At 41.6% G+C, this 121,896-nt stretch overlaps 2 protein-coding genes across 2 annotated transcripts; one reads left to right on the plus strand and one right to left on the minus strand.

Annotated features, from left to right (window-relative positions):
- Positions 1-12,682: 12,682 nt before the first annotated feature.
- TAS2R38 (taste 2 receptor member 38) lies at positions 12,683-13,719 on the minus strand. The gene has a single exon (XM_043585864.1). It carries the CDS (start codon positions 13,682-13,684, stop codon positions 12,683-12,685), a length of 1,002 nt encoding a protein of 333 aa, XP_043441799.1. The 5' UTR covers positions 13,685-13,719.
- Positions 13,720-41,904: 28,185 nt separating this feature from the next.
- On the plus strand, positions 41,905-117,809 carry MGAM (maltase-glucoamylase). The gene is made up of 47 exons (XM_043589750.1): positions 41,905-42,031; positions 43,614-43,708; positions 51,127-51,247; positions 52,484-52,593; positions 53,147-53,298; positions 53,893-54,064; positions 56,267-56,366; positions 58,751-58,863; positions 59,393-59,518; positions 60,816-60,947; positions 61,104-61,220; positions 62,913-63,026; positions 64,119-64,203; positions 65,924-66,041; positions 67,163-67,334; positions 68,632-68,748; positions 69,301-69,455; positions 70,781-70,865; positions 71,607-71,663; positions 72,167-72,291; positions 75,272-75,360; positions 76,026-76,075; positions 77,314-77,481; positions 80,444-80,596; positions 80,935-81,135; positions 83,120-83,274; positions 84,252-84,420; positions 84,676-84,772; positions 86,372-86,484; positions 87,406-87,531; positions 88,473-88,601; positions 88,861-88,971; positions 89,286-89,348; positions 94,794-94,928; positions 95,356-95,443; positions 96,509-96,647; positions 97,487-97,620; positions 97,753-97,787; positions 97,882-97,998; positions 101,544-101,692; positions 102,305-102,389; positions 103,019-103,075; positions 111,105-111,229; positions 112,579-112,667; positions 114,156-114,205; positions 114,989-115,159; positions 116,896-117,809. Exons 1-47 carry the CDS (start codon positions 41,905-41,907, stop codon positions 116,977-116,979), a joined length of 5,475 nt encoding a protein of 1,824 aa, XP_043445685.1. The 3' UTR covers positions 116,980-117,809.
- Positions 117,810-121,896: the final 4,087 nt, after the last annotated feature.

Genomic DNA, 121,896 nt, shown 5'->3' on the forward strand with positions numbered 1-121,896 from the left:
TAATTTTATAGTGTTTTTGATTCGGAACTTGAGGCCTAATACTTTTTCTTCTACAGATTACAATTTCAGTTTAGTCTTGTGCATTGAGATTTTAACCAGACGCAATATTGAATTGGATTCTGCTTCATAATGGAAAATAGTTGTTTTCAAGTAGATTTTTAAAGATATGAATAGAATGATAGCTGAACAATTTTGAAATCAGAGAACATATGTTGAAATTAATCTTTTATTTTGTAACTTCAGAAATTTATTCCATGTCATCTGTTTCATTTCTGAAAATTATTGGCATAGCAATAGGCTAGATTATTTAGTGTTAAAAAAATTTTTTTTAGGCTAGATTATTTAGTGTTAAAAAATTTTTTTCCAAAATCAGACTTTTTGTAGAAAGAGTGAAGCTAATTTATACACTTGTGTATCTATACATGAATGTTCCGGCAAAGAAGTGTCCAAGATGTTTGAATAGCTTGTAATGCCAACAAAAACAAAGCTGAGTCTTTGGTGCAATCTTTTAAAAAAAAATGTATCTTGTTACGTTTCGTGTGCACAAAGAAGAATAAGGAAGAATATAATGAATGCCCATCTCCTAACCCCAGAAATGAAACATCAGAACATTAAATGAAAGTCTTTTTTGTACATTCACCAAGAAAGAGCATTCTGTTTCACTTCTGCCACCAGAAACCACTCTCCTGAATTTGATGTTTGTGATTCTTGTGTATTTTTTCATACTTTATTATGCACTTATTTAACTCTATATAATATGTGGTGGTGTTTTAAAGGTATTTAAGACCTACGTAAATAGTATCATAATGTACCAATTCTCCTAAAACATGCTTTTTACGTTTGACAGTATGTTTGTGAAGTGATCCGTGTCCAATTTCGTATACAATTGCATACATATATCACAACTTATTCATCCGTGCGTCTATTAAGAGACATTTTAGCGTTTCAAATTTAGTCAGCTGTTGTAGCTGAGATTTGAAACTGTCAGGCATTGTGACTCTGGAATATTCCCTAACTGCACTACAAATTGTAACTCTCTATGAGTTTGTATCCTCGAAGCAAAGAGTGGCTAGAGAAAGCATCCGTACCTGATATTTCTTCAAAGTCATTGCTCAAAGATCCAAATAGAAAATGAAAGAAAAAAGATGGTGCAGTAGAAAATCCCAGGTTCATTATGCCAAACTAAATTCTGTGTATAAACAATTGCTCAGTTCCATCTAGTGTTTAGATAAGTCTCAGAGGCCCTCAAATGTCACCTCCCCCAGGGAGCCTGCTAATCATTCCAAGGCTGGAACATTTGAGATGAATGCTGGAAATCCTTAGTTCGTAGATGGGTGGTTAGGTTTCTTACGTTTCCTGCGTGTATGTGTGCTTTCACTTATGAAGATTTCCACTGCCTTGCTGGCCAAACTGGAAGGTGCCAGGAGACCTTAATTTTGTTTGTACTTGGCAGATGCTAATCTTCAGCAAAACAGGGAAGTGCACACACTGTCCCAGCTCTTTTTCCGTTGCCCCTACCTCCGCTTTTGGCGTGAATACCCCTCAGCTATATAAAGAAAAACTGCTGAATAATTAGGAGGAGAAATTATCTAGGGTGAGAGATTTGGGGGCGTTTCCACCAAGTACTTACAAAAGGAGTTGTGCATATTTAGGGCCTCCTTTGTATAGAGAGCTTAGGGTGGACTCCTATACCAACATCTCCTTCTCGCCCCAATACCTTTTGAAAGCGTGATAGCTTCTCAGGCAATACTTCAGTGAGTGGCACCATTAAATAAATAAATAAAGTTTATTTAAGCTCAGTCATAAACATGTTAAATTACGCATTGTGAACAAAATAGACAAAATAGAATAAAATGTATTATGAAAGAGGCCCGTGACTATTTATTTTTTTTTCTTTCGATTACTGAAGTTAATCCTCTGTTATTTAAATTTCCCACTGAGTCTGAGCCGGGACATTCTAAGAATAATGCTTTTTTCTTCCTGGTCCACAGCTAACTGAAATGTTATACCTTCTTTCTGTGTCTGTTCATGGACTTACTGGTTCCATTTATAGATTGTGCATCACACATCGTATCATAGATCTTTGGGTTGCAAGTGTAAGAACTTCAATCCGAACACATTTAGACAAAAGTAGTATGTATTTGTTTTTTTTTTTTTTACATTGATTTATTTTTGAGAAACAGAGTGAGACAAAGCGTGAGTGGGGGAGGGGAAGAGAGAGAAGGAGACACAGAATCTGAAGCAAGCTCCAGGCTCTGAGCAAGCGGTCAGCACAGAGCCTGATGCGGAGCTCGAACCCACGAACTGTGAGATCATGACCTGAGCCGAAGTCGGATGCTCAACCGACTGAGCCACCCAGGCACCCAGAAAAGTAGTATGTATTTGGCTCATAGACTATGATAAAGGATTTCAAAGTTAAACCTAACCAGGGCAAGGATGTAGTTGGACTTTGGAAACATCAAGAGTCAAATAAAACCAGGTTTTGCCATTACCCACCTCTTGTTTGTGCTCATTTCTGATTGGAATGGAATATGGCAGGAAACTAGCCATGAGAAGTTGCTGGATTTCATGTCTCACAAAATTTTCTTGGATCAGGTTTAAAAGGTCCAACAGGTAGACCGTGATGGGCTTGGGTTCTTCAAAATGCACTCTTCAAATATGGTCAGGAGCAAGGATCCTGGTGCACATCATAGTTGTAGCATAAGGAGCAGGTGGTAGAGGCAAAGAAAGTGCCAGGAAGGCAATGAACAAAAATCTAGTCCATTCCAAGTATCCTCACTATGTCTTATCCACTTGCTCCTCCCATAAATTTACGGCCTCCAACCTTGACAGTATGTTTTTTTCTCTACCTTTATAACCCAATTCAAGATTTACAGTTTTCAGAATAGCTTCCCTTTTGATGATGACAAGTCTATTGGTTCTGTCTTCTGATCTGAATTTCAGTTCATTTCCAAAACTAAGCTGGTGTTTTCCAATTAAATAACATGATACCAACCCAGTTGCAGTAAGTTCCACACCACATATACCATTTTCCTCAAATTCAACCCCACTTACTTTCTCAACTTCTTTATTTTTGTTAGTTATATCCTATTACAACACACTCACACACTGAAAACCTTGATTCTTCCTTGTCTATCAACCACCATATCAAGGTGCTAGTTGATGATGTTTTTCAAAAGTTCTCTCATATTTATTCTGTATTCTCCATTTGTACTACCACATCCTAGTCCAAATCTCTCATTGCAGTTGAAGTTCAAATGGTTTAAACCCTTTGCCTGCAACTCTTTGAATCAATATTAGACAAATCTTTATAAAATTGCTGCTGTGATCACATCACTTCCCTATTTAAGGTTTTTTCATAACCAGTCACATGAACAGCCTCAACTTTTGAGTCTTGGAGAATTTATTTGTACACTACACATGTGTTAAGGGATCAACATGCAAAATGTAAAAAAGGATCTCGTACAACTCAATAGCAAAAGAATAAACAGCCTGATTAAAACAATGGGCAGAGGTTCTCAACATCACTAATTATCAGAAATGCAAATCAAAACCACAATGAAATGCTATGTCACACCTGTTAGAATAGCTACTATTAAAAAGACAAGGGGCACCTGAGTACTTTGGTTGATTATCTGACTTCGGCTCAGGTCATGATCTCACAGTTCGTGAGTTAGAGCCCTGCGTTGGGCTGTGTGCTGACAGCTCTGAGCCTGGAGCCTGCTTTGGAATCTGTGTCTCCTCCTCCTCTCTCTCTGCCCCTCCTTGCTTGTGCTCTCTCTCTCTCTCTCAAAAGTAAATAAAGAAACTTAAAAAAAAAGAGCTGGGGTGCCCAGGTGGCTCAGTAGCTTAAGTGTCTGACTCTTGATTTCTGCTCAGGTTATGATCTCCCAGTTCATGAGTTGGAGCTCCTCATTGGGCTCTATGCTAACAGTACTGAGCCTGCTTGAGATTCTCTCTCTCTCTCTCTCTCGCTCTCTGCCCCTCCCCCACTAGTTCTGTCTCTATCTCAAAATAAATAAATAAAATAGAAAAAAAAGACAAGAGCTGACAAATGCTGGTGAAGAGGTGGAACATTGCACTGTTGGTGGCAACATGAATTGGTACAGCCACTGTGGAAAACAGTGTGGGGGATCCTCAAAATGTTAAAAGCACAACTACCGTATGATCCAGCAGTCCCACTTTTCAGTATGCATCTAAAAGAAATGAAAATAGGATATTGAAGAGATACCTACACTTCCATGTTTATGGTAGCATTATTCACAATGGCCAAGATATGGAAATTACCTAAGTATCTATTGGTGGATGAATGGACAAAGAAAATGTAATATGTATTACTCAGCCATAAAAAAAAAGAAGGAAGCCTTGTGATTTGTGACAATATGGATGGATCTTGAGGGTATTATACTAAGTGAAATAAGTCAAAGACAAATACTGTATGATCTCACTTACTTTTAAGATCTAAAATCATTGGACTTATAGAAACAGAGAAGAATGGTGGTTGCCAGGGCTTGGGGGTAGGGGAAGTAGGGAAGGTGTTGGTCAAAGGCTACAGACTCTCAATTATAAGATGAATAGGTTCTGGTATCTAACATGAAACATGGTGACTAGAGTTAACAATATTGTGTTCTGTACTTGAAAGTTTCTATGAGAGTAAAGATTTAATACTTGTACCATGACCAGAGAAAACAACAAAATGGTAATTATGTGAGACAAAGGAGGTGTTAACAAATTTTATTGCGGTAGATATTTTGCAATATATATGTGTATCAAATCATTACATTGTACACCTTAATATTATAAATGTTATAGGTCAATTATATCAATAAACATAGGAGAGAATACAATATATTGAAATTTGTGAGATATGGCAAAACATATTTAGCAGAAAACTTAAAGCCTTAAATGTTTATGTTAGAGCAGAAAAAAAAAGATTTAAAATCAGTAATATAATTCTCTGCCTTAAGAAGCTAAATCAGGCAGAGAAATTGAACCTACAAAAGTAGGAGGAAGAAAATAGTAAATAATAGGAAATAATGAGTAGAAGAAAATAAAAGTAGAGGTAATAAAATGAAACAAGAAGTTTATTCTTGGAAATATTATCAATAAATTGATAAATCCCTAACTAAAATGATGAATTCAAAAGTGAACAAAAGTTACCAAAATTGAGAATGAAAGAGAGGATCTCAAAACAAATGCTACAGACATTAAAATGATAATAAAGGGCTATTAATCACATTTATGGCAATAAATTTAAAAACTTATAAATAGACAAATTATTTGAAAAATATAACTTAAAATAGACACAGTAAGAAATAAAAAATCTTGGTAATACTATGTAAATTAAGTAAATTATAATTATAATAATTTGGAAAACCTCCCTGAATAGAAAATTTCAATCCCATATGATTTCTCTGATTAATGCTACCAAATATTTAGGGAAAGAATAATACCAATTTTACACAAAGTCTTCAATAAAATTAAGATGGAGGAAACATTTCCCCACTTGTGTTATGAGGTCAGAATAACCCCAATACCAACCTTGAAAAAGGTATTAAGAATATATAGAAAGGTTAGTATTCTTCACGAACATAGATGCAAAAATTCTTAACAATATATTAGAAAGTCAAATAGAACAACACATAAAATAATAATACATATAATACGTTATGACTAAGTGAAGGCTTATCCCAGGAATATAAGATTGATTTAACATTTAAAAATTATTCAGTGTAAATCTTTAACAAAGTAGAGGAGAGAAATTATACAATCATCTCAATAAATATAGAAAAAACTTTTGATAAATTCAGTCCTCATTAATAATAAAAACTCTTAACACACTAGGAATAAAAATGGTCTTTCTTAATCTGATAAATGAGAATTGTAAGAGATCTATAGCTAACATTGTACTTAATGACAAAAATACTGATGTTTCCCCCTTAAGATCAGTCATGAGGCAAGGATATATACTCATGTTACTACTAATCAATATTGTACTAAAGATCTCAGCCAGTGGAATAAGGTAATAAATGAAGGACATAAAGATTGGGAAGGAAGAAGTAAAACTGTCTCTATTTGCTAATGACATGATTATTTAAATATAAAATTTGAAAGAATCTACAACTACTCGAACTATAAATTAATTAAGGAAAGTCTCAAGATACATGTTTAGTATACAAGAATCAATTATATTTTATATACTAGCAGCAAATAATTGAAAAAGGAAACTTTAAAAATTCCATACATGATAAGATTATAAAATATTAAGTACTTAGGGATAATTTTATCAACAGATATGTAAGACCTCTATACTAAAACCTATAAAATATTTCTGAGAGAAATTAAAGACTTAACTAAATGAAGAGATATATCATATTCATAGATTATCAGACAGTATTTTTAAGAAGTCACTCTCCCCAGATTGATATCTAGATTTAACACAATTACAATTCTAACAGGCTTTTTTTTTTCATTTTTACAAATAAATTAATAGTGAAAGTTAGACCTCCTCCTGACTGATTTGGATGCCTTTTATTTCTTTGTGTTGTCTGATTGCAGAGGCTAAGACTTCCCATACTATGTTGAATAACAGTGGTGAGAGTGGACATCCCTGTCTTGTTCCTGACCTTAGGGGGAAAGCTCTCAGTTTTTCCCCATTGAGGATGATATTAGTGTTGGGTCGTTTATATATGGCTTTTATGATCTCGAGATATGCTCATTCAATCCCTACTTTCTTGAGGGTTTTTATCAAGAAAGGATGCTGTATTTTGTCAAATGCTTTCTCTGCATCTACTGAGAGGATCATATGGTTCTTGTCCTTTCTTTTATTGATGTGATGAATCACGTTAATTGTTTTGCAGATATTGAACCAGCCCTGCATCCCAGGTATAAATCCCGCTTGGTCACGGTGGATAATTTTTTTAATGTATTGTTGGATCCAGTTGGGTAATATCTTGTTGAGGAGTTTTGCATCCATGTTCATCAGGGAAATTGGTCTATATTTCTCCTTTTTAGTGGGGTGTCTGTCTGGTATTGGAATCAAGGTAATGCTGGCTTCATGGAAAGAGTTTGGAAGTTTTCCTTCCATTTCTACTTTTTGGAACAGTTTCAAGAGAATAGGTGTTAACTCTTCCTTAAATGTTTGGTAGAATTCCCCTGGAAAGCCATCGGGCCCTGGACTCTTGTTTTTTGGCAAATTTTTGATTACTAATTTGGAGGTCAAACTTTCACTCTTCGCAGATGACATGATACTCTATGGAAAACCTAAAATATTCCACCAAAAAACTGGTAGAATTGATTCATGAATTCAGCAAAGTTGCAGGATATAAAGTCAATGCACAGAAATCGGTTGCATTCCTATACACCAACAATGAAGCAACAGAAAGAGAAATCAAGGAATTGATCCCATTTACAGTTGCATAAAAAACCATAAAATACCTAGGAATAAATCTAACCAAAGAGGTGAAAAATCTATGCACTGAAGACTATAGGAAGCTTATGAAAGAAATTGAAGAAGACACAAAAAAATGAAAAAAGATTCCATGCTCCTGGATAGGAAGAACAAATATTGTTAAAATGTCGATACTACCCAAAGCAATCTACATATTCAATGCAATCTCTATCAAAGTAACACCAGCATTCTTCACAGAGCTAGAACAAATAATCCTAAAATTTGTATGGAACCAGAAAAGTCCCCGAATAGCCAAAGCAATCTTGAAAAAGAAAACCAAAGCAGGAGGCATCACAATCCCAGACTTCAAGCTATACTACAAGACAGTATGGTACTGGCACAACAACAGACAGATCAATGGAACAGAATAGAGAACCCAGAAATGGACCCACAAACGTATGGCCAACTAATCTTTGACAAAGCAGGAAAGAATATCCAATGGAATAAAGACAGTCTCTTCAGCAAGTGGTGCTGGGAAAACTGGACAGCGACATGCAGAAGAATGAACCTGGACCACTTTCTTATACCATACACAAAAATAAACTCAAAATGGATGAAAGACCTAAATGTAAGACAGGAAGCCATCAAAATCCTCGAGGAGAAAGCAGGCAAAAGTCTCTTTGATTTTGCCTGCAGCAGCTTCTTACTCGACACGTCTCCGGAGGCAAGGGAAACAAAAGCAAAAATGAACTACTGGGACCTCATCAAAATAAAAAGCTTCTGCACAGCGAAGAAAACAATCAGCAAAACTAAAAGCAACTGACAGAATGGGAGAAGATATTTGCAAATGACATATCAGATAAAGGGTTAGTATCCAAAATCTGTAAAGAACTTGTCAAACTCAACACCCAAAAAACAAATAATCCAGTGAAGAAATGGGCAAAGACATGAATAGACACTTCTCTAAAGAAGACATCCAGATGGCCAACCAACACATGAAAAAATGTTCAACATCACTCATCATCAGGGAAATACAAATCAAAACCACAATGCGATACCACCTTACACCTGTCATAATGGCTAACATTAACAACTCAGGCAACAACAGATGTTGGTGAGGATGCGTAGAAAGAGGATCTCTTTTGCACTGCTGGTGGGAATGCAAGCTGGTGCAGCCACTCTGGAAAACAGTATGGAGGTTCCTCAAAAAACTAAAAATAGAACTACCCTACAACCCAGCAATTGCACCACTAGGCATTTATCCACGGGATACAGGTGTGCTGTTTTGAAGGAACACATGCACCCCCATGTTTATAGCAGCACTATCAACAATAGCCAAAGTATGGAAAGAGCCCAAATGTTCATTGATGGATGAATGGATAAAGATGTCGTGTGTGTGTGTGTACACACACACACACACACACACACACACACACACACAATGGAGTCTTACTCAGCAATCAAAAAGAATGAAATCTTGCCAGTTGCAACTCCATGGATGGAACTGGAGGGTATTATGCTAAGTGAAATTAATCAGTCAGAGAAAGACAAAAATCATATGACTTCACTCATATGAGGACTTTAAGGGACAAAATAGATGAACATAAGGGAAGGGAAACAAAAATAATATAAAAACAGGGAGGGGGAGAAAACAGAAGACTCATAAATATGGATAACAAACAGGGTTATGGGAGGGGTTGTGGAGGGGGCATGGGCTAAATGGGTAAGAGGCTTTAAGGAATCTACTCCTGAAATCATTGTTGCACTATATGCTAACTAATTTGGATGTAAATTGTAAAAAATAAAAAAATAAAATAAAAAAAAGAAAAGAAAATTTGGAAAAATCACCATATCTTGTTTTAAATTTTACTATTGATCTACAGTAATCAAGAAAGGTGAATGGAACATAATATAGAAACCAGAAAATCAGAAAGAGATCCGTGAATACACAATCATATGTTTTTCAAAATAGGCAGTAATTCAATGAAGAGAGGGAAGTCCTCAACAAATGGTACTGGAATACCTGAATACACTTATGGAAAAAATAAAAAGTTCAACCCTGCTTAACATTAGATACAAAAATTAATTCAAGATGAATTATAGTTGTAAATAGAAAAATGAAAACTATTAAAATTCTAGAGGAAATCATAGTTGACTATTTTTGCACATTAGAGGCAGGCATATATTTCTTATAGAGGACATAGAAAGCACTAAGTATGGAAGGAAAAATATGATAAATTGGATTTTTTTTAATTCAAAATTTCTGCTCATCAAAAGACACCATTAAGAAAATGAAAAGGCAAACCATAGTCTGGGTTACAAGTGTCACAATACATGTATCAGACAAAGGGCTTTTATCCAGAAAAACAACAACAAAAACTATACATGTTACACACACACACACACACACACACACATGCTACCAAACTCCCACCAATTAATAAAAAATAATATAAAAAAGTCATCAACTATACTTAATGCATTTTATAAAAGATCAAACAAATCAAAATTACTTTATAATGGAAGATATACAAATGGCCCAGAAACATGAAAAAAGTGCTCCATATCATTAATTATCAGAGAAATGCAAATTAAAATCACAATGAGACATTCACTAGATTGGCCAGTTCATCCCACTAGAATGGCCAAAATTTCCAAAGACTGACTATACCAAATGCCTGTAAAAATATGGAACAACTAGGGGCGCCTGGGTGGCGCAGTCGGTTAAGCGTCCGACTTCAGCCAGGTCACGATCTCGCGGTCCGTGAGTTCGAGCCCCGCGTCGGGCTCTGGGCTGATGGCTCAGAGCCTGGAGCCTGTTTCCGATTCTGTGTCTCCCTCTCTCTCTGCCCCTCCCCGTTCATGCTCTGTCTCTCTCTGTCCCCCCCAAAAAAAAAAAAAGTTGAAAAAAAAATATGGAACAACTCTCTTACATTGTTGATGGGAGCACAAAAAGCTAGAGTCACTCTGGAAAACCCCTTTGCAATTTCTTATAAAGTCAAATGTACACCGACTTAATGACAAAGTAATTCTGCTCCTAGGTGTTTAAGAGAAATGAAAAGATGGATTCAAGAAAATTAAGAAAAAAACCCAACTTTATTCATAATAGCCCCAAACTGTGACCAAGACAAATGTTCATCAGTAGTGATAGATAAACAAGCTGTAACTCATGCACTATTCAGGATGAATCTCAAAAACATTATGTGGAGCAAAAGTAGCAGAAATAAAGGAATATCTTTAGGATTGATACAAGAACAGGCAAAATAATCTATGTGAAGAAATTAGTATAGTAGTTGCCCATAGTGGATGGGGATTGACTGGAAGAGAACACTAGAACTTTCTGTTCTGATTAAATATTGATTATCTTATTTGGAGTGTTGGTTACATGTGTGTATATGTTTATCAAACTTCACATCATATTCTGTTGCACATTTAGCATCTGTGCATTTTGCTGTATGTAAATTTTACCTAAAAATGAAAAAATACCATAAACAAATAATTGAATTCTAGTTATTCATTTTGCTTTTTGGAGTCCTATAAGGATAGCAATTCCAAAACCATTTTTCTCTGTCTTCTAGGCATAACTGAATGAGAAAATATATCGAGCAAAAATGGAATATATTTCTCATGGTTAGAGAAGGGAGTTACAAGTATGTAAAACGGAAAACCAAAGTAGACTGTGTATTACTGGATTGGAACTGGAGGTATCTGTATGGGGGAGTGGAGGGAGAGAGAAATGGGGTGAAATATAAATAATGAGTGAATGTGGGCAACTTACAACTTTTCCATGAATTTGAAATTTTATCAAAATATGATGTTAAAAATAAAGCCAGGGAGAGGAGTAAAATGTAATGGAGACCGGTATAAATTCTCCAGAGAGAATTTATACTCGAAGAAGGAAAGCAAAGTAAGAAGGGATGTCCTCTACTATTGTATGATTATACTTCTTCAAGTATGGAAAATGGAATGAAAAGGCCCACAATGTAGGTCCACAAGAGGGTCTGACATCATCCAGCTCAAGAAAAAGGGCGTCGAGAACAGTGGTTCTCAACATTGGCTGCACCCTGGAATCATGTGGGGAGCTTTAAAGTGATCCCTGGGTTCTACCTCTCGAGATCTGATTGAATTGGCCTGGTATGGGGCCTGAATGCTGAGATTTTAAAAAGCTACTCAGGCAATTTTAATGTGCAGCCAAGAGTGGGACCCCTGCTTTTGAGGGAAACCAAAGAAAAGAGACCAGATGAAGTTATCAACCGTTTAGCCCAGTGGAGGTGACAAAAGGTTAGTCAGTTTGGGAGAGTAAGTAGGGGGAGGAATTAGGTGCCAGAGAGGAGGAAGCAGTTCCTCGGGGGTACCCACAGCCAGTAGAGCTACAAGCCTCTGTGGGTGACCTACCATGCCTTCGAAGCCTGTCAAGGTTTATCTGTCTTGTTTATCTTTTTCTCTCCTGAGTCTTGTAGGATCTGATTTGAGGAGCTTTCCTGGCTAGGTTCCCATGCAGGCAGAGAACTCTGAATGTCCACAAACATGGCTTTTTTAGGCAGGCTGTTTTGGCAGGTTCTCATGCTTGGTGCCAGGCAAAGCATTATGTTCAAGGGCAAATAGAGAAGAGCCAGAAGGCATACACCAGGGCTGGTGTCCAGGGCACCCACCAAGCAAATATCTACCTCTCTTCCCCTCCCCACCCTCACTATAAAGCAGGTTGAGTGTGCATTTCTGCAGCAGTGTATTTTTAGAAAAAGACCCCTGTTCTCTGATTCATGTAGGAGTTTTGCGTAGTACCTCTTGAAGCTGAAGCAATGACAATTGATCTTCCACGTCTGTCTTTTCGTATCTTCTGTTTCCAAACTCCCGAACTTGTGGAGTTTCAAGAGGGTTATGTAATTGCCACGGTAGTGAATATTTTCCAATATTAAGTGAGCACCTGCTTTAAGAAATAGGTTTATCAGTCATGTCAAAAGCCAGCCATGCTATCTTGGGGTTTAGATATTATTTGGGAAGAGGTGATTTCTCATAGTTTGGTTCATACCAAACACTAATGAACTATAGTGTACAAAGCATTTACACTGAGTACCTCACCTCTCAATTTCACTCATTTTATCAAAACAAACTTGGGGAACTTGTGCCATTCTTGACTAGGCCATGGTTAGAGCTTTGATTCTTTTATTCCACTCTGGGTGAGTTCACTGATGTAAAGTTATGTTTACAGAAGAAACTGGAATAGCTTTCTGAAGGCTTTCTGAACAATCAGAGGCATATTTACGAAGAGCTCGTTTTGTCTCGTGTCTGCTTTCAACATAGGTGTGGAGTCCTGGCGTCTGCCTTGTGGTCTGCCCCTATCTTTAGGCTGTTCTGAACCCAGAGTAGAATGGTCTCCACAGCTCTCCTCAGCTTGGCATTGCCTGAGATCAGGATTGCTGCATGTATCGAGGGACAAGCTGCTAGGATCCCCACACAGATCATTACCCCGATCTTGTGCCACAGCATCAGTAAAGGCACTGAAACAAGGGCAGCACAGAATGACACCACATAGAGGCAGAGAAAGGAGACAAGAGATCTGAGGGCTTTGATATGGGCTTCCAGGCTGGGGTCGCGGGAGTCTTTGGTTTTGGCCCTCATTGTCCTCATGTGCCTCCCCAGGGAGACAATCAGCACCCCAGAAGAAACCAGAAAAAATAGCAACGACAGGATGGACACCAGTGTGCAGAAGATGAAGGAGTGATAGAAACTGAGTTTTGCAATTTGCAAATTGAATTCTGTATTATTCACGAATAGCATAGTTGTGAATGTGAAGCCAGATCTACTAAAAAAGTCCCCCAAACAGATGGCGGTGCAGATACAAGAGAAAAGCGTTGCACCCAGGAGCATCTGGGGGACCTTCCGGGAGACCCAGCTTGCCACACAGTGCAGGAGGGTGTGAGAGAAACGGGCAATCTTGGAGCAGTAGAGAAGACTGAGGCAGGTGGTGAGCCAGAGCCCAACTTGGTTTGTGATCATCCAGAGCATGATGATGGTCTGGTAGCTGAGGCTCAGCGGATCTTTCATCCTCTGGAAGTATGTAAGCTGGATGGCATCCAGAAACAGCAGCCCGTGCAGGAAAGGCCGGGTGAGGCTGAGACTCAGAAGAATAAGATCACAGTTGCTCAGTGGCTGCTTCCTCACCACATCACAAAAATTCACCAGGAAAATGAAGGCATTGGCCAGGACCCCCACTGTAAATTCCAGGATTGAAAGGAATAGAAATGCACTCTTGACTTCATAGGACACAGTTATGACAGGAGTCAGAGCCAACATAATGTCTCTTCTTACTTGGTTAATCTAAGTTTCACATACCCCCTAGCAGAGAAGGGTCGGTGTACATTACAAGCCAGGACTTCTCCTTCACAAAGCATCAGGCTTTTGGCCTAGATCGATGCCCAAGAGAGTGCACAAAAAATTCGGACAGCAAACTTAGAGGGATATTGTTGCTTTAGAATATCTCTTGGATACACACAAGAGCTCATTGTAAGAGTAGAAGGAGGATGGTTCTTTCTCTTGGGTGATGCAGAAGCTTTTAATAAACCTAGGTGTGTCTGTACAGCAGCCCTCCCAGAGGGCCCTAGCATAGCATCAGGGATGCAAACAAGACAGGGTCTCGGTTTCCCAAGTCCAGTTTTGCATGCCCATCTGGACCTGCATGGTAGGAGAAGGGAGTGGGATTTGCTTATGGGTTTGAAGGGGACTGGCAGCAGGCAAATCGTATCTTCTTGATGAACTAAGGTTTGAAACGGTGCCTCTTTCCATTTGCATGCCTTCTTCTATCATCTCGGAGGAAGGGCTCTTACCATAGACTCTGTTTTTAATGTGGACGAATGCACGGTTCCTCCCCAGGCATCCGCACAGGAGTTGTGGCTATCAATGCCAAAGATTTCGTTCAAGCATCATCCTCATTCTAAACCCTGGGCTGGCAACAGCACCATTTCCATGAACAAGGCCAGCAGCTGCCATGAAGGGAGAGGGTCGGGGGTGATCTGGCCTGGATTATTGCAGAAGCCTTTTAACAGCTTGCACTGTCTTTGTCCCCACTCCTTTACCCCGTTTTCCACAAAGCAACGATAGTGATCCTGTTATAAATATAAGATCATGTCATTGCTCTGTCCAGGCCTTTCGGGATCTCTGATATCCCTCACCATAAAAGCAAAGTCCTTACAGTGTCCCGTGGGTCCTGCTGTATACCTGTATACCCCTGATATCTAATCAGGGCCTCTGTCCCTTCTTGGATGTTATTTGGGGGTACTTGCTTCCCCTTTTGCTCCACTCCAGCCATGTGGGCCTCTTTCATGGTCTGTGAACTCACCATGCATGCTCCCACTCACCATGCACGCTGCACACTTGAACTTTCCATTGCCTGAATTGGTTTTCCTCTACTTACTCAGGTGTCTCAGTTTCTTCTCAGAAGTCACCTCATCAGAGGGGCTTCCTTGATCATCTTAGAAGTGGCATTACTTAGCCACATCTTGAATGCTTGTTATCATCGTTACTCTATTCTATATTCCTGCATATACTCAGTTATTTATTGCCCTCTAAAACTACAAGCTTCACGAAGACACGTAGCAAGGACCCAGTACATATTTTTTGAATGAATGAAGTGTCCACAAATTAAGCATTTATTAGTCTTTAACATCCCTGTGGATTGTTAATCTAGTTTTAACATTCCCAGGCATTATATTCTAACATATACCTAACATAGTTGGCTGTAATTTCTGACGTTGTAGCTTTCTCCCCTTTAAAAATTTTTTTAATGTTTATTTATTTTGGGGAGACATGGAGACAGAGTGCAAGCAGGGGAGGGGCAGAGAGAGAGGGAGACACAGAATCCGAAGCAGGCTCCAGGCTCCGAGCTGTCAGCACAGAGCCTGACGCGGGGCTTGAACCCACAAAGCGCAGGATCATGACCTGGGCTGAAGTCAGATGCTTAACCAACCGACTGAGCCACCCAGGTGCCCCAATCCCCTTTTAAACATTTCCACATATTTGGTGTGCTTGGGCCTTCTGGCATTGCTAATTGTCCTTGATCTCTAAAGGAATATGAACTGATTTTATGATTGCTTCTGCAAGCTCTGTAAAAGTTCAGGCTAGTTACTCAATGAAGATTTGGAGAACTGATCACTTAGAGACTGGATGTTGTTTTATAACACTTCTGCCTGATCTGGTGCTTCTTCTTCACTCTTACAAATATAACTTTTCCAGTTCTTTTATTATTGTCCTTCTTGCCTCATCCAGTCACTCCCCCATGTTGTGGAGTGGGTGATGGGGAAAGGAAAGGAGAAGTTGAATGGTTGGTTTGCAACCTGTCATATTGTAACATTTCCTCTAAGAGGTGGACCCTTTCCACTTCTGCTCTACTGTGTGCTCCGAGCCTTGTGCCTCATTGTCCCTTTTTGCTAACTTTTCACAGCCTCACTCTGGGAAGACTGCTCCTGTGAGTGGGCTCACAGTTGCATAAAGCACCCTTGAGGAGGGGTGCTCTGTGCTGAAACTGTGGAACCAGGCGCCTGTGGAACCAGCCTCCCTAAGGTTGAGGACTGGCTCTGCCATTTACCCTCTGTGTGACCTTGGCAAGTGATGGAATCTTCTGTGTTTATCTCATATGAAACGGAGATGACAATCAAAATAACACCTGCCTCAGAGGGTTGAGAGGATTGCCTGAAGTGACACATACATCATGCTTGGCATAGGATGTTTGATCAGTAAATGTTAGTTATAGGACCACTATACTGCCTAGCAATCACTCTTCTGAATACATCACCGAGGAAATGAAGTCGGTACCTTGAAGAGGTATCTGTGCTGCCATGTCCATTGCATCATTGTTTCCAATAGCTGAGAAATGGAAACAACCTAAGTGTCCGTCAGTGGACGGATGGATAAGGAAATTGTGGCATATGCATATTATGGAGTATTATCCGCCTTAAAAATGGGGATCCTACCATTTGCAACAACATGGATGAAACTGGAGAAAATTATGTTGAGTGAAAGCAAGAAAAACACTGCGTGATCTCACTTATATACCTCACTCTTATAAAAAGCGTTGAATTTATAGAAGCAGAGAGTAGATTGGTGGTTGCCAGGGGTGGAGGATGATGGGGAGATGTTGGTCAAATGATAACCTACTTTCAGGAAGTATGGAGGCTGAGGACGAGTCTCCATGTCTCCAATGTCTCCAGATAATTGGACAAAGAAATGGGTGCCAACAAACCAGAAGAGTCCTCCAATCACTGCCATTTTCCCAGAAGTTCAAATCAGCTTGAGATCCAGAATCCTTCTTGAGATCCAGAATCCAAAAGCAAGGAATATATATTATTCATGATTTAACAGCTCCCACCACGAGGGGGTGACAGACCACTGTGAGGCCTGGGAGTCCTGGCTTGCTTACTGTGCCAGCTCAGCCCAGGCATTTCATATTGCAAAAACGTGGTCCCATATTTTACAGAATTGAAATGGTCGACTCTACTCACTATTTTATAGCAGGATGAGTATAAGCTCACAGTTACCCTGTGAAGACCATAATGCCACTTCCATTCTATTCTATTCTATTCTATTCTATTCTATTCTATTCTATTCTATTTTTGAGGGAGAGAGAGTGCAAGTGGGGAGAGGGGCAGAGAGAGAGGGAGAGAGAATCTTAAGCAGGCTTCACACCCAGTGTGGAGCCCGACATGGGGGTTGATCTCACAATCCTGAGATCATGACCTGAGCTGAAATCAAGAATTGGACGCTTAACTGACTGAGCCACCCAGGCACCCCACTACCTCCATTTTATTGACAAACCAAGTGGAGTTTCAGGAAGGTTAAATTCACTATATCTGCCAGGATAACTAAAGTGCTAAGTGAGGAGCTGGGTCTCCAAGTCTAGATATTCTGACTTCATGTTTGGTGTTCTTTCCACTAAGTCCAGCTACCAATCTGTAGAGCAGGGAGCAATGGCTATCCTTATTTGAGTAAAGTGCCTCGTAACATTCTTTCCAACCTGAGCCCTATTTGAATGGGTTTATTTTGGGGGATGGCTGCTGAACCCTTGTGAAGTGCCTTGTGAAGGGTAGAGGGAAAGGAAGAGGGAGGGATGAACTATCATCTCATTCTAAAGAAAGATAGGACAGTTGAGCCTGGTGGGTTCATATCTCAGGAAACCACTATTCTGGGAGGGAAGGGGGTGGGGGAAATCTCTATAGGCTCAGTTAAGATCACTGAAAGAAAATGTCCTTCTGCCCAGGAGGTTAACAGTGCTATTAGCAACGTATAAGCATAAATGAAATTCCTCAGAATTTCGAGTAGAGCTGGGCTGAGGCTGTCCTTGATTCCCTCCTATTGACTTCCTATATCGTCTTTGCTTCCATACCACCACTCTGTCCACAGCATTATTATATCACTTACCATATTTATTAAACTATGTGTTGGTTTACAAGTGTGTGTCCCCAATTACACGGAGTTATTCAAAAGCAGGGATTATATATTGTTCATTCTTTGCTCCTCATGGTACATGACACATGATTTTTGCTCATTTATTTGGCCATTCGCTTTAAGCCCAGGGCAGTGATGTGATCAGTTGTGCTTTCTTATGAATATAGTATGTAGGCCTTACTTGAATGTAGATGAATTCACTGAAGGAATTCAAACATGTTTCCTGCACTGAAGATTAAAGGCTGAAAGTCTCTCACAATCTGGTGTGGAGCCATTCAGGAGAGCACTCATCCTAAGGGAAGAAAAAATCAGGTGGTGGAACTTGACCCGGTGACAACTGGAGCCACCAGAGTGCAGGCAGGGTTCTGAGCGACATGGTGTTTGTCATTAGACCTTGTTCCCCATCTGGTCTTATGCACTTCTGTCTATCCAAAGGGTGTATCAAGCAGTTTCTTTTAGCCGCAAGAAGTCAAGATTCATTCCGGTGATCTCCAGTGATGTGAGTGTCCTATGAGTTATACCAGGCCAGGGAGATCGGCATCAGCAGAGAACTTGTTGGGAATGCAAATCTTTGGGCCTTACTTAGAACCACTGAACCCAAATCTCGAAGGTAGAACCCAGAAATCTGTGATTTAACTAGATGCTCACCTGATCCTGATGCACACTCACATTTGAGAACCCCTGGGATAAAAGGGCAGAAGGGATTTCCTAGAACACCAGCAGTCGCCACACCTCAGAGTCTGGAACATGGCTCAGGCACTGGAACTCTATTCAGAACCCAGGTTGTCTTAGCACCAAGAATTGCCACTATCTTGACTGCTCCACCATAGATGAGATTCAGACTGTTGTTAGAAATTGAAGACAGGTGCTGATGCTTGTAGATGGCACATAGCTAAGAAAGAACCCCAGGAATTCCCAAACCCAGCTCTGCCAGTCACTCCTATTCCATGAGAACAGCAGTGAAATGGGATGGAGGGTGTGTATTATCTTATTAAAAGCTAGACCAGCACCCGAAGGCTCCCAAGGCAGAGCTGTGTGGTGCAGATTGGACTGGAGCACAGAGTTGACTTAGGCAGGGTCCACATACTCAATTTGCCACCGTGTTCATGGTAGATATTGCTGATTACCTACGCTTTTCATTACCAGCAGGGCCCCTGTGTTACGGGGTATGTCAATATTCCTAACTAAAAGTAAATGACACTTCCCCCCTTTCTTGTAGATAGGAGTGGCATTTGGGACTCATGAAGAAGTGATTGGGTGGGATATTTTAGAAAACTTCTGTTGCCTTTTCTTCTTTCTGTGCCAGCATTTGAATGTTATGGTCAGTGTTCCAACAATGAGGGAAAAGCCAAGAGAATCGCAAAGCTGTCACCCTGAATTTTTTGAGTACTTGGAACCACACCAGCAACTACTCTGCTCCAGGCTTCTCATTCTGTGAGAAAGGTAGTCTCTTTATGGTTTTAAGTCATAGTGGTTGAGACAACTTTCCTGGAAGATGAGTGCCACGATTAGCCAATAAGCTGCCTGCAGGAAGGGCCCTGGGAATCTCTTTGCCCATCTAGGCACGGAAGGGAGGGAAGGTCACCCTGCCTCTGTCTGGGTGCCCTAGTCATGAAGAGGCAGAAAACAGGAAGTTCAAGAGAGGAAGCAAAAGGAAGGATGTCTCTACTTCCTGCATTTTAAAACCTACTTTGTCTGCTCATAGTTGTCAAGAGGATGTGGGCAGAGTGGCACTGGTATGGGGAGAGAAGGTTCAAGATGGTCTCACTATAGCTCTTATTTCTGAATCTCTGTCTTTACATTTTGCTCCTACTACTAATTGATTCTGCTGCAAATCCTCTCTCTGCCTCATACTCAAGAAAGGGAATCTAAGTTGTCTTGTGATCACAAAGCAAGCCACTTCACAAGAGGCCGGTTGAAATAAGGATTAGCTGTCTTTGGGTTATGTGCTCATGCTCGGAAGCTGGTACCACCATGGGATCTGGTGATTCAGGACATATATAAGATGACTTTCGTCAGCAGGGACCTGGGGAAGGCACTCCTTTAGAGGGGTCTCTGGGCCCATCTTCAACTTCACTTTTGCATACTAAAATGAATTAAGGAAGAGGGGGTTTTAAGTAAAAGCTGATAGAGCTGTAGGGCATTAAATGAGAATGAGCCCAGTTCTGTTGCTCTGTAACACAACAAAGTAGGAGAATATTGTTCGGCACTGGCACCTAGCAGAGATGGGGGACGTTGTGGGCATGTTGCTTCCCGGAGAGCAGAACAGAGAGGGAAGCATGTGGAGATAGAGGCTGAGCCAGAGAGAGGGCAGCAGTGACAGAGAGAGCCTGTGCACAGCTCTAAGACATTGTCAGTGCCTTTAAGACATTTCCCGTGGCTTTCTTTTCACCCGTTTTCCCTTGGGGCGAGGGCCAAGGGGGAGGCATACTTACTAGGATCTCATCACAGGGGGACATTTCTGTAGACCTGAGTATTTTGTGTCAAAAAATATCATGCAAATTTGCATGCTATTACTTTATCCTGTCACTTTTTTCATAATTCAAAATACTGATCCAAATTATTTACTCTTCTCCAGTGCTCCTGTACTAAAATGGAATGTCCGAGAAAAGCATGTTATGTACCTCTCAGCACATCACCACATCAGCCTAGGTTGCATGTGTCCTGATCTAAAAATACCCCTCTATGGGGATGCCAAACAATTCAGAGACTTTGTGGAGATTTCAAGGTGATTATTACAAGTGGTTGTAAAAGCCAGAACCACACGGATAGTAGCAGGGTATGTTTTGACTGGAGTGGGTCGGGATTTTTGGTGCAGATATTTACACGGAACAAAGGGAGAAAGTAAGAGCCTGTCACAGCAGGCCCAACGCAGGCTGTGTGGTTGCCAGGCAAGGAAACGCCCAGAAACCTTTTGGAAGAAAGGACGACGACGACGGTGGTGGTGGTGGTGGTTGGTAGTAGAAGAGGTGATGGTGGTAAGAGCCGAGCTGACATTTTGGCGAAGAAGCGGGAGCATCAGGTGAGATTCAGTTGTACCTTGGCTTTCACAGAAATAGGAAAAATTGCGGCACCGAGTCTCTGCCGTTCCTTCTTTGGATTTGAGTGGTCTCTTATTTCTGCCACTTTCTTCATGTTATTCCATCCCCTTCTGGGTAAACAAGTGTTTTCAGTGAAGCTTTCATTTCTCTCTTGATAACATGACACGGCCCCACCGACTTAGCGCCCAGTGCAACATGATTCAGACTCTGTGTCTAAAACCCTAATTTCGGAGAGAGGGACTCCACTGGACCAGGTTGGGTCAGCTGTCCAGTGCTGTGACCGGGGGGTCGGGGTGATGCTTGGGCTCCCTTGCCGGTGTGGGCAGGTGTTCTCTGGGCCTGGGGCAGGGGGGCCGTGGTGGAGACCATGGGAATCTCTAGTACAGTATTTGGGCTTAAGGAGAAGTGGCCATCTGTAAGGTATGGATGGTAGAATTTGATAACTGATAGGATCCGAGATGTTCCCCTTTGGGAGATGTGGTTGAGAATAAACTTGGAATGGGTTGAATGAACGAATATATATTTAGTCTGAAAAAGAAATTTCGGTATTTGCTGAAGTATTTACCGACTTCAGAGCCTGTGAACGTCAGACTCCTGTATTGTTTATTTATTATTTTATTTATTTTATTTTATATTATTTTTGAGAGAGAAAGAGATAGATGGGAGGGGCAGAGACAGAGGGAGACACAGAATCCGAAGCAGGCTCCAGGCTGTGAGCTGCCAGCACAGAGCCCGATACGGGGCTCGAACTCACGAACTGTGAGATCATGACCTGAGCCGAAGTCAGACACTTAACCGACTGAGCCACCCAGGTGCCCCTGGACTCCTGTATTGAAATGAAATTACTGCAAGTTTGACTGTGCCATTCTTTGAGTGACCTTTACCGAGTCATTTTTCTTCGTGTCTGTTTCCTCATTTTTTCCATGGGGATTAAAATACCTGCCCTATCACATGGGCTTGTTGTGATGAAAGAAATAATGCAGTTTAAAGTGCCCTGAGAACTACTCGACGTGATGTAAATCGACGCTTTACGACTCACACGTGAATAATAGGTCACGTATTATTCCTAACAACGCCCTCCTTGGACCCACACCTGCGTGCACACGTGTGTCAAACTGCTGACTAATAGGTATTTCCCAAGGGAAGGAAATGCTGTAATGCTCAGCACTGGTCACTTGTACCTCCCCCACCTTTCCTCTGAACACTTCTGAGCAGAGAAATCACTCCTACTCCAACCAGGAGTTTTCCCACCCCCCGGGTAGCCTCTGCTGTGAAGAGCTTATACTTGGAACAAAAGAAGGAAGACCAAGGACAATACAACAAAAGAGGTACAACTTAAAGCTTGTGGGCTGTAGTGACCATGAGAGACGACTTGTGACAGGAAGGGTGTGGATGGCATGTGCTTGTGAGTGTGAGTGCCCTAGTGTGTGCGTGTGTGTGCGTGTGTGTGCAGGGGGGGCAGTGGTCCTGTAGAACAAAGTTCTGGGCTAGGCCTGGCTTTCCTCCACCCTCCTGGGCCCTGGGAATGTGTGGGAGCCAGTGGTCCATGGAGGGAAGAGCCCACCTCTTCCAGCCCAACCCTCCCGTGGGGTTCTTCCTGGTGGCTGGTGGACTGGAGGAAGAGGATTTTGTTTCTTGTTTTTTTAAGGGGGGGAGGGGCACAGAGAGAGGGCGGGGAGTGTGTGTGTGTGTGTGTGTGTGTGTGTGTGAGAGAGAGAGAGAGAGAGAGAGAGAGAGAGAGCGAGAGAGAGAGACAGGGAGAGAGAGAATCCTAAGCAGGTTCCACGCTCAGCCAGGAGCCCAATGCAGGGGATCCCACGACCCCGGGATCATGACCTGAGCCGAAATCAAGAGTCCAAAGCTCAACTGACAGGCCACCCAGGTGCCCTGAGGAGGAAGAATTCTAAACAGAATTGAAGCTAATGCCACTGCATGTTGGATTTTCTTTGACTTTATTTTCAGAAAAGATCAGTTAGGGAGAGACTGGAAAACTGACACTGAATGTCAGGTGCTGACTATCTCAGCTTAGGCTCAAAATAATACCATGTGATGCATATTGTCCCCTCTAATTTACAGAGAATTAGGTAACTAGGCTTCAGAGGACTTAAATGAGTATAGCAAGTAAGTAGAGACTCTGATAGCCAAGCCCAGGCTAGTTTGATTCCAAACACTATGCTCTTTCCAGGACGCCAGATGGGGGGAACCACTAAACCACCATCTGAAGATTTCACATGGAAACACTCCCCAAGAGATGACTTATCTCTAGTCAAACACTGCATGCAACTGTTTCAGATTAACGAGCTATCAGGGATATCTTACCCACCCAGTTTATTGCTGGCAAACTACAAGCAGATGCATATCTTGTTTTCTATGGGATTTTCTTCCAGGAAGGGAGAATCTGATAACAAGTTCAGTGCTAGGAAGGTGGAGACACACACTACCGGTGCTCAGCTGTCTCTTCTTAGCTCCATCCCTACCAGGGGCTGGCTCTGATGGAGCCTTTGAGGGAACTCAGCCAGTAGGGGCTTGATGAGCGGCTAGCACTCTTCAGAGCTCTTAGGGGTATGCACGTCTATAAAATAGATCCATATACTTTTTTTTTAAAGGAGGCATTTTCTTTAATTTTTTAATGTTTACGTATTTTTGAGAGATTGAGAGAGACAGAGCATGAGCATCAGAGGGGCAGAGAGAGAAGGAGACACAGAATGCGAAGCAGGCTCCAGGCTCTGAGCTGTCAGTACAAAGCCCGATGCAGGCTCGAACTCACAAACCACGAGGTCATGACCTGAGCCGAAGTGGGATGCTTAACCGACTGAGCCACCCAGGCGCCCCATGGAGCCATATACTCTTGAACGTACTGTTACTTGAGTAGTTCAGAAAAGGGGAAACATACATCAACATGCATTGAGTGTTTAGAGAAATTTTGTGGGAAGTGAGTTTAAACTTGGCTTTGCAATAAGAGCAGAGTTTACAGGAAAGAGCAGGAAAACAGGGGACAAGGATATTTCAGGTTGTACCACATATGCAGAAAGAGCCGTGAGCCAGGCTGATTGGTGAATGCTGAAAAAAATATCGGAATGGTAGAATCGAGAATGAACAAGTGACCTTAAGGAGAAAGAGGCGTTTGCAATCTATCCTGGGGAACAGATTCCGACTATTTTAGGGTTTAGGAGAGAAGCCAGAAGCAAGTGTCGTTTCAGGAAGGTCAGCACAGGGAGAGACAGGTGTTCTCATCAGTACTGGCCAGGTGGTTGACGGCTCTCCTGATCTTTAGATCTCTGGGCGGTAGAGTTGCCCATTTCTGTGTCACGCCAATGGACAGGCAGCTTGTGCAGCTTCCAGAGTTCACTGCTGATGCAAACTTGTCTGTTTGGAGGTGTGGGGGGACTAAATATTCTGACCAAAGATTTAAAGGGACAGATACTTCAGCATTTTGAGGCCTGGGCAGAGAGCTCAGAAATCTATTTCATGCTCTGACCGCTCTGGGCAGTTTCCTATCTGTGATGGTTCCCTGTGGCTCAAGGCTAGAATCTCCACAGTGCAACTCCAATGTGTTTTGCCATTAGTGTCCCTGACTCTCCCGCAACCGTCTTTGCTGGCCGTATCTTTTTGCTGCGGTTTCTAAAACAAGTCCTGTTCCTCCTAACCTCTGAGCCTCGCGTATGCCAATCCCTCGGCTCAAAATGTCTTTCCTTCTTCCCTGTGCGCTCCCATCTGTCCATGCCTCTGCTTTCTTTCTCGTCTCTCCCAATGGTGTACTTAGTCAGTGCTGTCTTGTCTTTTGTACAGTAGCCACTTGACTTCTTACATTCTCCTGGCCATGAGGTTACGGGAACACCGCTCACATTCACGTGCTAGTGCTGGTTGGAGCGGACCGCCTGGGTTTGCATTGCGGATTCACCTCTTGCTGGTTACATAAGTTAGGGCAAGTTGCTCTCTGTGTGTCTCAGGTTTCTGGTCTGTGAAACTGGGATGACGGTTGCTCCTTCAGAGGGTAGTGAAGAGGAGGAAATAAAAACCATGCATGTGAACCCTTTAACATAATGCGTAGGATCCAGGAAGCACGCGTGTTGCTGCTATTCTGATAGTGTCTTGTTTATAGCACACATACACCTATCTGTCGAATTGACCTGTGTTTTGGAAGTGGTCGGTGTTGTGTTTTCAGGGGTGGAAGCAAGGACAGGAGGTGATGAAAGTCTAAATAAGGGTTCTGTCTAGGGAATGGGGGGGGGGAGGAGGTTTTGGCATCACGTTATGGTCCCTGTATCTGCACGTCCTCCATGGCTCCTGAATAGATGTGTTTTCCTGACATCCTCAGGCCAGGTAAGGCTGTGTCGCTAGGGCAGCAAACGCCTCTATGCACCATGGTCCTCGTACCTCAGCCTGGCCTGAATCATCTCTTTTGTTCTCATCCAGGGGCTAAACTTTTATTTTTGATTTTTTATAGTTTATTTATTTTGAGGGAGAGAGAGAGTGTGCACACACACATGCACATGAGTGGGGGAGGGACAGAGAGAGGGAGACAGAGAATCCCAGGGGGGCTCTGCACTGTCAGCGCAGAGCCCGATGTGGGGCTCACGCTCATGGCCTATGAGGTCAAGACCTGAGCTGAAGTCGGACACTTAACCCGTTGAGCCACCCAGGTGCCCCGGGGCTAAACTTTTAAACTGTTGCAGTCAGGCAACGACATAGATGTCAGTATGTAGTACAGGGCCTTGTGCCAAGTAGGTGCTTGATGAGTTTTCTTTTTTAAACATCAGTGAGTACCTACGGCATTCAGAAACCTGATTTGGGAGCAAAGGAGGTATTGGCATAGTTGAAGGTTGCCTTGGGTTGGGAGTGCAGGGTCTGGGCTCCAGTCATGGCTGTGAAGATGCAAAATAATCTTAATAAATGTGACTGGCTTAGTGAGTAGCTATTAGGTAACACCGAGTCTTCTACTTGTATTACAGCATTTGTCTCTCTATCTCCTTCTAATGTGACTGAATAGGACCGTTTCCGGCTTCCTGTAGGTTGAGGACATTGAGGCCTGTGCGGCTGTGCGTCCTCAGCCAGTAAGCAGACCTGGGCTTGGAATTCAGGTTTGCCTGATGTCGTATCTGGACCTTCTGTCACTATGCTTATGCAAACCTCACAAAGTTCCTGGGCCCCAGGTTCTTCATCTGTATAATGCGGGGACGGTAGCTGGTGTTCCTTAGACATAACACCAGATGCCCCAACCCACCTGGTCCCTAACGCTGAGCAGACAAGCATTCAGATGGCACTTCAGGCCCTTGCTGCTGCAGGGCCGTTGTGAATCTCGGCCACATAATGTAGACAGAAGGCCTTGGTGCCCCGCAGGCCTCCTTGCTCCTTAGTTTCCCTTCCCTTCCTCTTTTAGCTCTAAATTCTCTGACTCGGTGATGCCAAAGGAATATGGTAGGTGTGTGTTTCCCAAAATCTGGTCTTCAGGCTTCGTTGGCTTCTGACATTTCACTGGTGGTCAGTGATGAAAAAAATAAGGACAAGTAAGTAAACTGTTCAAAAAGATAAATTGATTCCATTTTAGTAGTCTATGTCCCCTATAAAATGGCAATGATAATAAATCATGACTTTAGCTTTTCCAGGTGATAGGCACAATTTGTAGATTTAGGTCTAATGGCCCAAATTTTTCTGAATTTTCACTGGTCCATGAAAGCAATTAATTGTCTAGGAATCTAGGAATAACAGTTGGGTGGGGTTTTTTACACTCTCTATGCTTAAAAGAATTTTTTTTTTATTTCCACCATGTCACAGACTGAGATTTTTGTAAACTTAAGATACAAATGACTTACAAGAGAAAGGAAATGAAAAACAAGGCATACACAAACACCCACTCCATTTTTTAATTATTAGGGTCAAAGAACATAAAATTATTCTGTCATATTGCAGCAAAGCCTTCTAATTTTAGTACTTATTTCCTCGGGGACTGGCAAAAACAGGCTTATGGGTCACACTTGGAGGGGCACATTTGAGGGGGGATCTGCCAGGAAATTTTAGAGCAGCGCTCTAAAATCCTGGGATTCATGGATATAATTCAGATATAATTCATGGATGTAATTCAGAAAGCAAGTGAACTTAGAAGGGGCAATATTTATGTATTTTTTTCTTTGCTAAAATCCAGCTAAAATTTGTCTTTTAAGTATAAAGTGAGGTCACAAACATGAGTAGTGTTAGAGGTACCTAAGAATTTGGTTCCAAGAGAAGCTGTAGTTACTTTTGTATCATATTTTGAAGATAATCTCAAGATACTACTTATACTTATCACTGTTAGTCCTCTTACTAGATTTGTTAGCTAATATATCATTAAAGAAACACATGCATTGTTATATTGCAATTAAAAAAAATCCTCGGGGTGTCTGGGTGGCTCAGTCTGTTGAGTGTCTGACTTCGTCTCAGGTCATGATCTCATGGTTTGTGAGTTTGAGCCCCGCATCGGGCTCTGTGCTGACAGCCTGGAGCCTGCTTCAGATTCTGTGTCTCCCTCTCTCTCTCTGCCCTTCCCCTGCTCTTTCTCTCTCTCTCTCTCTGTGTCTCTCAAAAATAAACATTAAAAATTAAAAAAAAAATTTTAGTAACTAATTCAATCAAATCTGTTTTCTTTGTATCCTCATGTATTTTGTCTCATGCTTTTGAAAATATAATTTTAGGGACGCCTGAGTGCCTTAATTGGTTAAGCATCCAACTTGATTTCAGCTAAAGTCACAATCCCGGGGTCGTGGGATCGAGCCTCGAGTCAGGCTCTGCACTGACAGCGTGGAGCCTGCTTGGGATCCTCTCTCTCCCTCTCTCTCTTCCCCTCCCCCCTTCAAAATACATAAATAAACATTTTTAAAAAATAAAAAAATAAGAATGTAATTTTAAGAGAGGTTCCCGGAGGCACCAGACTGTCAAAGGATCTCCATAGCATAAAAATGCTTGCGGACAACTCTTCTGGAGACCAGAGAAGACCATTCTAAAAACATTTTCAAAATTATTTCCTTCAAATCACAGATCAGAAGGTTGTGTTAGTAAATGTCAATGGGACACTGAGATGGTTTCTGTTTTGCTTTTTATCATCTACTGGTTGTGTCGGTCTGTGTTCCCTCGCGAGGCGCCTGAACGTGCTCACCTCTGAATGTACATTCGGCACCTGGAGGGGTCAGAGAGGGTCAGGGCGGTCACGTCTTCCTTCAGGTTCTTAGGGATGTTCTCGGAGGAAGACCATGATTACTAATTAACTAGCAAGTCTGATCTTGAGAATGAAAGCTGGGCAGTCATCTGCATTTGAAACCCATTGGCGTGGACACGGTAACCGCTCAGCAGGGCTGTGACTGCACTCTGTGGACTGTGCTCCCTGTTTCTCTTACTAGGCCGTCCTTCGGGGGAGTGGCGACAGTGGTAGGAAGTGATGAGGTATGTTTGTGAATGGTGTGTTTATTTATGGCTCTAGATGTGTGTGTGCAAGTGTGTGTGGACTGGTGCTGATCTCCTTTAGTCAGACCGTCCTTGCCACTGATGAAACACAGAACTACACAGCAAACATAATTACACAAACACACACTGAAAACAAGGTTCAACTCATTTAATTTTTTTTCTTGCTGTGTGTGTGTGTGTGTGTGTGTGTGTGCTTGCGTGCATGTGTGTGCCTTCTTCTGGACCAAGGCTGGGTCTACAAGCCCTACTGTAGCTAAGCCTTTGTGCACGTGTGTGTTGTGTGTGTGCATTTAGGGGAGGGTGATGAAAGAACAAATACTCGAGGTAGCAGTTCTTCCTGATTCAGGAGGTGAGGTGCGGGAAGGGAGGCAGAGGGGTTAGAATAGAATCCGTCAGGACATTCCTTCTGGAAGGATGCTGAGTTGTGGTTGAGCGGTGGTAATTGGAGAGTCCATTGTGGTCAGGAAATTGAGAAATCTATTGCTACCTCCATGAGTTGGGTGCCTCAGTGATGGAATAAAGAATTATTCTAGGGAAGAGTCCAGGTAGTATGTGAATTACAGGGGCGTGGGCAGGCGTTGGCGTGCGAGGGGCTGTGGGGAGTGTGAGAGACTTCCTGTGGAGTCAGAGAGGAGGGCACGGAGGGGAAGACACAGGGCCTGCACTGGCAGCCTTGTGTGAAACAGAACGAAGTGCTGAGGGAAGGGGAAGGCAGCAACTTGTTGCTGATGGTCTCTCTCTGGTAAAGCCTGAAGAAAGCTGGGTCCTCACTGGTGCTAGACCCATGTGGGCATTTCCTGGTTACTGAGGTGGGAAGGAAGAGTTTCTGTTGGGGAAAGAGAAGGAGGCCAAGATCAGTCGCATGGGCTCACTAGAAAAGGCTACCAGTGGTCCCTGATATGGGGTCCGGACCGTGGCCTTCATGTGCCAAAGGGACCTCCCGCTGTCCACACTGGCTATTGCTCTGATGTCATGTTGCAGAACAGTGAGTGCACGTGTGCTGGGCCGGGTGGGAGTGAAAGGGGAGGGGTCTGTGGTTTGTTGTGCTGGGCAGGGCCAACGTGTATCAGTGACCACATGATGCGCAAGGACATTCTGTCCTTTACCCCACTTTTAAGACAGCTCATCACTATTTCACTCATGCTTAGACACGCGATGTCAGTGATGTTTTTATTGTCAACCATTCCCTTGTAAAATGAGCTTTGATGAGCTGATAAAGTTACTTTACAAACTGCTCCATAAGCGTGGAATACCCGTGAGCTGGTGGACTTGGAAGAAGACAGTTTCCATTTAAAGTGGGTTCAGGAGTTAGCTGCAGAAGGTGACGAGGCAGAAAAGCCTTTGCCCACCCTGGTGCTGGGGTCATGGTAGGCCATACCTGTCTTCTAGAGATGATCCCTTTGTGGTTCAGACGGGGAAACTGAGGCCCGGGGGGGTTAGACAGTAGCTGGGAGACAATGAACCAACCCAGTAAGTTTTGCCCAGAAATTTTGAGGAATAGCCATGACTGGCTGGGCTCCTCTTTGAAAATTCTCAGTCTCTATAAAACTAACCCTCTCTTTTCCACTCAATCTCTTGCCTTGTGTTATCAAAGGATTTTTAAAAGAAAGGCTTAGATCATCATATGCAAATACAGACACTGTATTTAGAAAATATGACAATAGATTATCCAGTTTTCTGGAATTACTTTTGATAGCTATTTCAATAGTTCAGGCTCCTACCTGGTTTAATCTACCTGCTTTGCCTAAATAGTTATAACAGTACCAGGAAAATGACCTTTGGCAATTATTCATATAACCAGTTTATTTTATTTTATTTTTGAAATGTTTATTTATTTTTGAGAAAGAGAGAGAGAGCAGAGGAGGGACAGAGAGAGAGAGAGAGAGAGAGAGAGAGAGAGAGAGAGAGAGACAGTGGATCTGAAACAGGCACTTTGCTAAGAGCAGAGAGCCAGGTGCGGGGCTCAAACTCATGAGCCATAATATCATGACCTGAGCCGAAGTCAGATGCTTAACTGACTAAGCCACCCAGGCACCTAATATAGCCATTTTAATTCAAGAGGAAAAAATGACTGTTGGAGTCTGCACAGTTTACGTACAGTAATCGTTTGGTCTTTGCAAGTGAGCTCCTCCATGAGCAGTCTAATTGAAAGTGCAACCCTCACCCCCACCTTCCTTATCTTCCCCCTTCTCCATTGCACTTACCACAGCCTGACCTAGATGACAGGTGCACTTGTTTTGTTTATTGCATCTTTTTCTAACCACAAGAGCATAAGTCCCATGAGGACAAGAAACTTTATCTGTTGTGTTTGTTGTTGTAGAACCAGCTCCTGGAAGAATGCTTGGCACATTGTGGGAGCTTAATAAATAATTGAGGAGTGAATAAATACACCGCAATCAGATCTAGCCTTCCCCCAAAGACATAGCATTGATAACTCAATGATGAATAATTATGGAAAGTGTGCATCAGCCGCTTGTTCTTAGTCTCATGGAGAACTCAACAGAGTGCTGTGGGCCACACCCTTAAAGTGAATTGACTTCTATGGATGCTTACAAAAGCACTTTTGAATCCCCCAGGTGCTGTGGGGACTGAAATGTTGCAGAATTTTTGTTTCCTTTTCTCTCCATAAAGCTTCCAACCCCATGATTATCTCGGGAAGGACACAGCTATCTCTCATGTACCTCCTCTTAATTTAGCAGCCTTAATTATTCAGAAATACAGAAGTTTCCTGCATTGCATGACATTTGGATTCAGACTCCCTGGTTTGAAGCTGAGCTCTGAGTGCTGGACCTTGGGCACCATAACTTCTATCAAGCTCAGTTAACTATTGGTAACCTGGAGATAATTACAGTCCCTCCTCGTAAAGTGGTTGTGAGGACTGATGGAAATAATGCATGGAAGTATTTAGCCTTGTACCGTGCACATCCTGAGTACTTAGTTAATGACCCAGATACTGTCTGATAAAACTGCAATCTCACAAAAAGCCTGAGCTGGTGTACAACATGGGGCATTATAACTTAGACTACAGAGTAATGGTTGAAAATTCTGGCTGTGGAGTCCAAAGGCCAGTGTTGAAATTGAGGCTTTGCTTGTTATCAGCTGTGTGACATCAGGCAAATTATTCGACCTTGCTGAAATTTTAATTTCCTCATCTGAAAGTGGGGCTGTCACAATAATTAACTTGGAGTTGTCGTGAGGATTTCATGCAAAAAATTATGTAACCTTTTAGCACATTCACTCAATCATCATTAGTTATTTTTATCGTTATCAAATTGCACAATTTTTGTTATGTGGAATAAAATATTTAAAGATTGATGACAGACTGCCAAATAACAGTTTTTTTTTAACATTTTTCTTTTAAAAGCAATTAAAAGCAATTTAAATTACTCTCTTACTGTATTTGCCTTTTGCCATTTGTCTCGGTTTTGTTTTCCTAAGTTGCATTCCTAAATTCGATTGTAGATTTCACCATCAAGATCCCTGTGATTCAGAAAGTAATGTCAGCTAGAAGATGCTGAAGGTTTTTTTTTCAATAAGGTTTAAGGAAATGTTTCTCTTCTACAGGGAGAAAATAATTATTGTTGTTCTAGGGGTGCCTGGGTGGCTCAGTTGCTTAAGTATCCGACCGTTGATTTCACCTAAGTTCATGATCTCATGACTCATGGAATGGAGACCTGCTTCAGGCTTTACACTGACAGAGTGGAGCCTGCTTGGGATTCTCTCTCTCTCTCTCTCTCTCTCTCTCTCTCTCTGTCCCTCCCCTCCTCTCTCTCTCTCTCAAAATAAACAAATATTAAAAAAATTATTATCATTGTTCCATAGAACAGGTAACCATATTTAAATATATGACACAAAAAGACTTTTGATAAGAGGCAGAAAGATTTTTTAAATGCAAATGATACATTATTCAAGAAGTCTTATTATCCATGCCTATTAATTATCTATTGCTGCATAGTAAATTACTCCCAAATTTCACAGCTCAAAACAAGAATTATTTTTTTATTTCACAGTTTCTATGGGTTAGAAATGCAGGAGCAGCTTAGCTAGGTGGTTCTGGGTCAAGATGTCTCATGAAATTGTGGCCAAGATGTTGCCAGGGGCTGTAGTCATTTGAAGGCTTGACTCGGCCTGGAGAACCCACTTCTGAGATGACGCCCTCCCTTGGCTATTGGCTAATGGCCTCAGTTTCTCGCTGGTTGTTTGACCTTCTCATAGGCCTCCTTGAGTGTCACTATGATGTGGAAGCTGGCTTCTCCAAGAAACGAACAAAGAAAAAGAGCAAGGAAATGATCCAAGAGAAATAGAAAGGAAGAAGCTGTAGTGCCTTTTATAACCTAGCCTTGGGAGTCACACACCATTCCTTCCACCACATTCTGTTTGTTAGAAGTGAGTCACTGAGTCCAGCCTACTCTCAAAGAGTGAGGGACAGGGGATTTGACTCCCTGTCTGAAGGGAGGAATATCAAAGAATATGTGGACTTTTCTTAAAAACCACCATATCAGGGGCACCTGGGTGGCTCAGTCAGTTAAGCACCTGACTGGCTCCAGTCATGATCTCGCGGTTCATGAGTTCAAGCTCCCCCATGATCTCGCGGTTCATGAGTTCAAGCTCCCCTTTGGGCTCTGTGCTAACAGCTCAGCCTGCTGCAGATTCTGTGTCTCCCCCTCTGCCCTCCTCCATTCACTCTCTGTCTGTCTCTTTCTCAGAAATAAACATTAAAAAAAATTAAAAAACCTACCATATCATAATTTTGAAAAATAATGATTTTTATTTTATTGCAACACTTTACTCACTCCTGTCTATGGATATTTACACTATTCTCAGTCTTTTGCTGTTATATATGTTTCGTATCAGCCGCAGTGAAAAACCTTGATCTTATCTCGATGTGCAAGTGTATGTGTGGGCTAAATGTGTACAAAGGAAATTCCAGATTGTATGTGGTTTTAATAGTTTTTGTCAAATCTTCATTAAGTATATGGTGTTTATGGTTTGACTGTGGGTACAATGTGTGGGTACCTTTCACTTCATAGTGTCTCACATAGTGCGTTTATAAACATTGGAGAAACTTAACATAAGCAATCTCCTATCTCACAGCTACTAGCAACCATCAAAGGGAAGAAGACACAACCACTCAGATAGGCGTTCTGATAACTCCTGTCCTTGCCAGTGAACATGAGATCACTCTTTACCTCACTAGCCAACTTCATTATATCAGGCATGGAAGGTTATTAATTTTTATGGAATTTTATATGTAAAATTAATATTACGGGATACCTTATAAGGCCTTTGGGAGTATGAGGTATTGGGGACAGAACAGGTAAGAAAGATTGGAGTTGGGTAATTTAGTTTAGAAAACCAAACTCATCCTCATAGGGAAAGGTACAGCCGCTACATTTCCTTTCACAAAGTAAGAGGGCATTATATTGACAAAGAGCAATTTCTTTTTATTTTTTTAATGTTTATTTTTGTTTTGAGAGAGAGAGAGAGAGAGAGAGAGAGAGAGACAGACCTTGAGTGAGGGAGGGGTAGAGAGAGAGGGAAACACAGAATCCAAAGTAGGCTCCAGGCTCCGTGCTGTCAGTACAGAGCCTGACTCGGGACCCAAACTTGCAAACCATGAAATCATGACCTGAGCTGAAGTCGGACGCTTAACCGACCAAGCCACCCAGTCACCCCAATAAAGAGCAATTTCTCATCAGTGTATAGGAAGAGAATCCTCTTGTCATTTAACCCTTGGGTGAAGGACCATGGAGAATGTGGAGCTTGCATGGGGACACACTGATTGGGTAGAGAACGAGGCTACAATGCAGAATGAAACAGTAAGTTTCAGATTCCCAAGCTGGGAGCGTTAGATTGAGGCCTGAGGGAAGAAGAACTGGGCTGTGCTTTTTGAGTGAAGCTAGCATGATTTACAAGACAGCGTGGGAGAGGAGCTGTGGATGTGGGTACAGAAAGTGGGTCTTGAACAGACAAGACTGACACTTTGCCTCCCATTGTTTCCTCCTGACTTTGTGCACCTGTGTCTCAGGTAATGAGTGATTCACCCAACACGTGAGGCTCTAAAGCGCTTAGCAGCTAGGAGGGTAGATCAGAAAGGGTTCATAAAGACAGGAGCCAGGAACACACATCTGCCATTTCGTGAAACACCGAGTGAGATGCGCTGCCACACTCACTGAAAGTGGAGTGAACGTATGTCTTAAGAACATCCTGCTTCTTACCCAGCACCCACTATCTGCTCTAAGGCAAATAATAACATAATGACATGTAATGCTTTGAAATGTGAAGTGTTTTTATTTGATTTTCACAATAAGAAAGTGATGATAGGTAATAATTACAATAGGTATTGTTAGTTTCACTTTTTACAGATAAGAAAACCAAGACTCAAGGGGCACCTGGGTGGCTCAGTCACTTAAGCATCCGACTTCAGCTCAGGTCATGATCTCACGGTTTGTGGGTTTGAGCCCCACATCGGATTCTGTGCTGACAGCTCAGAGCCTGGAGCTGGCTTTGGATTCCGGGTCTCCCTCTCTTTCTGCCCCTCCCCTACTCACACTCTGTCTCTCTCTCCTTCAAAAATAAATTAGCATCAAAAAAAATTTCAAAGAAAACCAAGACTCAGGAGTATTAGGGAAATTCTTTTGACTATGACAGCAAGAAATGGTAGGGCAGGAAGTCAAGCTCCAGTATTCTCATGCCCTATTTAGCATGTTCTTTGTTCTGAGAAGGAGAACTTGGAGATAAGATGAAGGAAAATACTAATGAAATATTTAGCAGAGTAATCAACCAGAGAGTAAAATATTATTGATCAATAAGTATTGACTATGCAGATTCTACCAGTAGATACTTAAGGAAATAAAGAGGAAGAAGCAGGCATAATTTTTATGCCCTGGGAGCTCACACTTTGAGGAAGAAAAGGAGAAGAAAAGGGTGTGTCTAAGGAAGTAGACACCCCTTTGGGAAGAACACCTTCGGAAAACTTACGTGCTTGACCACAAATGAGCTGGGGGTAGAGAGGGTACATTGACATACTCGGGGTGTTTTGATGGGGTTGATAATTTCACAAGGGACCATCCATCCCCTAAGACTCCCTCCAAATGTGTTATTTGGTTTTTTGTTTTTACAGTCTCCAACTTAATATTTGTCCCATTTTTCACTGTCCTCAATGTATACCTGCCATTCCTCCTCCCACCCTATAAGATAGTGTCATATGATATTATTAAATACACTGATCAACTCAAAATTCCCAACGTGATTTTAAAACAGTAGTAGAGGGAACTGAATATCAAACTCATTTGGGGAACTTTTAAAACCTACCCAGAAAGGTTTAAGATGGTAGACGGATCATATGACTTTACCTGTTTTCCTTTCCAAACTTCCACTGATATTCTTATAAAGATGTACCAAATGAAATGAGTCTGTAACAAAATGGAAAAGAAAAGCAGACATGACTGTTGTGCTGGGTATAACAGAGCAGAGACTATCTCAGCTCATAATCAGCCTGAGGAAAGGGGTCTGTAGAGTTGGAGGCAGTTCTACACAGAGAGATCACTGGGCCCTGAGCTAAGAGTAGGGAGGATAGAGCAGCAGAGGGGTATAACCAGTGTTCAGCTATGGTTGGACTTAATAAACGGGCTGTGAAGAGCATTATCTTCCAGAAAGTGGATTTACTAATGTATGTTCTCCTTATAAAGAGATGGTTTCCAGCTATTTCTTTTTTATGTTTACAACTCATATGAAGGCTGTTATTCATATGAAAAAATAGTTACAAAGGTCATATGGAGAGGGAATGGCTGTATATTCTGAAAAAAATCTCCCTAGAGATAATGATTACCTCTCCTTAATACTTCAAAAATGGTTGATTAAAAGAAACCTTGACTTGGATCCTTTTGTAAAATAAATAACTGCATTCCAATTTATATTATTTTTTATATCCATTTCTTTCTTTTTCTTTTTTTCATTTGGATTCCTGTGGTTACTGGCAAGATTCCTGGGATGAAGGCACATGGTTTCTCATTTTGTCCCTCCCTTATCCCTCAGGAAAGAGGAATGAGGTCCCTGAAGTGCACCTGTGATATAGAGCATCTTATAGTGTTGTTTTCACTCAGTCTTGCTCCTGAATCAGCAAATACTCATTTAGAGCACCTGCCAGGGGCATCCCATGAGGCACTGTGGAATTCTTCCCAACATTTTCCCCATCATAGAGCACAGAGAAAATGATGGTGGCATCATTAGGCTAACTGAAAGGGCTCTGGATTCCCAAAAGAGGCAACTCTCAACAGGAGAATGGCCCAGTCCTGGACTCTCTACCAGTGCCCCCCACCCCCCCGCAACCTGTCAACAGAACCAGGGAGTCAGTATCTCTGGCTGTCAGGCTGAGACAGATAACTCAGGGAGGGGTGAGATATTCTCACTCACTGGCCTCTAGCAGCTTAAAACTTAGGAGAGGAAGACAGATTGTCCTCAGAGTTATGAGTATAGATACAGATAGATTGCTTGGGAGCAAGAGAGGGAGGGAGGGTTAATTTTAAGTCCCAGAAGAGATGTTGTTTGAACTGAAGAAACACGATTCTTGTAAGTGTAGAAGATAGGGTTGGGGGAGGGTGTGGGTTTTGCTGTAGTCATGAAGAGAAGCATGCCTTTGGAGTATAGACTTAGAGTGAATTTCAGCTCTACTGTTTATCACTGCTGATAAGTTTTATACCTTTCTGACCTCTGTTTCATTGCTCATAAAATAGAGATGAATAATACCTGTATTTCAGGATTATAAAGATGACTAGTAATGTTTGGAAAATACCTGGAATATAGAAGCCCCAAAACCTTAGCTAGAGTGATTATTAAGAGTTAGACTATAGGGGCGCCTGGGGGGCTCAGTCAGTTAAGCATCCGACTTTGGTTCAGGTCAGGATCTCATGGTTTTTGGGTTCAGGCACTGTCAGTGCTTGGGATGCTGTCTCTTTCCCTCCCTCTCTGCCCGTCTCCTACTTACTCTCTCTCTCTAAAAATAAATACATAAACCTAAAAAAAAGATTTAGACTACAGATGATACCATTTCATCTTGTAAGTAACGGGAGCCATTACAAACTCATGAAGCCTCAAAACCGCTGGCCTTGCACATGGAGCAATTCATTCCTATAACTTAAGGGGATACAAGAAACTAGTTAGATTAATGAAACTCATTTTAGAAATTATTCTATCACACCATCCAATGTGACAATGGATTTGTTCCCTGCTTCTATGTAGGATCTTACAGGGAAATTTCTTTTTCCATTCTGCTTGATGTATTGATTGTAACTCATCAGCTGCACTGTCTGTTGAGTGACACATTTCTGCATTATAGTATGGCTCTACAGAGTTTCTCATGCTTTTGAAGCAGTGCTGTATCTGTGTCTATAGATGTACATTCTCACCCAAAATGTGAAAGACAGAGTGTGCCCTTTACCTAAGAGGCAGTGAGGTCATAAGGACAATCCTTAAGGTGGAAGTCAGGATCCCTAATTGTGCCATGGACTTGTCCTGAGCCTTGGGAGTGTGTCATTTAAACACATAGACCCCCAGTCCTTCTTTCACTGGTAAAATAGAAAATTAGCCTGGTCATTCTCATGTGTCAGTATTGTTGCAAATATAGAATGCAACATCCTGAGTAGGATGTTGCTATCTTAGGTCAACAGATAGGATATTGCTGTGGTTCTCAAAACTTAGCTCAGCTAATGGCATGAAATGTCAAGCTTTCCCTTTCAAAGACAGCAAACATTATCTAATAAAATGCCATTGGAATTTTACACAAGTGGCCAAAAGATACGACTTAGTTAATGTTCAAGAGAGAATAACAAGAGAATGGTAGTAGCGGGTCAGAAGAAGGAGGTGGTAAATGCAGTAGCATCTGGGGTAACCCTGGGAAGAACGTGGAGTGGGTGACCGGGGAGTTATGTTCCTTGCTACTGATGGAGGATAGTGCCACAGCTCAAGCCAGAATGAAAATTGTCCTTCACAAGGGACAAAGTCCCACAATGGAGGCACCGAGGGAAATTTCTAGAAAGGACTGCCTGCAAGGCATAATCCTCATCTGAACATGCACATGGTGTTTAGCTCCATGTCAGGAAAAAACCTTAAACGTGGTCTGTGCGTTTCTGGTCTAAGGGAACCTGCTCAGAGACCCAGTGACAGTGCCAGTCACGGTGGTTCCTGCTTTAACAGCTGCGAGTTCTTCCTTCCTTTAGTTCCTGTTTCGTTGTCAACATACTCACTCTTAGGAATGTGGTATTTTATTTTTTATTTATTATTTATTTTTTATTATTTTTATTATTTTTTAAATATATGAAATTTATTGTCAAATTGGTTTCCATACAACACCCAGTGCTCATCCCAAAAGATGTCCTCTTCAATACCCATCACCCAGGCTCCCCTCCCTCCCACCCCCCCCCCCCATCAGCCCTCAGTTTTTTCTCATTTTTTAAGAGTCTCTTATGCTTTGGCTCTCTCCCACTCTAACCTCTCTCTTTTTTTTTTTCCTTCCCCTCCCCCATGGGTTCCTGTTAATTTTCTCAGGATCCACATAAGAGTGAACACATATGGTGTCTGTCTTTCTCTGTATGGCTTATTTCACTTAGCATAACACTCTCCAGTTCCGTCCACGTTGCTACAAAGGGCCATATTTCATTCTTTGTCATTGCCACATAGTACTCCATTGTGTATATAAACCACAATTTCTTTATCCATTCATCAGTTGATGGACATTTAGGCTCTTTCCATAATTTTGGTGTTGTTAAGTGCTGCTATAAACATTGGGGTACAAGTGCCCCTATGTATCAGTACTCCTGTATCCCTTGGGTAAATTCCTAGCAGTGCTACTGCTGGGTCATAGGGTAGGTGGTATTTTATGTTTTATTAGGACATTTGCCATGTTGCTGGGCTCCATATCTGGACCGATGGCGTCCGTATCCATCCCGAGAGCAGTTCAGCTGCTCTCAGGGCACAGGTCTCCCTTTATCTTCCCCTGGTATGACAAGGTTGAATGAGTGAGGATGACTTTGCCTAGTCCTCCCTTATTAGTGAGAGGATATTTCAAGCCCACTTTATGCTTGACCTCTGAAGATGAAGGATAATGGATTTAAGACACAAACTTCGACTTAAAATACTGTCCATATTTAGCGCCCCAACAAGACCAGCTTCATGGTTGTCTCCAGCATGTAGTTTGTTTGGTAGGAAGCACTGAACTGGGGATAACAAGCTGCTGCCTCAGACTCCACAGAGGGAGGGTACCATCTGTGCGGGAAGTTCTCTGGTAGGAAGTTCTGGAAGTTAGATGTATTGAGGAGAGGGACACTCAGTTCCAAGACAGCTTATAGTGGCCATCAGTTGATAGGTATCAAGTCCTTTACGGTCTGGAAGGCAGTACCTTGAATCAAATCTGATGGAGATCAAGAGTGGATTGGAAGAAGGAGACAGGAATAGGTTGAAGTGAGTTTTGAAGATCGAGGTTGTGGTAAGCTCAAGAATATTCTATTCGTGAGGGACCCACCAAGAGCTGCCAGGATAGGTACAGTAGCCACAGAGAACTACATTAAGCTGTCTGGAAAATTTGGTTCTAGTCCTTGACCATGTGACTCTGAACAAGGCGCTTTGCTTACTGTGCCTTCATTTATTTATGCATAAAACGAAGGGGCTTGAGTAGCTATTGGCTCCACTTCTGGTTTTTAACTTCGTGGACACCATTTCTTAATATAGTTTGCCTAATAAAATGTGTTTATTACAGTTTATAAGCCTATAATAAGGTCACTGTTTCTGAAACATACTTGCATATCAGAATTATCTGTGGAGTTTTTTTTGTTTTTTTTTAAATCAGGTATCTAGGCCTTAACCCCAGAGATTCCAAATGCTGAACATCTTCTTTAAACTGGGCAAAATATTTTAATCCCTAGTGAGGATTTATAACAACTTTAGGCATAGGTAAATGTGTTCTTTCTGTATTTGTTTGAAATTGACCATTCTCCCTGGGAATTCAGAGATAGCCACCTGGTCAGGATGACCCATCAGTTATATGCAGTTGTAGAATTCGACAGCTCTCATCCAAACTGTGGTTTCTAAATATTGTTCCCACTGAAAAGAACAAAGCCTCTTCAGAGACATTTGATTTGAGACTGGGGGCAGGAAATGTGCAAAATGAGCCTAGGTCATCAGTCATAACAGAGACAAGGAAACTATTAAAGACTACCAGGAACCGACTTGAAGAGACTCCCACTGGGTAAAGATGAGGCAAAATGAGCATTAATGATAATAATATCAATGTGTTAGTATAGATGTGTTTCAATCCATGAGTTCATAAAAATATTGGACAAATATTCTCACTGGTCCTCTTTGGAGGTTGCTAGGGCAACAACTCCTTCTGAAAGCCAGGAAATAGAGTCAAATGTTGATACTACCTCTCCTATATGCACTGTACCTTTATGGTCCAAGTAATAGATGAGGGGAAATTTCTCTCTACAGTAATATTTTATCCAGTACATAAAGAATGGTAGAATTATAGTATCGCTGTCACAACTAATCGAATAATGGATCTAAGAAATGCTCGCCAATGGCTATTAATATGACAAAAGGAGAATCTGCTAGATTTTGTGTGTCTCCTGCTGTGAGCCATTCTTGCCAGAAAATCAAACCTGTATCTGGTCAAAACTCTAAATCTGATCATTAATTTACAGGAAATATAAGAGTAGAGAAACATGTTAGTTTACGGATGCAATCTACAAAATCCGGATTGTGGGGAAATCAACAGAACAAACCTGTTGATTAAAAAATGTTTAACAGACACAAACCAGTTACAATATATAAATCTTGCTTGCATCCTGATGAAAGTAGAACAAATTATAAAATATCACACAAAGAAGGAAATTTCAACATTGACTAGATATTTGCTGATTAAGGAATTATTTTTAAATATTTTTGGTATAACAACAGTAAGTTATTTGGCTTTCATGAAATTTATTTGTAATGCTTAAATATTAAAGAAAAAATTTTTAAGTAATCTCTACACCCATCATGGGGCTCAAACTCACAACGCCGAGATCAAGAGTCTCACGTGCCACCAACTGAGCCAGCCAGGTGCCCCAATACTTAGATATTTTCAGATTAAAAGCCATCTAAGTAAGATTTGCTTCAAAATAATCCTGAGTTAGGGAGAGAAGTAACTGGAAATAAAGACAAAATGAGATTGGCCATGATTTGATCATTTTTTTTAACATTTATTTATTTTTGAGACAGAGAGAGACAGAGCATGAGTGGGGGAGGGGCAGAGAGAGAGAGGGAGACACAGAATCCGAAGTAGGTTCCAGGCTCAGAGCTGTCAGCACAGAGCCTGATGTGGGGCTTAAACTCCATGAACTGGGAGATCATGACCTGAGCTGAAGTCAGACACTTAACCAACTGAGCCACCCAGGCGCCCCTGAATTGGTCATTTTTAATCCAGGTGATGGGTACATCCATAAGGGTTTGTGAGTTACTCATATTATTTATGTTAGATTTAGATTTGAGCTTTGCCATTAAAAAATTACCAGCTGTATATTAAATAAAACTCAAATCTTAAATTCCCCCCTCTCCTTATTTTTGTAGATGGCAAGAAAGAAGTTGAAATATTTCACGAGTTTGGAGCTTATGCTCAGTGTTCTTCTGCTTGTGGTGTTTATCATCACTATTCCTCTGTTCGTGCTTTCAGCCATGGATTCTTCAGAATCTAAAGGTAACAAGGAACTCTGGTGTTCTCCCTCCGTGCGTTCGTTGCCCTTGTCAGAGCAGTAACCTCATAAATGGCAGGGAAGTGATGCTCTCCTATACACTGGTGTGAGTATGTGTGAGTGTGTGAGTTTGTGTGTGTGTGGGGGGAGGGGGATGTGATATGTGCCTCGGTGAGTCCCTGACTGAAACTGTGGCAGCCACTTGGGTATTCTCTGTAGGCCTAAGGTGATACTTTTATTTCCCAGTTAACGCAGTGCAGGATTCCACAGCCGACTCTTGAAATAAATTTACTGAATTGCATTGAATAATTCTAACTTTGTTAACAATATTAATTAACCCTCATTAACTAATTACCCCTTATGTGCAAGGCAATTGGGTAAGTATATAATCAATTAAAATATTTTAGGCCAAAGTTCTGTTCTTTAAAAAATAACAACTACCAGAGTTATTTAATTAAAAGTTTGTTGAGCTGTCTTACTCTGAAAGAGGGGCTGGAGTGTGCTGAGTGGTTCATCTAGGAACAGCTTCTATGAACCAAGTGATGAAAGGTTAGTCTGTGGCTAGAAGACTTCTCTGCCCCTCCTACGTCCATCCCAGCCCTGACAATTTCTACTTTTGTGGGGAGTTAGAGCAAACGATCTCAAAGGTTGCTCAACTCTTAAGATCCGATGATCTCGAAGATGGAACCAAAATCCTTATGCAGAAACTGGCACAATCCACCACTTTCGAATTGGAAAAGAAATGACAGCTAGTGGAAAGCCTCACTGTTTTGTCTTAATGTCCTTATTAACATTGTAGTGACCTAAATAAATCTCACTTCCTTATTTTAGAATGCAGTAAGTGTGTCTTTTTTTATTTGGCTGAGTTTTAAATCTGAATCAAGGCGCTTGGGCAGATCCTAACTGCCAGTTTTTAGATTGGTGGCCTCCCTTTACATTTTTTGTCATAGGAGGCTTTTATATTTACAGAAGTATGTCACCACTCAGAAGTATTCTATGTTGAGGGAATGAACGCCCATTGACTGAGCCACCAGAATTGAGGTTATGATGATTAGGGCAGTGACATTCAAGACAACCACATACACCGGACATGTCCTGTGTGCAAACCTATTATGAACCGGCCGCTGGGGGTGAAAATAAAGGACCAGAGCAGTCTGCAGATGTTTCTGTTCAGGGGCAGGTACTTAATACTTTAGATTTTGCAGGCCATACGGTCTCTGCCAAAACTACTTAATTTTGCCATGGTAGCACAAAAGCAGATAGAGATGATACATTAAAAAATGGGTGTGGCTGTGTTCCAGCAATACTTTATTTAAAAATCAGGCTGTGACCTGATTTGGCCCACAAGCTATAGTCTCCTGACCCCCAGACTGCAGAAGGTGGATTTGGTTCTTAGTAAATACAGTCAGCTAGAACAAAAATGAAGCTTTCTAAAGTGAAAGTGTACATTTCAAGGACATCGGCGTGAAGCCCAATCAGTAGCGGAGTTCATACCATTGGAGGCGTTGAGAACTGTGACGATTCTGAATGCCTGTGATATTAGGTCTGTCTGATGGTCATTTTATGTTTGTTTGTGGGACATCCCAGATCCTGGGACAAGTACCACTCCGGGTTCTGCTGAGTGCCCAGTGGTCAGTGAAGTGGAACGGATAAACTGCATCCCTGACCAGCCACCAACAAAGGTTTGAATTATGGATCTTGTTTGCACTTACGAGTTTATGCCAGTGGGTAGTTTCTGCTGTTGTTTATTTTTGTTGTTTTGTTTGTTCGTTATCTGTGTGTCGCTCCCAGAGAATTGCTTACATTGTAGCTACTGGTGCCTCAGGCAAACGAATCCTGTATCCATGCTTGTATGGCCGTACAGCTTTGGGAGAGGAAGAGCTAGAAAATTCCTTTGTGTTGACAGATTAAGTTACATATGAATTTCAGATAACCCATGAATGCGTTTTTAGTATAAGGATGTCCCATGCAAGATTTGGGGCTTATTTATACTAAAAATAGATTTGTCTTTTTTCTGGGCAGCATTACTTTGGTCACTGGTTCTCTCTCTCTTACTGCCTCTGTTTCTCGCCTTTCCTCTGTCTCTCTTTCTCCTGTCATGATTCCAAAAGGCTTTCTAGGATCTACAATAAAAAGTCATACACATGCGTAAAACATGATTTAAAATAAGGACCAAGTTTTAAGAGCCATGTTTGGGATGGCTGAAAACAAATACCAGGGTAAGATAGTGCTGGCATCTCGGTATTTACCTTGGGGCAGTATTTCTTGATCATCTGCTGAAGTCCTGTTGAATATTATGATTATAAAATTCATTGTATACACTGCGTCAGTTGCTTTTCACATTGAGAATGAATGAAAGCCAAATGCAGCCATCTGAGTGAAGTCCACTGATGTCAAACGGCACATTTGTATCGGACACAGGATGACCGCTGCATGTGATGCCTGGGCATGTGGCACTCTCACGTGTGTCTGTCCAGCCATCCTGTTGTTTGTACACTGGGATAATCTGTGATGCTCTTGAGAATGGCTGTTTTGGTTTATCTGAAGGTCCTAGTACCAAAAGACATTTTTCTTTTCTATTTTTTTTCTCTCACACTTCTGGAGGCTAGAAGTCCCAAGTCAAGATGCTGGCAAGGTTGGTTCCTTTTGAGGGCTCTCAGGAAAAAGCTGTCCGTGCCTCTCTCCTAGCCTCTGGTGGTGGTGGTCAATCCTTAGCATTCCTTGGCTTGTAGCTACATCACTCCAATTCTGTCTCTGTCTTCACATGGCTTCTCCCTGTGTGTGTGTCTGTGCTCAAATTTCCCGTTTCAAAAATACTTGGCATATTGGATTAAGGGCTTAATCTACTCCAATATGATCTCACCTTAACTAATTACATCTGCAACAATCCTATTTCCAAATAAGGTCACAAGATGAAGTAGTAAGGATCAGGACTCCAACGTGTCTTTTTTGGCAACATAATTCAGCCTATAACATGGCAAAGTCACATTCATGGGAACTATGGAAAGTGGGAATTGTTACAACTTTAGCCTTTGGTGTTGACTGACTGACTGGGCGTAGATGCTGAGTCAGTGAGAAGCAACACAGCATAGAAACCGATGAGATCAGCCACAAGATGTGATGGACTGGGGTTGAGGGGAGTGGGAAGTTAAGGCAGAGAAGGGAATCAGAGCCGGATAAGTAGCTTGGCCTAGAGAAGATGTCTAAGATTGGAGCGGAGTGATGGGATAAAACTAGTCAGGAAGTCCAGATGCTGTGTTGAAGGCAAGAGAGAGATCCAATCTGGTAGATAGCTCAGGATCAGGAGATCCCCTGGACAGGGCAATGCAATGTCCTGCCCAGCTGTCACAGCACTGAAGGGCAGCAGCGTGGACAGCAAGCCTGCTAAGGTAGGAAATAATTCCAGTTAGGCCAACCTCCCTTACCAAGACTATCATAGTGTTCAGTCCCCTTCATCTGGCATCTTGCCCTGGCTGAAATGACCTTGACCTTCTCTTGGATTAGTGAAGAGAGTTGCCTGCTGGGAGTAGGAAGAAATGAAGCTGAACAGAAAAGGCTGATTTAAATTTTAGAACACCTTGGAACTCAGATAGAGGAAGTTGAGTTTTGACATGATACACAGCAGCTGGGAGCCACGAACCACTTCAGGCTGAATGGAATCATGTCATGAGAAACAAAGAAAAAAATGTAAAATGCAGGAATAAAGGAAAAAGAAGATATCAGGGATAAAGAAGAACCAGAGCACTCTGGTAGAGGGCCACGTGTCATAAAGTTCAGCATTTGGGTGATAGGTTCAATTAAACTAAATATTTTTCTTCTCATACATTCTTGTCGAAGAGAGAAGCCGTGTAAATAAATAACTGGAATATAAAACAACAGATCATAAGATACAAAATAGACCACGGAATAGAAGAGATTATTATAAAGGAGAAGGTGACAATATGGAATTAAAGATGAGTACGATTTTGACACACGTGGGAGGAAGGCAAAGTGAATTCAAGATAGAAGAGGCATGTAAACAAAGTAACGGAAGAGGAAATTGTGGGGCACACACGTGGCATATCAAATGGTCCAGTATGGCCGAGATACGGGGTGGGTGCCAGGGAGAAGATAATGCCTGAGACTGGAAGGTAGAGTAGAGCTTGATGAGAGAGGACCATGAATGTGCTGCTTTGTTCATAGGAATGGGAAGTTGTGAGCTAGATAGGCTGCACCTAAGCAGGATGTTTGGCACACTAGGTTCACAGAAAGTTGACTCACACCCATTCACTCGACCCCGTTACACTGTGCTAGAAGCCTCATTGCTCGGAAGCCCACTAGAAGACGAAGGCCTCCTAAGTCTGTTCCCTCTCCCACAACACCCCAGCTTGTCATTGGTTCTTGAACTTTGGGTGTCATTACTGCCTCAGGAATGTTTCTTTGGTGTTTTGTTATAAAAACTTTTAACAAATTCTGGGGTATCAAGATTATAGCTCAATAAAACGAACTTTGCCTTTTTCTATATATTGTGCTCAACCAAAATAATCCATGACCTTGGCGTTCATTCCTTGGCCCACTCCTCTTTAGCTCAGCTGGAGAAAAATGCTCTGGGAGTGTTTTCAATGATCTGTTTTTTCATAGGAGGTATATCTTTGGTATTTTGTTGCATGTTTTAAGTATCCTCGTGACGATATGCTGCTCTGCACTGTTGTTGACAGGCCGAGTCTATGGATAATGATGTATTTGTATAATGTACAAATTAAAGGGAAGTATATGGCTGTATGGAGGAAAGAAATTATGAAATTATGAATATGACACCAGACTAGCAGAAGCTTCCAGTGTTGAGGCCATTGCTGTACCATTTTATCGCTCCTATCTCTTTCTCTCCCCCAGGGTTACTTATAAAGAACTAATAGTAGATTTCCCTTCAGATGATTCTTTGTTGTAGACCCCCTTGTTTCTCACTCCCAATAACGAGAGGGAATCCTATGAATCTATTTGTGAAACCACATGGAGTACTCTTGGGAGACATTTTGGGAGAGAATGAGCTCCAGGAGACCCATCCGTGAGTCTCAGAGGAAAAAAAATACTACCTAGTCAGTATTATGTCTGGAAATCATGATAATTTGGCTTTATTCTTTTTTTTTTTAATTCTTTTATGTTTATTTTTGTGAGAGAGAGAGAGAGACAGAGACAGAGCATGAGCAGGGGATGGGGAAAGAGAGAGAGAGGGAGACACAGAATCCGAAGCAGGCCAGACTCTGAGCTGTCAGCACAGAGCCCAAGGTAGGGCTCGAACCCATGAACCATGAGATCATGACTTGAGCCAAAGTTGGGAGCTTAACTGACTGAGCCACCCAGGTGCCCCTTGGCTTTCTTCTTTTCCATCTTACAAAGTGTCTTTTTTTTCTTGGCCTATTGTGTTGTTGAGACCTTCAGTATACTTTTAATTCTAGAAGTCACCTAATATTTTTTTTTAACGGGAACGTTTCTGACATTTTCCCATTTAGTAACATGCTTATTGTAGTTTTTTGATAGATACCCATTATCCAACTGAGGAAGTTACTTTTTACTCCAGTTTGCTAAGAATTTTATTATGAAGAGCTGGTGAATGTAAATGACTCTAAGGTGTACTTTCTTTAATAAGTTATTGTGGTGAATTACAAAAGTGGATTTTCTAATATCAAAAGATCTGTGATTTTCTAGAAGGAACACTACTTGGTCATTACTTAATATATTGCTAAGTTCTGTTTTTAATGCTGTGTGTCCTTTTTCTTTTAGGCTTTTGCATTTGTGTTTATGGATACAGCTGGGCCCTAGTTTTCCTTTTTCTTTCATGTCTCATTTAGGTGTAAAATATCTCCTTCTTTGTTTCTTTTCTTGCTTTTTTTTAAAGACTACTTTTTTATGTTTATTTATTTTTGAGGAGGGGAGGGGCGGGGGGGTGGCGGGCAGAGGACCTGAAGTGCAAGCTCTGTGCTGACGGCAGAGAGCCCAATGTGGGGCTCAAACTCACAAACTGTGAGATCATGACCTGAGCCAAAGTCAGATGCTTAACTGACGGAGCCACCTGGGCGCTCCATTCGCTCACTCTTTTAATTGTTAAGAAACATCGAGGTTGGGGGAGACCTCAGTGAGGACTTGGGTAGAGCAGAGCTTGATCTGGTCTTAAACAGTCCTCAGCATCTGGTTTCTCACCATCTCTGAGTCACCCTCAGTTCTCTTTGTGTTGGTGCAGGAGCCTGTATATATCCATCATGTAAAAAGCAAAATAAGTGGAAACATCTTTACTTTTTTTGTGTACTTTGTCCATTAATTAACTGAGGAGGCTCTTTAAAAATATTCCATTTTGTACTATCTTCTTCAGTTTTGCCTCGTTAGAGTCTTTAAAACCTTTCTGTAAATATGTTCTGTAAATATGTGAAAAAAACTTCAGCGCATATCAAGTTTGTGATGTCATATCTCCCTGGAGCCTTTTGTCATTATTTAGTGACTCTGTCTCCCTAATGGTGCAATTTTACTTGAGGCCTATTTGTCAGGTGTTGCTAAAGTGACACTAGCTTTTGGTTAGCATCCTATTCACATAACCTATTTCTGCCTCTTTTATGTATTTTTGTGAGCTTAAATTTTAGGTGTGGCATTTCAGCTGAATTGATTTCTAAGCAGTCATCGCTGAATTTATTTCTGTAAATTTAATCTGTTTTTGTCTTTTAAGTTAAGTTTTTAAAGCACATGATACTTGACCTAACCCATTTTTTCCTAAGGTCTCATTTTGTGTTTTGCATTGGTTCTGTTTCTCTATGTCTTGCTCCCTACCTGTTCCCCACCCCACCCCCCACCTGCATGTTTTCTTTCCTTAGTTTTTGCATCGAGGATTTTTTCCCCTGAGCTTTTAATTCTGTATTAGAAGTTACACGTGTTTTATTATTTTGTCAGTGCCTCTTAAACTTAAATCCTCACATCCAACTTAAAGGATGTTCGTGTCTTTGATCTAATTCTTCTTTTTAGGGTTTTTCAATCCTATTCACATCATCAGTTTTCATAGCTTCTCTTTACAACTATTTTCCTAGGTTTCACATCCTTTCTACTTTCTTATTTATGTGCATCAGGCTTCTCTTTCTGCTTCTCGTGACTGCTTGGTTCCACTGCAGGACCTGCTGTTTTCAAGTTGGCCAACAGAGACTGTTCACTTTTCTGGCTACTGCAGCCAATTCTTTGATCTTTACCCTTTCCAGTTCAATGAAGACGTTATTAAGCGCTGGGAAGCATGCAAAAACCACTCTGTTTAACGCCCTTTTCAGCACCTTTCTCTTTTCCTGATGCACCGAGGCTTCATCTGAGTGGACTTGGAAAGGAAAAAACAAAAACTATTGATGGAAGTTGGGTTTGCAGTGAAACCCGATCCCATCGCATACTGTCTGCAGATAGACAGTTTTCCCTTCCTTAAATTGGTATCCACATAAAAATAAGCATGGGGGCTCCTGGGTGGCTCTGTTGGTTAAGCATCCAACTTCTGCTAAGGTTATGATCTCGTGGTTCATGGGTTCAAGCCCTGAGTTGGGCTCTCTGTGGTCAGCGCAGAGCTCGCTTCGGACCCTCCGTCTCCCTCTCTCTGCCCCTCCCCACACTCTGTCTTTCTCTCAAAAGTAAATAAATACACGTAAAAATTAGCATGTGATTAGATCTAATTGTTCATATATCTAAGCAAGTGCTTTTTGTCTTATCATTTACAAAGCATGGCCATGTCCTCCTGGCAACGTGCTTAACAGAAACTCAACCCGGAGTATAGGAAAAAGGCAATGGATACCAGAGAACTAAGTTTTGGTCCTTGCCTTCTCAATAGCTAACTAAGTAACCTTTGGCAGGTCAGTTCACCTCTGTGAACCTCTGTCTGTCTGAGGTTCCTCATCTGTAAAATCTGTGTAGCGGGATGTATTAGTTATTTATTGCTTTGTGACATTATCCCCAAATTTAATGGCTTAACACAAAAACAATCTTTTCTCACATTGTTTTTATGGTCACAAATCTGGCTTTGATGTGGCTGGGTGCCTTTGGCTCAAAGTCTTTTAGAAGACTGCAATCAAGGTACCTGCTGGGGCTGTGGTGTAATACTTTTCAGGCTAATTCATGTGATTGTTGGCAGGATTGAGATCCTCCAGTGTTGCTGGATGAGAACCTCAGTTCCTAGCAGGCCATTGGCCAGAGACCTCCCTTAGTTCCTTCCCATGTGGTTCCATCCACAATACATCTCGCCTCCCCAGAGTGAGGGCTCCAGTAGAGCAAGGGAAAGAGAGCAAGCAAGACATCTTTCTGTAATCTAATATTAGAAGCAATATCCCATTATTTTTGTGTTATTCTATTAGTTACAAGTCACTAGGTCTAGTTCACACTCAAGAGGAAGAGGTTTCTTTCTACTTGTTTATAGTTAACTTGGTTGCTTCTCTCAAATAAATTAGTTGAAGTGAGAAAGGGATTGTATTCATTTTAGTCTCCACTGGATTCTGTCTTTAATTGTGGTATAAGGCAGGCACTTTTCTTAACTAAAAATTAGACTGTATTTGGGTTTCAAGGAACAATTACTTTCTACCTTTGGGGACGTTGAGAGATTATCTATCTATCTATCTATCTATCTATCTATCTATTATCTATCTTTCTATCCATATACATCACGCGCGCGCGCACACACACACACACACACACACACACACACACTAGATGTGTTTAAAAGTCAGAGAAAACTGATTTGATTTCAAAGCTTCTGAATAAAGCAAGGTCCTTTTTCTGAAAAAACAAAACCAGTATAAATGAAGCTTCGTTTGTAATTTTGGGTTACTGGTGATATACCTATATTGTAGTTTAGGATATTTAAATAAATTTATCAGTTTTGTTGTGATGGCAGATATGGGACTGCATTGCATTCCCTATATCATTATATAATAACACTAGCAGGATAGGACATTGGCCATAAAAATTAGTCTTTGAGTACAAGGTGTGCATTGACTGAGATATGGCACAATGTCTCTAAATATCATTGTAAAACGAGGTTAATGATACCACAAGCTGAAATTTTATTTGTAAGTGATAATGTTCTATAAATTACTTGACAAATCTCTTATTTTAGGCCACATGTGATCAGCGTGGGTGCTGCTGGAGACCGCAGGGGACTATACGTGTGCCCTGGTGCTACTATTCTAAAAGCCATGGTTATCAAATGGAGGGTGACCTTGTAAAAACAAATGCAGGTAAGCCAGACAATGAGGCAGGAGCTCCAGATCCTCTGGACGTTGGCTCTGTTTGCAGCAAAGGAAAGCCTTAGTGGCATGCAGAGTATCACCCTGCACAGCCACACGACTGCAGGTGACAGAAGGTGGGCACTGCTCTAAGGCAAGGGCGACGATCTCTTTCGGCATCAAGAAAAAAAAATCCAATCTTGGGAGTTAGAAGGCATGTTCTATTCCTGGCTCTACCTTTATGTCCCTTGGTAACCTTGTACAAACATTGTGAGCTCTTTGGCCCCCAAGTTTCTAACTTTTAAAGTTTGTTTGTTTGTTTGTTTGTTTGTTTGTTTGTTTAGAGACAGAGACAGCACGAGTGGGAAGGGGCAGAGAGAGGGAGAGAGAATTCCAAGCAGGCTCCGTACTGCCGGTACAGAGACAGACATAGGGCTTGAAACCATGAACTGCGAGATCGTGACCTGAGCCAAAAATCAAGAGTCAGACGCTTAATGGACTAAGCCACCCAGGCGCCCCCAAGTTTCTAACTTTTAAAGAGAGAGGTTTGAACTTAGTAACCTCTGAGACTGCTTGCAACTCTAATATAATGTGATTTTGCTGATATGGAAACCATTCCAATTTCATATACATTTTATGTCAATGTCAGTATTTATGAACTAAACACCTTCTCTTCTTTCTCCCACCCTAAAATGTAGGGATACTAATGAACATTCTGGAGGTTAACAGAGGGTGACTACTTTGGGGAGGCTCTTAGCATAAAGGAAGGGGCACGTTGCCCCTCCAAGGCTCTTGGCCTGATGGCCTTTACTAATAAGGTCTCAGTTATCACCTGCCTTATCACAGAACCTGGGACATGGCATCAGTGTATATGATCACCTGTAATGTAACATGAGAATAACTGAGAATGAACAGAGTATATACATACAAATTGAAGGCCAAGTGTGCAAAGGGTATATGATTAACACAGAATGGCTGATGGACTGATTGAAAGAGAATTAGGCCTTTGCATGGGAGATTTCAAGCAGATTTTGTAAGAGAGGCATGAGTTTTAGAGGGAGGTGACAGTACCCAGATTCACAGTCTGGCCCAAGGTAATATGTGTGTATGACAGGTGTATATCTATCTTTTCCCTTTTTTAAGAAAAAAAGACTGACAGTCCGTTTCACACAAAGCTTAATTTGTATTAGCTATTGTTTGCTAGTTTACACAGACAGCTATGTAAGCCTTTTCCCCTCTACATACTAGGATTCACAGCCCAGTTGGACAGGTTGCCTTCTCCATCCCTGTTTGGAAATGATGTCAACAGTGTCCTTCTCACAGCAGAATACCAGACAGCCAACCGTTTCCACTTTAAGGTTGTGATTTCTTTATTCTTTAAACATCTTTTTGAAATGTTCTTGTTCTCTACCTGATGGCCACAGTTACTACAAAATAGGCAATGCTGCTCATGGAGGTTTTTTTCTCTACTGACATTATTCTTACCTAGTACCTATATGTTGAAGGCATCTGTTGCCTTCCTTCAGTGTGACTGCCTCCTGAATATATTTTATAGAGTCAACTGGTAAAACTTGGCTTTCATTTATGTGTCCTTGAGACCATGTGAAGTGTATTCAGGAGGGAAAAAGGAAAGAATTATCACAGCTGTGCAAACTCTAGAGATAGTCCTTCTCTGTAGACTTACAATGTGTATTTCTACCAAAAGACTAACTTCTGCCCAAGTGTTAACCATTTGACTTGGTAATATAATGGGTACATCTACCTCAGACATAATGCCATTTGGATCAGTGCCTGAGTTCAGTCCTGTGAGCATAGACATTGGGGAGCACTGCTATTGGTAGGGAGGCTTCTATCTTGGAAATACTGAGAAGTTTCCATTTTGACTTTCTTTTCCTTCATGTCTCTGGCCAGTTGACCGACCAGAGCAAGGACAGGTATGAAGTGCCCCATGAACATGTGCAACCATTCAAAGGAAATGCTGCTTCTCCTTTGACCTATGAGGTTGTTGTCTCCAAACAGCCATTTAGCATCAAAGTGATCAGAAGAAGCAATAATCGTGTCCTGTAAGTTTTGAAAACCTTCTGGGGATCAGAGTAGGAAGGACAGGGGGAGGGAGGTTTGCAAGCCTGAGGAAGAAGGGTACATGCATTTCACATTCCTGAAGGTTGTGAGCCCACTGTTGGTGAACAGACTGTCTCCAAATGTATACTTTTGTCCACCTTCCTCTCTCCTCCCCTTCCTCCACCTCTTCCTCCTCCTCTTCCTCCCTTCTTTTCTTGTTGTTGTGGTTATTACTAAGCACTTATTATAGGCCAGGCACTGGGCTGTGTCCTTTTTTCCATTTTTCCTGCTGTGTGCTCAGTTTTTCCTCTTTATTTCCCCCTTTCCTGCATCCATCTGACCATGTGTCCACCAGTAACTATTTACGGAACATCTATTATAATGTAAGAATAGTATTTTGGTCATGCAGTAGGGTGTCTAAGGGAAAAAGAAGTCCTGATCTCTTTGCATCTATGGGAAAACATCACAGAAGGGCAAATGGGGCCAGTTAAATAGGGGATATTGAGTCATCAAAACATAGAGGACACTTTTCTAAGAGGCTGTGTCCTTTCCACTCCACTTGCCCACCTGTCCCTGCATTTTGCATCGACGTCTAGGTTGGACTCAAGCATCGGACCCCTCCTGTTTGCCAATCAGTTCCTGCAGTTCTCCACCCGACTGCCCAGTCCTAACGTGTATGGTCTGGGAGAACATGTGCACCGACAGTACCGGCATGACATGAATTGGAAGACCTGGTCCATGTTTGCCAGGGACACAGTCCCCAATGGGGTAAGCTCTCAGGATGGCCCCCTCTGCACTGAAGGTCATAGACTCATCCTTGACAGTCACTGCTAGCAGTGTAGGATGATAGTTGAGTGAGACTCTGGGGTGAGGCTGTTGAGGTTTGCATTTTGACACTGCCTGCCACTCACCAATTATGTGATTCCGGGCAAGTTACCTGTACGGGTCCTCAGTTTCTCATCTATAAAATGGGGGGAATATACTCCCCTCATAGGGTTGTGATAGGAATTAAAGGAATTTATAGATACAGAGTCTCTAGAACAGTCTGGATAAAGGAGATCATTGAAATGATTAAGTGATTCTTGCTATATAGCATCTCTATTTACTGAAAGAACTCTAAAAACATACGTCTAATTTATTCCATTTAACAGGTGAGAAACTGAGGCTCAGAAATAGCCCAATGTTTAAAAAAAAGTTTGAAGTAACAAAAATAGGATCTCATCCCTGGCCCGTCTAATGGAAAGCCCATGCCCTTGTTCTACTGCATGCCTATCAGAAGGACAGAAAAGGTGATGAGTCAAAGCAGCTCATCCATCTGTGAATGACTGGTGATGGTTATCTGATGAAGACCCTCAGATCCTTGCTACTCAAATGGGCATCACCATGTGAGAAATGTGGGCTCTAAGCTCCCTCTTCCATCTATTGAATTAGAATCTGCATTTAGGCGTAACTGGGTGGCTCAGTTGGTTGAGCATCTGACTCTTGATTTAGGCTCAGGTCATGACCCCAGAGTCATGGGATCGAGCCCTGTGTTGGTCTCTGTGCTGAGTGTGGAGCCTGCTTTGGATTCTCTTTCTTCCTCTCTCCCTCTTCCCCCTCCCCGCTCCTGCATGTGCACTCTCTCTACCTCTCTCTAAAAACAAAAAACAAGAAACAAAAAACTGCATTTAACTTTCATATATAATTTCTTTCAATTTTTTTAATGTTTATTTTTGAGAGAGAGAGAAAGAGCACAAGCTGGGGAGGGGCAGAGAGAGAGAGAAAGAGAGAGGCATAGAATCCAAAGCAGGCTCCAGGCTCTGAGCGTCAGCACAGAGCCCAATGCAGGGCTCAAACTCACAAACCACGAGATCATGACCTGAACCAAAGTTGGACACTTAACTGACTGAGCCACCCAGGTGCCCCCAATGTAATTTCTATGCACACCAAGTTTTGAGAACTGCTTTTCTAGAGCAGTGATTTCAAGCATGACTACACATTGGAATCACCTGGAGACATTTAACAAACTCTCCACCCACAGTAACTCTGTTTTCACTGGGCTAGGATGCAGCCCAGGTTGAGAACTACTGTTCTAAAGTCTTAGAAAATCAGCTTAAGTTCTCAAGTCTACTGTTCTGAAGACTGGAAGACCAGTTATCTTGAGTAGAGCTCGATCTAGTTGCACGTTAGAAAGATGTTTGATTCGTATTAAGGCTTGATGGAGCTTTTGCAGATGTGGTTAGGTTAAGCCTCTTTGACAGAAGAGACCTTTTGAATTACAGCTTCCAAATTCTTGTTCTCCCACATTTTAACAGATATCACAGGCTTTCACATTTCTACTAGGTAAATGGTCATAGCTGGCTCATTCAATAAAAGAACTATAATTCACTTGGCTGACATCAACTAAATGTAGACTTGATATTTTATTTTATTATTATTATTATTTTAATCTTTATTTGTGTGTGAGAGAGAAACAGAGCATGAGTGGGGAGGGGCAGAGAGAGTGGGAGACACAGAATTGGAAGCAGGATCCAGGCTCTGAGATGTCAGCACAGAGCCTAATGTGGGACTCGAACTCGCGACTGTGAGATCATGACCTGAGTGGAAGTGGAATGCTCAACCGACTGAGCCACCCAAGCACCCCTGAACTTGATATATTAAAGATTTATTTGTTGGGGTGCCTGGGTAGTTGTGAGTTTGAGCCCCGTGTCAGGCTCTGTGCTGACAGCTCAGAGCCTGGAGCCTACTTCAGATTCTGTGTCTCCCCCTGTCTCTACCCATCCTCTGCTCACGCTCTGTGTCTCTCTGTCTCTCAATAATAAATAAACGTTAAAAAAACAAAGTTTTTTAAAAAAGATTTGTCTCTTCTTTGACCTTGAGGTCCCTGTCAATTACTCACATGATTAACACTGATTTCTTAGGTCATTTCCAGCCATTTGCGGTTTAGATTGTTAGATGGTAAATTTTTTATTTTTCATTTTCTTTCTGCAGGATGGAACTAACTTGTATGGCACACAGACATTCTTCTTGTGTCTTGAAGATGCCAGCGGATTGTCCTTTGGACTGTTTCTGATGAATAGCAATGCCATGGGTAAAAAACTAAGGGAATATTCATGAAAAAATGCGTAAGAGCAATTTTCAGGCCTGTGGTAAGAGCAGTGGAGCCCTTTAGGAATGGCTGAACCACAGCTCAGGGGCTATGTTCTCTGATCGTCTCTTCCCTACTTCATTACCGGTTGTTGTATGGTAGCCACGAATAAGGCTTTCTCTCCTAGCTTATGATTTTCCTGAATCTGGTTGCCTCTTTTGGAATATTTTTCTATTATAGAGTTAGAACAACTAAGCCTATTATTCTATAATCTACTCAGAGGAAGTTTCTATCAATTTGTTCTTTTTCCTTCTTTAGACTTCCATCCAGTATAGTGGTTGATATAAACTCTGGTAGGAAACAGCCAATTTGCCCTGGGCCTACGATGACAGTAGCAGGGCCTAACCAGGGAGCTACAACTGAGCAGTGAATATTTCATTTAGATAATACAAAGATAGCAAGGTGAAGTGGAGTGGCAAGGTCATCCACAGTAAGATCAGTTTGTTTAAGAAAACACATTGTAACATCATAGGACTCCAAGAAGTCTGCTAGCTTCCCCGTCTTTAAAGGTTTAGACTGGATCATTGGTTCCCAACTTTTTTTTCTGCTTGTACCAGTAACAGTGGATCTCAGGGGTCATGAATCAATCACTACATGGGAAGAGGAGATATGTTAGAATTTTCCAGGGTTGATGGTATTGATCCCTACCCTCTTCTCAACTGAATCAATGGACCGGATAACAGCTGCTCAAAGCATGGCCCACCGCTCATTCACAAACTGAGTCTAGAAATGGAAAGTAAACATTGCTGTAGCATCCAAGGGCATGCATGAACCCTTTCCTGTTAATTTTCACGCTATTTAACAAAAGCATCAGGTTGCAAAGAATTGCAAATTAAAAAGTAAAGCTCTGATCCTTTACTACGATTGTTTGAGACCCACTCTAGGTGACCTAACATGATTCTAAGATACCTAATAGTCTAAGAATAGACTGAGTTAGTGCAGGGATTGTACAGTTATTTCAGGGTGTTCAAAGGAACCAGAAAACAGGTTGAGTGAGGCTTGAAGGGAAAGGTCCCAGGATCCTAGATATTCCATGTGAGTTATTCTTGTGACCGAAGAGCACATTTCAGTAGATCTTGAATGTTTTTATTCTTTTATTCCTAAATGCAAACCAAGGCTATGGGGAGACTTCACCTCTGAGAACAGTGACTGGGGCTTAGAGGGATTTTGAATTTATAATATAATCTCTGACTTTTTGTTTTAACTTGGCTTTTGCTTGATGTGAGATTAACTGAGGCTAGTACCTCAGTGTATCTAATTGGGTTCCATAGCTGCAGTGATGATGGGGCATGGGGTGGGAGCAATGTGTTTTGTAGCTGTGAATGTCAGAGAAGAAAAACTTGTCCTCTTGCCCTCATCAGTGTGGTATTTGGGCGCCTGTGAATCAAACTGACAAGAGATGGGCTAGCAAGAGAAAAGACAGTTTATTTACATGTGCAACATGGGAATACAGAAGAATGCTCAGCCAAGAGTAACTCAGAGGGGTGTTTAGAACTTGGGGCTTATATTCCACCCTGATACATAAATGGGAGGGGAAGAAAGGACACTTATGAAAAACCAAAGGACTTTTTGGAAAGATAATGAGCCCTTAGTGGGAAGATAGAATATTCTTGTGACGATGTCTGCTTGGGTGAGGTGCCGAAGTTTTGTCTCTCCAGGGGTGGGAATTTATGACAAGCGAGTTATTCTGGAAGCCCTGCTTTTTGGTTGATAAGAGATTTCGGAAACTCAAATGTTTTCAGCTTGAAATAACTTCTGTGCTACAGTGGCTTATCTGGACCCCTTCAAGAAATTGATTGCTTTTGGGGCGCCTGGGTGGCTCAGTCGGTTAAGCGGCCGACTTCGGCTCAGGTCATGATCTCGTGGTCTGTGAGTTCAAGCCCCGCGTCGGGCTCTGTGCTGACAGCTCAGAGCCTGGAGCCTGTTTCAGATTCTGTGTCTCCCTCTTGCTGACCCTCCCCTGTTCATGCTCTGTCTCTCTCTGTCTCAAAAATAAATAAAAACGTTAAAAAAAAAATTTAAAAAAAAATTAAAAAAAAAAAAAAAGAAATTGATTGCTTTTTCATGAAAGCCTGAGTCCTGACATAAGGAGTGAAGACCCTCTAATCACCAATTATTGAGATCTGTTCTCAGAACAAATGCGTTGCCTTTCCCATGCTGTGAGGGCAGACTCGATCAGCAGAAATGTGCCTCTTTGTATACAAAATTTGAGGCACTGGATTCACTTTATTAATATTCAGATGATTGAGGATCCTGCAGTCTAAAACTTTGTAATTAAAACTAGAGTAAATTCTAACATTTATTTTTTTCGCTTTTAATCTTGCAAGAGGTTACCCTCCAGCCCGCCCCAGCTGTCACTTACCGCACCATCGGAGGCATCCTTGACTTCTATGTGTTTTTGGGAAACACTCCAGAGCAAGTTGTTCAAGAATATGTAGAGGTAAACTTGTGATATCATGATTATGACTGAGGAAATAAATCCTAAATAGTACAAATAAAAGTAAATTTAATAGGCAGGCACGAGTCACAAAAAATCTGCTAATATAAGTCACTGCTGTAAATCTGCAACTACAAATTGACCCTACCTTCAATGATTTATAAAAGGGGCTAGGAAAATAGACTAATATTCTAACATTAGGAAATGGTATCTTGGGAAATGGAATACGTCTTATGCCACCCAATCAATGCTTACAAAGTTTTGTTTAAAATAGAGTATCTGTGGAGTGCCTGGGTGGCTCAGTCAGTTAAGCACCTGACTCTTGATCTTGGCTCAGGTCATGATCTCATGGTGGTGAGATTGAGCTGGGCATTGGGCTCCCCACTAGGCATGAAGACTACTTGGGATTCTCTCTCTCCCTCTCTTGCTGCCTCTCTCTTTTTCCTGTACTTGCTGTCTCTCTCTCTCAAAATAAATAAAACTTTTAAAAAATAGAGTATTTGCTAACTTTTATTTCACATACTTCTGTCAGCTCATTGGACGGCCAGCCCTTCCCTCATACTGGGCACTTGGATTTCATCTCAGTCGGTATGATTATGGAACCCTACAGAGCATGAGAGAAGTCGTGGAGAGAAACCGTGCCGCACAGCTCCCTTATGTAAGTAAGGCTTTAAACATCTTCCAGTAATAAAGGAATTCCCTTGGGGAATAAACAAAACTGTTTATACTGTCTCCCCCTGAATTTTTTTAAAAATATACAATACAAAGATTTTTATATATTCAGAAGGCTGGACATTTTGTTGGGCTAGCCATTCCTTTAAGGAACTAGTTCTTTTTAGTAGGAAATAGTAGAGACCACAATTTTGGAGTTAGGAGGCAATATGTTTGTCTCTGTTTTTCTTTAAAAAATTTTTTTTGATGTTTATTTATATTTGAGAGAGGGAGAGAGTGCAAGCTGGGGAGGGGGAGAGAGAGAGGGAGACACAGAATCTGAAGCAGGCTCCAGGCTCCGAGCTGTCAGCACAGAGCCTGATGTGGGGGGGCTCGAACTCACAAACCATGAGATCGTGACATGAGCCGAAGGCAGATGCTCAACCCACTGAGCCACCCAGGCACCCCAGTCTCTGTTTTTCTTATAACATTTTATTAGCAAAACTGTCTTATGCTTACCCTATTGACTACATTTATAGAATGCGTTTTTATTTGAATTCTCAAAGGATTTCTTTCCCTAGTTTAAGTGAGCAAAAGTGCATAGTACATACACATGCTAATAGCATATTTTTATATTTTGGGTGGTCACATCTGAATGTATCTGGTATATCATGGAGAGTGAGGTTTTTCAAGAGTGAGGTTTTGCAATGGGAAAAACCCAGCAGTGTCTGGAATAACACTCCTCTCTCCCCAACCCCAGATACATACGTCCTAGAGCAAGAGTCCATTTCATTCCGGGCTCCACTATTTTCATACAGGCCAAATTAGGAAAAAATAAGTGCCAAAGAAAACTTGAATTATGAGAGAAGCAATGAAACAAAATGTGGGGCAGTACAATGTGGGAGACATGAGGCAGACAGCCCCTTCTTCCCCCTTGTCTTGTGGATGGCGTAGGATTTAGGTATGGATATGTTTTTGATAGCCTTAGTGATTTGTTGTAATTGTTGTGGCTTGTTTGTTAGAATGGCTTTTAAGGCCAGAGGGCCAGGCAGCAAGGTCAGATGATGCAGTTAACCTGATTCCAGGGGTGGGAGTCAGGTCTTAGGGAAAACAATGGGTCCTCTGTTTTTTGAAATTACTATTGGAGGAAAAGCACCTAGATGCCAGGGACCGATCCAGAACCCTGTGCAGGGCACAGCACAGAATCAGTGTGTATTGTGGATAATAACAATGATAATGGGACTGAGTCATTCAAACAGGGAAATTCCTGAGCACAAGGTTGTGGACTTTGTGTATTCTTTCAGGATGTTCAGCATGCTGATATTGATTATATGGATGAGAGGAAGGACTTCACTTATGACCCAGTAAATTTTAAAGGCTTCCCTGAGTTTGTTAAGGAGTTACACAATAATGGACAGAAATTGGTCATCATTGTGGTACGTGCCGCCCTCTTTGTCCTCCAGGTCAGGTGCTTGCTCTTCCTTGTCGTTACATCCACCTCCCTCTCCACACCCCCCCACCCCAATTCCCAACCTCCTTTCTGTGCCTCAAGCTTGAAGCTGGGTCCTTCATTGTATTTTTCCTCTTCTTAGGATCCAGCCATCTCCAACAACTCTTCCCCAAGCAACCCCTATGGCCCGTATGACAGGGGTTCAGATGCGAAGATATGGGTGAATGTTTCAGATGGGGTGACTCCGCTCATTGGGGAGGTAATTGAATGGGGGAGATGGGGGCTGGTGCTGGCACAGGGGCTGTGGCAGTGTGTGTGTGTGTGTGTGTGTGTGTGTGTGTGTGTGTGTAATTGTCTTGTTGGACACTTTCAGATGCCTTATACACATGGTGGGGATAAACTTGCCCCTGTCGTCTCATCCCCAGACACCTACCAGCCATCTCACTCATGCATTCCCCTCACAGCCAAGTCCCTGTAAACAATAGCCTGCACACCGAATACCCTGTCCTCACCCTCACGCCCCTTCCCTCTCCAGCTGACTGTAGGTGGCTGTCCTCCCCTCCATGTCACTGGTGCTGCCCTGATGGATACCACCACATACCTCCTAACTGCCAGATCCAATGGAACCATTTCATTTCACTTTGTGTCTTTGTAGTATTTCACCAGTTTGACTACCTCTGCCTCAAACTTTTACTCGTCCATGTTTTCACAAGGGTGTTATCTGTTGGTTCAATTCTTTTGTTTTTTTTTTTTTTTATTTTAGAGAGAGAATGTGAGTGACAGCATGGGAGAGAGAGAATCTTTTTTTTTCAATTATTCTAAAGTTTATTTATTTTGAGAGAGAGAGAGAGAGAGAGAGAGAGAGAGAGAGAGAGAGAGAGAGCACATGAGCAGGGGAGAGGCAGAGACAGGGAGAGAAAGAATCCCAGGCAGGCTTCTTGCTGCCAGCATGGAGCCCAATAGAGGGCTTAAACACACAAACTGTGAAATCATGACCTGAACCAAAATCAGGAGTCAGATGCTCAACTAACTAAGCCACCCAGGATCACCTCCCTCCCCCACCCCCCTCCCGAGAGAAAGAATCTTGAACAGGTATCACACTCAGTGTGGAGCCTGATGCATAGATCATGACTCTGGGATCATGACCTGGGCCGAAATCAAGAGTTGGATGCTCAACCACTGAGCCACCCAGGTGCCCCTCTGCTGGGTCACTTTGTTTTTGTTTTTGTTTTTCCTGCTGGTTCTCTTCTACTGCTTCTGTTGACCCTGTGTCAGAGAGAAAGCAGATAGCAGGGAATACAGAAGAGGAACTGATGCTGCAAACCCACAACTTGTAACAGCTCAGTTGACATTTCAATGGGACTCTCCCACATTTACCATCCTGGGCCTGGGCCTAGACAAAGTGAGTGGGAACTGTGAAGCAGAGGTCAGAGGTGAAGATTAATGAGATAGATGATGCTGGGTCCATGGATTCAATCATTTAGGTTTTAACCATTTTTTTAATTATTTATCTATTTATTTAATTATAATTTTTAAATTCTTATTTATTTTTGAGAGAGACTGAGAGTGTGTGAGTGGGGGAGGGACAGAGAGAGACACACAAAATCCGAAGCAGGCTCCAGGCTCTGAGCTGTCAGCACAGAGCCCAATGTGGGGCTTGAGCCAAAAACTGCAAGATCATGACCTGAGCCAAAGTCAGACACTTAACAGACTGAGCCACCGAGGTGCCCCAAGGGCTTAACCATTTTTTAAAATGTGTTTTTCCACAAGTGACCAATCACATCCTCCTGATGTTTACTCTATCCAGAGTGCTTCACGTTCCTAACTGGAAAGAATCTGTACCTGGACACTGTGATTGCCATGACCACTTTAGGAATCTCTGCAAAGTGCTCTATTTTACTCTATATTCATTTAATTGACTCTGATCAATGTTTTTCTTTTTCTCCTCTAGGTCTGGCCTGGAAAAACTGTGTTTCCTGATTATACCAACCCCAACTGTGCTGTTTGGTGGGCAAAGGAATTTGAGCTTTTCTACAAGCAAGTGGAGTTTGACGGAATCTGGATTGTGAGTTCTTAATATTTTGAATATTTGGTGACTAATGTTCACACGGCATGTATCTATATCATTGAGTCAAGGAACATACTGGGAATAGGAAGAAAGGAAAGCACATATGGCAATAATTCTAATATTCCCAATCCTAGTATGTAAATAATCTTACCAAAACATGTAGCTTAGGACCTAAATCAGATCATTATATCTGGAAGTAAACTCAGAAATCTGTTTTTTATTTTCTGAATCCAGCTCTTCTTTTAAAAAGGAATGAGCTGAATGAAGTAAAAATAGGTCATAGATGCCTTACGTTGTCACAAAGTACACAGATTGTTTGATTGCCAGTTCGGGGCTCTTTCATTTGGACATGTTGGACAAATTAGCCAGAACCAAGGTACCCAGGTGCATGACCAAACTATGGCTGTGGTAAGGACAAATGTCATGCATAATACCAAAGGAAACCAAACGCAAAGCAGCAGATGTTCAGCAAAACTGGGGGAGCTCTAGAGCTAAACTTTTTTCTATTTATAAGAGAAATGTAGAAAATTCTAACAATACAGAATGCTAAAAAGATGACAGCACAAACCCTCTAAGATGTTGTCAGCCAAAGACATCTATCATCGACATTTTGGTGTGCGTCTTCCCGGACCGCTCACTTGCCCATCTGTTGGCACAGGCTCGCCCCCTCACTGTCTCCAAATAGGTATTTATTTGTGTGTGTGTGTGTGTGTGTGTGTGTGTGTGTGTGTGTACGTATTGATATGTGTGTGCATTTGTAACTATATTTGGATATATAGAGAATGTGTAAGTTGATATATATGGAATCACATAAATTGAAATCTTTTTTTGCCTAATGTTTTTGGAAATTTTTCATTTTTTTTGTAATTATAGACATACAGCATTTTGAAGGGATGTTGAGAACCTTCTCTGTGAAGCCTTCAATGGGTAGAGAAGACAGGATCATCTATTTCCCTCCATGTGCATAAGAACCTCTTCAAAGACAAAATATCTGGAATCATTTCTCTGAATCCTCAAAAAAGGGGAAGGCAAACATCAGTACAACATAGTTACTTTTCCTTAGTGGTAGTTTTGTTCTTTGTTTTGTAGGATATGAATGAAGTTTCCAACTTCGTTGATGGTTCTGTTTCAGGATGTTCCACAAGCAACCTAAATTACCCCCCATTCACTCCCAGTAAGTCTTGGTGGTAGTGTGATTAAAGTGGCGATGCATAGTTGGCATTTTTAATTCATAAGGATAGATATAAACATCCTGGAAAGGGAGTTTGGACATAAATCTGCATAGGCAGGGGCTAATGTGGGTAATATATACAGGAAATTAGGAAAGAAAAATTGAAGCACTCCATGCTTTCCTAAATAAGGTATAAATTTGAAGGGGACCATCTAGTCTTTCCACCTACAGTCTGAGCTGTTTCTAGGGGAAGGTCAAGAGAAGATACAGTGCAGAAGCCAGAGGCTAGTGGTTAGTTTGTGTTGCTCTCGAGTGCATACGCCCGAAGGTCATCAGGACTTAGCAGAGAGAGACCAGGTAACCGGGCGTGGTCTGTGGATGACAGTGAAGCTTGGTGACTTCAAGAGTGTGAAGAACAGACATGAACCATAAGGATCAAAAAAAGCCAGAACCCATGGCCTTGAAGGTCAAAGTCAGAGTCAGTGAATATGATGCTGGTGAGCTCTGATGGAACTTTGAACAACACCATCGCTCAGGGTATGGCCTCAGAATTATGGCATTTATCATAGTTTGAAGAAAGCTAGAGGCTCACAGACACATTTCATCTCGATTAAGGGAAGAATGACTTAAAGGGAAGACACTAGCATTATTTAAATGACTTATTTTAATGACTTAAATATTTAATGACTTAAATGACTTATTTAGCATTATTTAAATGACTTATTTAAATGAATTAAATAAGAATGACTTAAAGGGAAGACACTAGCATTATAGTGTCTTAGGAATACTTCCAATCTGGTAAGAAAATGGGAAAATGGGGGTATCTGGGTGACTCAGTCGGTTGAGTGACTGACTCTTGATTTCGGCTTAGGTTGTGATCTCATTGTCATGAGATCAAGTTCTGAGCTGGGTGTAGAGTCTGCTTAAGATTCTCTCTCCCCCTCTCTCTTTGCCCCTCCCCAGCTCTCTCTTTCTCTCTCTCTCTCTTTCAAAAAAAGAAAAAAGTAAAAGAAAAAGAAAAAGAAAAAAAAATAGGAAATTGGGGCAGATGGGCCAGGAACTTGGGTGGGGGAGCTACAGAGTTAGCACTTCATTCTTTTGGTGACAGAAACTATTTATGTTTTAGTCTAAGGGAAATATGATAATCAAATGGTTTTGGAAATATTAATCTGACATTAGTATGAGTATGAATTAGAAGATCAGTCGATCGGAAGTAAATAAGCTATTAAGAAACCATTGCAGTAGTTAAGATGCAAAGGTAATTTGGATCAGAGTCAGAATGGTACAATGGGAGCAGAAAAGAATGGGTGCATGAAAGAGATTGGGGAGTCAGCCTTTATACTATCGTGTCTGAAGACAAGGGGTGAACAATGAATTTACTCTTTCATCCAATATTTCTGTTCTCGAACCACATAATTTGGCTCGGTTTGAAGAATTCAGATTCAGTCTCAAATCTAATTGAATCCTCTGGCTTCCAGATGCCTGCCTGTAGTCACATGAGCACCTGGGGTGGAAGAATGTGCATGGGTCGGCACAATTTATTTATATATCAGAGAAACTACTGCAAATGTATAACCCTCTGGTAGTGAGGAAGCGGTGTGATCATTTACAGGATGGCCACAATAAGCCCCGCCCAGAGTGCCACTGTTTCAGGTTCTGCAGTAGTCAAGGAGCAGGGAACGTGCATCTCAGGCTCTCATGACTGCTCCCTCTTTTGCCCCAGGAATCCTGGATGGGTACCTGTTCTGCAGGAGCCTCTGCATGGATGCAGTGCAACACTGGGGCAAGCAGTACGATGTCCACAATCTGTACGGCTACTCCATGGCGATTGCCACCACACAGTAAGGCCCCTGTTGCTACGACTCAATACACCATGAAATTATTGATCTCGTTACGTGCCAGCTGCCAGGGTGTTGTTTTTAAAAACTCTGAAAGATAAATATGGTTATTAATACTGAATGAATGGAGAAACCACCTGGCCCATAGGGAAGAAGAAATCTGATAAATATTTGTGGAATGTATAAAATGAGAGAATGGATGAATAAATAAATGAATGAATGGGTGGTTGGAAGAAATAAAGAGAGGTAACTTGACCAAGGGCAAAGAGTTGATACATTGTAAAAGCAAAATTTAAACTCAGTTTTGCATGAGTCCAAGGTCCATCTATCTTCCTCTGTGCCACACTGTATAGACAGGAGGGGATGTGCCTCAGGGCTTTAGATACTGGCTTAGCATCCTTATACATTGCTGTGTCCACCTTTGTGTATAGACTCAAATTCTACAGTGAGGGAAATGTCCTCAGAAGTGACTGCACTTACTGTAGCTATGGCAGCAGGAAGCCAGACTGAAACCACATTCAGTCATTAGCAAAGTCATAGCATAAGTTTAGCCTTCTTGAAAGATGTTTAAAATATTATAGAGTGAGTTTTTAATATATGCATAGACTTCTAAAATATAGATGATATATATTTATAGTTACTTATAAAAGTACACACATGCATCTATACATTTAAAATGTCTTTATACTACAAAATTACAAGTGAAGTGTTTCTACTTTAAAAGAGTTTAAGTTCTAAAAGGCTGTTCATAAATTCATTTTTGTGTATGTTTAAAATCACACAGTGTGAAAGATCCATGGACATACATCTATGTAAAGTTAGATTTCACCTTTGTTCCATAAAAATTGTATACCTCTAGTTACTAGCCTTTTCAAGGCTGCTTTTAAAAATCTTGGGCATTATGGATTTAATAATGTACATAAAACACCTTAAGACAAAGCAAAACAAAATGTAAACATACGTAAAGGTGCAGCCTACTTCCACAGCAACTCTGACCCTACTAGGAAGGAGCTGAAAGAGAATGAAGTATGAACTTTTGAGATCCTCGGCATTATCACTGTATCTGCTAGGTTGAGACACGCTAAGGTCACACATTGACTACTTAAGCATTTCTCCCCTTCTAGAGCTGTCAAGACTGTGTTCCCTAATAAGAGAAGCTTCATTCTAACCCGTTCGACCTTTGCGGGATCTGGCAAGTTTGCAGCCCATTGGTTAGGAGACAACGCAGCCACCTGGAATGATCTCCGGTGGTCTATCCCTGGCATGCTCGAGTTCAACCTTTTTGGTATCCCAATGGTGAGTCCACGTCCCAACCTCAATTCCCAGAAAGACTCATCCTAGAAAATTTTCAAAGTGTAAAGCTCACCTCTCCTACCCTTCCTGGCCCAGGGATTTAGTGTCTTGAGAACAATGGCTTCATCTACATCAGTATGACTCTGATACTACAACATTCTTTCCTGCACTATCTTATTAGGATAGAAAGTGCAACCTTGAAGTGATATCATTGGAATATTTTTCTATCAAAGTATAATATACACAAAAAAGTACACATATACTTAAGTATACAGTTGATGAATTTTACAAGCTGAACACATCTGTGTATCCAGTACCTAGATGAGAAAACATGACATTGCCAGGTCCCTAGAGATGGTTTTGACATCTTTTAGTTAAATTCAACATATGTATTTATGGAGCTCTTACTGTGTGCAAGGTATTAAGGTAGGTATGCATGGTGAGGGGGAGAGAAAAGCATAAATATAGTAACAGAAATACCTTCTATTTCCCCTGAAAGTTTACAAATTTTACATATATTTTATATATATATTAAATTATGAATGTTTGTATGTTTATATAAATTTATATGTATATAGGTAAGCTAGGGACATATAAATTAAATGTTGAGGGAGATCCTGAGAAAGAGACTTACTAATCCTGACAAAATTACAAGAAACAGGGAGTCAAGGAAAGGAGTCAGGAGAAGCTTCATGCAAAAGGTTGCACTTGAGTTTTCCCTTGAAAAGTGGGTTTATGTTATCAGACTAATGGGAAGGTCACTTTCAGATTGAGAAAGAAACAGGAGGCAGAGCAGTAAGGGGTCGATTGATGTGGCTCTAAGGATTGGTTTGTAGGACTGGAGTGGTAAGTGATGCTAGAAATGTATGTTAGAACCAGTTTTGAGGAGCCACCAGCTCAGCTGTATGGAGACCCTGGAAAGTTTTGAATAGGTGAGTGATGGAACCCGATTTAGGCTTTGGAAAGTTAATTCTGATAGTGGTGTGATCAAAATAATAGTATCAACAGTATTTCTCATTCTGTTCATCAAAAAACTGTTGCATGTCAACTGTTTTACTTACAGTATCCACACTACAGAATCTCATAAAACTCCGTGTAGCTAATTAACGACCACTTTAACACAGGGAGGACGCTGAGGCACAGAAGGGTTGAGTAGCTTACCCACAGTCATCTGACAGTAAAGAGTGGACATGGGATGTAACCCATTTCAGATCACACCATATAAGCCTTCTCTGTAAAAGTTCAGTGGGAAGCAGGATGATGGAAGTGAGGTGTACATTCTGTCTGTGTGTCCCTCCAGGTCGGTGCTGACATATGTGGCTTTGCATTGGATGCCCCTGAGGAGCTCTGCAGGCGGTGGATGCAGCTGGGAGCGTTTTATCCATTTTCCAGGAATCACAATGGCCAAGGCTACAAGGTGAGGCTCCCAGGAGACACGATAAGTTTGGCACACGTTAGAGCTGGGTCTGTCCGCATCCTCGCCAAGACATCTGTTGAGCCGACCTCCTACCTGGTGCTTCACTTAGCCTAATTCGCAATTAACCAGGACCTCCGAAGATGCGCCATTAAAATGCCCTGCTGTCACAGACTCTGCTATTTGCACTGCAGCAGTCAGGGAGATGGCGAGTCTGTGAAGGTCTTTATCAAACGCCTGTACGTTCAATCTACATTGCTCATTTTGTAATGAGAATCAAATGGGGGAACTACTTAAAAACTATTGAAAAGGCAGTCTGCTGCGAGAGCTGTCCTGAGCGTGATGGAGGTGGACAGGCTGCAAGGTGAAGAAGGGCACTTACTTAGTGAAGTGATCTCCCCCTGCCACCCATACCGCTCAGAGGCGAAGCTTGTACCCTAGGCCCCTGGTCTTTCAGGAACGAAACTCTTGATTCTGATGAATGGCGTCTGGAGTTCTCCAGTTGCTTCTGTCATTCTTAGCTGGATCATAATCGCAACCTTTCCTTTCTCCCAGGCCCAGGATCCTGCCTCCTTTGGAGCTACCTCCCTGCTGCTGAATTCCTCCAGGCACTACCTTACCATCCGCTACACCCTGTTACCCTACCTCTATACCCTCTTCTATTGGGCCCACAGCCGGGGGGACACGGTGGCCAGGCCCCTTCTGCATGAGTAAGTTACCCTAATCCATACGGATTTTGCTTTTTTAAATTTTTCTTAATGTTTATTTATTTTTGAGAGAGAGAGAGAGAGAGAGAGAGAGAGAGAGAGAGAGAGATACAGAGTGCAAGCAGGGGAGGAGCAGAGAGAGAGAGAGAGAGAGAGGGAGACACAGAATCTGAAGCAGGCTCCAGGCTCTGAGCTGGCAGCACAGAGCCCAATGCAGGGCTCAAACTCATGAACTGTGAGATCATGACCTGAGCCGAAGTTGGACGCTTACCTGACTGAGCCACTCAGGCACCCCCAAAGGGACTTTGTTAATGCAACTGGTGACATGGACTGTTTCAAAATATTGGAGTGAACAGTGAAATACTTCTATTTTTAATATAGATAGAATAGTCCATTGGTATTTGCAAGGCAGGTGCTGCCTACGTACTGTTCCCGAGGTATATTTAAGTGTTTTAGCCTGTTCCCTTGGGGATAGAACTAGACCAACATCAGGGAACTTTGGGATCTTTCCTTTGTTCTGCCACCAGTGAACTCTTTATCTTAGACAAATCATTAAAGTTCTGTCATCCTTCATTTCTTGATTCTTAGTTTAAAGGATCTGAACACTTGAACAGGATGGTCTCTTCTGTAATGCATTATGTTCAGGCCCTGGGATGAACTTGTCATTTACACAAAAATAAGAATTTTACAGAGGATTTCTAGAATTCCAGAATTTTTACTGCCAGCCAATCCAATGAGCGTCTCCAACTTAACTCTACAAAAGGGCACGGAACAGTCTTTCCTTGTCAAAATTGAGTGAACTCCCTTAAGTGTCTGATGTTCTAGACCCTCAGGCACATATCTTCTATTATGATTATTATTCCTATTATTATACATTCATTATTTTGAATCAGTTTTTACCGTCTCCTGGAATTCCCTGTTAAAATAAGGCAGCTACCCTACAAGAGAATTGAGTAGGATTTTATTATTTGCTATTTGTTGTGATTACATCCAGTTCTTTCTTGATGGTCAGCTGAAGCTTTAAGATGTATTGCTTCACTTTTATTGTATTTAAAGGGGCATATGGCAAATAGACTTCAGTCTGGACCCTGCCTAGCATATGTCCTGGAATAAACACCTATGTCCAACTAGGGGGAAGAAAAGGAGGATTCACAGATTGGGGGACGTGGGTCTGTCTGCCACAGTGGTGGAGGCAGGGGTCAAGTACATGTCCCAGAATAATTTAGGGGGTTACCACAGGCAGGCAGCCTGCATGTTTTGGACAGTTGTGGGGAGAGTTGTCAGGAAGCATTGACCCAGATCTCTGTGAACGTCTCTCTGATCTCCAGGTTCTACAGGGACAGCAACACGTGGGATGTACACCAACAGTTTTTATGGGGACCTGGCCTCCTTATCACTCCAGTTCTGGAAGAGGCAAGTGACCCACAGAGGCACACATATGGCCTCCACTTCTGTTCCTGCTGCCCTCCAAACTCTTCTCTTCCTGGAACAATTTATCTTCTTTTTATCCCAAGCCCATTTCCAGCCTCCATGGCTGAGTCGGCCCTGAAGACAATATGCTGAGGTTTGGGGAAATTGGGGATCTGTTACTTACATATTTTTTTCTATGAGTCTTTTTTCTTGACCAAGAGTCCAACCAGGGTAGAAGCATCTACTGGGACTCTGTGTTTAGGGACGGTCCTGTTCATCATTACATTCTCACAGCTCCTTGAGGTAGAGGCAGAATGGAGCAGGGGCCCAAAACCCTCTCTAAGGTTGGATGGAATTGGGGTGTGATCTCTGCCTCTTCCTCTTAGCACCTTGTGGTCTGGGATGGTTCCTCGGCTGGAAAGGTGAGATCATGAGAGTACCCGCCACTGGGGACAGTTGGGAGGATTTCATGAGTTAATGTAAAGCTGGAATTTTTGCCACAACGTGTATTTCAATATTATTATTATTCCTTATGGGATTCCACTGGGATTTTTCTTTGGGTTTCCAAGTTATTGCTCCTATTATTCCTACTAGAAGAAAGGCATGGTTTGATAACAGAGAAAAGAAAGGCTGTTTTTGCTCTCTCAGTATATGGTTCAGAAGCTCCCTTGGGAATGCTAAGAAATCCATCTTATACCCTTCGGAGACTGGGCCATGAAGAACAACAGTTTGTTTTAATTTCAGGGTGCAGAGAAAGTGATGGCTTATATGCCCGATGCCATCTGGTATGATTACGAGACTGTAAGTAGCTTTGACTTTTCTTAAACTCCTCATGACCACAGCTGCATAGACAGGGTCCCTCCCTGGAGACAGGAACATCTATCCATGCACCTAGGAGTGTTTTTGCCACGTTTTCTGTAATTTCATAGCATAAGTCACTTAACGTCAGTCATGATGAGATCCGGAAAAAACCCACTTTCATATACTTTATTCAACAGTAAGATAAGGGCAAATGGCAGAGGGTCCAATAGGGAATTTCAGCCTGGTCAGGAGTCAGCTGACTTGTTTAAAACTGTCAGTTCATCTGCTGTATGTGAACTGGTGTAAATGCTCCCCCAAATTCCTAAGTGATGGCAAAACCTGTTGCTCTTAATTGTTTTTCCTTCCTCTCGTTCGATTGCCTGACTAGACAGTAACTCAGCTGGGTGGAGAAAGAGGGAGCTGTAGATAACTCGGCGCCTGGAGAAGAGGGGGGCCATGGATGTGCTGTCGTAACAGGTGCTTGATTTGTGTGCTTGCCTCAGGGGGCCCGAACGAGATGGAGGAAGCAAAGAGTGGAGATGGAACTTCCTGGAGACAAAATCGGACTCCACCTTCGCGGAGGCCACGTATTCCCCACACAACAGCCCGCCACCACCACTGTGGTCAGGTACAATGCGGCGGGAGTTTCCTCTAAGGCAGGTGCTGCTGATAAAGTTGGTCATTGCCGTTCCCATCTGCTGCCCAGGCAGAAGATGCTGAAGCTTTATGTGGCGCGTGGGGAGGAAGGGGATGGGGGTGGGGGGTGTGGTCATCAGACACTGTGATTTACAAGAAGTTGTGGAAGTTGTGGTTTACAAGATGGATGTTGAAAGAATTTAATCCCTGTTCTTTAACTTTTTTTTAATGTTTATTTATTTTTGAGAGAGAGAGAGAGAGAGAGAGAGAATGTGAGTGGGGGAAGCGCAGAGAGAGAGGGAGACACAGAATCCCAATGCGGGGCTCGATCTCATGAACCTTGAGATCATGACCTGACCCAAAGTCAGAGACTTAAACGACTGAGCCACCCAGGCGCCCCAGTCCCTGTTCTTTCTTAAACCGCTGCATTTCTCCTCAAAACACACTGACTGCTGGGGTGGTCATCCCTCCTGGTTTTCCCAGGACCACTTCAATTCTAGCCCTGAAAGTTTCATGTCTTGGGAAGCCTCTCATTCTAGCAATAGCGGTCTGCTGATCACCCTACCTGGTTGGCCAGATCACCCATCCATCGTGCTGTACTCTTGACTCATTCATCCTCATTTCTAGGGACAGCGAGTCCACGTTTTATTCCCCTATAATCTCAATTCCCCTTTCCTTTCCTCCCATGAGCCATTTCTTTCTTATGATGCAAAACAAGGTCCAAAAATTACTTATTCAATTCAAATCACCCTCATACCCCTGTTTTCTCCTTTACAACTCTGTGATTCTGAAATTATAGACTCTATCTGTACTAAAGAGGTACACAGTTCTATCTGTCTCTAAAAGTATTAGCTTATTTATTTTTAACAGACTGGGCATTCTTTGGAAGTTAGAAATCTTTCTTTTCCTTTGAACTTTCCTTGCTACCTTAATTTTTCAAATTGCAGGCTTTTTTTTTTTAAATGATACTTCTACATCTAATACCAAATGGTTTCCTTTTCTCTAGCTGTTCAGCTTCAGGCTATTCTGCATGCGGATACTAAAATTATCTTTCCAAGATGAAGAGTTTTGACTTGTCGCTCCCCTGCATAAAATCCAGACTCTTTCATGAGTAGGGGTGTTCAAGGCCAATCACAATCTGGTTCCAAGTTAACTACTGTGCCTCCTGATGCATCGGAATACACGCCCATGGACCAGCCACACCCCAAACCTCTGGTCCTCAGACATACCCATCTATCCAACTGTGTTTGGGCTTCTGCACTTATTACCCTCTCCAACATCCTTCCCCCGTGCCTTCTTAACAACTCTCCAAAGATTTCATCTGCAAGTATCTTCCTCAATTCTTCCAGCAGAGGGAGTGCTGCCTCTCCAAACTTTTTAAATACTCTTTTGTATACTTTTAATTATTTTTTGCTCTTAAGCTGACTTTTTTTCTTTCCTTAATTTTTTTTAATGTTTATTTATTTTTGACAGAGAAAGAGAGACAGAGCTTGAGTGGAAGAGGGGCAGAGAGAGAGAGGGAGACACAGAATCTGAAGCAGGCTCCAAGCTCTGAGCTGTCAGCACAGAGCCCGACGTGGGGCTCACAATCTGTGAGACAGTATGATGTGAGCTGAAGTCGGACACTTAACTGACTGAGCCACCCAGGCGCCACATTCTTCTTAATATTTTAAGCATTTCGATCATAGTTACTTTATACCTTGTATTTGGAAATTCTATTGTCTAAAATCCTTTGGAGAATCCAAATTATTTTTCATTGCTTTTGCCAACTTTCTTTCATGCTGGCTTATCACCTTGTGTGTTCAGTAATTTTTTTTGTGTTTCAAATGTAGTGATCTTAAGGATCCAAAAAAAGTCCCTCCAGAGGGGATTTGCCCATTTCTTCAGTTGTGTGTCAGGACTTCTGTCACCTGAGGTCATCTTGAGCTCCCTTCAAAGACCATGTGTTGGGTGGGTCTTTTAGGGTGTCTGGTGTCCTTCAGATTATCTAATCCACCACTCCTAGAAGTCTTCCAACTTTTGTGTCTCTCTTTACTTTCTGCCTGGATTATTTAGTGAATATGTTTAATCTTCCTTATAATATTTAAGGTCATCCATCAATAGAGTTGTGATCTATTTATCTTTGTGTCTCTTGGACTTGCTAACAAATGAAAGCTACTTCATACATGTGTGTTGAGTGAAAGCAGGTGATTTGGTTGATAACAGAACCTGACTTGCTCAGGGCACAGTGGAGGGCTGACATGTGAAAGAAGAGAAAACGTGAGGTCAGTGATGGGCCAATGGTATCAGGAAATGGGGAGGTAGTCCAGGAGAGTCGTGAAATAAGGAGGGATTCCACGTGAAATGGCCCTTTCCCCCTCCTTCTCTATGCCCACCTACTTCACCACCTTTCTGAGTCATGTTTTGTGCTTCATACTCTAAATTATGAAGCAGAGAACTATAGGGTTTGATTTTGCTCTCAAAATGAAATAATAGTGAATAATCAAATTAGGAAAGTTGCCATTAAATTTTATTGTATTTTGTTGCTTTCTGAGTCAAAACGGTTCTTAGGCAGGGAAAACAAATATATCCCCCCCAACCATAATTAATACTTCCCCTGCACGAATCATCTCTAACATTAGGCTGAACCAATTATTGTCTAAGATCTCTTTCTCTTCTAATAGTCTGTTTTCTAAGGAATAGTTGCACCAGCAACTTTTATAGTAGCTATTGCAGGGATTTTGGCACTTAAATTCTGGCCTCCTACATAGATGTGTATTGCTAATGTTTGCAGTATTTCTGTCTCCTGTGACGTTATTGATTCTAGAGAAAGATGCGCCCGTTGATTTTGCTTTTGTGCCTGAAGAAAAGCCAAGCCATCTGCTGCTAGTAACCTTTCCCATGTGAAATCTCATGGAAACATTCCCATCTCTTTTGGCCAAGTTCTCTGAGTCTTTAGTCTTTATCTCCCACCTAAACCTTGTTTCCCACAGTCGACGGAACCCTCTTGGTCTCATCATCGCCCTAGATGAGAACAAAGAAGCCAAAGGCGAACTTTTCTGGGATGATGGGGAAACTAAAGGTAGGTACTGTTAGGACAACCTGCATCTGTGAGTTACATCCTCTGGCCATTCAGCCGTGGGAGAAATCTCACCAGGCACAGCAGCGTTAATCACTCAAGAGGAGGATTTTGGTTTCGGTTGCACTGTTCACAGCTAGTGGTAGGTGGACCACAGATGGAAGGAAAACACATTTCTACCTTTTAGAATGCTTCCATCAGACAAGCAGTATATACAGGCTCTCATTTTATTGTCAACAGGCATCTGAAAGAGATGTTTTCAAGACTTTTCCTGCCATTCACTGTAGATCTCTTCCCCAAAAACGCTTCTGTACAAATATCAATGATATGAAACATACCCATGCCGGTGAGTCAGAGTGAGACTATATTCTTCTTATGTGCCTGTCTCTGGCCATGCTTCTTAGCACATTTTCCTGGCTCCAGTATACTAACAACTCTTGTGGATCAAGCTTAGGAAACAGATTCACTTGGGGCATATGCCTTAGAAGCACTTGGAAGGGAATCTTTTCAAGGCTAAGGTAGGAAGGAAAAGGGAAAACAGTGGCCTGGCCTTGGAGACTGTTTATAATCTTGCCATTCTCAGGATGTAGCTTTCAGTACAATGAGGGTGAAATCTGTTCTTCTGGGTGGGCAGGCCAGAGGTTGACTCATCTTTCTTTCACTTGCAGATACTGTGGCCAGTAAAATCTATCTCTTATGTGAGTTTTCTGTCACCCAAGTAAGTAGCGTATTTTTATGAATCTTAGGTGTGAGCTTTGTCTGACCGTTAGCTCATGTATGTTTGTGTATGTGTGTAATTATATTAGTAGCTTCATATGCCTTTATGACTGTAGAGCACATTTCCTTTTTTTTTGAAAATAAATTTATTTTTTAAATTATTTTTTAAGGTTTTTTTTTTTTTAATGTTTATTTGTTTATGAGAGAGAAAGGGCACAAGCAGGGGAGGGGCAGACAGAGAGAGAGAGACATGATCTGAAGCGGCCTCTACTCTGACAGCAGAGAATCCGATGTGGGGCTCAAACTCACAAACAGTGAGGTTATGACCTGAGCCAAAATCAAGAGTCAGACACTTAAACGACCGAGCCATCCAGGTGCCCCTATTTTTTAAGTTTTTATTTTATTATTCTTTAAATATTTTTAATGTTTATTTATTTTTGAGAGAGAGATAGAGAGACAGAGAGAGAGACAGAGACAGAGCATGAGTGTGGGAGGGGCAGAGAGAGAGGGAGACACAGAACCTGAAGCATGGTCCAGGCTCCAAGATAGCAGCACAGAGCCTGAGGCGGGGCTTGAACCCATGAACTGTGAGATCATGACTTGAGCCAAAGTTGGATACTTAACCAACTGAGCTACCCAGGCACCCCTTAAGTTTTATTTTAATTCCAGTTAGTTCACATACAGTGTTGTATTAATTTTAGGTGTACAATATGATTCAACAATTCCATACATCAACCAGTGCTTAGATGAGTGCATTTCAACTTCTGCCTTAACTCCCAACATTGAATTATCCATGTTAGTAAAAAGAGCAATCATATGGATAAATCAAAGCCATCAGCCTTTTAAAATACAGTTTAAAAAAATTTCTCAGGGCACATGGGTGACTCAGTGGGTTAAGCATTTGACTTCTGCTCAGGTCATGATCTCGCAGTTCTTGAGTTCAGACTCCGCATTAGGTTCTGTGCTGACAACTTGGAGCCTGGAACCCCCTGTCTCTCTCTGTCTCTCAAAAATGAATAAGTTTTTTAAAAATTTAAAAAAAATTCTCTGTGCATATGTGTGTTTCTCTCTCTCTCTTTTTACTCAGGGAAGTATTAAAGTAAGTTTGTACTCCTCAAGCACATGTGAGTAGAGACAGCTAAGAGGTACTCAAAGCAGTTTTGGGTATTTGGTCTAGGACAGAATATTTGAGTGCCTTGACAATCTATCAGTGGATCTTTGTGCTTAATTGTTTTGCAGAACCGCTTGGATGTGAAGATTTTGCAGTCAACCTACAAAGACCCCAATAATTTAGTATTTAAAGAGATTAAAATTCTTGGGATCCAGGAGCCTAACAATGTTATAGTGAAACACAATGGTGTCCCAAGTCAGATTTCTCCTAATGTCACTTATGATTCTAACCTACAGGTAAAAATTCATTTTGTTGAGATAGTTTATCAAGAATTTATAGCTTATGGTGGTCCTTCTTGCCAAGGTCGCCTGGGTCCTGAAGGACCAGGGCACATTCTGAGGTCTGGAGTGGGGAAGAAGAGGGTTAGGAGAGAAAAAAAAGGAGGCAGTAGACCTGAGCTAGAATAGATCAGGGAAGTACTGAGGTACTGGAATCAGATAAAATGGCCTTTCCATCCCTATTCTTGTATTTGCCCCTCAGTCTTCTGTTCTCTCTGACTGGGACAGAAGAGCAAAGTGAGGAGTGTGGGGGACAGGGTTAGAGGGAATGTGGGTCTGGCCACTGCTGGCTGAAGCAAGAAAGGCAAAGTGGGAGGTGGGATTCCCATTAATTAAAAATTTGAAGTGCATTTTTTTTTTTACTGTGTTCAGATATAAAAACTTTCTCCAACACATACATTTTAAAGAAATATTTCAAGTCAAAGAATCTGATAAGCCTAGCTAATGCTGCTTATTTGGTTAGAGAATATTAAATAATAACAATAATAATAAAAAACCCACCACTTTTCATCAGTTATAATGAGACCCAATGCTTTTGAGCAGATTGTAATCAGTTCCTCTGGTATCTCATGCTATGAGGAATCCTTCCCCATCCTCCTTCACTCCAGGCCCTGTAGGTGATCTGAGACTGGGGGCTGCTGGGTCAGCATGTTTGTGAGAGATCTTCCAAATTTGGAGTAAATGCGTAAATCTGGTATTCTCCTTTAATGTTGTATCGATGATGTTGGCCATTTTGCCTTACAACAGATATTGAGGATGCCTACATTATGAAGTTAGAAATAAAGTACAGTTGACCCTTGAACATCATGGGGAGACACTGACCCTCCCACACTGTCAAAAATCTGTGAATAACATTTGACTCCCCAAATCCTTGCTAATAGCCTACTATTGACCAGAAGCCTTACAGATAATATGTTATCAATTAACACATATTCTGTGTGTCATATGAATTATAAGCTATATTTTTACAATACAGCAAGCTAGAGAAAAAATGTTATTAAGAGAAGCATTCAGAAGAGAAAATACATTTACAGTTCTGTACTGTATTTATTGAAAAAAGTGCACATGTAAGTGGACACGTGCAGTTCAAACCCATATTGTTCAAAGGACAACTGTATCATATGATTAGTTATGTGGACAGCACCGGGCAAACCATTTGAAGAGTGCATATATGAAAACAAACTCAGTAAATATTTGTTAAATAAGTTAATTAATGCAAGAGCAAAGGAATTCTTATTGCTTGAATTTGGATGGTGGGGAGACACAATTTGTACACATGAAACTACTGGGCAGGGGACAGGCAGTCCAAAGCAACACAAAGGAAATGTTCAGTTACAGTATACCTAATTTCAATGTCAAAGCCTAATGGAGTAGCTGAGCAAAGCCATTGGGGAAGTCACGGTTTGAGCTGGACTTTGAACGATGATGTATCAGGTAGAGATTCGTTCATCTACCAGTGATAGGCAACTGAGCTAAATGGGACTTTAAACAAATTGGAATTTTCTTCCTCACACAATAACAAGTCTAGAAAGTGGTCAGCTGCTGGCATTGGTTCAGTGGCTCAAGGCTATCAGGGTTGATTGGCCAGTAGCAGAATAAAAGAAGAGGCAGGAAAGAAAGGTGGAGGAAAGGAGCAGGCCCTTAAATCCAGAAGGAAACTCTGGGCCAGCAGCTCCCAGTGGACTTGGACTTACCTATGAATGGCCACAGCTATGTTACATGGATTAAAAGGAACTTAATTAGGAACTTAAGTTCCTTAATCAGGAACTTTAATATTCCAAACTGAAATAGTGAGTAAGAAAGGAACTTTTATATAAAGCAAGCAATTAGCCATGCATTCCACAAAAGGGCACCATTTTCCTAGAAAGAGTATTTGCCTAGATAACATATTCAAAGTTGAGATGTCAGAATAAGCCAATCTAAGGATTGAGAATAGCCTTACATTATTTAGTCTGTGAGTATTGTATGACTAGAATAGGGAAGAGATCAGCTTGGACAAATAGTGTGTGGTTAGATTTGGGAGGGTCTTAGGCATCAAAGTGAGAAGGATCTGATTCTCAAAGTGTGTCATATGGATCCTTGAATCAAGGCTGTGGAGAATGGGATTTGTAGAACAGGGAAGTTTAAGGTGAATTTAGTCTGAGAAGAGCCTGGAAGAAGGGTGATTATCCTTAAAATGTGATTTTATAGCTCTGGACAAATGAGAGCCTTCACTATGGAAATTGCTAATTAAAGAAGAGATTAAAATATGTAGAAAAATTAAATATTTGAATTAGTGGGACTCAAAGAAGCAGGTTTTAGGCTTGAGGCTTTGCTTGGAGAAATGAAAAGGTTGGGATGTTAGAAACAGAAGGAACTGTAATGATGTTGCCAACTCCCCAGTTTTGCCTTTGATGAAACTGAGGCCCAATGAATTAGAATAATTTGGCTAAGTTTCCACAGCAGAATGGAGATGAGAACCCAAGCCACATGTTCTTACTCCTGTGTTCTTGCCACCACTCCAGACCAAGGCGGGACACTCGTCTGAAAAATGGAGGGCAAGAATATAAGCTCGATTTGGTATGACCCCATGATCTTGTGTGTGTTATGCTTCAAGGGGAAATGCTTGTAGGGAAATACTTCTTGACCAAGTAAGGATGAGGAAGGGGAGTCAGGGAAGGAAAGAAAATGGGTGATCACAGAAGATTTTATTCTCCCTAATTCCCTTCTGAACATGATGTACAAGATTCGGATAGAGTTGGTACCTTTGCTCTCTTCCCCCCTCCCTCCATATAGCCCTCTTTATAGCAGCTGCAGTGCTGTGTTACTTAGATGTTGAGAGTCCGGTCTGGTTTCTATCTCCTCTTCTAAGAGAGGTTTCAGATCTTGCGAGGGTTTTGTCCTGAGCATTAATTTCCTTGTCACTTACCCATCCCTGCAGGTCGCCCTTATCACGGAAATTGATCTTGTCCTGGGAGAAGCATACACAGTGGAGTGGGGCCTGAAGATAAGGGATGCAGAAAAAATAGACTGTTATCCCGATGAGAGTGGTGCTTCTGCAGAAAACTGTACTGCCCGTGGCTGTGCCTGGGAGGTAACCCTGCTGATGACGCTGACACACGCCAAAATCCGCGGCACTTCATCTCCAGCTTCATGAGTGTAGTGCCAATCCCCATGTCACTACTTAAAACCCATAGAAAGGAAAGATTTCCAAAAGAACCCGAGTTTTTATCTGACTGTAAAGAATAGGTAGGGACATGAGTAGGACCTTTCTTTTTTTTATAACTACTTTGCAAGGAAACCAGGAATTTAAATGTAGGTTGCTACCAAAGAGTATCTGGCTTTGTCTCCCTGCAGATTGCCTTTTCTAGCCCCCTTATATTTGATCATTCTAGGAACACATACTGAGCTGATGTTAGCTTTCCTTTTCAGGCACCTAGTTTTCCTGGGGTCCCATTTTGTTATTTTGTCAATGACCTGTACTCTGTCGGCGACATTCAGTACGACTCACGTGGTGCCACTGCTACCGTCTCATTAAAGTCTTCTTTATATGCCTCCGCTCTGCCCTCGGTACCCGTGACCTCCCTCCGTGTGCAAGTGACCTACCATAAGAACGACATGGTGCAGTTTAAGGTGTGTGTTCACAGTGCGTCTATGTATCAAGTACTGCCTGGGCGGTTGGCAGTTCCATTACTTTTGCTAGTGGAGGTTGCAGAGCACTGAAGTAAGTGTGCCCTTCTAAGCTAACCCTGCCCCAATATACTAGATCATTATCCTAGAGCACCGAGAAACCGTTGACGGAACAGTGCTCTCTGTTCTATTTTGAAGAGATCGCAGTGTCTACTGTAAGGAAAGTGGTTGGGAGAACAAGAGTGAAAAAGGAGGCTGCCAGTTAGGTCATCCACGTGGGAGACCAAGTGTAGAGCAGGAATAGGAAAGGAGAAGAATGGCGGGCATCTGGGAGGACTGAAAAGGTAGGATCACAGGATCGGGTGATGCCTTCAAGTACATGATGAGGGAGAGAGAGGCATCAAGAATGATTACCACGTTTCCAGCATGTGTCTCTATATGGATGGTGGTGCTATTAACTGGATGGGAAAATGGGAAAGGCTTGGGCTTGGGCAAAATAAGAGATGAGTTCAGTTTGGGATGCTGAATTCAGGGTGTCTATGGAATAGCCACACAAGTGTAGTGATCTTTTTTTCCTATGATTTAATCACAACTAAGGATTAGTGATAGGCTATTCTTATGTCTTTCTCTACTAAATCGTCAGTTTGTCAAAGACAGGAATTTCTCTGTTCATCTCTGTGTTTCTAAAATCTGACATAGAGCTTGTATATAGTTAGTACTCAGATGTTTATTGAGAGAGTAAACGAAAGACATCAGGCGTTGCCCGAAGCATTCTTCACCACCTGCTATCAACCTGGACTCTGAGTCCCCTTACAACTTCTAATACAGGGAAAATGCTCTATTATCTTTCTGTCCTCACCAAAGCACTGGCCTGTGGTAGGCACCTAATGAGTTTGAAGAAAATGAACTTGCTTGCATTTCCTTCATTATCCCTTTCTTACTCTACCTCCTGATCATACCATAGCTCCCTTTCCAGGATTTGACTTTTTTTTTTAAGTTTATCTTGAGAGAGACAGAGACAGTGGGAGCAGGGGAGGCTCAGAGAGAGAGGGGGAAAGAGAGAGAATCCCAAGCAGGCTTCACGCTGCTGGCTGGAGAGCCTGACATGGGGCTCGAACCCACAAACTGTGAGATCGTGACCCGAGCCAAAACCAAGAGTCGGATGCTTAACCAATTAGCCACCCAGGGGACCCAGAATTTGTCTCTTTTTGACCCTGCTTCAATACTCTGTGCCTTTGCATTTATTTCTCTACCAGAAATGACTTTATCTCCTTGCTGTGTTTGGTTAATAATAGCTGCCAAGTTTTTAACACTCAGCCTGCATTTTTCTCGTGAAACCTTCTCAGTCTTCCAGTAACTGTGTTAGGCGTTTTCTTCTCTATAATCTCACAACACTCCTACATCGCTCCACATTAGCACATATCATCACCCGGGTATTGCGGGTACTTCTTTTACCTCCCAGGAGCATGTGAATTTCTTAAAAACAACAGTCGTGTCTTACTTGATTTAGTGTGTCTGGTGTCCAGTACAGCATCAGGCAGGAGTAGAGTAGGTATTCAGTGAATCAATCTAGACCCCATTTTTAGCAAGAACACCTATGATTATTTTAATCAAATAGTGTTTTTGATGGATTTTTTTTCAATCACAGTAGCTTTCAGATATTCACATACACCCACATGCAAAGTAATAAATAATATATTCATACATACCAAACTGATTTCTAGACTGATTTTTCCAAGGTATCACCAATGTCAAAGGGAATGTGTTACTGTGATAGGGGCCTTAAAAATGAGATATGACAGACTTAGATCAGAATGTGAAGTCTGTTGTTCTTTGATATTGTAACTAAATACCTGGTATCATGAGCTTCCAGAGACAAAGAAATATTAGCATTCAGACTCTGTGTCAAAGATACCAAGTTTCTGCTAAGGATATGGTTTTCTAGAGTACTATATTTTCCTAACTTTTTTTTCCCCACTCACCCTAGATTTATGATCCTAACAACAATCGGTATGAAGTCCCGGTGCCTCTCAACATACCCAGGGTTCCATCCAGCACCACAGAGGGTCAGCTGTATGATGTCCTCATCAAGAAGAATCCGTTTGGGATTGAAATTCGCCGGAAGAGTACGGGCTCTGTAATGTAGGTAGCTCCTAGTCGGATTTGGAATTGATGGTTACCTATACATGCACTGCCAGGTCCATTGTCCTTGGAGATACCCTGGCTCAAAGCATCACACCATCCATTTCCAGATTTATGAATATGTTATTCCTTTTGGGTCTGTTCTTATGAGAAAACTTTACTTCCCTGGCAATAATTACTGAGGCACTTACATGTATTAGGGATTCATTCAACCAATGTTTATGGGGTGGTTATATCTATTATCTCTATATTAGGTGGTTCTAGAAGATGAGGTCTCTCTTCTCATCCCAAAGATTCATGGTAAATAACAAAGATAATTTAAGTTAAAATATACATAAGGAAGTTTAGATAGTGACAACTGCTATGTAGGAAAAAGAACAGGGTAATCAGGAGTTATGGGGGGTTGACTGCTTTTGATACTGTGGTCAGAGGAGGGCTCTCAGAGAAGGTGACATTTGAAATAGGACTCAGATGAGAAGGATCCACCCATGTGGATCTGGGGGAAGGGGAAGAACACTTCAGACAGATGGAAAAATAGGTGCACACGGCCGTGAAGCAGGAGCAAGCTCGCCATATTAAGGGAGGAGATGTCCATTGTGGCTGGAGCATATTGTGGTCGGATCGCTCCAGATGTTATGTAGCAAGTGGACCGTAGAAGAGAAGGAATAGGACCTGGGGCTGGTGTGGAGTGGTAGCAACGGAGGTGGTGACATGTGATGGGATGTGGCATCCTGGGGACAGAACTGAAGGAAGGCAGTGGGAGAGGAAAATAGGAGAATGAAGGCTGGCTCCAGGGCTGGTAGCAAGTGCATCTAAGATCATTTTAATGAAATAGACTGCGTTTGTGTGGAAGATTAACAGGGCTCTTGGGGGGAGAGGGGACCAAGAGTTCTGTTGTCCTGGCAAACAGGGTGTTGACTGTTTGAAGCCAATAGGATAACCCATTTATTTTCCAAATACACCCTTTTGTGTTGCAGTTGGGACTCTCAGCTCCTTGGCTTTACCTTCAATGACATGTTCATCCGCATCTCCACTCGCCTTCCCTCCCAATACGTCTATGGCTTTGGGGAAACTGAGCACACAGCCTTTCGGAGAGACTTGAACTGGCACACGTGGGGGATGTTCTCCCGAGACCAACCCCCGGGGGTAAGGAGAAAGCACTGGGGGATCTGTGTCTGCCTCTCTCTGCTCCTACTGTGTGCACTTCATGCTTCATCTTCCCTGGCTAACCTTAGATGGTCACATTCTGCATTTGGACAGAGGGCCAATTTGTTGTCAGGCTCCTTTGTTCTTATGTATTTAGTTCACTGCATGGACCTTATCACTCATTTTTTGTTGAGTTTCTTTCTCAGCCATGATGTCTTTTAACCTCTTACCGCTTCTCCCCCACAACTCTCCCAGTACAAGAAGAATTCCTATGGCGTCCACCCCTACTATATGGCACTGGAGCAGGATGGCAGTGCCCATGGGGTGCTCCTGCTAAACAGCAACGCCATGGGTAAGATGACACCAACATCTCCTCTTATTTCTGTGAACCAGTCATTCTTTTTTTTTTTAATTTTATCTAAATCCAAGTTAGTTAACATATAGTATTGGTTTCAGGAGTAGAATTTAGTGATTCATCACTTACGTATAATACCCAGTGCTCATCCCAACAGGTGCCCTCCTTAATGCCCATCACCCATTTAGCCCACCCCTTCACCTAACACCCCTCCAGCAACCCTTAGTTTGTTCTCTGTATTTAAGAGTCTTTCATGGTTTGCCTCCCTCTCTGTTTTTATCTTATTTTTCCTTCCTTTTCCCTATAGTCATCTGTTTTGTTTCTTAAATTCCACACATGAGTGAAATCATGTGGTATTTGTCTTTCTCTGATTGACTTTTTTCACTTAGTATAATATATTCTAGTTCCATCCACATCATTGCAAATGGCAAGTTTTCATTCTTTTTGATAGCTGAGTAATATTTCATTGTGTATAAATACCACATCTTCTTTATACATTCTTCAGTTGATGGACATTTGGGTCCTTTCCATAATTTGGGTATTGTTGACAGTGAACCAGTCATTCTTGAGTAATGTTAGAATGTGTTTGACTGAGGGGTGCCTGGCTGGCTTAGTTGGTTAAGCATCTGACTTTGGCTCACGTCATGATCTCACAGTTAATGGGCTGAAGCCCCACATTGGGTTCTGTGCTGACAGTTCAGAGCCTAGAGCCTGGTTCAGATTCTGTGTCTCCCGCTCTCTCTCTGCCCCTCCCCTGCTCTCTCTCTCTCTTTCAAAAATAAATAAACATTAAAAAAAAAACCAGAATGTGTTTGACCTAGCTGCTCCCTAAAGTCAAAATTATTACCCTGGGGACAGTGTTTTTGTTTTTTGTTTTTATTTTCTATCTAGGCTTTCTGTTTGTTTCAGTTCAGTAACATGTGGTAACAAGAGTTAACTCTTATTTGGCAAAAATGTAAGAAGGGATAGCAAGACCAAGGAAGTCCCCAAAATCCTGTAGGTCAGCCAGTGGGAACCATCTTTTTATTTTGAATTAGTGGTGAAGCTCTGGGTAAGAGTGCTCACCCTGGGGGTATGGGAGTGTGAAGAAAATTTGTATGGTCTCTTGGAAAGAGGGTGGGAAATCAGGAGGTGGAGGGGAAAGTATGCACGTAAAAACTGGTGGAATCAGAGTAAGGTCTGTTCCTGACTTCAGAGTTTTATATGGATGTCAACTCCTGGTTACGACAATGTACAATGGTTACATAAGATGTTGTCATTGGGGGAAATTGGGTGAACTGTACAAAGGACTCTAGTACTATTTTTGCAAATCTCATAAGTCTTAAACTATTCTAAAGTAAGAGTAATAATTTGAAAAGAGCAGAATGACAAAACATATTATAAAATAATAATAAACCCAATGGCAAAAAAAATCCAGGGGTAGCACCCTGTAGACTTTCACTTCTTTAAAGTGCCTAGTATGTAGGCATAGTAAAAATACTTTTTCTTCATATTCTATAATAAAGAGGCATTGGGAGAAGGAAAAGGTAAGAATTTCAGGGGTAATTCCTCCCCTTGGAAGTTTCCAGCTTGATTGATATTTTCCTATATCTTCAGATGTGACATTCCAGCCCCTGCCCGCCTTGACGTACCGCACGATAGGGGGAATTCTGGACTTTTACGTGTTCTTGGGGCCAACTCCTGAGCTTGTCACTCAGCAGTATACTGAGGTAGGAGGGAATTAAATTGATAATCAAGTATTCACGTAGTATCTTCTGAGTTCCCAAATCTACCTTTCTTAGTATAGCTCTCAGATGATAACTGGAATTGTTGGTCTTTCTGGAAGATAGATATAGACTATAAAATGAGGAGACAAAACACATCCCAAGAACTATTAAATTTGCAGCCTCTCAAAGCATTGCAGAGTAGCAGAAGTACTAGTGGTGCTACTGGTGGGGGTGGGGGTGGGGGTGAGGGTGGCGGTAACAGTGATGGCGGTGGGGGTGGGGGTGGCGGTAACAGTGATGGTGGGGGTGGCGGCGGTAATGGTACGTTAACGGTGATGTGTTAGAGGTGGTGGTGGTACAGTAATGGTGATGGTGATGTGGTAACAGTGATGGTGCTTGTAGTAATGGTGGTCATAGGGGCCACGACAGTTACTTTGGCAGCAGCAACGAGCATGCATATAACGTACTGCGTGTCATGGATCATTTTACATATATTAACTCATCCAGTCCTCACGGGAGCACCATGAAGCAAATACCAGTATTATCCCCAATTTACAGGTGCAGGAAGTGATGAACAAGAGGTTTTTACCTTCTGCATAGGGCCACCTAGCCAGCAGGGATTGGAGCCTGGATGGTAAGCCAGGCATTTTGCCTCTAGATGCTGAGTTTTTAACCAGTAAGCTACAATGCCTCTAGGATTCAGAGTAAAATCAGATTTTCCAAACCTCTTAGGGAAGAAGGTAAGATCCAGCAGAAAGCTTTCTCCAAGGTGTCCCTGTGGCTTTTCATCCTCTTAGTTTCTCTCCGTATTTGAATTTGCTGCTTGTCTAGCTTGGGACACTGGAAAGATGTTCTTATTAATTTGTTGACAATGTCAATCCAGTTTCTCCTTTTGAAGGATGAAGTTTTCTGTCTATTTTGTAGTTGATCGGTCGGCCAGTGATGGTTCCTTACTGGGCCTTGGGATTTCAGCTGTGTCGCTATGGATACCAGAATGACTCTGAGATTGCCAGCTTGTATGATGAGATGGTGGCTGCCCAGATTCCTTATGTACGTTCTCCATATGTGTTGTACTGGCTCTGGGATCTTATGGCCAACACTAGCTGTCTCTGAATGGGGATTAGCTTGACTTGGGGGGCAGGGGTTCTATAACTACACAATTTTAAAACATTTAGTCAAAAACATCATTGGTATCATAAAAATGAAAGGTTACTCAAACAGCAGTTTTTCTTAAAACAATAAAATGGCCCAAATTCAGCCATACCACCACATGTGTAGATATAACCTCAGTTCCAACACTCTGCTGGTACAGCACAGTCTTCCCTCAGCTTTGAGCTAAGCTTGTAGATAGGGATCTGGTTTCTGGATGAAATACATATGGAAACAAATTCTGTCCTTCACTTGAGGACAAGAGGGGTCCAATAATCAGAGAAATTGATCCCATGAACTTCTTACATTTTTAATTTTCTTCTATTTTCTTGTTGTTTACAATTGTTGCTATTAATGATAAGTATAGCATGCAATATTTCATTTTTAAGAAAGCTTGTCTGGTAACCCCCAGGATTGGATATTCTAAAGCAATTACAGGGGATTTTTTTTTTTAAAGTAGATTTGCCATCCATCCAGTTGTATTAGTACCGGGTAGGTTACATTATATTATTTTCTCTGAAAGTGAACCACTGATCCCAGGGCCAGCCTCCTGGGACAGGTAACCACAATCATTCATACCAGCCATTCACAAGGCACTTTCTCATCTGCCCTTTTCATTGATCCTCATAGTAGCCTTGATAGATATGCATTATCGTCTTTTTTTTTTCTATTTTACAACTGAAAATTTGAAAATTTCCCAGAACATAATACCTGATACCTGGGATTAGAAAAAGTAAAAAAAAACCATATGAAATCCACCATCAGTTAGTAGAGGCGTGTTCTCACCTGGAACCTGGCCTTTATAATGGGGAACCTCTCACTTTCCTTGTGTGCTTCCCCAGGACGTTCAGTACTCAGACATCGACTACATGGAGCGGCAGCTGGACTTCACCCTCAGCCCCAAGTTTGCAGGATTTCCAGCTCTGATCACTCGCATGAAGGCCGACGGGATGCGGGTCATCCTTATTCTGGTTGGTCCCTCTGTGAATGGGTGAAGTTCGTTGAGGACAGCGAATGGGCTTAGTGAGGGGGGAAGCTTCATATTGTGTTTCCCTCCATGTTATGAGCAGAGAAGTTGAGGTTCAGTGAGAAAGTGTATTTCCCAGAATGCACAGAAGCCCTACAGTTCAGGAGGAAGTTTGTGCCCTTCTGTTTGAAGAGTTCTCCTTTTTTCTGTCATGAGATGTTCTCTGGCTTGGTCTTCTCACCTGATCTGAGCTTCGATTTCAGGACCCAGCCATTTCTGGGAACGAGACACAGCCCTATCCTGCATTCACCCGGGGTGTGGAGGATGATGTCTTCATCAAAGCTCCAAATGGTGGCGGCATTGTCTGGGGAAAGGTATGACCAGAGTGGTGATCCGCTAATCCCCAGCCTGGGGTTGGGTAACTGTTGGTGTGTTTGTGCATGTTGTTTCTGGGCCTTTTTCGTTTGGGTCCTGAGATCAGAAGGTCTCATTTTCTCAGTCAATATTTGTCAACACGATTGACATTTTTAGAGAATGTACATGTGTATGTGCATTATGGGATCTACTTTTCTCTAGAACAAAATCAAAGTATTACCATCCCTAGGACCTATGGTATATAATTTCTCAGGAAATACTATATAACATAAATTATTTAGTGCATTGCTTTTGAACAGTTTTCTCTCCACAGGTGTGGCCTGATTTCCCTAATGTCGTTGTAAACGGGTCTCTAGACTGGGAGAGTCAAGTGGAGGTAAAGGGCCCTTTGTGGATGTGGGTGAAGTCATGACTGCCAGGAGGGTGCAGCTGTACCCGGGATAGCGGACATCCCCATGCCATGGGTGGGGGTGTAGCCAGGAATACACTGAGGGATTTTGTCCTGTGTGCCCATCTGTGTGTCAGTCACTTTACACGTAATATTTTACTCCCCGTTGGGATGTAGGTATTATCATCCTCAGCATAACTAGGATTCAATGAGCTTAAATTACTGGTCCATGGTTTTAGATGACTGAGTGACGACTTCAAATCCAAGGCTGTCAGATTCCAAAAGCCCATGAAATTTCCACCTCCAAGAAATACTATTTGCCTAGAAATAGTATATTTGTTGTTGTTCTTGTTTTTGAGTATCCCTTTTAAACATAGTCTCCAAACCCTGTCTTTAGCAATGGGATCTTTTTCTCTGTAAATTTGTTTTCCATGGACAAGCTTCTCCATCTTCGCTCTTATACATCCCTTATCTTTCTTTGGGTTTCTCAATTGTGCTCTTACCTTCCAGTTCCCAGCCTTGCGTTAAAACTTGCTCTCTCCAGGGTACAAGTGCTTACTTGTAATCGCTCTTAGATAGGGATTCAAGGCAGAGGACCTAGCTTCCTCTTCTCTCTGTTGCTTCTCAGAGGAAGCCACTTGAAGTTTATTGGTCCAGGCAGACCACATGGACACAGGAAATCTGCCAGGCCAGAGAAGGTCAGGGTCTCCTTGGCAGACAGACATTCATTCATTCATTTGTTTATTAATTCATTCATTAATTCATTCATTCATTCTTTTTTTTTTTTTTTTAGTATTTTTCCCCTAGCACAACTGAAGTATAACTGACAAAATTGTATATTTATTTAAAGTGTACAGTGTGGTGATTTAATACATATATATCATGAAATGATTATCACAGTCTGGTTAATTAACACGTCCATCACCTCACATATTTATCATTTATCTATGTGGGGTGAGAATACTTAAGATCTACAGTCACAGCAATCTATAAGTGTATAATACAGTGTTTTTAACTATAGTCACCAGGCTATACATTAGATCCCCAGAACTTATTCATCTTAACAATGAAAGTTTATACCCTTTGACCAGTATCTGCTCATTTCCCCCACCCATTCCCCCCGGTAACCACCATGCTACTGTCTATTTCTATGAATTCAACTTTTTTTTTTTTTAGATTCCACATATAAGTGAGATCATATAGTATTTGTTTCTCTCTATGTAACTTTTTCGTTTAGCATAATATCCTCTAAGTTCATGTATGCTGTTGCAAATGGCAGGATTTCCTTCTTTCTCATGGCTAAATAATATTTCATCATATATATATATATATATATATATATATATATATGAATGCATACATATGCACACCACATCTTCTTTATAAATTCATCAATTGAAGGATGCTTAGGTTATTTCCACATCTTGGCTATTGTGAATAATGCTGCAATGAACATGGCAGTACATATATATCTCTTTAAGATACTGATTTCATTTTATTCAGGATACATATCCAGGAGTGGGATTGCTAGATCACATGGTAATTCTATTTTTAAGTTCTTGAGGAACTTCCATATTATTTTCCATAATGGCCATGCAAATTTATATTCCCACCAACAGTATGCAATGGTTCCCATGTCCTTGCCAACAGTTGTTATCTCTTGTCTTTTTGGTAAGAGCTATCTTAACAGGTATAAGATGATATCTCACTGTGGTTTTGATTTGCATTTCCCTGATGATTACTGATGTTGTGTACCTTTCCGTGTACCTGTTGGCCATTTGTATGATTTCTTTAGAAATATACCTATTCAGGTCTTCTATCTAATTTTTAATCTGTGTATTTGTTTTTTTAATTTTTTAAGCATTTTTATTCATTTTTGAGAGATCAAGAGATGGAGCATGAGGAGGGGAAGGGCAGAGAGAGAGGGAGACACAGAATCTGAAGCAGGCTCCAGGCTCTGAGTTGTCAGCACAGAGCCCAATGCGAGGCTCAAACTCATGAACCAACCACGAGATTGTGACCTGAGCCAAAGTCAGATGCTCAACTGACTGAGCCACCCAGGTGCCCCATAATCTGTTTATTTGGTTTGCTTTATGTTTTGCTATTGAGTTGTGTAAATTCCTTATATATTTTGGAAGTTAATTTCTTATCAGATATATGGTTTGCAAATATTTTCTCTTATTCCCTGGGTTGCCTTTTCCTTTTGTTGACTGTTTCCTCTGCTGTGCAGAAGTTTTTCAGTTCTATATAGTCCCACCTGTTTTTTATTTTTGTTTTTGTTGCTGATGCATGTGGTGTCAGACCCCATCTCCCCACATCATTGCCAAGGCCAACGTCAAGGAGCTTTCCCCTGTTTTCTTCTGGAAGTTTTATGCTTTCAGGTCTTATATTTAAGTCTTTAAAAAAAATTTTTAAGGTTTTATTTATTTTTGAGATATAGAGAGAGAGAAAGAGAGAGAGAGAGAGAGAGAGCAAGCAGGGGAGAAGCAGAGAGAGAGGGAGACACAGAATCTGAAGCAGGCTCAGCACAGAGCCTGACACAGGGCTCAAACTCATAAACTGTGAGATCATGACCTGAGCCAAAGTCGGACACTTAACAGACTGAGCCACTCAGGCGCCCCTATGTAAGTCTTTAAAACAGGTTAAAAATTTTTTGTGAGTAGTGTAAGATAAAGGTTTTGTTTCATTCATTTGCATGCGGACATCCAGTTTTCCTAACACTGTTTATTGAAGAGACTATTTTTTCCCATTGTGTGTTCTTAGCATGCTTGTCAAAGATTAACGGATGATATATGTATAGACTTCTTTCTGGGCTTTCTATTCTGTGTCATTGGTCTACGTATCTGTTTTTATACCAGTACCATGACTTTTAAATCGTTATACTAGGAAAGGGCCCGCTTCAGCAATGAAGAGGTTGCCTATCACCATACAAGCTCCACATTTCATCAGCCATCACGAGCATTTGGAAATCTGTGGGGCAGTTTGGATTATTACAAGGGGAGCACCAAATTGCATTTATTTAGTGGGACGTGACTAGGGATGCTCGTAGCTCTGATGGCGGGGGATGTTCCACCAAGAAGTCTCCTGCCCCAAATGCCAGTTGTGTCTCTCATAAGAAGCACTCCATTAGGGGGCCATGATATGTATTTGATAGTACATAAGAGATTCTCAGTAGATAGAATAATTATGAGTATTTATATTAATGAAACCCATTTCATGAGGCCAGTGGGGGTGAAGCTCCTGTTATCCAGGTCAGGCTCTGCTCAGGGTAGTGTAAAACAAACAAACATGCAAATAGCAGGAAGCCTGTGGAAAGCAGATTTCTGAGTCTGACGCTTAGATTTAATTTAGTAAGGCTAGGATTAGGCCTTAGAATTGCATTTTGGTAGCAGACACACAGTGGGCTTGAAAAGTGATCCTATGGCCAGGCGTGCAGGTGAGTGCATCCCGAGTTGAGACCAAGGATGGTGAGGGTGGAAGTAAGAAGGAGGGAGACAGAGCCACAGCTTTGGGGAATGGCAAGACATTTATTTCATGGGTCAGAATCATCAGAGCACCTTTTAGTGAAGCTAATGAATTTGAGTTGGTCAAATTTCTCCCTTGGATCCCATATGGGATTCAGTTATGACACTGGCATGCTGGGTATTGACTCTGTTTACCCTAGTCCTCTATCCCCCACCCCTACTCCATGTTTCTAACCCCGCCTGAGCTGGACCTCTGTTTCTGGTGAAAAGTTCTCTTCTTCTGGTTCCACATTTCTACCTCTATTTTCTAACAAGAAGCCATCTCTGGGGTGCCTCCCTTTCAAAGCATTCTCAGTGATGTGGTTCACTACCTCTTACTACTTTGTGAGCTGGACCCCTGCATTCTGTTCCATTTCTGTTACCTGCTTTGTGTTCCTTTTTTGCCTTTTGTCTGTTGTGTGCAAGAACTGGAGGTTTCCTAAACTAAGCCCTCTTTCTGTGGTCCCCCCCTCAGGACCTACCCCCTCTGCCACCAGCATTACTTAGCTCTTTAACTCTTAAAATGCACTGAGAAGCACAGAGGAACCTATTTACTGGGACATACAAAAGACCATACACTTCCATCACAAGCAACATGGGCTGTATAGAAATTTATGAATATTTGCTGCTGCTCAGTGGTGTGAATTCACAATTATGCACCAAGCATTTATTTTATGTCAGGTTCTAAGCTAAGCACTGTGGAGGGTGCAAAGACCAGCCAGATGAGTATAAAAATAAAATGAGTTTTGAGATGCTCTCAAAAACCTTACAATATAGTTAAGCTTTCGATCCACTCTCCAGGTTAAAATAAAGACAGATTTTAGGGGTGTCTGGGTGGCTCAGTTGGTTAAGCATCTGACTTCACCTTAGGTCGTGATCTCAGAGTTTGTGGGTTGAGCCCCACATTGGGCTCTGTGCTGACAGCTCGGAGCCTTCTTCGGATTCTGTGTCTCCCTCTCTCTGTCCCCCTCCCCTGCTCGCACTCTGTCTCTGTCTCTGTCTCTCTGTCTCTCTGTCTCTCTCTTTCCCTCTCAGAAATAAATAAAAAAAGACATAAAATAATTTTTAAAAAGACAAAAAGGAAGGTTTTATTATTTGAGGAAGACAAAGAGAAGGGGGGGGGCAGTGTTAAACTTCCCCTTTAGCTCCTCCTAAATTACTTGACACTGTAATTCTCAAGTGATTCTGCAACTGTAGTAAACAGTTCCCCACTAGTTAGAGATCTTTTCCCTCATCTCCTTTTTCCAGTGAGAATGAGACAGGAGAGCACCTGGATGTTTCTTTCCAGCCTGTTGACTGTTTCAAGCTGTAGTCTCTCCCTGGCTCTGTTTTGTCCGTCTATCTATCTATCTATCTATCTATCTATCCATCCATCCATCTATCTATCCATCTATCTATCTATTTAAATTCAGGTTAGTTATCATATATGTAGTATTGGTTTCAGGGGTAGAATTTGTGATTCCTTACTTACATATAACACCCAGTGCTCATCCAACAAGTGCCCTTCTTAATACCCATCACCCGTTTAGCCCATCCCCCCAACCACCTCCCCTCCAGCAACCCTCAGCTTACTCTCTGTGTTTCCTGCGAAAAGTGATCCTATGGCCAGGCATGCTTAGGCAATGGCAGGACAGAAGTTGAAAGTTAACCATCTAACATGTGAGACAGTGACTGCTACCATTCATGTTGATACAAAGAGGAAGACAGTCCATGGATGCTTTCCAAATGCTGAGAAGGTGTCTAACTTATGCTAATGTCTCTTCTGTGCACTCATTATATTTCAAATAAGCCGAGAAGGTTATTTAGGCTCTGTTTGGATTATCTCTCACCATGTGGTACAGGGATGTATATGAGTTATGCTCTCAGGAAGTGCCTTTAGGCTATCTAATATCATTTTGATGGACAAACCCACTATGTTTAATGTCTACAGCAATACCGAGCTTACGTGGCCTTCCCAGACTTTTTCCGTAATTCAACTGCCACATGGTGGAAGAGGGAGATGCGAGAACTATATACCAATCCACGGGATCCAGAGAAGAGCTTGAAGTTTGATGGCATATGGATTGTAAGTGTGTGGGTTTATGTCTGTGCCCATGTGGACAGGTAAGTTTCTGTCTTTGTGTGTCTAATCTTATGTGACTATGACCTTTAATTAAGAGGGATAATAATCATCCACGAAAGACCTTGGACATATCTGATTGGAGCTCCTCCAGTAAAACACCAAGGTGATTACTAAGGAATTTCTTGGAATTGAGCCTTGCCTCATACCCTGAGGGAGGATTTTTTTTTTTTTTTAAATCTTCTAGCCAGTTATTCTGGAGAGCTTAATTGATCATTCTAGTCAATTCTCAGCTGGATTTGATGAGTCTCCCTGGGCTGGTATCTACAGGATTGCTGGAAGGTTAATGATTTGTTCACTGCTTCCTTGTCTCTGAGTTGACGGGATGTGATGATTTTAAAAAGTAAGATATATCTGTGTTTGACATTTCTAGGATATGAACGAGCCAGCGAGTTTTGTGAATGGAGCAGTGCCCCCAGGCTGCAGGGATGCCACTCTGAACCACCCTCCCTATATGCCACGTAAGAGCCCTCGGCCTCCTCTGTTGGCAGAGTCTGGGCTGCAAGGAGTGACCTCTGCAAGGGCCCGGCAGTCAGGGTTTATCCTGACTGTTCAGGGCACACCTTAATTGGTGTTGTGTTTTTTTTTTTTTTTTTTAAATATTTATTTATTTTTGAGAGAGAGAAAGAGAGACAGAGTGTAAGCGGGGGAGGGGCAGACAGAGAGGGAGACACAGAATCCAAAGCAGGCTCCAGGCTCTGAGCTGTCAACACAGAGCCCAGCACAGGTCTTGAACTCACGGACTGTGAGATTATGACCTGAGCCAAAGTCAGACACTTAACCAACTGAGCCACCCAGGCGCCCATGGTGCTGTGGTTTTTAGGGGGCCAAAGATTAGCACACATCAAGCACTTTACCCAGTTGAGTGTGTGTACAAGTTACTGACCCTATTGGCTGAATTTCTCAAATTTGTTCGAAAAAAACTTAACAGTGGTGATGTCCCCAAAGGATTCTAGAACTAAGTTTCTTAATTCTTCAGACTTGTGTGAATCCCTCCATGGGAGTTTGTTGTGCCACCAGTGGGGGGAAGTAGCAGCTTCCCCTTATCGTGGAGTCTTTGGACTTTGGTGCTAACACTTGTGTTCATGTCTTGGCTTCAGAAATTAGATTCACTATGAATTGTATGACCTTCAACAGATTACTCGATGTTTCCAAATCTCAGCTGTTTGAATTGTAAAGGGAGATAGTGATATCTCTCTTTTTATAGAGTTACGATAAGAATTACCTGAAATGATTTACAAGAAAAAAGCTTAGACTACATCCTGTCACGTGGTCAGGTGTTTGGCAGCTTTGTCTTCTCCCCCTTGCCCCTGCTTACTCCTGGAGAACTTTGCTCTGTGAAAACACCCGTGGGCTCCATTGCAGCTCAGAACCGTGCACATTCCCCTGCCCCTGGGGAGGAAGGAGGAGAGGGACCCATGTAGGGGTCAGATTAGTCTTAAGCTCCAGTGTCCAATCCCTTAAAGGGAGGTCAGGGGTAAAGAGGATTGAGCATGACATTTATATCACTAGCTCTTTCTCCTCAGATTTGGAGTCCAGGGACATGGGCCTTAGCAGCAAGACCCTGTGCATGGAGAGTCAGCAGATCCTGCCAGACGGCTCACGGGTGCGACACTATGACGTGCACAGCCTGTACGGATGGGCCCAGACCAGACCCACCTACGAGTGAGTGGCCCTCTCCCTTCTCTGGTCCACACGACCCACAGGGCCAGCCAGTGGCTGATAGAGTTGCTCTGCTTTTCCTTTCATGCACCCTCTCAAGGGTCAAGAAGATTTTAATTATGACTGGGTCACAATTCTTATTTATTAAGTGAACACGAGCATGGAGCCAGGCATTGTTAGAAGGACAGGTTTAAGCAAGACATGGTTCTGCTGGTGGGAGACTTGATAGTCCTCGTGCAGGAGGCACATATGGAGACCCAGGCGATGATCACACAGAGCAGCTGATGCCGTGATTAGTTACAAGAGGTGAAGGGAACACAGAGGACTGGCTATCTCTTTCCTTTATTTCATAAGTGACTCATCTCTGTTGGGTTTATTTGTTCGTTTCTATTTCTTGTTGGAGAGCCAACTGATGGTCTACTGAACTAGCACTATCCCATTTTGTGAGCTCAGTCAATGAATAAGAAGAATTATTCTAAAGAAGCCTTCTAAAGGAATTCGCCTTCTTCCTCCCCAAATATCAAACCTTAGTACTTAGTAAATACGTAGTTATTTGTTACTACTTGTTATTTTTAAGGTTACTTGTTATTTTTAGGTGATCCAGTAAGTTTACTATAAAGTTCTTTGTAAAACACTATGTAAAGGCACAACTTATTATTCTCTCTATCATCTAGGGTCAGTCAGTGAGGATGCCATTATGGCTCAGATTTCTGTATTTCTTCCAGTAATGCAGGAGACATTTTGTCACCATGCCTCACGCTCAGAAACCCCGGGAGGAGAAGCTCTGTGGCCTTTCCTCCCCTAATCTCCCCTATATCACCTCCTTGCTCCCCTCCATCCAGAGCTGTGCAGGAGGTGACGGGACAGAGAGGGATTGTCATCACCCGCTCCACATTCCCCTCTTCTGGCCGCTGGGGAGGTCACTGGCTGGGAGACAACACAGCTGCCTGGGACCAACTGAAGAAGTCTATCATTGGTGTGTGGGCTTATCCCAAGGGGCTCCTGCTGGTGGGAAAGGGGGTTAGGAATCTTGGTAAAGGATTCTTGAGTGGGGAGAAAAAGGCAGATCACGAGTACTGCCTCTGACACAGCTGTGGTCTCATTGCAGGCATGTTGGAGTTCAGCCTCTTTGGCATATCTTATGTAAGTGTCTTTGGGGGTCACTTCTAATCCCCAAGCAGGTTGTCACATCTTTCAGAAATCACCAACAGCCTTGTTTTATTCCACCTTGCTTCAGACAGGAGCAGATATTTGTGGATTCTTTCAAGATGCTGAATATGAGATGTGTGCTCGCTGGATGCAACTGGGGGCCTTTTACCCCTTCTCGAGGAACCACAACACCATTGGGACCAGGGTATGATGCTAGCTCATAGCTCAAAAGTTTTATATCACTAGGAATACGCCCTCCAAATCTGAGCTACAATTAATGCATTCTGTATTCTCTGTGACATCTTCAAAACCATTAAACCCTTATCTTTCTTGCTTGTTTTATTTGATACACTTAAGTGTTGTGAAATGACTACCACAGAAGGATTAGTTAATACCTCCATCACCTCACATAATTACCATTTCTTTTTTGTGGTGAGAACATTTAGTATTTGCTCTTTTGGCAACTTCCAAGTATATGATATAGTATTGTTAACTATAGTCACCATGCTGTGCATTAGAGTACCAGGATATATGCATCTTGTATCTGGAAGTTTGTATCCTTTGACTGACACATCTCCATTTCTCCCATCCTCCAGCCCCTTGATAACCACTGTTCTTCTCTTTAATAGATGTGAGGTGATACTTCATTGTGGTTTTGATGTGCATTTCCCCAATGACACATGATGTTGAACAGCTTCTCATGTATCTGTTGGCCATCTGTATGTCTTCTTTGGAAACTGGAAACCGATAATAGGAGGAAAACTGGAAAACCCACAAATATGTGGAAATTAAACAACCAATGGGTCAAAGATGAAATTGAAAGAAAAATTTTAAAATATCTTGAAACAGATGAAAATGGAAACATAACATATCAAAACCTGCAGGAGGCAGTGAATGCATTTCTAAGTGAATGCATTTCACCTACATTAGAAAAGAAGAAGCCGAATCTCAAATAAACAACCTGACTTTATACCTCAAGGAACTAGCAAAAGAACTAAGTCCAGAGTTACCAAAAGATCAGAAGAGGAATAAGTGAAGCAGAGCCCAGAAAAACAACAGAAAAGATCAACCAAACTAAGAGCTGGTTCTTTGAATAGATAAACAAAATGACTTGCTAAGGAAAAAGACAGAAGCCTCAAATAAATAAAATTATAAATGATAAAGGAGACATTAGGACTGATACTACAGAAATACAAAGGATCACAGGAGACTACAATTATAAACCAACAAATTGGACAACCTAGAAGAAATGAGTAAGTTCCTATGAACATACAGCTTACCAAGACTGAATCATGAGGAAACAGAAAAGCTGAACAGATAAATAATGAATAGGAGATTGAATTAGTAATAAAAAAATCATCCCTCCTGCCCCAAGGAAGCTCAGGACCATATGTTTTCCCTGGTGAATTGTATTGAAAATTTAAAGAAGAATCAACGCCAAGACCTCCTCAAACACTTCCAAAACATTGAAGAGGAGGGAGCACTCCCAAGCTCATTTTATAAGACCAGCATTACCCTGACACGAAGGCCAGATAAGAACCCTACAAGAAAACTATAGGTCGATATCCCTCATGAATATAGATCCAAAAATTTGCAACAAAATACTAGCACACCAAATTCAACACATTGGAAGAATCATACACCATGATCAAGTGGGATTTAACCATGGGATGTGAAGATGATTCAACATACACAAATAAATAAATGTAATACATCATATTAATAGAATGGAAGATAAAATTCATATGATCATCTCAATACATGCAGAAAAAATTTTTTTTGACAAAATATAACCTCCTTCCATGATGAAAGCTCTCAACAAATTGGGTGTAGAAGGAATGTACCTCAACATTATAAAGCCATGTGTGACAAGCCTACACCTAATATTATGCTTAATGGTAGAAGCTTGAAAGCTTTTTCTCTAAGATCAGGAATAAGACGTGTGCCCACTCTCACTAGTCCTATTTAACATAGTACTGGGAAGTCCTAGTCAGAACAGTCAGGCAAGAAAAAGAAATGCAAAATATTTAAATCAGGAAGGAAGTAAAATTGTCTCTGTTTACAGTTTATATGATTTTATATGTAGAAAAACCTAAAGGTATCATTGAAAAACTATTAGAATGAACCAATTCAGTGAAGTTGCAGAATGCAAAATCAACATACAGAAATCAGTTGCGTTTCTATCCATGAACAGCAAATATCTAAAAAAGAAATAAAGCAATCCCATTCACAGTAGCATCAAAACTCAATAAAATGCTTAGGAATAAATTTAACCAGGTAGGTGAAAGATCTAGACATTGAAAACTCTAAGACATTCCTGAAAGGAGTTGAAGAATACACAAATAAATGGAAAGATATTCCATGTTCATGGATTAGAATTAACATTATCAGTGTCCATACTACCCAAAACCATTTATAGATTCAATGCAATGTCAAAATCCCAATAGCACTTTTCACAGAAATAGAAAAAAACAATTCTAAAATTCACATGGAATTACAAACAACCCCAAATAGCTAAAACAATCCTGAGAATGAAGAACAAAGCTGAAGGTATCACGTGTCCTGGTTTCAAACTATATCACAAAGCTATAGTAACCAAACAGTATGCTATTGACATAAAAATAGATAAATGGAATAGAATCAAACATACAGAAATAATCCTTGCACTTACTATGGCTTGACAAGAGAGGCAAGAATACTCAGTGGAGAAAAAACAGTCTCTTCAATAAATGCTGTTGGGAAAACTGGATAATGACATTCAAAAGAATGAAACTGGACCCCTATCTTATACCACTCACAAAAATTAACTCAAAATGTAGTAGTAATTTAAATGTATGACCCAAAACAGTAAAACTTCTAAAAGAAAACATAGGGAAAAAGCTACTTGACATTGTCCTTGGCAATGATTTCTTTGGACATGACACTGGGAGCACAGACAACAGCAATAAAAATAAGTAAGGAGAACTATATCAAACTCAAAAGCTTCTGCACAGCAAAAGAAATAATCAAAAACTGAAAAGGCAGCCTATGCAATGGGAGAAAATATTTGTTGTTTTTTAATTTTTTAAAAATGTTTTATTTTAATTTTGAGAGAGAGTGAGTGGGCAAGGGGAAAAGAGAGAGGGAGACATAGAATCCGAAGCAGGGTCCAGACTCTGAGCTGTCCGCACAGGGCTCAAACCCATGAACTGTGGGATCATGACCTGAAGCAAAGTCAGACACTTAACTGACTGAGCCACCGAGGCACCCCAAATATTTGTAAACCATCTATCTGAAAAGGAATTAATATCCAAAATATGTAAGGCACTCATTCAAATCAGTAGCAAAAAGCCACAAACAACATGATTTAAAAATGGGTAAAGGACCCACACAGACATTTTCCCAAGAAGACATACAAATGGCTAACAGGTACTTGGAAAGAGTGTCATGTTTTAGTGAACCAGATTCCTCAGTGTTCCTTACATTATTTTGTTCGGTTAGGCTGTGTTGTACCAAATATATACCCAAAAGAATGTCTTATAGAGAAATTTCATCAGCTGTATTGGGAAAGCGTCAGTGACTTCTTTAAGTATATTAAGAATATTCTTTGCCTCAAAAAAAGTCTAAAAAAAAAAAGAATATTCTCAGTCTCATCTGTAATCAATTTTGGTTTAGCTATATATGATCTTCATTTGTAATAAGCGTTCAGGGACTTCTTTAGGTCCCCAGGTTCCCTTAGTGAGCTCTAAACATTCTTCTTTTCTCCTTTAGAGGCAAGACCCTGTGTCCTGGGATGCAACCTTTGTGAATATCTCCAGAAGTGTCCTGAAGACCAGATATACCCTGTTGCCATATCTCTACACCCTGATGCACATGGCCCACACGGAGGGCAGCACTGTCGTCCGGCCTCTTCTCCATGAGTGAGTGTCAGATGGAATCCCAATGACTAATGAATAATATCATTCTATGTAGTGGCTCCTGAAGAAAAAATTTCCTCCAAATTAAGTTAAAGACACAGTTGCCCTTTGCCATAAGCTTTCTGGGACAGACCATACATTATAATTCCTTTTAGCACAGTGTCAGTCATGCACTAGGTCCTTGACAAAAGGCTACTGAATGAAAAAAATTCAAAGTGATACAGTACAACACAGAATAATTTCTTTCTAAGTTGGGCCCATGAAAAGCTACCTATCTTTTGTAGCCGCTCAGGTCACAAGACAAGGCCAGATGTGAGGGCTGAAGATGTGAGGGCTGAAGGCCATTCTTGCATTTAAAATATGCCATGGTTAAGAAACATGGAGGTATTGATAGGTGAGAACATGTCTCAGTTCATCCATTTCTGGGGTTTGAAGAACATGATAGACAGAAAGTAAGTATACAGCTGGTTAAGGGAGACATAGGGAAAGAGTAAAGGAAGACGAAGAACGCAGCTGGATTTCTGACTTGGGTCTGAACTTGAGGAGTTTTCTTCAGGGTCTTGGCCTGAAGCCCTGTTGGGTTTCTGATTGTGGTACCTTGGTTTCTCTTTCCAGGTTCGTGTCAGACCGGGTGACCTGGGATGTGGACTGTCAGTTTCTGCTGGGCCCAGCCTTCCTGGTCAGCCCTGTCCTGGAGGCTGTGAGTACGGAGGCATCTGATGACTAGAGAATTACAGCTCTGAGACCCAGAGACTAGAGGCAACACAAGAGGACTGGTCTGCTGGGGCTCCTGAGATGTGGTCTCTTACTCCATTAAAACAAATTTTGCAGGATTGTTTGTACCATGTGCATAACCTTGTTGCCAGCTAGCCCTTCGCTTCCTTCTGTAAGACATCCTCAGGAAGCAAAAACCATATTTCACTTTTTCTATCGATGTATGTAGGCTTCTGGTTAAAATACCAGCCAATTGCATTCTCCCCAAAACTTACTGCACTAATCAGAATCCCTGAAGTACTGGTACCATAAAATCTACAAAAATTTTTTTCTGCCCAAGACCCAACCTCAGTTTATCTCTTCAGAGAGAATATGGGGTGACTGTATAAGCAGATGATTTTTCCCCACAGTCCTGATCCCAAAGGTCTTTATGGAAACTGCCAGTCTAAGGCAGGCAAATCTCCCATTTGGGAAGAAGGGAGGGAAGAAAGGTTTCCCCAACATTGCTGGTCTTTAAAAAGATGAGCACGTTGGTCCAAGGCCACCACTATTGTTTTGATCCTTTTACTGTACAAATTGGTACCTTGCCCAAGCCTTGTTTGTGTTTAATTTTAGAATGCCCGAAACGTCACTGCATATTTCCCCAGAGCCCGCTGGTATGATTACTACACGGTAAGTTTTTCTGATGATTTATACAATTTGGGGAAAATGGTAGAGTGCACAGCCTTTAGAATCTGATAGCCCACTGGTCGAAATCTGGCGCTATAACTCATTTGATGTATGATCTTGGACAAGTCACTTTTAACCTTGTAGCCTCAATTTTTTTTCACCTCCAAATTGGATAAGAGCAGTCTCCTCACAGAATTTCTATTAAATAATTTATTTTGTGAGTGTTCTTTATGTGTGAGTTTTTTATCTTCCTCTAGACCACAATGGAGTGTACAATGAAGACACTAGAAGACACTTGAAATTGTTCTGTAAACTATAGTTTTTGTTCATATCATCCCTTACGGGACTGTCAGTTCATATGTATAGGGGCTTTTCCTCTCTGTCTTTTTATTAAATGTCTCCGTCTATAGCACAGATGCTCAAGGAGTTGTTAAATATAATCTCCCGAGGTAAGCATAGTCTTAGGCAGTGTGTAAAATGCACGTGGAGGTATAGGACCCAAACGTTGTGTGTGGAAGCAACACAAGTGCATTCTGAAATGCAAGATGAACATGTCATTCTCTGTCCTAGAACATCTGCAGGCTAGTCTGAGCCCAGGAGACTCAGCTGGGAAAATGGGGCCTTTCAAAGCAACCTCAGGGCCGTTTACTCCCATGGGGACACAAGTCAGGCTTCGATTCTTGAGGAAAATCAAAAGAGGCGTTTCCTCTCCTTGTAACCGGGCCTACCTTCTGACTTTTCTGCAGAGAGCAAAGCAGAGGGCTCGAAATACAGCAAAAGGGGACCAGCAGGAGGGCAAGAGGTGGAACATACTCTGGTTCTTTCAGTCAGTGGCTTTGCAGTGGGATTAGGTGAAAACTGCACAAGGACAATAGAAGTCGTCCTCCTCCTCTCTGTTTCATGGAGCCCCGAGTCCTGACACTCACCCCACCACACAAACATTTTTTTTTTCTGGGCTGGATCTGTCCTCTGGATGGCCCTACATTAGGACTCTGCTATGTGCTTCCCAACCAGGGCTTTCTAGGAGGGAACAGCCAACTGTTTTTAAGTGACCTAGCCCTTGTCCTGAATTTGCGTGTTGACTGCCCCATTCACTGACAGTCCATGATTCTGAGTACAGTGAGGTTCCCTGGTGCAGCAAGTGAGGTGCCTGGGCATGAAGTTTAAAAAGGTACTCCTTCTTAAGGCTGAGCCAGCATTTGCATGACCCTGAGAGTGAGCACTGCCTTAAATTGTGCACCTTAGGCACCTCGCTTATTTCATTCTAGTCCCAGCCTGGCCCAGGTGCAAGCCACCCTGCTGAGCTCCAGGTATCAGAATACTGGAACAGTTTCCCCACGGAGTTCACCACCTAACCTGGAGCTGATATTTGTGTGTCTTGAACAGTAGTGCTTATGTACATAATCGTATGTACTATATGAAAGAAACTGATGTGTGAGACCTAACAGAGGATGGTGTCCTGGAATTGTTGATTTTATACATGGCTTTTAAATAAAAGAGCTTTGGTTGAGGAAAGAAAGGAAAAAAAAAAACCACTTAGGAAGCCACAGATTGATGGGGCAAGCCATTTGGAAAAAAAAAGTAAGTTTTGATGTTAAATTCAGATGAAGATTCCATGGTTGGGATTAATGGAGAAATGTCTTCTTAGTTAATCTCCACACATTTCGGTGACTACTTTTGTAAAAAAGCAGAGGTTGCCAAACTACCACCCACAGCCAAATCAGATTCATACCTGTTTTTATAAATCATTTTATTAGAACACAGTCATGAACATTTGTTCACTTATTGTCCACAATAACTGTGCTCACAATACAACAGCAGAGTCCAGTGGTTTCACCGGAGACCTTCTGGCCTGTAAAGCCTAAAACACTTACTATCTGGTCCTTCATAGACAAAGTTTGCTGATTCCAGTTCTAGAGGACATACGTACACTATGAGACCTAGTCTACCATCTGATCGTTTCCTTTCCTGTGAAAAGGAACAAATTAATTATTCAGTATAAGGAGCAGTGTGCAATGTTAAAACATGGCATCAGAATTTAGAAGAAGAGGTGTAGATGTACTGGTTAAAGAATGAAAGGCCCCTGGGGGAATATAAGATTGAAAAGGTACCTTGAAAGATATATAAGGTGCCAAAAATACATTAGGAAAGTAGAAACACCTCTACTGGTAAAAAGCCAAACACTGGAGAAGGTCAAGCACTGGAAAATGGAAAGTGAAATTCACCATACTCCCTATCTTCCAACCCTTGGCCCCCCTTCTAAAGCTAACCCCCATTAACAATCTGTTATATATCTTTGCTGATAAAAATTTGTACATAGACTAGCATTGCGTATTCTTTTTGTATTTACACAAGTAGTGTCTTACTGTACATGCTGTTTGGCTCCTTGATTAGTTCACTGAATAATATTTTTTAAAGATCTTTGTATATCAAAGGACTTTGAACTTGAACTCTTTGAATGTGAAGCTCTCCCCCCCACCTCCTTTTTAAAGCAACTTTATTATATTCCACTTATGGAATCATTTAGCAAACCCCTTGTGTTCTTGTTTTCTTTTTCTAAATAATGGTGCAAGGCTGCAGGAAACACCATTGTATCTGTATCTCTAAGTTTTTGTCAGTAGGATTTCTGGGATTTAACAATTTGACAGATATTGGCAAATTGCTTTCCAGAAAGGTTTTATCAGCACCCAGTCCCACTGACAGTTTACTGAAGTGCCAGGTAAAGATACTTAATATTTTAACGTTTATTTATTTTTGAGACAGAGAGAGACAGAGCATGAATAGGGGAGGGGCAGAGAGAGAGGGAGACACAGAATCCGAAACAGGCTCCAGGCTCTTAGCTGTCAGCACAGAGCCCGATGCGGGGCTCGAACTCACGGACCGTGAGATCATGACCTGAGCCGAAGTCGGACGCCCAACCGACTGAGCCACCCAGGCGCCCCAAGATACTTAATATTTTAAAAGATGAAGAGGAAGGATGTTTTTACAGATGCTAGCAAAAGCATGGAAGAGGCTTGCACTTGGCAAATAAGAATGGGGACTCGGGGCACCTGGGTGGCTCAGTCGGTTAAGCATCAGACTCTTGATCTCGGCTCAGGTCATGATTTCACAGTTTGTGAGTTTGAGCCCTGCATCGCGCTCTGAGCTGATGGCACGGAGCCTGCTTAGGATTCTGTCTCTCCTCTCTGCCCCTCCCCTGCTTGTGCTCTCTTTCTCTCTCTCAAAATGAATAAATAAACTTAAAAGAAATTAAAAAAAAAAAGAATGGAGATTCAGGTCCCCCACTTGGACCAGATGATTCAAGCACATCCTATTTCTGAACTAGGCTCCTTTGTTGTCACACAGGTTATTGTATGCTTAAATGAGGCAGGAGTTCAAGTGTAATTCATGCAATTCCAGTTCCTGGAGTTAGCCTAAGGCTCCGTCTCTTTCATTCAACAGAACTCTTTGTTAGCCTGAATTTCCATCTTGTCTATCCAAGGGTTCCATCTTACCTACCCTAGCATGGGCTCCACCCGGTAGTCATCTGAATTTCCAGATGGAGAAGATGCTTAATACCAGAATCCTCAAAGTAAACTGGCAACTTTCAGAAACAATTTACATTCCTATCAGCACTTAATGAGAGTGTTCATCTCCCTACATCTTTGTTGGGTTTGACTATTAGGTGTTTGTTTTTTTTTTTAAATCTTCATATTCATCTTTGTATCACTCTTGGAGGCAATGTGGTTCCTAATGCTCATCATTGATTTGATTTGTGATTATCCTTGACAGGCTATTTATATTTCTGGGACCACTACTATTCTTTTACCAGTTTCTTATTAAGATATTTAAACTATTCACACTGATTTGAAAAGATCTTTAGATATTTTTTTTTTCAACGTTTATTTATTTTTGGGACAGAGAGAGACAGAGCATGAACAGAGGAGGGGCAGAGAGAGAGGGAGACACAGAATCGGAAACAGGCTCCAGGCTCTGAGCCATCAGCCCAGAGCCTGATGCGGGGCTCGAACTCACGGACCGCGAGATCGTGACCTGGCTGAAGTCGGACGCTTAACCGACTGCGCCACCCAGGCGCCCCGATCTTTAGATATTTAAGTCAATAACACTTTGCCATATTCATTGGAAATATTTTTCCACTTTGTCATTTGCTTTTTAATTGTTTCTAACTTTAGATAGAAATTTTAACGTTTACATCATCAAATTAATGTTTTAAGTCACTGGAAAGAATTTATCAATAAAGGTCAGGATATAACTTTTTTCCCTTCCAAATTGCCAAATTTACCAATATTTTTGCTTTGCTAGACTCATGTTGTCATGCACTGCTCTTTTTTTTTTACACATCTCCAAATATGTATCCTCTTTAATGCTAATGAGATTATACACAGAGATATAATGAACACATCAATTTGCGTTTACACATTACATTTTTAGAGTTTATCTAAGATTTCCCTTTACTATCTTTGATATGTTCATTTATGAATTGTTTATTCTGTCAGTCCTGAGCTTAACCGACTGAGCCACCCAGGTGCCCCAGTCCTGAGCATTTTTAAGGACTACATATTTAGACTACAGTTTGGTATGTGTTAGACTAACATGCCATCCTTTTTCAGAAATGTTTTTGATTGCTATTTTTATATATTCGGCCAGATAACACTAAAACAATTTTATCAATCCGGAAAATAGAAATAAACTTGTACTACATGATATGATACATGATATCATACATATCATCATACATATTATGCTAGACCAACATCCTTTTTCAGAAATGTTTTTGTTTGCTATTTTTATATATTCTGCCAGATAACACTAAAACAATTTATCAATCCGGAAAATAGAAATAAACTTGCATTACATGATATGATACATGATATCATACATATCATCATACATATTATATAGTATATTAATATTTTATATATTGGAAGAAATGAAAAAGTTACAGATTTATTCCTAGAGTGTATATATTGTTACCAAAAAAACATGTCCAAGAATGTTTCATAGCATTATTTGTAAACTAGCAAACAACTGGAAATAAACCAAATGATTAATAGTAAAGTAGATAAATAGATTATATTCTATTTTTAAAAGGAATACTATAGGTCAGTATAAGTAATGAACTATTGCCACACAAGTAAAAATGATGAATATCACAAACATAAGATTGAGCACAAAGAGCCAGATACAGGAAAGTTAAAGCATGTGTGAAATATAAGTTCAAAAACAGGCAAAAGTGACAGAAATCAGAGTAGTAGCTGCCTTTGGTGTGGTGATTATGAGAGGGAATGAGAAAGCCTCTGGGGTGCTGGTATATTCACTTCTTGATCTAGTTGGTGGCTGAAGGGGTGTATTCACTGGTAAAATTGTACTGAGCTATATACTTATGTTATTTCAAAGCTTAATGAGAAAATTTACATCCTCAGAGAGATAAGAAGATATACTGAAAACAAGAAAGCATGCTATAAGAAAAGGCATACTAACAACACCTTGGAAATTAAAGGCATGATGCAGAAATTTAAAATTTTGTTTAAAAATAAATTATAATAGCACCTACCCAGAAAATAGGACAAAAAAGCAAAGAGAAGAAAAGCAGGAGAGGAAACATAAGGAAGTCCCACTTAGCTTATAACTACCACTTTTTGTACGATTTTTTTGTTCTGTCCAATGGAACTTGGGAATTAGCAAATGCCTTGAATGAAAGACAGGTGAAGAATGTAAGACTCCTGGGGGGCCTGGGGACGTCAGTCAGTTAGGCATCTGACTTTGGCTCAGGTCATGATCTCATAGGTTATGATCTCATGGTTTCTAACTTTGAGCCCCACATCAGGCTCTCTGTTGTCAGCACAAAGTCCGTTTCAGATCCTCTGCCTCCCTCTCTCTCTGCTCCTCCCCTGCTTTCCCTCTCTCTCTCTCTCAAAAAATAAATAAACATTTTTTTTTTAATATGAGACTCTTATCTTGGGGGATGGTTCCCATTTCTCCAGGAGCATGACTCCTATCATAGCGGCCTTGGTAGCTATGAATTCCCGTCCCTGCACTGTCCCATCTGTGTTCATCTGGCTAGCAGAAGCAACAGGCACCCCTTACTGCTTGGCCTTTAGGCCTGGCTTGTTTTGTGAAGTGGCAGGTGCCTTGAGGCAGGAAAGGTTGATGTGCTTCAGTAAGGCTGGGCCTTCATCTGCACTGACTCTCAGGTTCTCCAAATAAGCTACAAACACCGGCACTTTCCACCTCCTTCTAGAGTTCTTTCCCTGACTCAGGCATGCCTATGTGATTGAACATGCCGTGAGGTGTCTTCTATCCATTCCGCCTCCTTTCTGTCATACTGGACACTGCAGTTTGTAGGCTTGATTCAGGAGAGGGGGAGGCATGGGCCTATTCTGCCTTGTCTTCTTGATCACCTGGTCACCTATTTTTATGAAGCTTAAGACCAGGCAGTGTGTACGAATTAAAGTTTTTATCTACTTGTGGCCATTTTCTTTGTTTACAGCGTAGAACATATGTTGGGTTTTTAAAACCGTGCTTCTCCAGCATAACCAGTGACTATGCAGTTGATGTAGATTCCCCTGTGCAAAGGCATTTGGGTTGTCTGTTCTTATTTTAATAGGGCTGCTTTTAAATTTTATCTTACAGCCGTTATCTTAATGGATATTTAAACAGGAATTCCTTACACTAGCCTGGTCAGAAGCCATCTACAGGAAAGTAGACAAGCTGGTGACACACTGGGTCTTAGGAATGTAATCGTGAGATTAAAATCACATCATATTTAGGTCATGTGTGGTAGAAGGGAAATACCGTGGAGAGAAGTAAAGAATTTGGTAGGGAGATAACTCGGACAGCTTTACGTATGTCGAGTTTCACTTGACGGTGGGATAATCGATGGAGGAAATGTCCAGTGTTCATAAGATATCAGAGTGAAATGTCGTTAGAGATCGTATAATCGAATTTTCTCACGTTACCAGTGAGAAACCTAAAGAAGCCCAGAGACGTGGGGCTGGAATTTTATTAAATCCTGTGGACTTTGGAGTCCTGAGGCAGGCCCATGAAGCAGAGTCCGCCCCAGGGAGCATGGCACCCGTCACCGTGCGTCCTCTTGACCACCTACCCCTACAGTTCCTACAGGCTGAATATGTCCAAAATGAACATAGGGGACCAGATGGAGGAGTGTTATGGTAGCTTTCCTCCTTACCTTTAAAATAGCAGTTATCAAATGGGGGTGTTTTGTCATGGGGACATTCGGCAATGTCTGGAGACATTTAGATTGTCACGTGTGGTGGTGGGGCAGGGGGCATCTAGTGGATAGTCAGAGGTAAGCGTCTGAAAAGCATAGGACAGCCCCCACAGCAAAGAATTATCTGGCCCCAAATGTCCACAGTGCTGGAGCTGGGAAGCCCTGCCTGAGGTGGAAGAAATGTGGAAGGCTGGCTTCTTAGAAACTGAGCCTGGCTCAGAGTAAGAGAGCCCTGCCACACAGGAGGCAGGATGAAAACGTTAAACATAAAGGAAGTTGTAGCGAGTTAAAGATAAGGATTTGTAAAGTGAGTCAGCTCCATTTAGTACTATCTGTCAAGTAGGAGTCAAGGTGTCAGTTGAGTTGGTGGGGTGGGGAGTGGAGGCAGTGAAAGGAGACAGAGCGGGGACAAAGTGAAAGGGAAGGTCTAGAAATGCCATTGCAAGGTGTGTGTCGGGAGCCAACCAGAAATAAGCAGGAGGATTGCTCAGCCGCCCCTGGCAGTGCTCTCTGGCACAGAAACAGGATGTGGGGGACGTAGGCAGAGATCCACGCTAGGATCTCTTGTCCTAAGTACAGTAGAAAACCCGAAAGACATGGGGTCCTGCGGCGATGTTGTAGCAGCCGTGCAAGAGTCCACGCAGTAGCTGAGTGAATGTCAAAAAGTGTAATAGCAGCTGTGTGCTGAAGGGTCACAGACAGACAGCAAGTTCGGGAAAGCGGGCAAGACGTCTGGTAAATGCATCGTTCAGTGAGATCTGTTCACTCCCTCATCCTGTCTTACCTTCCTCTGGCCCTCAGGGTGTGGACATCAAAGCAAGGGGAGAATGGAAGGCCTTGCTGGCCCCTCTTGACCACATTAATCTACACGTCCGTGGGGGCTTCATCCTGCCCTGGCAAGAGCCTGCACAGAACACCCACTTAAGGTAAATGACACGGCAAGATTGCTCCTTTACCGCCAGTCAGCTCAGATCCGGGTGAAGCCTGACAATTTGTATGTAAGCGGTGCCTGATTCACGCTAGTTTTAGAAGACTTTCTGGATCTTTTTTTTTTTTTCAATGTTTTTTATTTATTTTTGGGACAGAGAGAGACAGAGCATGAACGGGGGAGGGGCAGAGAGAGAGGGAGACACAGAATCGGAAGCAGGCTCCAGGCTCTGAGCCGTCAGCCCAGAGCCTGATGCGGGGCTCGAACTCACGGACCGCGAGATCGTGACCTGGCTGAAGTCGGACGCTCAACCGACTGCGCCACCCAGGCGCCCCAGAAGACTTTCTGGATCTTAATTGACTCTGCTAAGAAACCTGTTGCTGGAAAATTGTGTAAGCCACATCGCCATTGATGCTTGAGGCATCATATATAGGATTTAAAAATTTTAAATCTAAGTCTATATAATAATTAATAACAGCTAACATCAAATGAATGCTTGCTCTGTGCCTAAAACTCTACTAGTATGGAGGTTTCTGTTTGGAAATTATTTTTCTTAACAAAAGGAGAAAATAAACTCTGTGATGTGAGTACTCTCATCCCCATTTTACAGATGAGCAAAGAGAGGCTTCAGGTGGCTAAGAGATTTACCCAGAGTCACACACTTAATAACTAGTTGAGCAGGAACTAAAATCCATGTCTGCCTGATGTCAAACCAAAATTCTTAGGTCCATACTCATTTAATTCAAGAAATTCGGGGCGCCTGGGTGGCACAGTCGGTTAAGCGTCCGACTTCAGCCAGGTCACGATCTCGCGGTCCGTGAGTTCAAGCCCCGCATCAGGCTCTGGGCTGATGGCTCAGAGCCTGGAGCCTGTTTCCGATTCTGTGTCTCCCTCTCTCTCTGCCCCTCCCCCGTTCATGCTCTGTCTCTCTCTGTCCCAAAAATAAATAAACGTTGAGAAAAAAAAAAAAATTAAAAAAAAAAAAGAAATTCAGTTAAAAACTGAAGAACTTAGGACATTTGTGAGTGGAGCTCACCTTACATGTGCTTAGGAAATTAGGTCATGAAAAGAGAAAGATCACTTCAGGATTTTTCTCACAGATCCAGTGAGTTGGCTTGCAGTTTCTTGCCGTACTTTTAAAGGAAAATTCCATTCATTCATTCATTCATTCATTCATTCCTGACATAAAGTAAGATAGCCACTGGAGACAGAACTAGAACCAGATGACAAGTCTCTTGAATCCTACTGCCCAGTATTGATACCATGAAGCACTTCTGTCAGGCTTCTGTGAAAACCCTTGGTTTATGGTTTTGTTTTTAGCTAATGGCTCTTCCTACCCCATTGCAGCCGTCAGAAATTCATTGGCTTCAAGGTTGCCTTGGATGACGAGGGGACTGCTAAAGGTTGGCTCTTCTGGGATGATGGGCAAAGCATTGGTGAGTAAGGGTTGCCTTGGATTCATGTCAATACCACTGACTAGGGGGGCAGGCCTGCTTTTTTTTCTTGTCCATGTTAAAACAATGTTGCATTCTGAAACATGGCCATTTGTTACTTTAAGTGCATAATACACATTGTGTATGATCTTTATGCCTCATGTAGAGGAAGCAGAGCTCTGAATGTGTCACCATTACCCAACTGTCCTAATTCACTGTGGGAGATAGCAGTGTAGAAGCTATAGGAAAAGTTTCTTTGTAGCCAACTGAGATAGACTTCCCTATGGTTTATGTTCAAGGCCACATTCCCTAATTACAAGGCTTAGTATCCCAATAAGAAAGACAGTGCCTCTATCAGCTGTGCTATTTATCTGGAGGGATTTTCCATTAGGAGTTTATAGGAATTGGTAAACTCTCAGGAGGAAGGCTTAAGTACCATTAGCTATGTCTAAGCCAATGCTGTCCAGTGCAGTGATGGAAGTAAGTCAGTATCTGTGTTGCCCAATATGGTAGCCATTAGGCATAGGTGACTATTAAGCACTTGAAATGTGACAAGTGCTTCTGAGGAACTGAATTTTTTAATTTTGTTTAATTATAATTAATTTTATTTTAAATAGATATGTATTGTGCGTGGTTACTATCTAGGACAACACAGCTCTAGAGGGTAGCCTGTGCCCCCTGGTTGAGTGGTAAGCAAATTAGAAAGAGTCCAGAATATGTGGAAGAGTGAGAAAGCCCCAAAGGTAGGAGGTAGGGTGGGAATACCTATACTAGATATACCGAGCTCATAGTTTCCCAGGACAAAGAAGTCTTTTTTTTTTTTTTTTTTTTGGTATTCTTTGTTCTCTGGAGATTGCATTGAAAAAATTACCTAATACTCCTCAAGATAAGCTGACCAAGACACCAGTGTTGATGTTTGTGATGGGAGTGTACGTGCATGTATGTACACATATGTGTGCCTCTAGCAGGTGGAATCTGGAAATTCTGAGGTGACCAGGAAGATGTTGGGAATGGTAGACCATGAGTAAGAAACGTGGGTTAAGAGTGGTATCAGGAAACTGCATTATGTGAGGTTACTCTGTTAGATATATTGATATTCATTTCAAACATTTTGGGTATGGGGCACCTGGATGGTTCAGTCAGTTAAGTGTCTGACTCTTTATTTCAGCTCAGGTTATGGTCTCATGGTTTGTTGGTTTGAGCCCCAAGTCCGGCTCCATGCTGGCGGTGCAGATTCTCTCTCTCCGTCTCTTTCTGCCCCTCCCTTGCTTGCACACGTGTGCTCTCTCTTTCTCAAAAACCCTTAAAAAAAACCACATTTTGTGTAAACAGTTTGGGGCAAAGTCTGACTAATCTCACAAAATGGAACCCTATAAAGAAGAAAAACAAAATGAAAAACAAACAAAAATCGTCCCTACTTTCTCAACAAGCAAGCAATTAGAATTCAAGAGCATAGCTCCAGATCATGCTTACCTTGTTGCTTATTTGCAGATACCTATGGAAAAGGACTCTATTACCTGGCCAACTTTTCTGCCAGCCAAGTGAGTGCAACTGATACTATGGGGGGTGAACAGAGTTCTGCTGGGTTAGCTGGATGCTGGATATCATAAGGGTACATAGAGTGCCTCCTTGAATCCCTTCACAGCTCATCTCTTAATTTGCGTCTTTTCCTTCCTCTAGACTTCAGATGGACATTTGATATACTCTCAGGAAGTTTTCTGTGATTAAACCATTCGTGCTTCATCAGTAATTTATTCTAGTTCACCAAGGCACAGATGGACAGATTGTTTCTGTGTTATCTAGCCCTTCCTTGTTCCTCTCTTTCCTTGGAATGGCCTGTATATTTTGTGACTTCTCTACATGTATAATATAGAATGTTCCAGATATATATATATATACACACACACACACACACACACACACACACGTTTATATACATACATCCATATTTATATATGGATATATATACATATATATACATCCATATATACATATATATAAATCCATACATGTGTATGTGTGTGTGTGTGTGTATATATAAACATACATATCCTTATATAAAAAGTTCCTGATAGCTAAGACTCTTTGTCTTCTTAGAGTTCAGGGTGAGTCTAGAGATCCTGCAGGTGCTTAGCCAATGCAAAGTTGAATGGTAGTTGGAAGCAGGAGATAGAGGGCTGAAATCATGGTCTGCTTTATCCAAGGGCACAAGATGGTGACCCTCACTGTGTCTTACTTCGTGGTTTACATTTATGCCTAAAAAAGAGGTTGAGAAAAATTTAAATGGATTTTTGCCTCTGGTTTCTTTTATTCCCAATTGACAGAATACGATGCAGAGTCATATAATTTTCAACAAATATATCACCGATACAAACCCTTTGAAACTGGGCTATGTGGAGATCTGGGGAGTGGGCAGCGTCTCCATTTCCAGTGTCAGCATCTCTGCGAGCGGCATGGTGATCACACCCACCTTCACTTATAACCCTGCATCACAGGTTTGTGACCCGTATTTCCCAATCCTGAGACAGCCAGAGCAGTTCCTGCCTACCTCCCTTCCAAACGACTCCCTCTCCTGTAGAGCCATTTGGGAAGCCCTCCGTGTTGCGTGCATCAGCAGTAGACAGCCTGGAGGTGAAGGGAAACTTCCTGACTCATCATCATTGGGAACTGAGAGTCTGGAGCCTTACTTGCCATGTGTGTTTTCTTGTCTGCAAATTTATATAAAGCTTTGTCTTTACTCCTTCACTCCACCTCAGAGATCTATTTCCCCAAACAGCCCAAACTACCATATTTCATCAAATATATGACACCTTCAAAGTTGCCCCATTATTTCATGTACCACGATGAAGAAAAAGAGGATTACAGAAGTATGGTGCAATGCTTTAGTATCACTTAAAATTTCTACTTTAAACACATAGAGAGTTTTGCAAACTTTGTTTAAACCAAGATTTCTATCCTTTTAATGTTAGTGATAAGACAGAGGAAAATATTGGGTAGAGACACACGGACATTGATAAATCTGCATCAAAGTAATTTAGATAAGGTAAACTCTGAACGTGAAGAAATATTAGAAATGCCTTAACCAATTTGTATCCCATGTTTTATTATGAAAATTCTATGTAAATATTTTAAATTATCATTTTATTTATTATTATGTAAAATAAAAGTATGCAGCATGAATGGGTTAAGGTATTTCCTCTGTGCTATCAGAGGCACTGGTGATACATCATTTCATAAAACTTCTTCCACTAATATCTATGGAATTTTCTCCAAAGCTAGAAACATATTTTATACAAGTTTTCATCCTAGCACTTTCTTGATCTCACTGTCAGCTGGGATTCATATTCTTTCCTAAAATAATCTTTAAGTGGTCTGTACCATCCATTCATAATACTGGTAATAGCAATGAAATTCATGCTTGCACAGATAATAACAACTGTCACAAGTGCTGCTTAGCTCACAGTAATTCCAAAGCTGTTGATTGCAAGACACATTCTGAGCTCATGAATGTTGTATACATGGAAAATGTGCACCTAAGGATCAATGTAGCGTGGCATTTCCAACACCTAGCCTCACTGGAAATGGGTCTTTCTTCGTGTGCTTGCTTCTTGCTTTTTCCTAGACTCTTTTTTTCTTTCATAATCCTTCCTGATTAAAAGGCCTGAAACAAAATTTTCCTTCTGTTTTGTATTCTTCATTCATTTCCTCATATTTGCGGCTTTCTTGTTAACCAATTGCCCCAACCTTACCAAGAGCTCATAAAGGACTTTGCCCAACTTTGTTGCTGACCAATGGACTGTTACACAAGCTAACACCTGCACCTGCAGTGCCATTTATGGAAAACATTTGCCTAGAAAAAAGCTGAGCCATTGGACTTTCACTGGGCAATCTCCAAGTCACTATTGGGGAAGAGGAAAAGGAAGATCAAAGGAGCGTTGTGTAGAATGGAAATGAGGGCTTCTTCTCCCATTTGTCTATGCCGTTGTGTCTCTGCGGTCATTTGTACTGCGTTATTTAGGGCCTGTTGTCTTTTCCCTATCCCTGAACTAGTTTTGTACTCTAAGGAATCGAGAAACACCCTCCTCACCTGAACATTCGAGGGCTCCCTGACAGCAATGCATTGTGAAAGTAGCAGAGTAGCATGTGGACCATAGCCTTGTGCCTGATTTGCTTGAGTGCAGGAAATTTCAATCACCAGATACCCTCTACTTTTCCTTTTGGTTCCCAACAGGTGTTAAGCATTGATATGACCAGCACAGACATCAGCCTCCATAAGTTCGTTTCACTGACGTGGAGAAGCACTCTGAATTTTTAGAGCGAGATACTGATGAACAGCTTTGAAACTACTTATACTTCATGCTCATAAAATTATTGTGTGGTGTTAATTGGCTCATGCCCAGTACGGGTAAAGTATTTTATTAATTTTGTTACGTATTTTGTCTGTGTCTTAGCTCTGTGGGATAGGCCACAGGGAAGTATTGGAAATCTGTGAGTTGTCTGACTGTCCCTGTGTGATTAACATGGTAATGATGGCCCATCACACAATAGCCCCTGAAGAGGCACTGGGTCCATGGTGAAGTTGCACGTACGTGTGTATGTATGTGTGTAATCAGGGAATGGGCCCCACTCTTGCTAAATACATAAGAAAAAGCTTGCCAGGTCAGTTCCAGGCCCTAGGGTTGACTAAGGCCTCAAGAAAGTATCAAGAAAGAACATCCGTTTGTTGGTTATAGGGAGAAGGGAGCAATAGCATGACATAGGGAAAGGAAAGGTCAGCAGGAAAGGTGAGAGGAAACAGAAGATGGTGATAAAAACAATCCTCACATGTAAGAAGAAAACACAAAAATCTCAGGAATAGTTAGCCTCATGGGGAGGAGGAAGGAGCCTACTCACGTGAAAGCGGGGAGATGGGGTGGGGTGGGGGGACACTTAGCATATAGGAAGTGGGGTGAGGATGAGATTTAAGCAGGCAAAGCTGAGGGAGGGAGTTTGAACGTAAAAAATGTAACTTATCTTTGCAGTGGTGTGCTTTGAAATGTGTAAAATTATTTCCTTGCTCTGTGCCTAACATACATAACCACAGTTCACACAAACGCATGCAACTTAAATGCCAGAGAAAAATAAAACAAGCAAATTTACAAGAAATTTTGAACTTTGTGACATTTTTACCTTGGGTAACCTCCCTTTGGGGTTAAGTCTTCTTGTTTGGCAAGCCCTCGTAAGTTGGTCTTGTTCTCCTTGGCATCAGAGTTCCTGGAGTCTAACCGACCAATGGGATGATCAGATCTGTGATTATCCACACTTTGCCTCACACCTCCAGCATCGGGTGTTCATGAGATTGAGGTGTGTGGTAGCATGTACATGAGTGGTTGTTGCTGTTTTACTCATCACAGCAGTTGCCATATCTGGTAAAATGTCAACCGGGAAAAACAGAATTTGCAACACTATGGGTTATAACATGAGATGATTAAAATTTGGGATAAAGTAATTACATATTAATGTTCAACAGAGATGTTTACTTTTGGTATTCCTTGAAAATGAGTGTGTTGGAAACGAGTATGTTTACTTCCCTAAGTCTTTCTTTCTCTTTTGTGTTTTAAAACACCAGGAGGCCAGAGTCTGCTTCTGCACTCATGTATCAGTGCCTAAGGTTAGAGAAAATGGTATTGTTAAATTGGCTTAATGTTCTAATTAGCCAAATAAGGGGCTCTTGGGTGAGGACTTGAGCTAATTATGCAGCTAGAGAAACATGGAAAGATACAATGAGACTTCTTTGACCAGAAATATGGGATGCTCAGGGCACCTGGGTGGCTCACTTGGTTGAGCCTCTGACTCTTGATTTCAGCTTTGGTTGTGATCTCATGGTCATGGGATCAAACCCCCTTCCAGTTCCATGCTGGAGTCTGATTTGGATTCTCTTTATCACTCTCTCGCTGCTCCTTCTGCCATAATATATATATATGTATATATATATATATATATATATATATACACACACACACACACACACACACACACACATATGTATATATATATATATGTGTGTGTGTGTGTGTGTGTATATATATATATATATATATAGGGGGGTGCCTGGGTGGCTCAGTCAATTGAGTATCCGACCTCAGCTCAGGTCATGATCTCATGGTCCGTGAGTTCAATCCCTGCTTTGGGCTCTGTGCTGACAGCTCAGAGCCTGAAGCCTGCTTCTGATTCTGTGTCTCCCTCTCTCTCTCTCTGCCCCTTCCCCACTCACAGTCTCTCTGTCTTGAAAAATAAACATTAAAAAAAATAAAAACAGTATGGGATGCTCAACATCACTCATCATCAGGGAAAAACATATCAAAACCGCAATGATATACCACCCCACACCTGTTGAATGGCTAAAATTAACAACATAAACAACAGGTGTTGGCAAGGATGCTGAGAAAGGGGAAACTTTTTGCACTGCTGGTGGGAATGCAAACTGGTGCAGCCACTCTGGAGAACAATATGGAGGTTCCTCAAAAAACTACAACTAGAACTACCCTATGATCCAGCAATTGCATTATTAGGTATTTACCCAAAGGATACAAAAATACAGATTCAAAGGAGTACATGCAACCCAATGTTTATATCATTATCAACAATAATCAAACCATGGAGAGAGCCCAAATGTCCATCAACTGATAAATGGAGAAAGAAGATGTGGTAGATATATGCAGTGGAATATTACACAGCCATCAAAAAGAATTAAAACTTAACCATTTACAATGATATGCATGGAGCTAGAGTGTATTATGCCAACCAAAATAAGTCAGTCCGAGAAAGACAAATATCACACGACTTCACTCATATGTGGAATTTAAGAAACAAAACAAATGAACATAAGAGAAGCAGGACAAAAAGAGAGAGGGAAGAAAACCAAAAGAGACTCTTAGAACAATCTGAGGGTTGACAGAGGGAAGGGGGTGGCGGGATGGACTTGATGGCAGATGGGCATTAAGGAGGATACTTGTTGGGATGAGCACTGGGTGTTGAATGTAAGTGGTGAATCACTGAATTCTACTCCTGAAAACAGTGTTGCCCTGTATGTTAACTAAAATAAATTTTAAGACATATGGGAAACTTGTTAGCTATCTTCTAATCCCACCTAGGAAAGCTACAAGGAGGAAAGCATCATTCACTTAATATTTGAGAAATATTTTTATGTTATCATCAAGGACATCTTGGTAGGAGTTAGCTCTGGCTGCCACTGAAAACTCAAAAAGAGGATTTATGTTAGAGAATCATGATTACCACATCTGGGAGTGAGGCTGAACACAGCTGTAGTGTCATCGACCCCACTGGCAGTCTGCTGAGACCTATGAAAGCCCTCTGAAGAATGATGTTCCTAGAGGCATAAAATAAAATGCGTACCATTTTAAAGGAATCCTGGGCTGCCTGGGTGGCTCAGTCGGTTAAGCGTCCGACTTTGACTCAAGTCATGATCTCACAGTTCGTGAGTTTGAGCCCCGCATCTGGCTCTGTGCTGACAGCTCAGAGCCTGGAGCCTGCTTTGGATTCTGTGTCTCCCTCTCTCTCTACCCCTCCCCTGCTCATTCTCTCTCTCTCTCTCTCTCTCTCTCTCTCTCAAGAATAAATATTAAAAAAATATTTAAAGGAATCCTAATATATTAAAATACATTTATATGAATATTTTTAAAGTTTAATATAGTAACACATGAGGAATTTTTAAATTATCACACTATATAATAAGATTGAGCCATGGGCTTCATAATATCATAATTTCCATGTGATGATCAGCATAAGCAATGTTTTGAGATACCTGCTACAATTTCACAATGTGATATGAAAATATCTGTGATTCTGTTTTGACTCATGTGCTGCTAAAACTGCTGTGCTGTGCTATCCACATTTATAATGTAAGAAAATGCTAAATTTCAGTTAGAAATTAGTGAAAAAAGATGTATTTTTTCCCATCAATGCTTGCAGATTCCCTAAGTTATACCCCTTGGAGTTCTGGGGACCCTAGTTCAAGAATTCCTAGATTAAGGCACATCTGCTTCCCAGACTTCAGTTTAGCAACTCAGTCCCTTGTACCTATGACAACTTTAAGTGTTCCCAAGCCTCAGTCGCTCACTTGTCTCTTGAATTCATTCATTCTTTTGGCTTTTAAATAGCCAGTTCCTTAAGGACATGAAGACCTTTAATCTAGGACTGAAAAGATTCTCAGCAGCTCCGAGAAGGGGGTCAGTGAAGGAAAGGATCTGCAGCTCCCTCGATTCTCTGAGCAGAGTTGTCCTTCTGTAGGTAGAAGGTTGCATCCTGCCTCACCCCATTGCAAGTGTTTCGTCCACTGGTCAAGCATTTTCCTTTCCTTTCAGTTGCGTGAGAACTCAGAAGCAATATTTAGGGTCCAGAGACTTGGTTGTGTCACTTTGTCTCTCTGGGATCATGTTTCTTCATCGGCTGGTGTCAGAGTAAAGCTGTGATTTCCAAATTCTGCAAAGGGGCTCTGCATTGCTCTCTGGAAGAGGGAAGAAGGCAGATTGGCAGGGATCTGAGCTCCCCACCCTGGCTTCAGTTATTTCATTCAATTACATACTGGAATTACATCTGAATAAAGAATTTTAAGGGGTTCCTGGGTGATGCTCAGTCGGTTGAGCATCTGACTTGGTTTTGGCTCAGGTCATGATCTCACAGTCATGGGTCGAGCTCTGCATCAGACTCCATGCTGAGCATGGAATCTGCTTGGGATTCTCTTTCTCTCTCTCTCTCTCTCTGCCTCTCTCTCACTCACATGTCCTCTTCTCTCTCTCTCTAAACAATAAAAAAATGAATTTTACATATATATGTAATATACATATATACTTAACATATAAAAATATATAATATGTACTTAAAATCTTTATCCAAGTGGAATATACGTACCCTCATATACATTTTATATATCATATTTATGTAAGAAGTTTGAAAATCAGTATGCCAGATAAGCAGTCCACAAACATTTTGGTCCCAGAACCTCTTTATACTCTTAAAAATTATTGAGGATTCCAAGAGCTTTTGTTCATGGGGTTAGATCTATTGATATTTTTATAGCTATTGATATTTATTATATTAAAACTTAAAATAGTTAATTGTACACCCCAAACTAATGTTATACTGTATGTTAACTAACTGGAATTCAAATAAAAACTTTAAAATGTTAAAATAGTTATATTTTCCAAAGAAAATTAGAAAAATTGCATTTTTA

The sequence above is a fragment of the Prionailurus bengalensis genome, chromosome A2 (genome assembly GCF_016509475.1).
Source record: "Prionailurus bengalensis isolate Pbe53 chromosome A2, Fcat_Pben_1.1_paternal_pri, whole genome shotgun sequence".
NCBI lineage: Eukaryota > Metazoa > Chordata > Mammalia > Carnivora > Felidae > Prionailurus > Prionailurus bengalensis.

Excerpts from the sequence above, each read along its gene's own strand:
- TAS2R38 (XM_043585864.1), bottom strand. The coding sequence starts at position 13,684 with ATGTTGGCTCTGACTCCTGTCATAACTGTGTCCTATGAAGTCAAGAGT.
- MGAM (XM_043589750.1), top strand. The coding sequence starts at position 41,905 with ATGGCAAGAAAGAAGTTGAAATATTTCACGAGTTTGGAGCTTATGCTC. Across the intron at positions 69,456-70,780 it reads GCCAGGCCCCTTCTGCATGA|GTTCTACAGGGACAGCAACA; the intron begins GTAAGTTACCCT and ends TCTGATCTCCAG. Across the intron at positions 87,532-88,472 it reads TGGCTGCCCAGATTCCTTAT|GACGTTCAGTACTCAGACAT; the intron begins GTACGTTCTCCA and ends GTGCTTCCCCAG.